Source organism: Strix aluco, chromosome 3, assembly GCF_031877795.1.
Source record: "Strix aluco isolate bStrAlu1 chromosome 3, bStrAlu1.hap1, whole genome shotgun sequence".
Lineage (NCBI taxonomy): Eukaryota > Metazoa > Chordata > Aves > Strigiformes > Strigidae > Strix > Strix aluco.
Genome location: NC_133933.1, coordinates 129,699,707 through 129,836,624, shown reverse-complemented (window position 1 = coordinate 129,836,624; position 136,918 = coordinate 129,699,707). Strand labels below are relative to the sequence as shown.

At 44.2% G+C, this 136,918-nt stretch overlaps 2 protein-coding genes across 2 annotated transcripts; both read right to left on the bottom strand.

Moving 5' to 3' along the window:
• Window positions 1-31,894: 31,894 nt before the first annotated feature.
• Window positions 31,895-36,509, bottom strand: SOX7 (SRY-box transcription factor 7). The gene is made up of 2 exons (XM_074820280.1): window positions 36,262-36,509; window positions 31,895-34,320 (listed from the first exon to the last, which is right to left on the bottom strand). The coding sequence occupies exons 1-2, from the start codon at window positions 36,485-36,487 to the stop codon at window positions 33,422-33,424; spliced, it is 1,125 nt and encodes a 374-aa protein (XP_074676381.1). The 5' UTR covers window positions 36,488-36,509; the 3' UTR covers window positions 31,895-33,421.
• A 6,103-nt stretch (window positions 36,510-42,612) lies between these two features.
• PINX1 (PIN2 (TERF1) interacting telomerase inhibitor 1) lies at window positions 42,613-104,508 on the bottom strand. Its single transcript, XM_074820279.1, has 7 exons — window positions 104,449-104,508; window positions 98,924-99,033; window positions 96,547-96,639; window positions 95,747-95,825; window positions 92,018-92,110; window positions 89,210-89,286; window positions 42,613-45,399 (listed from the first exon to the last, which is right to left on the bottom strand). The coding sequence occupies exons 1-7, from the start codon at window positions 104,465-104,467 to the stop codon at window positions 44,794-44,796; spliced, it is 1,077 nt and encodes a 358-aa protein (XP_074676380.1). The 5' UTR covers window positions 104,468-104,508; the 3' UTR covers window positions 42,613-44,793.
• Window positions 104,509-136,918: the final 32,410 nt, after the last annotated feature.

The window sequence follows — 136,918 nt, the reverse complement described above, 5'->3', positions numbered from 1 at the left end:
AGCTTGAACACAGGGGAAAAGCTGGCTCCTGGTGGCAAATGCTTTCTTGCCTTTTCTGATCACAAAACCCATGTTTTAAGTCTCCAGCCTGTGATACGCAGTAAATAAATCATAATAAATGATTGCAAATGTTCCTCCCACCCTGAAAAAAACCTCATGAATGGAAAAAAGAAAAACTCAGAATCCAGGACAAAGTTTCATATCAGGACATCTTCAAGGGCACATATACATGATATGGAATGACAAAAACCACAACCCAAGAGGAGAGAGGAAACATTATTTCTCATTCACCAGTAGGAAAAGAGGCATCTTCAAATTCTGGTACTTTTTCCACAGTCAGGCCAGGTGCAGACCCCAAATGTCCTAATGCCCACCTTAATACCTTCACCACAGACCATGCTTCCTTGCCAAAAGACTCTCATGTTTTCTTATATAAAAACATTCCTGGCCTGCAAAGCTGGTGTGCTCTGCAGTCCCTCTTAATGATTATTCATCCAAAACTTTTCCAGCTTATGCTGAGGCCCCATTCCCGCTTCCTCATCTGGGCTTCCTTTGGGTTGGACCAAGAGCAGGTGGAGATGATGGTGCATGGCTGAGTGTCACCCAAACCTTGTACTGGAACACAGCATGGATGGAAACTACCTGACTGAATACAGGTGTCTGCACTACAGACCCTGTGAGACAGCAGCCTATGGTCCCTGCTCAGCGTACTCCTCGGGGCACAACTCCTCACATGCTATAGCTGATGTCAAAAACAGGTCAGCTGATTCACCCTCAAGAGTGCCTCATTCTCTCCAGGGAATCAATAAAGTCTGAGAAATTAACTCAGATACTGACCTCTACCTCACAGACATCTAGAGTTAAATGAGATGGGTGCCCACTCTCAGCCCGCTCAGTCACATAGTGCACGTGAGGATAAGCACTTTCCAGAAACTTTCTGTATCCTAGAGTGAAAACAATTAACTAACTGCAGTACTGAATAACTAACCAATAATTGCTGCTATTTTTTTGGTGGTGATTGGGAATCTTAATTACAAATATGGCTTCTGTTATGTTTTACCAAACAAAAAATTTGGTGATGCCTATCTTTTTCTCCTAAGCGTGAAGTACTCTTTAACAAGGTCAGATGCCTTCTCACCCCATCTTAGATGCAGATCAGCTTCAGCCCAACAGCCTGAAGTTTTTCTCAAAGAGGAGCTCAATGCTGTGTTAAAACTGAGCCTAAAGACACTCTATGGATGCCTGTGAAATGAGTTAGATTTGTGCTGAAGTAAGAAATAGCCCCCCTGGGGAGTCAGTGTATTTTTTTTTCTTTTGGGGAGGGAAAAATTAGGGAATAAAACTGCAGATTTTGGAATTTCACCCAAGGGAAGAGTGACACCTCTGGACCCTCTGCTTTAGAATGAACTGAACCATTTTCCAGGTTCTGTTGACCATGTCTCAACTAGGAGGTACAACATCATATGCAAAACACATACAGTATAAGCATAAAGAGTTCAATGTCTAAATTTATACAGTTAATCCCCATACAATGAATCCCACCCTACCACACATGAGCTGTGGCTGTAAATAAGCAGTCCCAGCAATTACTACCTACCTTCAGGTGCTTCTGTTTCTTCTACATGAAGGGAGACAGGGAGAGACGTTACCCAGCTCTGAATTACCCTTGCAAGTGACTATGATGACAGACCAGAGGCTGTTTGCAATGTATTATTCAGTGGTTGTAACTAGAGAAGAATCTAATTTTGCATTACTTGCTCCGAAAGACAAGGTTACAAGAATAGTGGTGTAAAAAGATTTTCCTTCTGTGTGTTTTACTCCTACCTTGTTCCTCACCCTGTCCCATCTGAAACTTAAATCGTATCTGCAGTGATGTTCAAACCGTAGCTGAAAACAGGGCTCACCTCAGACATGTGTGAGGACTCCACATGTTGCAGGCTGTAACTTCAGGCAGGTGTCATGTTAAATCTCTTGAGGGATTGATTGCTGTTTATCATCAGAACGAAGGGAATCTCTCCAGCTTTACCCTGTGCGATGGCTTCGTAAATTAAAGCTGCACATGATCAGCTTGACCTTATGCTGCAGTTGTTGACCGGGTTTTTTTCCAAAAGAAGATTACACATTGAGTTGCTCAGAGTGGGATTTCCAGCACTTTTCTCTCCAAGACTATCTTAATAATTAATTATTATCATTAATTGCATTTTAGCAGCCTCACTGGCCAACTTTACCTGTAAATCTTCATGCGACTTCAAGGCATTAATGAAAATGGACTCACCCACAGACATGGTTAAGGATTTTTTAATTAAGTGTTAAGGGAGAATTCAGGAGGGAAAAGGCATTTTGGAAAATGTGTTAGGTTTGAGAAAACTCCTGATGGTAATGCTTCTCAAGTTCAGGGCTGAACCCTAGTCAAATCTACAGGGGAGAGAAAACACCCAAGGTTGGGAGCTATTAACCCAGATTCAAGCCTTTTTAATAAACGAAAAATTTATGCTGTAGGTCTGAGCTCCATACCACAGTGGCTATCCTGACCCTATCTCCTCTTGAATAAAGAGTCCGATGAAGTCTTGAGCCCAAGAAAAAACTGCGATGTTTATCTGCATGGAGAGTGAAAGGCAGATGAAATAGCACAGTGAACACGACACAGCAGCAGGTCATGCAGCAAACCTGGGGTCCCCTTTTCTAATCCCTCTCCTCCAGTAATAAACACCTCTTGCCCCACAATGAGAAATTTAGCAGAAGACAAGAGAAATTTGCTGACTGAGAGACAGGGAGAACCTAAGCTCTTTGACTCCCATAAAACCCTCCTTATATTTGGGTATTATTAGCACCTGTTTCTAATCCATTATTTAAAGGTTTTACGCTTAACAGCTGAAATTGCTAAGGGTGTTAGCTCTCACTCAGAAAAATTGAGTACAGTACAATTGGGGTTACTTTGGGCAAATCACTTACTCCCTGTTCACAAAGGAATATAAACCAGCACCTCATTTCCAAGAGATGCTTCACTTCCTCCTAGGCTGTCCTCTGCTGAATAGGGCCTTGTTTAATCTATATAGTGTTATTTTACATATAGGGAAAGGATCTTGGTCCCGGCCTCCCAGAGGTTTCATCAAGAGGTAGTTGTCCTGCACAGCCATAAGAGAATGAGCACAGACCTCCCTGTTTGTCTCAGTTGTCAGTTACTGCTCTCTATTAAAATAATTCCCAGAACTAATAATGCTCATTGCAGGCACCGTGTGTATGGTGATATGTCAGTCTTGTATAAATGTAGACAGACTGTACTTAAGGACTGGTTTGCTCAGATGATCCAACTGTGGATGTTCAACTTCTAGAAGGACTGTGAAGCCTAGGTGTTATCGAGACTATAGGAGGACCTCTGGAGAATCTAGAAACTTAGGAAATACAGCTGTAGGCAGACCCCTGTCCTAACTACAGCAGATCTCTCTTTCCCATTGAGACTAAATTAATTTCCTTGCTAAATCTCCCCTCCTTCCTCACCAAACACACATCCTACTTCAACATTGCAGGGTCACTTGAAAAAGCTTTTTGTTCACTTCTGTGTTTTATAAAACCAGAAACCCCTGAAAACCAAACAAACTAGGAAACCCATTTCTGTCCTGAAATGCAGCTTGATAAATGCATTAAAATATCTGGGTCAGCACAAGTGAAAATGAAGTTGCTCAGCTGTCCTCTGCTCACTTTCATAAAGTGGCTCTGGATTTACGCTGCTGGGGGTGATGGAGGAATTTAGCCTTCACCATCTGAAGGGATTGTCACATTATTAATTCAGGACAGGGACGGAGAAAATTAAACTGTTAAAAGGGTACAGGTATAGTCAAGCACATTGGATGAAGTTTGTTACAAAGGTGTTGCTACCCCTAAGGTGGGAAGCAGATTTCTGAACCCAGCTAGCTGAGTCAGGCCACAGGCAAGGTCGTGCTGTCTTCTGCTGCCCAACAGCACCAGAAAGACTAGGCCCATCAAGGTGGATAGCAGGGAGGCCAAAATCAGAGGTCTCAAAATGCTGATCACCTTGAAGGCATTTGACTGGCAGGACGGTGAGAATACCTTGCTTTGGTCCGTTACAGAGATAAGAGATAGCTGTGGGATGCTCGAGCATCTCCCCAGACCTCACCTTCTGCCTGGGCCCCTCTCTAAGACCAACCCCAGGCTCCCGGTGGGGCCATGACCACAGTGAGAGGTCTGAGCAGGACCCTCCATCATCATCAGCTCTTTTGGGTGAACCAAAAGGAGAGCTGGACCTTTGCCAGGCTTTGCTGCACTTATCTTATCTGGGCTGGAGCACAGCCTCTGACATATCTTCACAGATTCATCTCGTAGTGCTGTGACACAACCGGGTAGAGCCTGTTGGCAGATGCACAGGGTGATATCGCTGCCTCGGCCCAACACCCCTGCCCTTACCACACTCTCTGTGTGGTGGACTCTGAGATTAGGATCTTGGGTTGTCGTTAGGAGGCAGCTGAAGTACCACAAGCCTTGTTGGGCTGAGGTGAAGGTCTCTGGCCTTACAGCAGTTACACCTGCAGTGGGTAATGGTAAGAGTTTTCAGGACTGGATTTTTTCACCCTTCAAGGTGCTGTCTCTTGCAACATACCATACAATGCAGAGAACAACGAATGCGATGCAGAACACAAGGGCAAGAGATAATAGACCTTTCCTACTAATCTCCTTGTACCCAAAATCTGTATAAGAGACAACTGCCTTATATGCTAAGGCATTAATGTATTAGCCCTAAGAGCATTAGGGACTTGATTAGTACTGTAACCTCCACACCCTCACCCACAACATGACCGTGCTTTAAAGGGGGTCCATCCTTGCCTGGTCCTTGTGTCTTCCTGCAATCATTCATCATCATCTGCAGCTGCATTAAAATACAGCCATGTGTCAACAACAGGCTTGATGTCTCCTGCACTCCTTAGATGATGCAAGCTCCTAGCAGGGATCAGATGCTTTGCAACCAGTTTTTATTGATTACTATAGCCATACCACAACACTTCCACTTTGACATCTTGCCTTCAGTCCAAGGGTAGCTTCTGCAAAGCAGAGCTTTTCATGGCTAGTTTTTTTCCACAATTGCAGCTACATTGTCCTGAATCCATCCAATCAAGTTGTAGGCATTTACAGAGTAAATGGAGGTCTTCCTTAAGGAAGACCTTTTCTGGGAAGAATTCAGGTCATGCAGAGGAGGTGGAGGTAGGGGGACAGCTTCTGTATTCTGACGAATGATGCATCTTTCTCTAAATATGAACCTGAAGATTTGGCCCCAGTCATATCAGCACACGGGGGAATCTTCCCCACTCATCCCAGGAGCTGCCTGCTACTTTGAACATGTTGAACTCCAAAAAGTGGTGATGGAAATGATACTGCTGAGTAGAACACCAAAATCTCCGCTGCTCTCCTGGTTGTGCTGCAGACTCTGATTGCTTTAGTACATGCTCTGCAACTGGGACACAAACTCTTACTTCAGTTCACCTGATCAGCAGCCCTGGTTAACCAGAGGACATAGGACTTGAACATACAAGGCAACCTTTGGGTAAATGCAGCTTCTCGTGCTGGAGAATGTCCTGTGATCTCTGGGATGTACACACAAATCACCACAGGAGCAACTATTCTGATAACATAGGGACTGGGAAGGAAGAGGCATAGAAGGGTGGAGAATCTCAGAATTCAGACAGAACTGCCACTGATTCATTGGTTTGGAGAGGAGGGGTAATGATAGCCACAATTTGCTCTCTCCAACACGTTCATGCATCAGTTTTGGAGGCGCAATGCTGATACAGAACAGGAAGATGACCTTTCTACTAGGAAACTCAACAGTGCTGGTAGTCATTTTCTGGTCCTAAGGCCAACTGCCAAAGCTGGCAATGTCCACAGCACTAAACTTCCTCCAAAATAAGGTGAATGCTTCTTAAATGTCTGGGACTGGGGATGATCTTTGGTACATGCTGTCCCCCAGTTTGGGCCTGAGATTTACTTGGTCTAGACCAAAGCCAGACCTGAGACTGTACTGTGTAACACTGTATATAGACCAGTTACCCCATTGCCTGTGCCCTACTGCTGATTAGTTTGCTGTTCTCAGCAAAACCACTGCTGGATTCAGAAAGAAGAAAAAGCTGGAGCCTAAGAGGAAAGCAAGGAACATGATGAAGAAGCTGTAGAGGACTGAACCTTGAGCAAGAGGAAAGCTGACTATGGTCAGGCTCTCAAGTGACAGAAGGGGTGTGAATTAGTGCAGATATGTTTCCCCAAGGACATGCTACTGCCTGCAAACGAGACTCCTTCCCTACACACCCCCCAAACTTGGCCCTCTTGGAAAACCTTTTAGGGGATGAGATTTAATCACAACTCTGGGACTTGGGACATTTGGCATGTCCAGGGAAAGTGGCCTGGATTTCTCCTGGCTATGCTGAAAACAGAAATGTCTTAAAACTCCCCAACACAACATTGCAGGATGCATCATGTGTCCTTTTGGGATTCAAAATCCACCCTGTCAGCTACTTCACTGAACCTCTGCTCTTCCCAGGCCCTCTCTCTTTTTTATTCTCCCTCTCATTTTGCTTTCACCTTCAGGGATGAGTTTAGTTCATTTTCTTTTCCCTTGGAAGTAGCCAATAATGGGAGTCAGTATTTTCTAATGGTGCACCACATCTTGTCTCTCATTTCCCAAAGCCTCTTGCAGAGCCCAAAGATCACTCACGACCACAAAAGGAGCCACTGCAGAAGGATGGGGTGCCAGCTCCCTGGGGAGCTCCCAGGGTGGGAGCCCTGCAACCAAGTTTGAGATCTCCAGCACAGTGCCCACCTGGATGTCCTCTACAACAGCAGCGAGGAAGACAGAGGAGCTCCTCAAGGAGCCGAAAGGAAATGGAGAACCGACCATGTGTGGTCCAGGATGAGCTGTTTGCCCACTGTGTTTCCCCAGGTGGGGGGAAGGGGTGAGAGGAAACCAACATCTCAAGACCAGCAGGAGAAGAAATAACCCAAATAGTGAATTTCTGATGCACAGTTTTCATCTGAGCATTCAGTGCTTTGTTATACCTACAGCATGGTGGCTAGTGGGCCAGGTCCAGACCATGGGATGGCCTCAGTTCAAACTCCTTTTGGGTAAGGAAACAGCAGATGCCTTTAGGCCAGCACATGAAACCCAACCTCCCAGCCTATGCACAGTCCAGCACCAACAGTCTCCTCTAGCCCACCATGGGTCCCACACCTGGGCTCCCTGCAACCGCACCATCTGACCTCTGCAGCCTGGTCATCCCCAGGTTCATCCCACATATACTTAAGACCTTCCCAAGGTCTCTAAGTAAGGCATGTCACAACTTTTGGGTCTTCCCTGCCAATGGAAAGGAAAAGATGCCTCCAGAGAGGGTTTGCGTAAAGAGCGTGGGATGGTTAGCTCAAAATCCAGGCCATATCAGGCAGATGTTTTTTCAGAGAGGGAGTATGATTTACATCATGTGTAAATACAGGCAGAAAAGTCCATGGTGGTCTGAGAGCTGCCCCAGGCTGGGAAAAGCCCAGGAGGGAAGGGTTTGTTAGAGCTGTGGTTGCTGGGGGCACCAGCAGCAGTCATGCTCTGCTATGCTCTGGGCAAAATGTCTGGGAGCGCAGCCCGGCAGAACAAGTCTGGTAGGGTTGCTGGCATATTCATACCAGTGTGATTGGTATGAAATCATGCCCTCACCCTACCTCCCAGTGAGCTGCTGAAGAGCTTCCCTGTTTCGTAATAAAGATGACAACATCCATCCATCCCCTGCCAAACCGGGATCTGAGTGCGGCCGGTAAACATCCGTGTGCTCCCCTGAGGTCACAGGCAGGAGGGGGTCCTGCCCACTGCTCCTGCCAGTGCTGGGCAAAACGGTGCTCACCCCTACACGTGCCTGTGGTTCGCTGCAGCAAACAACTTTACTCCACACACACGTACTTGCAATAATGAGGTGTGTGAGAATCTGCTCCTTTGTAAGACTGGCTCAACGGATTACTGTTTAGCTCAGGCAACGTGGCTTTGAGCTCTGGTCTTGGGTTCTGTCCAGACACTTTCTTGTGCTGTCTTTGTCCCAACCTTTTAAAAGTATACCACATCAGAAGTGAAAATTTAAATAAAAACCTGAGACTTCCGTCCTTTGCATGGCAGCAAAAAGTATTGTTGTTAATTTTACTTGTATCTTATATTGCTTTGGACTTTCATAAGTTCTTGGGCATCAGGTCTAGATACAAATTCTCCATTACAATAGTATTAATCTAGAGTAATGAGATTACAGTTGAAGGAGCTACTATGGTTTTACACGACTGAAATTAATCCAGAATTCAACCCCTCACTTGATGCTGAGTATTATAATCATGTTGGGTATGACAGTCTGGCCAGGAGTGAGAAATTGGCTCTGCAGTTTTGCAGAACCCTGGCTCTGCCACTGCTGTAAACCCCAGTGCAGATGGGTTCTTCCTAGTAAACAAGGGTAGCCTTGATACTTTTCTTCTTCCGAAACCACTGTCTCAATTTGTTAATCCTCCACCTCTGCTGCTGTAGGAATGTCACTGCCTTGCCCAGCTCTGACTCTTCACCGAAGTGGCCCCATCAACTCCTTAGTGAGAGGTGTGAAGATACTTAATGGGGCATTTTCTACTCACTTCCAGTAGTGGAGTCCCCTGAGGATCACCAGCAATGCACTGGTAAATATAAGGAGTGAATTACCCCTAAAGTGTGTCTCAGTGTGTGTACAGATGACCAGACCACTTACTTGTATCACTGGCAACTTTGGCTACTAATATAATTAATGTCAAGTCCCTGACATGATTTCAGCATAACCTTGCATCACTCTCACAAACAATTTCCAGGTGTGGATCAGGAGTTAGTACAGGACTACGTGTTTTTGAAGGCTGAATTTAACAGTATGGACATGGCCAAACCACATCAGGGGAACCAAGGCCCAGAGAATGGACAAGGGACTGTTTGATTTACAGATATTGCAGTAAAATTTTTTATGTGGCCTCTGTTGGTTTGAGATTTGTTTGCTATGAATATATTGGTATCTTGAGGGCTTCACTCTGCAAGAGCCTCAGTTTGCATTGTCTTAGTGGTTTCAGAGTGGGCAAAACCACTCAGTATTTTAGTACTTTGAAGTATCTGCATTGTTATGGCCATTTATAAACATCATCAGGCAGTTTGTTTCTTTCTTGCCCCACTTGCTGCCAAGTAATAAATTAGAGTTAATACTTCCCTTGTTTGCTTATGAGATAACAGAGTCGCTTCACACTGCTGGGTGTGCCCAATGTGTACTCAGCACAGCTCTGAGCAGTGATGGGCAGTCACCTTTGACTGTCGAGCTTGGGGTGAACTGCCTTAAAGCTTCTCTTACCTCCAGTGTTGGGAACAACACCTGCAGCTGCGGCCTTGTCCTGAGCTCTTCACAGAATCACGGAGTGATGCAGTTCAGAAGGGACCTTGGGAGGTCTCTAGTCCAACCCCCCATTCAAAGCAGGGGGAGTGAAGTTAGAGCCAACTTCAAAGTTGTAATATATTGGTCACGGTCATACTCAGAAGTGTTCTGAGTTTCTCCAGATGATCCCCCAACATCTCTGGGTACTGCCTCTAATTTTTTATTGTCTTCACAGTGGATTTGTCCCCACCACCCACCCCCTAAAGTCTAACTGGGATTTCTATTCTTGCAGTCTAAGTCCATTGCCTCTTTTCCTTTCACTGTGGACATCCAAGGAAAATCTGACTGTCCCATTAGGTAGTTGAAGACAGCAATAAGTTCCTCCTTAGACATCTCTGCTTATGGCTGACCAAACCCAGTTCCCTCAGCCTCTGCTTGTAAATCCTCCCTTAGTCCCCTAACCATGTTGGTGACCTTCTGCCTGACTCTCTCCACTTTGTCAATCTCCTCCTTGTGGAAAAGTCCAAAACTGGGAAGCCCAAACCAGATACAGTATTCTGGATGTGTCTTACAAGTACCAAATACTTCCATACAGAGGAGGCTAGGTCTTTGATTACACTATTATGCTGTTCTATTACACTCTATTGCACTCCAGAGGATGTAATAAGGATTATTCTCCTCTTGGGTTGTTTTTAGATTCATCTCCTTGGTATTTTGAATTTATTTTTTACCTGAATTGATGCAGGAATCAGATCTGAGCTAAGAGACAAGGGTGATCCCTTTTTCCTTCATGCCTCCACTGAGAATGAGAAAGATGGAGCGAGAAACCAGCAGCCAAGCCACATCAACACAGTTCAGCAGGAGATGTCCACGTAACAGTCGAGTGAAAAACCAGTTATCTGCTTACCTATCTCCTGCACTGGATGGAAAGAGAAGAGGGAATGGTAATATGGCACCATGTTATTTTCATGCTGGTTGGCTTCCCATCTCACTCACCTTTTGGAGGTGGTCCATGTCCACTACATGGCCAAACACAGATAACAGGGTTTTGTACTGATGCTGGAGTAAATCTGTTTGCCCACTAGGATTTTTAGAGTACCTATGAAATAAAATCAAGATGCCACTAATACACAACACAGAGCTGGTGCCTGCATCTGAGTAATACTTGGATCCCCTACCCTGCCAGGCCCTAAGCGTCATATTGAAGGTGCAGATCAGAGCTGAAGAGAATGTATTAATCTGTCCTGGATTAGACCCTGCACAGGGAAGCCTGAGAGATTAGGTATTTTGATGCTTACAGAGCTGTTTAATCATAAGATAATGCACAGCCTGTTCACACAAATTAGGGTGGGTCCTGTTTGCATAATGTTGATTTCAGAGATTAATTAATCTCACAGGCAGCTTGTTTCTGCTGCAGATTTTATCCATTCAGCACATTCGATATGGGATCAGATCTCAGTCTGATGAAATTTTTGCAGGGTGGATTTTGAGAGGAAGGAAGGAGGAAAAGGGAAGTGCAACCAGAAAGGTAGCTGGACTTTACTGTATAATTGCTCCTGGATTGTTAGTTTTAGGTAGAATTTAGCCAAGGCTTTATAACTTGGAGGGGATCATTGCTTCTTGCTGACCTTTCTGATCAGAGGATGTTTAATAATAATTCATTCCTTATTTGTTTTGCAAATAATACAACTTCAGTCATGGATCAAACATCTCCCTGTAACCCTCCTGTGCTTCTTGCCCCAAAGATCATACAATGTGACTACCTTCCTTACAAAATTAAGTCTATTCGTTACTTCTCCAACACCACACAGGATCAGAGCACCAATTATCAAGCATTCCCTTTGAAATAAAAATCTATTCAGGTCATCCACTGCTTCTTAACAAATTAAATAAATTTTGATTTAACATCACTAAGAAATTAAATTTCCTTTTGCATTCAGCTGGGTTGGGAAGGACCATAGGGCATTCTGATGAAGCTGCAGCTTTTCTCAGCTTTCAAAGGGGAGGGATCTATGCTGATTCATTCATAATCAGCCCACTGAATAATGCATGGTTGCTAATGACAGTCCAAAGTCCTGAGAAGGAGCCAGAATGTACTTCCACAACTCCTTTTTTTTTTTGAAAGGAGGAGTGGAGAAGAGAATAAAAAAAAAAATCTAATTTCAGTTTAAGAAGCTGCGATGGAAAACACATCTCTGAGGACTTTGTGAGTTCCTGACAAATATTTGGAGGTGCATTTTTTTTGATATTTCAGAAACTGCCTGAAACTATGAACTATGTTTTCTGCCATCTCTCACTGTAGCAGACATACTAGTACTTGAAAATAAGTCCTGAGACAGCTTGTGCTCTCACACAACCTCCACAAACACAGGGACCAACGAAGGAGGCAATCAGATGTGGGATACTGAGAGAGAAAGAGGAAGCTATGGGATATCAGGAGCAATGAGACGTTGGGAATTGTAGGGTTCTAAAGAGGATTTGCTCTTGTATTACTTCTACAAGCCTAGAAATTGTCCCTGATTAGAAGGTAGGGGTTTTTTAACAGAAAACCTGAGGTTGACGGCTGTAACCACGGTGTCTTGCTTTGGTTAAACTGCAATTTTAAGCCACCTTAAATTATTTCATATTCAGAAAGCAGAAAGGTTCTTTCTGCCTTGCCCCACTGCAGTCTTTCTGCAAAGAAAAGGCAAGACAATATGTCTCTGGGATGAAGCTCATTTTAACTGAGAGTTTGAAGGAAGAGATGGAGACGTGGATTTAGGAGCAGATTGTGCTCTCCCACTCACCCTACCCTAGCCTTGGGAGCAGCAAATGGAGGTGGCAGCAAAATGGTGGGTGGTTGGTGGCACAGAGAGGAGAACAGAGACAAGCGCAGAGGTCTGTGTTGTGTATGGCCAGGACATCAAGTAAGAGGGATGTAGAAGACCCACAAAAGTCCATGAGGGCCTTTTGGCCTGAGAGCAAAACTCTGGTGAGGGAGCAGTGAGCTCAGATGTGCTCTCTTTGGTGGAGAAGTGCAGGAGGGATTGAGGAGAGCCTGGAGTGTGGGAAAGAAAAGGGAGCTTGTGACCACCGGCAAGAGGGGCCTTCTCTTGAAATGTGAGTCCTCTCCTCACCATTAAACAGTAGCTGTAATCTTTGGCAAAGTTTTTTGTCTGAGCCCTTTAACGCACCCAGTCCAAGGTGCAGGTCAGGACTCAACACAGACAAAGGACCATTCCCAAGAGGTAGTTTGGGTGGAGCCACCTGATTTCGGAGGCTGAATAATTAAAGGCATGGCCAGATGATGTCCACTGGCATGAGGGTGAGATAGTGCTGTTGCAGTTTTGTTTGGTAGCACAGGGATGTGTTCCTGTGCAGGACGCAGCCCACAGAGGAGTGTCCATGTCGCTCGCGATGTTACTACAGCCACACAATAGCTCCCTGCAGCCTGTCCTTCCTCTTGACCCATTGCTGGAACAGAAGGATTGACACTGTAACCTCCACCCAGTTCTGCTCTCCCATGGGAACTATATTGCTGTTTTTTAAGATGTGAATAGGAATTGCCCATTCTCATCTATCCTCCAGCATAGTTTCAGATTGGTTCTCCAAGGTTTCCTGCAATTCCCTACTTGCCCCACAACTTCTTCCTGCTGTTGCCCTGCATGGAGCTTGTTTTCCAGCCACCTCCCTACATACTGTGCTACAGCCATTCCCCACACAGCTCAGTTTGTACTGAACTACAAACCATGAGTAGATTTAAACACCAATGGGGTCAGCTCCTCCCATCCTTTTTTCATAACAAAGCAGTTTTGTTGACTTTCATCCCCTCTGGGTTTACACCACTACATCAGGATCAGCTTCTGGCTGGACCAAAGGCCAGACTCCACCTTGGAAGCTCCAGAAGTTGCCATCTCCTCAGCAGGCTTGCAAGAGTTTGTATTAGAAGTGCAGTAAAATGAATTATATACAAGTTCTTTGTGCCTTAAATGTATTAAATACAAGTTATTTGTTTCCTTTGAGAGGAAAAGGTTGTCACAGAGAATTTGGACCTTAGCAGACTCATGGGCTGTGCTCCATCTTCTCAGCTGCTTCTGCATAGGTACATAAAAAGGCTCAGGTCTCTTGCAGACATCTACCAGTAAGTTCTGTAACCGCAGCCCAAAGAGCCTAAATATTAAGTAACTTCAGCAGCTGCAGGGAGTTCAGGACTTTCACCATCAGCTTTAGATCTCTTTCCGCTACAGCTGAGCTTCAGTGTCCCCTCAGCCTGTTTCTTCCCTGCAGGCACCAGGGTGAAAATCATAGCACCTCATTCCGTTTTGTGTGGTGCTGCTGTAAATTTAGGGTAACTGTACTTTGGTGGAGCTACCTCACATTGACCTGAGTGTGATTAGGTGCTAAAGGGGTGCAAGAAAGGGGTGGAGAAAGCTACATCTGGTGGGCCTGAGCTTACAGAGAAGCAAATGAGAAGTAGTTGCACTGAACCTTGGGGGGTTGCACTCAATGAAACCCACATGTGATTGGAGCAGTTGGAGTGAGGCCGACCTATAATATCCTAACATTAATATGTTAACTCGGTATTTCATCTTCCTGGATCCCCTGTTTGTAAAGTGCTTGGGGTGAAGGACTGTTATTGTTTTGCATTTGTAGAGAAGCTGGCATGGGGCATTGTTGGGCCCTGGCTGAAGTCCTCTGGTAGGTTCAGTGATGGTAATACTACTTACGCAGGCAGTTAAACACTGGTGGTGAATCTCAGTCTTGTCTATGTTGCTCCAGGCTCTTCATGTGTTGTTGGGATTCATTTAACTGCAGAAAGCACGCTGGAGCCAGGTAAATCCAACCTCAGTGCTCTTGCTCCCCTTTATACCTTCTGGAGAATACAATGAAGAATGGAGTAAGAATGAAGGGCACTTTTACAAAGGACAAGTTGTCTTATTTTAAAATAGATATATGAAATACCCTGACCATGTTCTTAGCCCTCCTCTTTGACCAGAGGAAATTTAAATAAATTACCTTAGTCTTGGATTTTTAGGCTGTGCCTCTTCCAGAAAACTAGGGAGTCCCAAGGCTGGGACTTGTGCTGGAGCACTATTGTCCATTCTGATAAATAGCACAGGCACTGGCATGTTTTTTGCTTGGCCAACCAGCACTGACCCAGGTGATTCCTGGGTGCATTTTGTGTTTGCACTGATCAGGGTGATTCCCAATAGGCAATGTAGGTGTACCACCTTAATAAGAAGTTTAATATTATGATAATTTGGGCAGGGAATGTGCATAGTAATATTTAGATAACTAATGGAGATACAACTCTGAGTGCCTAAATTTAGGTGGGATAAATAGCACCTTACACTTTTTTCTGTGATCCTAAGATGGATGCTGAGGCTTATCCTGCCATTTTCACTACAAGGCCATTCACCAATATGTTGTGAAAGAGGCTGTGCATACATTAGAAGCAGGGGGTGGATCTCTGGCCTTCAGTTCCCCAGAAATAATATTATCAGTAATTATGATAATAAGCAGTGGTGATGAATTCTTTCCCCTCTTGCCTCCCCAAATGTTGTGCCTGTTTCAGTGCGAAGCACTGCAGACCTGGTGTTGTACAGGGCTGTATTGCACTGTGCACCTTGAACAAAGACTATTCCCAAGAGTGGCTGACACTTGTGTGTCACTGTGATGTTGGTGACACACACATTTTATCTCCTCCTTGTCCTACTGAGAAATGTGTGTAAATCTGCAGGATTTGGGGACTTACATATTACATGTTTTTTCCTGTAAAATTGCACAAAGGATGTAGACTCCATTTTTACATATGGACCTATATTTGCAAAAGGTTGATGTGGTAGTCAGGCACTTTGCACAATAATAACCTGTTCCTGTTCATCCCACAGGATCCCTGAAAGGTTTTCATGCCTAGGCAGGATGAGGTGTACCCAGTCAATTCCTGGTCTCACCCCCTAACACCATTCCCATGACATGACTCGGTTTTGGACATCCAGCCTGAAGGAAGTCCAGGAGATGTGGCTCCAAGTGAAATCAGTGGGCATCAGGCTCCTACATTCTCATGTAATTAAACTCTTTTAGATCTTTCCTATCAAAAAGCATCAAGGGAACACTGTACTCAATCACCACATCAGTTTATTCAACACTGCTTTCGCCTCAGTTCCCCAGTGGGTTTGGCTGTGCTTTTGCTATGTGTTGCTGTGGATCTTCCTTCCTAGCCAAATATTTTCATGCTAACAATTTTATCTCCCAAGGCTCAGCCTATTACTACAGACATTTCTCTCAAAAGACACCAATCTTTCTCCAACTCATTAATGTAACCTTGGAGGAAACTAATAACAGCATGTATTCACCAGCTCTTTAGGATTTTGCAGAGAATAACGGATGTTTCCGGGTCCCTTAAGAGAGGACTTATCATTCCGGTACTGCAGACAGGTTAGCCAGAGCTGTCTGAGGTTAAGGGACTTGGCAAAGGGCATGTAGTGATTTGGTGGCAGAAGCAATACTAATTAGAGTGCCAACTCACTCCATTCATAATTACTGTCTGCCATTACCATAACACAGACTGCAGGGTTAAGAAGTGGATCCCTGTTTCCCTTCAGCCTTCAAGCATATGTAACCTCCACACTCGATTTTTTAGAAATACACCCTAATTCTATAGATGTCATTTTGCAGCTTGGCTGAGAGGTACAGGCAAAATCAGCAATAAACAATTGGACAATCTGAATTGTTCTATCAGTTTAGCTTTTCATCATTCTTTCTTCAGCAAAACTCTGCCTTTTTGGAAAATATGTTTTCTTGCAAAAATCTTCTTAAAGGTCTAGTTCCAACCCCCTGCCATGAGCAGGGACACCTTCCACTAGCCCAGGTTGCCCAAAGCCCCGTCCAACCTGGCCTTGAACCCTTCCAGGGAGGGGGCAGCCACAGCTTCTCTGGGTAACCTGTGCCAGGGTCTCACCACTCTCACATTAAAAATTTCTTCCTTATGTCCAGCCTAAACCTATGTTCTTTCAGTTTAAAATTGTTGCCTCTTGTCCTGTTACTACTGACCTTGGTAAAAAGTCTCCCTCCATCTTTCTTATAAACCCCTTTATATATTGAAAGGCTGCAATAAGGTCTCCCTGGAGCCCTCTGGTCATTTTTGCCTCTGGTTACCTTTTCACAGACTGGAAAGGGATTGTGTGACAGAAACCCCATCTCTTCCCAGCTCTGTTGCTGTGATCCCACATCTCTAAACACTGTTAGGTTTCAAGGTTAGGAGTATTTTGTATTTAATTTCTTTTCACTCCCCCTCGAATATTTCTCATTCAGACAGGATGTAGTAGGAGCGGTCTTCAATATTAGAAGACAGTCCCATCAGAAATGTAGGGTGGGGTATGGTTGTTTGATCTCAAACAGTTTATGAGACAGATGTCCCAGTAATACCCTTTTCTCTATTGTCCATAAATAGTCTGGTTCTCAAGTCAATGTCTGCTTTATGGACATTAGAGATGAGATTCAGTTCACCTACATTTAGCTGTCTCCAGTGAGATCAGATGACACTTCCAAACTTGGGGAGATAAATAACCTACCCCTTCAGGTTCTTTCCTTCCTTCCTTCCAAATAACTCCACTCCTTTAACCATGTAACACCTTTCAGTGCAGAAAGCATCCTCAGTTTACAGGCTGAGAAACAAGGGTAAGAGGGATGCTATGATTTGCCCAGATCCTGCAGCAGGCTGTGGCATGACTAGGAAGCAGCACTGGAGAGCCTGGCCCATCCTGAGTAATTCTGCGTCACGCAGATGTCATCTCGAGGAGCTCACCCCAAAATTCGCTTGCAGACTAGGCACTACTAATAGATCCTGCCCACGTAAATGCTCTTGTTTTCCAGCAGTATAGCTGTGTGTGCACTGTGGATATATCCTCAGAGAGAAGTGTTATGGTGTCTGACTTCAATGACTATCATCAAAATTATCCAACCTTCACATCTTTGGGACTTCTTCCATGTCTTCAGATAGGATTGAAACTGGCCGAAAGACTTACAGATAATGGGGAAGGGGGCAGTAGATGCGGATATTGTGATTGCAAAAGTCACATTTTCATAGCACTTTAGGCTTTCTCTGTTTTTTTAAAAAGCTGAGAGTCTTTGCTAAATCAGAAAGGTTCGGATTTGGGCATTTTATATTTTCATTATGTTTTCTTTACTAAAACTAAATAGATCTTCATAGTGGTAGAATCTGATGATGAGAATGAAGCTAACGTGACCAAGAAACTGTTGATTACAGCTAATGGAAAAATATAAGTACAGCACATGAAAAAAAACCCCAGATTTTCTATTTTCTATGGATGTTCTGGGGAAGCTTGGGTGTTGTTGTGAAAAACACCTTTTAAAAGAATATACATCATGTTTTTTCAAAAATCAAACAATCTCACTGACTGAAAAATAAAATCACTTTTATTTTTCCTTTATGCATGTGGGCTATTAAAAAGGAGAGAAAAGTGAAAAAGCTATGTGAAATACATTTTCTTTTTAAGTGTGTTTAAGGGAAACTAAGCTAAACCTGGACTTTTCTTTAAGTTTCTTTTTTTTTTTTTTTTTTTGCCTTAGAAGGATTTTTTTTGCAAGGAAATCATCAATGCAAAATGTTTGACCAGCTGTCCTCTTATCTTTATATCTGGAAACACATGCAATACATGGAAATCCCCACCTCACTTGAAGTTTCAAGGGGGTGAGTGGGTTTTGTGCTCATACCTCTTTCAATATGAGCAAGTGTTTCAGTATTTGCTTTAGTTTACTATCCATCCACTCCAGTTCAAGAAAAAATACAGGAAAATTTCCCCTTTTGCCATTGCAGTGCATGGTCACTCTGCAGGGATCTGTGAAGCTCACACCTGTTCATTTTTTTGCAGTTCTCTGAACAAGGCCTCGGTCTTGGCTCCTTCTTTCGTCTTCAGGGAATTTTAATCTGGAGGTTAACTTCCAGTTTGCAGGAAATAACAGAGACGACCTGGATATATCTCCATATGGACTGGCCATCAGAGCTTAGTCATTTGCACTGTTGTTAGCATAGTCCTTGACTTGGTTTTGGCCTGAGTCAAATGTGAACCCAAGTGTGAACCCAAATAATCTCTACCCATGGGTCAGGTGTTAGCATAGACCAAGCACCATTCCTGGTAGGTTGTTTAGATTCAGCCACCTTGCTCTAGAGAAAGTTTAACTGCATGGGTTTTACCAGGTCAGGCCAGTTGGTCATCAAGGAAAAGCATGGGCACTGGTCCTGGTTAAGTCTGCCTGTAAGCAACTATTTGTGTTCATCATGGAGTGGGGTTTTTTTCTGAGGTTAATGACTTAGGTGCATCTTTGTACCATGGACCAAAATAGCAGAAGGGTCTTGTCCTTTGGTGAATGTTGTATTACCAAAATCTTTGTCCAGCTGTTTTACTTGTCAAAATCCTCTAGGCAGAAGGTTTTGATATCCAGGTTACCTGGAGGATCCTTAAACAAGAACCGGTTTAACAGTTCTTTGGAAACAGAAGCCTCTCATCCTCTCTCCACCTCAGGTAGAAATTATAGGAAATAAAATAATAATAATAAAGGGGAAGAGGAGGATAAGTTACTTTTTCCATTTGAGTGAACATCAGTTGATGCTAATAGTTGATTTATTTTTTTTCAAAGATACACACTATTTCAAAAATTAGTGTGTGTTGACAACTGCAGGATTCTTGCAGGCTCATTTATTCTTGCATTCACTCATCTTTGGGCACACAGCTAAGGTCCCTAAAGGATTTTAACTGACTAGTCTCCATCTGGAGTCCATGGAAAGATCTAGCCACTTCTGGAGAGCTAGGAAGAATTCAGAGCAGAAGGATCACCATTAGAAGACCCTGTCTCTCTTCACTGGGCTGAATCCAAGCCTTGGGAGCCACTGTAATCTCTTTCCAGGTATAACCAAACCCCCCAAGTCTTCCAGGATGAAGTCTCAGCCTGTAAGCCAAAACTGAGGCTCCTCAAGATGAGCATCTTCTGTGATCACTTTCTCAATGTGTACTTCAAACACTTCCCCCTCTAACAGGTCTCATTGTGCTGCAAGAGAGCCATGCTATCAGAGCTACACCATCCTGGAGGTCTGTGTGCCTCCGTATGCCCTCTCACAGGAGGACAGAATAGAAGTAGAGGGTGAAAAACACCATTACCACATTGCTGCCCTGTTGGACACCAAGACCCAAACCCACACCTATGTGGTCCTTTTGCAAAAGGCAGTGACTGGGGAGAAGGGTACCATCCTGGAGAAAGTATACAAAACACTGGAAGACCCAGGAAAGAAGCTGGGTATAGCAGCAAACCCCTGCTGTACTGAGGGATGCCATTGGTGCAGCACTCGGAACAGAGTAAAGGGGTTGGAGATGGCTCGAGCCCTCTGCCACCAATTCACACTCTGACCTTTCTAACTCTTCATTTTTCACCTATGAGACTAAGGGTGAGGAGGAGATATGGGACTTCTCTTTGATGTAAAGAGATCTGGTTTTGTTTGCCATCCAAAGCTGTTGAGTTTGGAATTCCTTTGTCCTTCTGGTTTTTTTTTGCCAAGCTTCGATAGTGGGAACTGATCTATCTGAGGGTGACTTCTAATTTCTGATCACTGCATCTCCTGCCTGTGCTCTACAAGGGGACTGTAGTGCAAAATCCTGCAGCTGGTCCAGGAGAACAGCACTGTCAGCAGGAGTGGCAGGCGCAGAAAGTCTGTAAGCTTTGGCTGTTCTTCATACAGTCTGGACCAGATTGCCACCTCTGGTTTTATTTCATACCCCAGTCATGAAGTGTTGACAACACTTAGGAAAAAAAAAAATCACACGTGCAAATAATAAAAAAAAAAAGCAACCCAAAAACCCCAGACGTACACACACACATACACATGCAGACCTGCTTCAGCTTGCATTACAGGTTCTCAGCCCGGGAGCAAATCACTTGGGAAATTTAATTAAACTTTAATGAGGTACTTTGATTGTTGGGCTGTACGCCTAGTGGAATTAATGTACAGTGAAGGGGTGTCTCGTCATGCTGCTGGCAATAGCTGGCAAGTTCATGTAGAGCAGAGCATGCCATCCCAAGTCACCTTTTGAACTCAGGAAAGCAGCAGGGAAGAACAACCAGGAAGCTCTAATGGGTCATTTAATTACAGCAGGTCCTTTTTGTGTGAGTCCCATACATTGAAGAAACTCCCTCTGAGTTGCTTTTGGGACCTTTCAGGAGGTTGGGGAATGGAAGGCAGGCAGGATGGTGGTGGTGGTCTGCATTGTGGGCTTCCTTCTCTCCCTCAAGTAGGCAGGAGTCTCTGGCATGGGAGATCCTGGGAGAGTTGGGTGTTGAGCAGGGACCTCCATGGATCCTCCACAGGACCTTGGTGCACAGCTACCCACTAACCAGAGAAAGGCACTATTTTGTTGCAAGTGGAAATGTGGCTTCTGTTTCAAGTAAAAGGCCTATTCAAGTCCTCCTCAGCCACCAGAGAAAGGCTGTTCTGTAATGTAATGCTGGTTTGGAGAGGAGCATTCAATCTCAGGAGAGTCCCATCTCCTTCTGCCTCAAACCTTGGCCTCCATCTCAGAAAAGATCTGTCACAGATCTCATATAGGAACTCCAGACATCCCTTACAGCCTCAACATTCCTGTGAGAAGCTGCTGCACCAGGCTGGATCTGACTATCACCCATCCTTGGCTTACAGGGTCCCAAAGGGACTTGGACACTGTGCATTCACCAAGGTATGTTACCCCACAAGATGTCCTTATGGAAAGGATCCCTTTTTGAAAGGGACACCCCTCTCTAGGCATCCAGGAAGGTGAGTCCTACATGCTGGGAGAGAAGAGAGTTGTAAGATTTACAAAGGAGAACTGTAGGATAATTCAGGTTAGGAGGGACCTCTGGGGATTTCCAGTCCAACCGCTCCCCCTCTCAAAGCAGGGCCAATTAGAGCAGGTTACTCAGGACCTTGATAATTTGAGCCTTCACTATCTCCAGGGACAGAGATTCCATGGCCACTGTGGGACCTTGTCCCCAGGCTTAACTACTTTCAGAATTTCACTTGCTGCAACTTATGTTCATTGCATTTTATCCTTTTCTGCACACCTTTCACAAGAGACTCTCTGTCTTCTCTACAGCCCCCCATTAGGTAGCTGAAAGCAGCAATAAGATCTTCCCTGAGCCTTGTCTTCTCCAACCTCAGCAAACCCAGATCTCAGGCCCTCCTCATACATATGTTTCAAGAGGATTACCACAAAAGATAATCCTCTGCTTGGACCTGTGTCAATTTGTCGGCAACAAGAAACTCTAAAAAGAGAAGCCCCAACCTTCCTGCATTTCTTGTGCTCCTTCAGAGACTGGAGGGCTCATAAAAGAGGTGATCAGTGGCAAGGTAGAATCCATGCATGAGATTTTCCAGGCTGAGATCCAGGCCACCTTTGAGATCCTGGAGCTGAGACTCCAGAAGAAGACACTAGCCATGAAGCCATCTGTTTCAAGGGAACCCTAGACATCCCAGTTTAGAAATACAGTCCTGCTCTGCACTCAGTCATGTCAGCGTTATAATCAACAGATGGAGGAGGGGAATCAGGCAGCGTCTTCCTCAGAGGGGTGGAGACAACAGACATTTTCAGCACTGGGCCTCACTTGTATCGTTCACCACCAAGACAGGCTCCTGGGAGGACAACTGTGTTTATTTGGAGGCTTGAGTGTTAAGGGTTCACAACAGACTTCTTAATCCTTGCTCCACCAGAAAGCTCTGCACCTACTCTAGTCAGGGCTCTGGTGTTGCTCCGGAAAGTCAGAAGTGGGTGAGTCTGTCTCCTCCTGACTCTCAGCTACTGGAGACCTGGAGATTTTGGCATGTCTCAAAATGGCCAAACTGTAATGAAATGTCCTGCTGCTCTGCAGCCCCACCAGGTCCTTCTGTGCACATTATTGTAGATCGACTCTTTATTGTAGACCAACCCGTTATCGCAGACCAGCCCTCAAGGCAAGGTCCCTTACCTCCTCTGGTCTTTTTACTCCATGTAAACGAGCTGGAGTAGTGCTAGGAACATGTCCTAGGAATGCAAATGCTTAACACAAAGCAACGCATGAGCTCTTGAAATCTGAGATGCGGACAAAACAGAAAGTTATGCCTGCACATGCCAAATGATCATGTACTGCGTTCTTGGAAATTGGAGGCCACCGAGCCAGTAGCAGTATTTCTTGGCATTTCTATCACCCCATCCACCCAGTCTTACAAAACCAAGCTGTCAATGCACTGACATGGTGTGGCTGGGAGCGACAAACGGTTTTGTGTTCTCTGCTGTTTTTTCAGCAAGACTCATTCATTCCTGCTTCTCCTTTCAGCAGAAAATACAACTTCTGCACTCTCTGGGCAGTTAAGGATATGTAAGACTCTGTCGTAGAATCATAGAATAATTTAGGTTGGAAAAGACCTTTAAGATCATCAAGTCCAACCTTAAACCTCACACTGACAAGTCCACCACTAAACCATGTCCCCAACTGCCACATCTACACGTCTTTTAAATATCTCCAGGGATGGTGACTCCACCACTTCCCTGGGCAGTCTGTTCCAACACTTGACAACACTTTTGGTGAAGAAATTTTTCCTAATATCCAATCTAAACCTGCCCTAGCACAACTTGAGGCCATTTACTCTTGTCCTATTGCTTGTTACTTGGGAGAAGAGACCAACACCCACCTTGCTACAACCTCTGTTCAGGTAGATGTTGAAGGCCATAAGGTCTCCCCTGACTCTCCTTTTCTCCAGGCTACCATACACCAGGGTCTTGAGATTTGAGTTGCTGAATAGAGACTGACCAGTGGGCCTCCAACATCCCAAGCTGATGACAACTCATCCATCTCTCCAACACCTTGGTTCACTGGGGTTCAAGGAAATGGCTGAGTTTGTGCAGCACCAGCATATTGGCAGGACAAACATCAGGATAGCCAAATACTCTGCTTTTGCAGCAGGGCATATAGAGCAAGAAGGAAATAAGGCCTAGAGGTGGGTATCACATGAAAGAAGAATGAATCCAGCAGCTTCTCATTACTGAGGGGCTGTGGTCTAGGTTCAGCCATTTAACTGATGCCTCTGCTGTGGTGTTCAAGTTGGGAGCCCTGCTACCCTAGGACCTCAGTGGAGATAGCTGGGCATGTCTGGGAAGTAAATCCCACCTTAAATCACTGATCAGACTTGCCCAGATCTGTGCAATCACTGGGGAGGGACCTGGCAGGCTCAGTTAAACGTTGCACGTTGAGTGGATGCATCCAAATCTGTCTGTGAGCTGAAACAGTGGTCAAAGCAGGGCAGGGGGAAAGTTCATGTGTGTTCCTGCAATGTGATCGTGCAACGAGTGCCTTTCACTGCCTGAACGCATCACAGGATCTCCTGCAGCTCTGGGTCTCCTGCAACGCCTGGCACCTGGAAGAAGCAGAGAAGTTGCACAAACATGCTCCAGCCTGGCATTTCCTAACTCTGGAATACTTGACACTGCAACTGCAACACTTCTTCCATCCTCCTGTGCATGGGGGAGGGAAGCGGGAATGTTTTCTATGGTTGTAAGAGCCCAACAGACAAATCCACCCAAATCCCACACTCCAGCACTACTCAAGGGCCCCAGCCTGCATTTATACTCATAAATGAATAGGACCAGGATCAGGGGTGCACACGCTTCTGCAATGACCTTCCAGTTATTTGTAGCAGAAAGCCAGAGGGCATTCACCGTAGGCAGTTTGGGTGCTGTCATCCTCTTATTGGATGTTGAGATGGTTCAGTAGGAAGGATGGACCAGTTGGGCTCAGAGCTGACCTGTTTATTTTCCTGCATAGATGCATCCATAGAGCCATCAGAGCCTCTGGAACTACCGTGCCACTGGGGCACAGCAGGAGAATGTCACCTGTCCCAGGTCAGCTCTGAAGAGGACACATGGGATGTGTACTCTGCTGAGGCTTTCACCGGTCTGTGCTGACAGCTGTGGAAAAGGAGACCAGGGCTCGCTGCTTTCTTCAGGCCATGGCTAGTCTGACCTCTGTACTCTGGCTTGGCCATGCATGGGCAGCCCAATCATTTCTTCTCCACCTTGGGCCATTGGTCTCTCTCTTGTTTGTTTTCTATTAACAGCCTTCATCCCTACTGTAAGTTCTGTCATCTCCACCTGGTCCAGCAGATCCTGATGACACACCTCTCTCTTTACCAGTCCAGTCTCCCTCCAGAAGGTTCCTTACACTACTCTGGTCCTTTTCTCCTCCATCTTCTGGTTCCTCATCCAACATTTGTTCCTTCCAGTCATGCTCTGTTCCTTCCCAGCCCTACCCTTCTTTGCCAGACCATGGTTGTTCACACCCACCTCCTCCCTCCTTGGCTGCTTTCTCGAGCTCTTTCACCATCTAATCCTGTCCCCAGCACCCCAACTCCTCGTCTCCTGTCTCGCTCAGACCAGGTCCCACCCCCAGCCTCCCACTTGTGGCTCGCAGTGCCTGCCACCACTCCCACACCCACCCAGCATCCCTCGGTGTCTCCTCCACCCAGTCTCCCCGCACATAATGATAGTTTAAAGCTTTTGAAATGCTACAACACAAAAGTCTCCCTCTGCAGCACCTGTCCTCTGTGCTTGACAAATATTCCTGAAGTGAATCATGAGCAAATCAAGTCTCAGCACTCCCAAGGTAGACTGATACACAGAGAGGAAGACTGGAGGTCTCCAGACTGGGAAAGAGATGGCTAAAGGGGTGGGATATGATATATGGTTACAAAATTATGTGTGGCCCAGACAGGGTAAATAAGGAATAACATAACTGGAGAAATACAGCATCAAACAAACTTGGCAGGTGGCAGGTTCAAAGCAACAGGAGGAGGTGGTTCTTCACACGGAGTGGGGTTGTGAAGGGTACTAAACTTTTAAACCCACAACTGTGCAAATCCCACTGAGGGCAAGTCAAAACAGAGCTCACAAAGTCCTGAGTTGCAGGTGGTCTGAGGAGGGAGAGGAGCTGGGGTGGATTGTTCCGCTTGCCTCGTTCTTATACTCATCTTCAGACACGCTTTCCTTCCCCTGTCAGAAAAAACATCACAGGCTGCAGCAGCCTTAGGTCGCACCAGATTTGGCGCATGTGTGTGTATATATATATGTGTGTGTGGTGATATCTCCTCTGTGTGTATGTGCACATGTATATATATGTATATCTCATATCTCCTGTAAATGAGAGGGGTAGAGTTGGGAATACTGTCCCCTCTAGACCAGAGCTCATGGTGCTCCTGGGTTCAGAGACAAATTGGACCTCAGGCCTTTGCTACTCCAGAGGGGTCTGAGTGGTGACAATCTTTGTGGTATCGTGTGATGCTGAAGACGAGAAGCCTGTCCCTGACAGCAGAAAATCACATAGCTGGTCCCAGGTCAGAGGTGCTGAGGAGGCTGTTTTAAACTAAGGTTTTCAGCATCCTCCCTGGATTTTGGCCGAGGACCAAAAGGGCAGCATGAAGACTCTTCCCTTGCTGGGGAAGCAAACCCAGTTTTACCCACTCAGGCTGAAGGAAAAAACACCAAAGCAGTGTTTTGTTTCTCAAAACAAGAAAATAGGGTGGTGGTAGTGGTGGAGAAGGATTTTTGGTGCCCTAGCTGGTCACAGGGGCAGTGGGACTTGGTACCCGATGCTGCCCGTTCCCTGGGATGCCGGGAGGGAGCAGTGGGATCGTGACTCAGCCCCCACGTGAGCGGGTTTCCTTCCTGCGCCGCCAGCCCTGGCTTCTGATGTTTTGTTTGCTGTGAAGCTCTGGGGGCCAAGTAGGAGCTCCTGGAAATCAAAAGGAAAGAACAACATCTTGGGCTTGCCGAGGCAGGGTGCGTCCCAGATGGCTGGGTGGGTGGAGGGGGACATTTGGGGTGCTGAGGGAAGACGGGTGGGAGACCTGGAAGGAGGGCACGGGTCAGGTCTCCAGCATGAGCCTTCTTGACTCCAAACTCTTCCTGCACGCAGTAATGCTCCTCAGATGCCCTTCAGCTGCCGGCGGAGACGCTCATGGGCTCCCCAAGCTCTGAGGAGGAGGAAGAGAAGGGGTTTCCCCTCTCTCCTTTCTCTCGGGGTGTCCTCCACAGCCCTCTCTCTGCCCCACTGTGAGGGAAATGGGACCCCCAGCGTTTCCTCTTTCATTGACATAGGAGTAAACAGGGGTGGGGAGCCAGCTCAGTTCTCGTAAACCACCCTGGCCAGGAGACTGCCAGATTTTGTCTTTTGTCAGACTTCTCTCTGTTGATGCCAAAGACAAAACTCTCAGTCAGAAGTTGCTCAATGCTAGCAAAAAAATGTCTGTACACTCTCTGGTAGTGCCCAGACTCAGCTGTTTGGCCTTGAGGTCCCTGGGTTGGTCTGGCCACATTCAAACCAGGTGGCCACATCCACTTCTTCCCTGGAGACATCCTTGGCTACCTCCACCCCAGAGTTGGGGGAAGACTTGTTGGCCTGAGCACCACTCTGCTGGGGGCTATGATAATTTCACGGTGTGGAGGATTGCTGTTAAGGGCTGAGGATCTTCCCTGTCCTGGTTTCTTGACCAGTGTGGGCCTAGTGCAGGTCTCTCTGTGTCCCTTCCCATGTCCAGAGGTGACTCTGAAGTTGTACTGGCCTTCAGGCAGTGTGGAGGTTTTGTCTTGAGCTCTGTGGATTGTCCCAGAAGGGCTGTAGGAGCGCCCAAGCTGCATCTAAAAGAAGATGGTCCATCCAACACTGGATTTTACTGATTTATTGCAAAAAGATGGATGTCTGTCCCTGGGAGAATATCCCTATTTATCTCATTCCTTCCATACCCACTGCACAACCTATCCCCAGCTAGATAGGTGCTGCTGGGCTGTTTGACCCAACTCTTCCACTTTCTTCCTTCTTTCAACATCTCTGAGTCTCTGGGTGAGAACGTGGGCAGGAGCCAACCCTGGACCTTCAGTCACAGAGGCTGGTGTGGGTGGTCTTAGCTCCTACCTTGAAGGGGCTCTTCTGAGCAAGTCCTGACTGGGGGCTGGATCTCCCCCAGGTGGGTACCAGAGGTGACATGCTGCATTCAGCCAACTGGGTTGTCACCAAGGTGACTCTGGATTGATGCTGAGCCTGAGCCCACAGGGTTGAATCTTCATATCCAGCCCTGGGCTACCCCCTGACTTTGCCTTGACACCCTCCCACCCAGCAGGGAGGAAGGGACCCCCCTGCCCAGCCTACTCACAGCCCTCCTGCCCTGGGGCCAACCCCTTCTCCCCCATCACCCACCTCCATCCCCTCATTCCCGTTTTCCCATTCCCAGCATTTACCCTCCCACATGTAGCCCTGGGGGAGCCGGAGGATTGTACACAGAGGGAGAAGTTATTTTTCCTTGACATAAACATCCAAGCCTTTCCTCGGCCCCTTTGCTTGAAACGTGGAGGTAGGACCTGGACTCATAACATCCGGGCAGGAGGGGCTGGCCTTATCTGCCAGGAAACACTCAGCTCCGGATACATCCTCCCCTGCTCCCGGCACCCCAAGCATCTCCCATTGGCAGTGCCGGGCAGGAAACCACTCAGCAGCTTGTCTCATTCCCTCCTCTGGAGGGACGGGAGGGAGGGCCTGAACCTGTCCTCCCTGCGTGGCTCCCTGCAGGGTTCAGAGTCAGGGTGGGATGGGGGCAAAAAGAGATGGAGGGGGAGGGTGTTTACCCATGAGCAGAAAGGGGTTGATGGGGGCAAAAGAGGATTTTGGGGAGTTGGTGGTATTGAGGGTCTTCCCTAGGGTCTGCCACTGATTTGCAGGCTGACCTTGGTCAAGTCTCCCCTTCTCTGCCTCTACTTCCCTCCCTTGCTTCTGCTTTGAGAGCGATGGAAAAAAATCATATCCCAGCTAATTTATTAGCAGCATCCAGAGCCCTCACATGGGGTAGAGACCCCTTGTATTAAGGGCAGCACAAACATTAGGTCCTGTTCAAACTCTTGGTAAGAGACAGTTCATGTCCCACCGCTGGTCAGAAAAAGGATGGGAGGGAAGGAAGTATTCTCTCTGTTTTACAAACAGGGAAACTGAGGCATGGAGTAGTCACATGACTGTCATCAGGGTCTACCCCTGCCCAGTGGCACTGGGACAAGCAGATGTGGCTGATGGAGTGAGGACGGAGAGAAGCCACCACCTGCTCAAGGGTTGCAAAGGAAATCGCCCATCCCGGGAGGGCCAGGGCATGACACACACCGCAGCTCCCAGCCAGCCCGAATCCCAGCGCTATCCGGGAAGGTGACCTCATCCCCGCTCCCAGTGCCCAGCACCATGATCTGCACAGCCACGGGGGCCAAGGGCTGGCCTGGCCCACTGGACACTGGGGGCAGAGGACTCACACCCTGGCCACCTCCTGGCAGGGAGACACCCTTGCCCTGGCCCAACTTGACAACCCTGAGCAGGAGTCCAAATGTGATGTGAGGTTACCTTATCCCTTCCTGCAGCCCTGATTTGATTTTCCTGCTGGTTCCCAGCCCATACCAGCCTGGAGAAAGCAGCCCACAAACCACAAAGCTCCTCGACATGCACAGAGACAGCCTTGGGCTCGTGGGTTTGGGATGGGGAGGGAGGAGAAACATGCCTAGGAGTGATGCAGAATGAATCTCTCTTGGGGTGGAGACCCCCCCCCAACATCCGTAAACCACCATGGCCATCAGTCTTCTGCAGGGATGTCCATTTTCCAAGCAAAAAAGGCTCCTTCTCACCTCTCTCAGCCACTTCTTTTCTGACTGATCCCTGCAACAACGCCCTGCATCCCTAAAACATGCTGCAGGGTGGGGGGCAACCCATAGTGTTGCATTTTCCATCCTGCTGGAGAAGGGGAGAATGGCTCCACTCCCAAACTTCATCTCAGCTGCTGGTGTCCTGGGAGGTGGAAGCCGGCTGCTCCCGGCACTGGGCGTGTGCCCAGATCCGTCCGGCGAGCCCTGGCTCCCAGGGAGCCGCACCTCGCCTTGGCTGCAGCTCCCAACGCCCTGGGGGGGCCCCAGATCCCGGTTGGGGCCTGTAGCTGTTCCTGACGTGCAGAGAGCATGGGGACACGCTCCCACCTCTCCTCACGTGGCTCTGGGTTGAGCAAGTGGGGACAGGCTTGACTCGGGGGAGTCTCCATGCATCCCAGCCTGGCGAGCTGCTCGGGGCTGGGATGCACAGAGAAAACCCTTTTCCCGAGGAAACCAGACTCCAGCCACCGGCGCAGATGCTGCCGGGAGCTCTTGGGATGGGCTTTGCCTCCACCAACCCCAAATGTGACTCTGTTGGTGAGGAGGGAAGGTGGAGAAGAGGCTCACGGGGTGTTTTAGTTGATCCCATCACTGCTCGGGGCATCGAAACAAGGAGCAGGACAGGCGGGAGCAGCCAAAGTCCCAGAGAGAGGGTCCCATCAGGGGGGATAACTGCAACAGCCCAAATCAGGCATACTGGTGGCAACAGCAGGAGCTGGCCTTGTTGGGGGGATGTGGGGTGTGCTCTGTGCCCCCTCACCACAGCAGTTACAAAACTCATTCCACCATTCTCAGCTGCCCCTGCAGCAGACCTGGCAGAAAGGGACATTTGCAGAGTGACCTGGGGTGGGTGCCCCTCTGATGAGAGCCTGCTGGGGAGGGACCATCCCCTTGGATTTGCTGGTTCAAAGGTAGATCCAAGTTTGAACATGCACATCCCTCCCTATGAACAATTTTTAATGTGCTGCTGGGGGGCTGCCAGTGTCCCTCGGGCCTGGGGCACCACAGGGATTGTGGGCAGAGCAGGAGACGGGAGGAGCAGGACTTCTCCAGCCCTACTGCTGCTCCTGGCATGGTCCCATGTGAGTCAACGCTGCTGGGCAGAGAGGCCAAACAGGCTCATGGCACCTCCCTCCCTCCAGCCCGGCAGGCTGATTCACAAATCCTTGTGGAAGAGCGACGCTGCCCCAGCCAGGCTGCAGCACCAGCCATCTTGGCACTGCACCGAGTGTCATGCCCTGTGCAAGAGCCACCACAGTCCATGGTGCCAGCAGGACACCCACAGATATCCATTTCATTCCCTCTAAAAGGGAAACTAGCTGTACGGGGCCAAGGGTGGGTTGGGATGCCTGAGCAATGGGTGATGGGCAAAGGAAGAGGCTGCACCTCGATGACTGGGTTCAGTTTTGGTCCCCTCACTCCAAAAAGGCCATTGAATGACTCGAGCGTGTCCAGAGAAGGGCAACGGAGCTGGTGCAGGGTCTGGAGCACAGGTGTGATGGGGAGCGGCTGAGGGAACTGGGGGGGTTTAGTCTGGAGAAGAGGAGGCTGAGGGGAGACCTCATGGCCCTCTCCAACTCCCTGAAAGGAGGGTGCAGAGAGGGGGGATGAGTCTCTTGAGCCAAGGAACAAGCGATAGGACAAGAGGGAATGGCCTCAAGCTGCGCCAGGGCAGGGTTAGACTGGATATTAGGAAGGATTTCTTTGCAGAAGGGGTTGTTGGGCGTTGGAATGGGCTGCCCAGGGCGGGGGTGGAATCCCCATCCCTGGAGGTGTTGAAGAGTCGGGTTGACCCAGTGCTGAGGGATCTGGTGGAGTTGAGAACGGTCAGTGTGAAGTTAATGGTTGGACTGGAGGATCTTCAAGGTCTTTTCCAACCGAGATGATTCTGTGATGGCAGGGCTGTGTCCAGGGGGGCCACAAGTGACAGATGAAGGAGGACCATAAACACAGGACAGCGGCATGTTGGTGCCTCCCCAAATATTCATGTAGCCTTCCATGGTCTCCTTGAGTCCAAGATAAGACATTTATGGGAGGCCAGCCAGCCCAGTTGGGTTGGGTTGGTTTGGGTTGAGTGGCCTCTGGAGACCTCTTCCAGCCCACACCCATAGGTGGGCATCACAAAGTGCATTAGGAAACTTGCTCCTCCACTTTTTGAGGCCAGGCAGGAGGACACAGCCTGGGAGGACACTGCTTTGGGAGGTGTGCATGCTTAACCTGAAGGATCACAGGGACACAGCCTAATTTAATGTCTGGCAAGAGCAGGCTGTGATGTTGGTCCATGGACCGCAAAGACTAAGCTTTTCTCTTTGCTAGCAATGCCTGAAGGACACTACTCAACATCCAGCTACAAGAGTGCCCTTGATGCAGCTCCCCAAATTTGACCCACCCTCCGTTTCTCAGGCCTCATTGCCTTGATCTGCATTCGCACAGAGGACCCCTTACGTGGCCCTCATGCTGTGGAGCATCTTAAACTGTGCATCAGCACAAACTGTGTAAGGCAGCCTTAAATGTGAATAAAAACTACACTCCAGGCATTGGCACTTGCTCCATAAATAGGCAGCATTCTTTGTGCTCACTAACATGCCAAAGGCAAAGCTCTGCCTTAACTTCACTGTAAGATCTACACAGGACCTGGCACTAAAAGGCCATATGAATGAGATGGCAAAAGCAGGATCAAGGCCATCAAAGTGACTTGCTGCTCCTGAGACACACCACGAAAAGTGAAGGTAGGCACACGTCATGCCTCGAGTCGGTTTGTGAGAAAGCAATCCACAATTTGTAAAGATAACCACAGATCTTTTTTATTTAAAAAAATGGAAGTAGAAAAGTTTGGCTGAAAATACCAACAAAAAAAAAAAATTAAAAAAATAGCACTCGCACAGGAAATGTTTCTGTTTTGAAAACTTTGTCAATAGCTACAGCAATTTAAATCATAAAACAATCATCGTATAAAAACATATTTATTTAAATTAAATATTTTATGCAAACTCATATCTACACTCATTCAAAATGCATAGAGTCACACAAAAAAGATGGAATGTATTAGCTTAAAAACCTGTGAAGTTGTGGGTCTTTTTAAGTATTATTTGCAATTATTATTAATACATGTTCGGGATTGAAACCAGAAAATCATAGCCACGCTACTAACTAATCATTACCAAGTGCCATACAGTAAACACTAAGATTAATCATGTCATATAACTGATTTAAAATAAAGCTTCATCTTTATGAAAAGGAAGAGAACTCGAGCAATACAAAATCCAAGGGGAGGAATAATGGAAGGAATAAATCAATGTACAGCTTTATTACAAGCAATAATACGCCGGAGTTAGAAGAGGCATTGGGCACTGCGGCTCGAAACGTGAAGCGTTTGCCTTCAAAGGACGTTTGATTAAAAAAACGTGTCTGCTACATCATCACCTCTTTGCCAAAATGCTCATCCCAGGACCCGTTCCCAGCCCTTTGGGAGCGTTTTTGCTGGGAGGCCAAGGGGAAGCCATGGGAGGGGTGGGTGCTGGCTGGATCCTGCTTTTCCAAGCCCTGATCCTACCCTCCTCCAGAACACACAGGCAGAGCGTCCTCGGGGCTGGCTGCCCCCCTGCACCCCCCGCCCTCCCCGTGCATCCCTGGGGCCAGCCCGGCAGCATCCCTGGTTTGTGTCCCACCAATCAACCCTGCTGTCCCACCATCCCTGGTGTCCCACCATCCCTGGTGTCTCATCTGTCCCCTCTGGATGTCCCGAGGGATGAAGCTCCCAACTCCTGGTCTGGGGGCAGAGGGATGGGGGGGTTTAACCCCTGCCAGGGCAGGTCAGGGTGGCCTCAGCAACGCCGATGCTGGGAGCTGAGAGCAAAGCACGCTTGCAGAGCATGCGCCCCTTTACCAAAATCTTCCCTTTTCTCCCCATCCCTGCCTTTCCCCTTCCAGGAGGTTTTGCCCCTGCTGTTTACGGGATGCTGCCACCCTCCTGACTCCAAAGCAGAGTTGGGGGTGCCCCGAAATAGGGGGGAAGCCTTCCCGTGCTCCCAGGAACATCTCTGCTTTGGAAGAGGGACTTGGCCAAAGGGCTTTGGCATTGAGAAATCCCCCCTGGCCATGTTCGGAGCAGAGCACCCGAGGCTTTGCACCGGTGGTGAGCCAACGATTGAAATCCTTTACCTACACCACCAAGGAGACTCCATGGTCCTCACGGTTCGGACTTGGTCACCCTGAGGGGCGGTGAGCGATGTCCCCGGGGAGCAACGCCTCGTAATACTGTGTCGGGTCCTTCCTCGGCCGGTCCAGGCGGCCCCGGCCGGGGTTCTAGGAGACGCTGTAGTTATTGTAGTAGGTGGCCGTGGCATCGGCCAGGACAGAGATGAGGCTGGTCTCGGAGGTGTGGGAGGTGCCAGACGCTGGGACGTGTCCGTTGACCAAGACCCCGCCATGGTGGTCGCTGTGGCCGGGGTTGTTGAGATACTGGTCGAACTCGTTGCGGTCCATCTCCCCCAGAAGCTCGGCTTGGCTCAGCTGGTCCAAGGTGTCAAAGCTGTGGTGGTCGGGTGGCGGGGAGAGCTGGCCCAGGTGGGCATGGAGGCTAGGAGGGTGCAGGGGGGGGAAGGCAGGTGTGTAGTAGCTGGGAGGAGGAGGAGGAGGAAGGGGAGGGCAGCTGGAGGCCGGGGGGATCATGCAGGTGGCTGGCTGCGGCATGGGGCTGAGAGGGTGGTGGTTGCACGGGAGGGAGCTGCCCGCGTACTCCGGGGAGTAGGTGGCTCCGGTGAGGTGGGAGCGGTGATGCTCGTCGGGGCAGGGCGAGGAGAAGAAGCTCTGCTCGGGGTCTATGGCGTCCAGCGGAGACATCTCCGGGGGGGTGGGCAGCCCGTAGGGGTAGGTGTCCACGCTGGTGCTGCTGCCGCTGCCCGGGGCCTCCCGGTATCCCCGGACGGGCGGCAGCCCTGGGCGAGGGGGGTACTCACCCGGCCCCTCTTTGTCCCCCCCAGCCCGGCCGCAGGTCCGCTTCTCCGGCACCGCGTTTTGGTCCCGCGTCAGGCTGCCCAGCAAAAACCCGGGGTCCACCCGCTTGCAGATCCGCTTGACCTGCTTCTTCCGCCGGGGCCGGTATTTGTAGTTGGGGTAATCTTGCATGTGCTTCACCCGCAGCCGCTCGGCCTCCTCCACGTAGGGACGCTTCTGCGAGAGGCTCAGAGCCTTCCAGGACTTGCCTGAAACGGAGAACGAAACTCCCCTGAGCGCCCGCGGCGGCCGTATCGGGGGGGAAAGGGGGCTGCCTCCCAAAGCTCACAAGAACCCAACCCAAGGGCAAGGTTGGCGCTCCCAATATCCGAACAGGAAGGACGCAGCCTGCCAACCCCGCAGGAGGATGAGACGGCAGCGGGAGGGTCAAGAAGGGGGGTACTGAAACCACCCTACTGAAACTCCCCCCATCCCAAGGCTCTGTGAATAAATCAGGGCAAATAAACTCCCCCAGCTCCGTGGCCTGATCTTGCAATGCCTCTCTGGCTTGGAAAGCCCGACTGCTGAGCGGGGACAGTCGAGGCCATGCCTGGCTGAGCAGCGGGTCAGGACGTGGCATCCCTGGATGTGTCCCAGCCCGTGCCCTGCCAGGACTTGTACCGGTGTGTACGGAGACCCGGGTGCCAAGAACTTGCTGCTCCCTGTTTGAGATACACAAAATGTCCCCAAGACACAGGACAGAGAAGCAGCGCCGGGGCTGGGGGGGTTGTATCCCACGGTGAGGCTACCCTAGGCTGTTCCTCAGGGTCAGGGGAGAAATGAGGATACAGATCAAAGCGTTTGATGCCTTCCCATTGCCAAAGAGACAGCAGAAATAACACTAATAAGCCAAGATGCTGCATGGCAAAGCAGCAACGAGAAAACCCAAACCACCAAACAAAACACCGCAAAACTGTCCAGGGAAACACAAACTTTGGGTAAGAGGCTGGACAGCAAAGCTGTGTTGCAATTTGGGCAGCTCTTTCTCAGGCTGTCTGGGCTGGTTATTTCTGTTTGCCCTCTTGGTTTCACATAAAAAATGGGGATTGGGAGAAGGGGGAAATAGTGGATGGGGAGTGGGAAACAAAAGTGTATTCAAAATGGATTGTGATCCCCAAAAAGAAACAGCAGAAATACACACACGCTGCCTAGCCATGCAATACTGGGGTGGGCTAGTTAGTTTGGGGGCAGGCCAGGAAAATTTGGGGGTCCCCCCTAGCACAGTATCCAGGGATCCCTGGCACCAGCAGCACGAGGAGTTTGCACCCCAGCAGCGTTTGCACCCGAGGGGTGGCCGGGTGTGCACGTGGGTGCAGGACACCATCAGGCTTTGCACCCTGAGAGGTGGCCGGGTGGCTGCACGCACCCAGAGCGGGGGGCACAGCTGGGGTCTGCACCCCACGGGGTGGGAGGGTGGGTGCATGGGTGCCTGCTCCCTGGCGTGCGGAACCCCATCAAGCTTTGCACCCCACAAGGCAGCCCAGTGGATGTTGTCTCAGGGTGCTGGACTCGGGGCAGGCTTTGCACCCCACAGCGTGGCCATGGGCGTGCACGGATGCCCACCCGCTGGGTGCCGGACCCACTTGTATCCCACGGGGCTGCCAGGAGGATGAGCCCACCCCAGGGTGCCAGTGCCAGACCCGGGCAGGGCTTGCACCCCACGGAGTGGCAGGGAGAGTGCGTGGGTCCCCATCTGGGCAGGGTTTAGTACCCCCAGGGATGGCTGATGGGTGCCCACCCTGGGGTACTGGATCCAGACAGGGTTTGCACCCCTGGGGATGGCCGGGTGGGTGCATGGGTGCCCATCCTGGGGTACTGGATCCAGACAGGGTTTGCACCCCGGAGATGGCCAGGTGAGTACATGGGTGCCCACCCTGGGGTACAGGATTCAGACAGGGTTTGCACCCCGGAGATGGCCAGGTGAGTGCATGGGTGCCCACCCTGGGGTACCGGATCCAGACAGGGTGCCCACCCCCGGGATACTAGATCCAGACGGGGTTTGCACCCCATGGGATGCCCAGGTGGGCGCCCACACCGCAGGGTGCCAGACTCGGAGCAAGGTTTGCACCCCCGGGGATGACCGGGTGGATGCACGGACCCCCCCCCTCCCCGAGTCGCACCCCTAAACCCCTCACCCCTCCGCTCCTCACCGAGCATCTTGCTGAGCTCCGCGTTGTGCAGGTCGGGGTTTTGCACGGCCAGACGTTTCCTCTCGTCCTTCGCCCACACCATAAAAGCGTTCATGGGCCGCCGGATTCGGCTCTCGGAGCTTTTCTCCCCCGGCGGACAACGTGGGGGCGGCCCCGGGGGGAGCCCCTCGGCCGTGTCCCCCTCCAGCCGCTCCGGCCAGGGGTAGGTGCTCAGCAGCGCAGCCATGGCCCGGCCCCGCCGCCCCCCCCCGGCCCCAGCCCCGCTCCCCGCCCGCTGCGCTGCCCTCGGGGTCCCCGCGCAGTCCCAGCCTCCCGCCCGGCCTTCCCCCGTATTTATGAGCTCCTTGGAAAAAGCCTCCTCCAATGACACCGAAGGTACTCGCTGCTCCTCCTTGTTTGCAAACTCCTGAGCCCCGGCCAGGATGGCGCGGGGAGAAAAACTTCTCCCCACCCTCTGCCCAGCACCCCCCGGGAGGGGGGGGGCAGCAAACCTGACGCCCCCCTTCTGTTTCCCGCACCACCCCCCCCTCCTTTTATTATTTTTTTTTTTTTTTCTTATTTTGCCCGCTGAAAGGCTGAAGGGGAGTGAGGAGGGAGTTGGAAATGGCCCTGCCACCCCCAAACTGCCCCAGCCGCTCCCCGCCCCCGCACCTCAGAGCCCCAAAACTGGGGGAAATGCAGAGAGAGGACATGAGGGCACCGAAATCTTTTTGGGGTGGTCTAGTAAGAAAAGGAAAATGGTCCCAAAAGAAAGGTTCCCATAGGGGTGCAAAAGGCCCCCCCCCCCAGGCTTTGGCAAGCCGCAGTGAGTCTGTTTGCAAGCGGAAATCAAGGCGTGGGTGCTGCAGGCTGGTACCCCCTTTTTCCCCCCACCTCCTGCTTTAACCCCTAGTCCAGGCTGTGCTTTGCCAACCCATGGAGGTTTTCACCCAGTTCCCCCAACTTCCCCTCATATGGGAAGGAAAATGGGACACAGTGAACCTGCTGGTGGGGGCTTGTCCAGCCTGGTTGGGCTCCTGAGTGAGCTCTGCAGTAGCCACACAGGCAGGGATGGGGCTGGGCACAGCCCAGAGGGGCTGCAACATCCCCAGTTGGTCCCCACTGCCCATCGCTGGGACACTGGGAGATGAAGGGCTGGTCCGACACTTTGCAGTCTTTTTCTTGCTACTGCTTTTTACGGAGCACTGCCCCATCCTGCAAAGCCACCCCAGCCCGGCTGGGATGGAAGCACCACTGTCACGCAACGATATTTCCCACTAACCCCAGTTTGGTGGTCACGAGGGCAGGAAAGTGACCCCCCGAGAAGCGTTCTGCCTGCTAGGACGAAGGATCTCCAGGAAGGCGACGGGATCGAAACGCCCTTGCCCAGCTCATCCTTGCAACCTACCCCGAGGAATATATTTAGTCGCTCGATTCCTTTATGATTCTGACCCCCTGACATGGGCTGCAGGGCTGCAGCGGCTCTGCTTTGACTGATTGTGGATTTCCTCTCCGCGCTGCCAGAAAAGCCGGTGGGCCGGGGTGCGAGATGCGAAGGCATTTCCTTGGGCTGGCCACCGCTGCCCCATCTAACCCCCAAACTGGGGGGAAAAACCCAGCGCGGATCCCAAGCCGGGGTGTTTGTGCAGGTAGGCAGCGATTTACCACGTGCCTGGGTGTTCCTATTGACTCTTGTCAAGATTACAGGTGATGGAGAGAGCGGTATGTAAATGTGAGCGCTGCGGGTTCAGGATCCGCCTGGGTTTCCTGGTCTCTCCCGCGGCTCTGCACAGAAGTGGGATCCCTGCGGGTCTGGTTTCTCGTGGGTTACAGCGATTTGGGGGTCTGGAGAGGTGGAAGCTGCCAACTTTGGCAACTGTCATCTCAGAGCTTTTCCCTGGGACCGAATTAAAACCCTATGGCAGCAACAAAATTTTCCAAAGGAACTGATTAAATCTATTAAGCTATTTACAAGTGGGCTTGATCAGAGCTGTGTTATCTGGGAATACAACAGGAAGGCAACTTCTCTTAAATCTAAAAGGCGCAGGAGATTTCCTGGTCTCAGGACAGATTTATAAACCCTTTACACACACACACACGCAGGCCAGCACATAGCAACTGCCTTTCATCTGTGTTTTGGAGCTGTACATGCTCCCGGAGACAGCCCGTGCTGTCCCAGGCTTTGCACAGCGGGCTCCGGTTCTCTCCAAAAGTCCCGTCTCATGCCTTGAAGTGCCAGGACGGGGCAGGGAGGGAGGATGCCAAACCCTCCATCCTGCTCTGAACAGGTCTCCTGGGTGTATTTTGCAGATGGGAGTTGCTGCAGAGGTTGGCAGCAAGAGGTTGAGAAAAAAACCCCATAACGTTGTTTTTTTTGTGTTTTTTTTTTTTTTTAATTTCCCTTTAGTAGGGGTTGAAGTGCATTGAAAAAGAGACTGCCTGAAGTTACAAGGTTTTATTTTGAATAGGGTGTTACACCGCTCAGTGGTATTTTTTAACCCTCAGGATGCACAGGGCCTGGATATCGTCGTTATTATAAAAATATCACCTTCATACTCGAGGCCCCAGAGGCCTGAAAATTTTAGTAGCAGTATATCCCCTCAAGGGAAAAGAAGAGGAACTGCTGAATTCCACTGAAGCCCTTTTACACGACATGCGGCAGTGCCTCCGTCCTGCGCTGCCTTTCCGAGGTGTGGTTTGCAGGACGGAGGAAAGGTCTGGGCGAGGATAAAGACGGGACCCACGTCCACCTCCTGCCTCTGCTGCAGATGCCTGGGGGCTCTCGGAGCAACTCACCGGGTTTTCCTGGTCCTCTATTCCCTCCGCATCGTGGGGGTAACAGCGTTTGATCTCCCTCGGGTATCGCAGGGGAAAACTCACGTGGCTTTTCAGAACTCCCCCTGAGACATATGCTGGGACTCCTGTGTGGTTGCAAGACAAAGAAATACTGCAAAATATTTCTCATTTGGATTTTCTCCCGTGCTGGACAACAGCACCTTCCTAGAGGCCCCCATACCGCATTCTGAGGTCAAACAAGAATAATAATAAACACTTTTTTTTTCTCCCCCTCTCCTTTAGCACCTGGCATTCTGATTGCATTAGTAATATGGGTTTCATTCTGCACCCTACCTAAAATGCTGGTTAAACCTGTCCTGTAGGAAGCTCTACGTTACATAAAGACAGCTGGGGCCATGTGAAAATGCCACCTTTTAATTGCGACCGTATCAGGGTAATTAGCAGCAGTCTGGAAAACCTCATCTTTACTTTTTATGCTTACCTTCCCGATTCTGGTGCAACGCTTACCTGTATCTGGGGCACAGGAAGCAGCAGAGCTCTCACAGGGCTTTGAGAGCAGGGAAATTACGGCTAAAAGCTACAAGCTAAAATAGACCGAGCAGACAAAGGGTGGAAGAAAGCTTTGTTCTCCCCATTTTCACGGATGGGGAACAGTGGCAGCAACTCCCATGGGTCACGCAGAAAATCCGTGACCGAACCCAGCTTTCGCGCCGTACAGGCGAGACCAGCCCCACTCTTTAAAAATATCCCTTTTTGGCGTGGATCCGACATCTGGCATTTTACTCGGCTTGCAAACGGCAGGGTCTATTTTCACCAAGTAACCTCCCCACCCCCCCACCCCTCTTCAGAGACATTTAAATGTGTGAGAAAGTGCAAATCCTAAATTAGCTCAATATTCACATGTTCCTTAATTATTGATGAAACTCTCATGTCCCAAGGGCAGTTTTTGCAGAGACAGCTGGGGGTTCCCAGCAGAAGAGCCGTCTCTCAGCGGTGCAGCTCCCAGCTGCTTTGCACCGACACAGAACCAACCCTGCCCACTGCCCGTCCTCCCCGGGGCCACCTTTCCCCAGGGGCCGCTACTGGGACCATTTATTTGCTAGGAGGAGAAACCAGAGCTTTCCCATTCTACAGCCCGCAGCGAAATATGTAGACCAAAAAAACAACAGGAAAAAAAAAAAAAAGCGCTAAAATTTTCAGCACACACACTCATGGTGCTGAATAATTCTGCTCTTACTATTTTTAAAACGCAGCTTTAACGGCTACAAAATATTTTTGTCCCCTTAGGTTAAAAAGGGACAAGCAGAATTTTGCTCTTATACTTTAAAAATTACAAAAATTACAAAGAAAAAAAAAGAAGTCTTTTGAGTGACTCAGAAGCAGAATTTAAGTTCTGACTTGCTGAGAAATCGAGCTTCAATTTGGCATTGGAGCAATCTTCCCACTTCTGCCACCGCAAAAGTTTTTATTTTTACCATATTCCCCATTCCCACATCACTGAAAGTTTGCTTATCCAAGCAAAAGTTTGCTGATCCCTGCATGGGACAGGTACGGAGCCTTGGTTATTGTCCAAGTCTCTGTGAGCTCAGATCCTCGGCCGCTAACACCGTGTGGATGAGATTTATAACCCTTTGCGTGGCAAAGCTCATACTGCCCAGAAAGGAGGAATTAAGCAAAGGACTGCTTCAGATGCTAGCAATCCTCACGCTGTTTGAGGACACACTATTGTAAGATCTTTTTTTAAGATAGGCTTGATGCTATGCAGTGTTTCCAATAGACTTTGTGTGGTTTTCCTCTCTTCTTGGAGCTTCCTTCCTCCTCTTAGTGCTGGCAGGTTTGGAGGTTTCATGACGTAAACTGTGCCTTTTGAAGGTGGATGCTTCAAGAACTTCAGTCTTGTGTGTTTAAACAGGAGAAAATTGGTTAATTACATTGGTGCATTCAGCTAATTTACTTTGCCGAGAGCTGATGATTTGAAAGAAGTCAGCACCACAACTGCCTTTTGCTTCAAGGAAAATTGCATTAATTGAACACGACGCTGAACTGTCCCCAAACGCGTTTCTTAAATTTCACAAAGCAGCTGCCTCTTAGACACCATCTAAGGGACTGAAATTCATACAGATGTAAGGACAGGCAGTTCGGAAATCTTAATGGGTTGTCTTGAAACTTGTACTTACGAGCATCACGCATCTATGCTTTAAATTAACCCTGGTTGTTGCTACACACTGGTTGTGTGTAAAGCGCTAGAGCTAAGTACCTCTTGGAAAGAAATTCAAGGAATGGTGCCTGTTCCACACACCTGGGTTGTCACGGTCTCCCATCCCGGGCTCTAAGGAAAGCTCTGCAGAGTCAGACACAGCACGATCAGAACAGTTGAAGCCCACAAAACTCCTGCAGACTTTGGGCCAATGCTGATAACAGGCTCCTTTTCCGTGGCTTCTACTTTCCAGGATACAGTTTTGTGCTTGCGGGTATTTACAAGCACAAAAGTCAGCATATATATTGCTGTTCATAAGATTGCAATTGCAAATCACGGAGCCTGGTATGTAGCAGCCTTTGCACCAAGAGTTAATTTCAGGGCTCAAAGCAAAGAACGCCACCGTACCTGCAAAAAATGGAAGCAACTCACAAGAAACCATCATCTCTGTAAGGCTCCTGATGCAAAAAGGAAAATTTTCTTTTATGTCACCGGTGACCTGGGATTACTAAAACTGAAAACATTTTAATATCTATGCTGTGTGCGCATCATCCTCGATTTGGAAGTGAAAGCAGAGTGGTGACTCTCATTTTGCTCATTTTGTAGGGAATTTCACTTGGAGGTACATCATTTTGTGCTGCAGTGTGTGAGTACAATGGACAAATATATAACAATGGACATGATATATAACAAATATATATGACTGTTTAAAAGTCATATTTTCACAGAAATGAAACCACATAATTTCTTTGTGCTCACATTCTGATAATTTCACCATTTGGGTAATGATGTAATTCTTATGCTTTCTAAAAAAGACCTTCTTGCCAAACCAGAGTTTGGTTAAAACTGGACTCACAACCCACTATAAACAAAAACCAAAAAAAATTATTACTTTGAAACATGTTCCTGTTGTTTCAATCATCCATTTCACTAGATAGTATCTGGTAAGAAGAGCTTTTTGTCGAGTAATGCAAAGTTGGCTGACCACTAACACACAGAGAGCACAGCTAAATGAATTGCTTGTTTCAAATACTAGTCTGTTATGATTTTTTTTTCCTCCTCCAACCCATATTCTGCACATGCTATTTTTCTTTGAGCTTGAGGCACATTAAAATCCCACATTTCCTGTGATAAAGTGAAATTCCCACTTCTTCTTGTACAAACAGAGAATCTTCTATTTGTAGCTGATATTTCAATCTGAGCCAGATTTAAATCTTAGGTATACTGTACTTAACTGTAGTAACACCACAAATTTAAAAATGTGTTCCTGGTTTTATTCTTTCTATAACTAACACAGGAATCTGGCCAAACGCTCGAAGAATTAGCACACACAAACTCATGGAAGATTAGCACAGAGAATAAACAAACAAGCCCAGCAGTATTTGGAGAAGGAAACTTTATTCCTTGACTAGCACCTTTTTAAATTGAGATCTCAGAGAGACTGTAAAGCTTAGCTGCTTAAGAGTTAAAAAACCCCACTGGAAACAGTCAGGCTTTTGGCTTCTACTAACAAACAAAAATCCAAACTTGTGGTGAGCAAGAAATTAGAAAGGCTGCTTTGCAGGGGATCCACAAAACTTAGGATGCTTCAATGTAACATGAAAGATCTATTTTGCAGTCTTCTCCCATTGAGAAGATTATTTTTTTCACCTCAAGCATGGAGCTTACTCACAACTCTACACCAACCTCATGGTATTAAGTGGTATTTCTTTTAAGGAAGCCAGGGAAGAAGCCCAGCCATAGCAGCTTCATAATGGCTAATATTTGTATAGTACTGAAAAGCAAATGCTACAAGGGTTAAAAACTACTGGCATGCCAGCAGTGAAACACACAGAAAGGCACCTTGTTCTCCCTTACAATAAGTAAAACTACAATAATTTTGCTGCAATGAATGAGCATGTCCTGAGGGCAAGAAAGGTGCATTGCAAACCAAGATCTCTTGAAAACGAAGAGTTCAGCTGCAACTAAAACATCTGAAGCTGTGGGCTGTGTGCTGCAGACTTAAGTTTCTTCCACTGGACAATAAAGGCAGCTTAAGGAAATTTTTTCATATTAACATCTGTATCTTGACAATGTTTTCAAAATCACGTTAGGCAACTCAACCGAGTTAAGACAATAAAAACATCTACCCACTTTATTCAGCAGAGCAGGCCAATGGGATGTTTTAGATTTACACCGATGAAACACAGCCAGGCCCAAAGTCAAAGGAACAGCTCACGGATTTGAATTCTGGTCAGCTACTCTGGGTTACGCCATGATAGCTGGCTGCTCTCAGCCTTGTGCTGTCAGTTTGCTGTGGCCAAAGCAATATCAGAACCAGACTCCAGGATGGTGAATGCTTCTTCCCATTCCACCACTTTACTTCCAAGCTCACCCATCTCTTCTGACAGCTCTTAGCTGAATGAGATTAACATGTCAAAATTCATGCTGACTGTTTAAGATCTCATACAGAACTGCTTATGGTAGTGCTGAGTTCCAGCATTACTTACTTCACGTTTACAACTAGAAACAAGCTCTAATTTGCTTATAAATCTAAATTGCAAGTTTTCAGTGTCTAAGTGGCAGTACTAATGCATCTGACCAGCTATGCTTTTAAAATCTATGTGGCTTCCTAATTTCAGAAAAAAACCTTGCTCTATCCAAGACAACTTTCTGAATGCCAGGTGCATCACTGACAGTACCCTGAATGTTGCTGGAAACCAAAGATTTAGATATGGTTAATAAAGGCACAGCTCCTTCAGCTTTGCTGCAAAGTTACAATTGTTTGACAATGGTTAACAACTGGCTAGGAAACAGAGGCATTTTTATTTCATTCTTTAGTACTGACACTCAGGCGTAAACCTTTAGAATAAGTATTTTAGGAAGAAATAACATTCATTTTATATCTAAAAGGAGATCAGTGAAAAAATTAGACACAACTTTGCAAAAATCAGTGAAAAAATACATACAGCTTTGCAAAACCCTTCCTGTTTCCTGAAGCAGAGCTGGGCTATCAGAAGTGAAAACAACAGTAGCTTTAATAATAAAGGCAGTAGTAGGGTGACTTTTTTTTTTTTTCCCCCTGGATTGAGAAAAACACAGTCAGTCTGAAGCAGCAGTCACTACCTTTCACAGTCTTAACCACAGTGGTTAAAACCAGGCCTGATTTTGCATGCTATTATCTGACTTGAATGGAGCTGCACCTGAGTGGGTCTGGGCTGAAGGCAGCAAAGAGTCTGCTGGGTTCAAACAGCTCTTGCAAAGCCACTAAGGTGAACCGTCTGCCATCCTGGAAGAGGCAAATCCCAACTAGTTTTTACCAAATCTTGCTTTGCAGACGTGCAAGACTTCGCCCTACACACGGATGCCTTTTTAACATGGCACTGAAGCTCCTGCTGGCCTGTCACCATGTTTTTACTTGACAGAACTATAATGAAACACAGTCTGTGGTTTCAGCTGGAGGTAGAGCAGCGTGCTCAGGACTGGATTACAACGTGATGTCTGGCTGGTGGGTTTGCACAGACTTCTCTAACATGCTAAAGTTTAAATCACCTCGGAGTCCCAGCTCGACTCTTAAATGGTTAAATGTGCTTTCGGTGCTTCTTTTTCTTTCTCTGCACTCCTTCCATACACTCATCTGTCTCCTCTTTTTGCTTTTTGTGTTTCTTCTTATGGCGTTTCTTTTGCTTTGCCTCAGAGTCCTTTACACTGACATCTTCTCCATCAGATACTCCTGTATAAATTTCTCCATTGCCCATGTTTTCATCACAACTAATGCTTTCCTCTTCATGCTGCTCTTTATGTTTCCTTTTCTTCTTCCCTGAGTGACATTCATTTAACGGAACATCCAGTTCCTTTCCATTCAAGCTACCTATCTTAGGTTGTTTCACTTTTGGTTTCTCACAGTGCTCTGTACTCTCTGCCTCACCTCTCTTCTTCTTCTTCTTTTCCTTTTTGACTTTAGTTTTCAGTTCTTCTGAAGGCTCCAAAGTTTCGTCAGCTGTTGGGCAGGAATTGTCTACCTTTGTTTCTGCTACATTCTGGGATCCCTTTAGTTTTGCCATGCGCTTGGCGAAATATTCCTGTACAGTGAGAACGCTCTTTACTGTATTGTAACCGTCTGCAGGCTCAGATAGCCAGTGGTTTTTCTGCTGCTCTTCCTGAGACTCAGGATCGGTAATATCCTCCTGCAGGTGAACAAAGAGGAGCAGGAGTAAGAGTCAGAAATAATGGGTTTAAACGTAACGCTGTTTTTTTTGCAGACTAATCAGAAAAATATTAAAAACCAAGATGGTGCTTTGAGAATGAATTGTAAAAGTACAGACTTGGGCAGAAGTGAGAAGCAGCCCTTAATGCCAAAAATAGAGTAGGTTTAGGGAGAAGAGGTGGCAGTACAGAAGGCAGCAAGAGAATACAAAACAAGACAATTCCCTGTTGTTTTGAATTTCTTACTGTTTACCTACTCCTGTGCAACTCATGCAGATTATGTATAATACTATCACACTCAGTATATTACACTCACTTTGCAAAGGCACAGGTCTCTACAAGATATAAAGCAACATGAAAAATAATACAGCACAACCTATTAGCCTGTGGCATAAAGGAAATCCCATGCCTGGAATACCTCTACAGCAAAGTGCAAGAACTTATGATATACAGAGCAATCCAGCATTGATGCATCTCTTCCATCTTATCTGATCTTTAGAAATGTTTGTTTCGTAGCTGGTTTACTGTCATTGTGTCCTAGATGTTGTTATTTAAACATGCTCCATTTGATCATACGTTATCAGATGGCAAAAACAACATCACAGGTTAGATCTTACAAGGCTTCTGCATACACAAAATAAATAGCTGCTGAACTCTAGCTGCAGGTGAGTATCTATAAAAAGAGTCTAGTATCTAGAAAGTAAATATAAAACAAAAAGCAAAGTATAGGTCTGGAGCTGGATGTTATGTATGGCATGAAGAGAACTGACTCTGAAAAAGCAAAAAAATGCAACAAGATGAAAATACATAACTTGTTAAGCGATCTGTGACTTAAAAAATAAACAACCCAAAAAGGCAGGTGAAATTCAGACTTGTTTACATGGATACTTTGTGCCATATCCTTTTGCTTGGCAAAAGTCACAAATGACTTTTGGAAATGTCCCAACTTTTCCCTTGTTTTTTTTTTTAAGCCTCACACGAACTGCAGATAACCAAGCCCACCCCCCTCAATGGGAAAAGCTGAGCAGGTAAGGACTGCGTGGAATCCTTACCAACATATGGCCTACAACACGCTTCTTGAACGGGAGGTAGTACGGTCAAGTGTGGCAAGTATGACAGAGATACTTCACTGTTATTCCATTCATAAATACACGGATAGATAAGAGCATCCACTCTACCCGTGCATCTTATATGTTAACTGAATGACTATAAAATACAACCAAATCAGAGCAGTAACATTTCACGCGCACTTTCACTGGCATAAAACAACACACAGGGTGAAGGCCAGTAGCAAACTGGGAGATATAAAACCACTTATCTCAACACTTCATAGTTACTGCATGATGGTGTAGATAAATGATCTGGCTCTCTTCAGGGCATCATTAAACTTGCTAGCTGAAGTGGGGTTTATTAGGGTTTGTGAGTAAGGTTTTGCAGGTCTGACTCCTTATGCATCCATAACCTTTACTCACATGAGCAGGAATGCAAAAATTTGTGTCATTAGTGATGCATTACGAGTAGCGATTTCCTCATACATCTGCTTTCAAGAGAGCTATTCCAGTGGAACGAAAGTAACGCTACACTTGAGATTCCAGTAATGTTTGTGTGGGCACTTATAAAAATTAGGTACTTTTCTTGCAGGAATACCTTGTAGTGTGCCTTCAGGTAAAGTTTATGAAGTAACTTAAAACTATTCGACTTCTGGCAAAGAAGTCTGCAAAGAGATGTTGAACATGGAGGGGGGGGGGAAAAAAGCATGTGTCTACACACTTCTATACATATAGGTTACGTTTGAGAGGGGAGCCACAGTAGAAGTTTGACAAGACAGAATCCACAGATTAAATGGATTGAGCTACGTTTGTAGTCATTCTCTTTTTAATAAGATATACCTCCCAACCTAAGCAAGCAGCGTTAGTGCGGATCAAAAATAGATGCCCTGCTAAAGCAGAGTTAACCAGGTCACTTTCTTTTCCTTTTCCTTCTACCCACAGCAGGATTTTGACACCTTGTATTGCAAAGTGACAAACAGTCTCCCAGGTTTTCTGCTGCAGATGCCAGCCAGAACAGTTTCCCTCCCCACCCCCATATGTAAAACGTACTTGTGACCAGACCCTGGCCAACCAGGAAAGGATTTTCTCATTCCCTTGGTGACTTCAAGTCCTGACAACTTAATTACTGTAATTGAAGGCAAATATTACGTGAACTCCACACATTTCTTTTATAAAATACATTAGGCATAAAAAAAATGTTCTTTTGGTTAAGCTGAGTTCAGAAGGTATGCATGATCCCAGAAAATAAGAACCTTGCTCAGAAACTCCTTTATTGATAAGAATTTTAATAACCATGGGCCACTGAACACAGAACTAACAGGGCATGGAGACAAGCAAAGAGGTGCCAACCCTAGAAAACCTCTCAGTTTAGGAAAAGCTTATGTGAAACCATAAATCACCTGGAAAGGCTGTTAAATGCCAGAAATGTTCCCCCTCCCGTGATGTACCTGTCCTAGTAGCCATGGGAACACTGTTGAACTCTAAACATGGGTTTGCTCTAACCTCTCGCCAGGAGACTCACAGTTTATGCAATTCCCCCCCTGCTTGCCCTAACACACACATACAAAAGCTTCAAAGAAAAATAAGATATACATACGTAAATGTGTACTGTGTTGCTGCAACTTCTGAAAAGCAATTTATTACACAAGATAAAAGAAAGAAACACTCCTGCTCTGAAGAACTGATGATCACGTAAAAGGAGAAGAGCAATCGTGCTGTAACTGGTGGGAGGCCTGAAGATCGGGCTTTGGAGGAAGTATGTCTGTCCACACCATGAGCTCTAAAATTGTGAAAATCGGTCTGAGAAGATGAAGTTAAAAGGAGCTGGGAATACTGGCCTCTTGGGCATTGGTAGGATGGTCCCAAGCAGGAGAAAAGGACTGCCTGAAACCTGGTGTTAAGTGTAGAATGATTAAGAGGAAACAGGAAAATTCAAGGAGAGACTGGGAAGTGCACAGGAAAAGATGAAGGTCAATTATAGCCTGCAGTCCCCTGTAAATATCATCTGTTTATGTAATTAGTTAAATGTATGGAAAATAATTTGAAACACATAAAGCACTCTAAGTACCACTGGTGTGGTTTTTTTTTTTTCTGCCTGCTTTCTTCACTTAAGACACACAATGCTGATTTAATCTTTAAGTCAGTACACTAAACATACAGAGTGAAATCCTGGTTCCCTTGATTCCTGCAGGATCTGGAATGCATCTCTAAGGCATAATACTCTCAGAGCACCTTTCAGCCACAGTTATTTAGTGACGAAAAAAATAGGGGATTATGGTCCATTATACAAACAATTCACATCACATTGTGAAAACAGTTTGGCAACAGTAGAAGCCCGAAGTGGAAAGTATTTAGACACCTCATGAAATCAAATGAGTCTGAAACCCAAATATCTTTGGAGATTTAAATCCAAAAAGAAAAACTGCATCCACATGTTACTCTGGGAGGAAAAGAGAGATATAACCAATCAGCAAAGACAAAGGGTGGCAGTACATAAGCTACAGAAGCATCTTGGATTAATTCAGTGAAGTTTCCCTCCTCTTCAGACTGCAAGTCTTTCTTTCTTAGCACTTCAAGCTTAGAATGGGGGAGCCAAAAAAATCTACTATACTGCCTCAGATCTGCCACATACGAACTACAATTACTTAAGTAATTTCACATGCCTTTGCTTCCTCATTTGCAAATGAGGGGGTACTATTTCACAAGCAATTTTGTTAGGTCAAATTCACAAAAATAACACAAAAGTACAGAAGGGGTGAGCATAAAGGCAGAATAAAGCTAAACTCTAATTTCAGTAGATTCTCACTTAAATTACAGAAAATGCGCTAGATGAAGTAAGCAGAGGCTAAACCTCTAGCCTGAGTTACAAGGCAATCACACACGATCATTCACAGCTTTAAAATGCAACAACCCCTTTCTGCAGCCTGGCTGAACCACAGTGATTAGCTACTTTCTTGTTGAGAAACCGTAACAATAAGATTAATATAATCCAGCTCTGTTTCTGCTGCTTCAGATCCTCGCTGCAGAGGTGCTTTGGTATGACCCCCATGCAGTGCATAAAACTTGACAGGCAAGAACTGAGGGCATCTCTGTATCTTTCTAACCCAGGTCTAGCTGCAATGGAGAGAAGCACAGCAGATTATTTATGAAGAGTCACTCTGGAGCTTTGCAGACATTAAGGATGACAGAGTCTTGCTTTAAGGAGTTGACAACTTAAAGTTAAGTATGAGCATAAACATTTGGATTGGGATCAAACAGGCAAGAGAGTGAACAAAGACTTGTAGCCTGATGAGTTTAAGCAGGATTAAAATAAATACATGCATAAATAAGGCCACGTACCATCAGTTCTGAAGTCAATTCTGGCATAAGAACAGGTACCCAGGAGGCTCTAATGCTTTCAATTTACCTGATTAAGATTGGTACGCTGCAGACAGCATCTTAAGAAGAACTGATGATAACAGACTTCCACTACAGAAAGGGATGATGCAAAGAGAAAAGGGGACGATTTTTGCTGTGTTTATGAGGAAGAGGACAAGCAGCAGCAGATATAAATTACCAACATGAAACTCTGCTAGTAGGAGAAATCTATCAGTATGTATGTGAAGCCTCAACAACCACTGGGAGTCTCAAACATTGAAAGCAACTCAGACAACTACCAGGAAAGTGTTAGGTAGAGTTAATCCTTCCTTGGAATGGAAGAATGAAGATCTGGACTCTGGAAGCATCTTCCAGCCCTGTAATGCTTTAAAAATTAAACAGGGATACAATTTGACCTCCTGGTAATAAAAGAGGGTTTAATGAAAGAGATGAAAAGCAGGAACACTAAACCTGGAAAGAAATGGTAAAAATTCAGGTCACCTGCAATTTCCTTCCTTTGTTGACCCTGGTATTCTAATCACCAGGATACCTCACATAACCATAGCAAGGTTTAATTTTACTGCTATTTATACTGAGTGCCAATATAGCAAGGAATCCACTTATGGGAAATGGAATGAAAAGCCTGAATGTCTAATACCTGGCCGTGCTGTATGACATGATAGCACTTTTTAAAAGGACAAGTTCCAATTACTATAGAGAAGCACTTTCCTGTTTGACTCCATAAAAATAAATTCTGTGCTAGAACACATTGAAAAATCAGCTGCTATCTTGCAGCTGGATATTAACTACTATGCTCCACATGAACTATCAGCTCTGTCTCTCACCCAGCAAAGACAAGGAGAAAGATTAGGAAGTATCTAATGGAAAGGGGACAAGGAAAAATCTTTTAAAAAAACCCCAAACGTTTTCTGCAGGGAATTACGAAGATCCATTTTTGCCACATCTGCCTCATCTGCAACTACAAAGGAAAGAGCAGTCCGACTGCTCCTCTTGCAATTAAAAATGCCAGGGATTTTTATTGTAGTAAATCTCTGCTTAGAATAATTTTGGGGTTATTCACAGAATCATTGTTTGGAAGTCATCTCTGGAGGTCTTTAGTCCAGCCTCCAGCCTTGAGCAGGACTACCGCCAATGTTAGACCAGGTCAGCTTTTTGTAGCGGAGTCATGGAAACCTCCAAGGACAGAGGTTCCACAATTTTTCTGGATACCTGTGTTCTGATGTGGCACCGTATCCTAGTGAGGCGGTTTTATTACCACATAACAGTACCTGTTTCATTCGACTGTATAAATCTAGAGGTGCTTGGTTTTCAAGTACATTTATATTGTATCTGCTGACTCAATTTTTTATTTTAGTTTTAAATTTTGTGGTGATGTGTTTCTATTAAAACTGCATTCAAATTCTCCCAGGCTGTCTTGTAATTCTATTTTATATTTTTGCCAAAAGCTCATCCCTCAGCGAGTGGCCAATGTCAGCATTTTCATTTATTCTTATAATTCACACATTACTACTGCTAAAATAGAAAGCCACCATCTCTCTTGCTGAATGTAATCTCTAGGTAACCAAAATGCCATTTGCTTGTCATATAAACAATACACTTTTACTGTTGTATGACGTACTGGATCCCAGCCTGTTTCCATCAATGAAACAGGAGCCATACAATAACCTGTAATACTCAGCTGGGTTTTGCCTTCAGCCTGAAAACAACAGCGTAACAGGAAGCAACAGGGTTGCAAAAGTGCAATGGATTAAATTTTGGCCAGAGACTTGATTACAATGATAGTCATGGGGATTCATTCCAGCTGTCATTATCAGATCCTGGTCAGTCCTACAGTACTAACAGTTACAATACTAGCAGTTACAACACCTGTATTTCTAATGTCGGCTTGGGAACCCCGATACCGTGTTGCACAGAGCACACAAACTTCTTCCTGCTGTTCTTACGCTTTTCAGGAAAAAAAAGCATTCATTTAAGTTGTAGCAAACAAAGGCAGTGAGTAAAATCCATGAGCAGAAAGCAGCCTGTGAAAGGCTAAGGGGTGAGATAACACGCAAGTGCTGAAGACTGAAGGCACGTAAGGGAAAGAGTTAAAAAACCAGCACACCACAGAGAAGAAAAATCCTTTTCATATCTTGAAAGAGAGACACTTAGATATCCTTGCGACATCTCATTTCACTCCAGCTACACTGCTGAGGCCAGCAAAACCTCTTTTCCTTTGCATTTCCTTGCAAATTACATCTGTGCATTAGACTGAATATAAACAAAACTAAAGGAAGAGATTTCCCCTAGGATCTCTCTATTGGCACGATACAGAGATCCAAACATAGTGACTTCATCTTCCCAGGAGCACCTAAATCAATTCTAACCGTTCTGTTCTCACCTTGAATAACAGAGGAAGTATGGTCCGGCAAAGTGAGCACAGGACTGGGAAGGTCACGTTTCCCAAGTTCTCTTCCCAGCTGGTGGGAAACCCTGGAGAAAAAAATTATTCCCTCCAGCTCTGGCACAGGTTATCAAAGCACAAAACATGCCTTATCAACTATATGAAACTTGCAGCAGAGCTAAGAGTTTCATTAAGTGTTTGCAAAGTGCTTTGAGATCCTTCAAAGAGGTATCACAGATGTGCAAGGCACTAGGCAAGTAGTGAAATAACCCCACTGTTTCGCTCACCTGACAGCCCTACATGGGTATGACACTTACCAGCGAACAGACACATCACAATTCTTGTCTGTTCTGCAGTATACTGTCTATAATCAAATCATCAAGAGACTCTCAAATATTATATTTTAAAGGAGCGGGCAGGACTATAATCAAACCAGTGCAGACTGGTCTTTTTGTCCTGTACCTATCCTCTAAATGTCAATGCCTTGACATGTCCAGGACAGTCATCCCAGTAGTGTCATCCCAGTCCATGTGGTAAGTAGTACTGCAAGGCACACTCAGAAGCAATCCAAGTCTTCCTCACGCAGTAGTTTACTACTGTCATGTCATTCCCTGGGCACTTTTCATTATCCCTTTGTAATGTGTGAGGAACAGGCAGGTGCTGTTAATCCCTTCTAATCAGCATTCAGAGGACCAAACCCTTCTTGATTCTTGAGTTCAGGATTTCTTCCTATACCCCACAGATACAGAAGAAACTGAACGGACTACATGAGAAGTAACAAGTGGGCTTGGTCAGTCAAACTCTGAATCCAAGCAAATGTATTAATTAAGGGCTCTGAAGATTTAAGATGCCAAGATAAACCACTGAGAGAAAGGATGCAATAAAAATCAATGCAAGCATGCAGAGAGAAAGGAGTTCTGGTAGCAATTCTGGGAGCAAGCAGAGTCAGCATCACAGCTTGGCTTCTGGGAGAAGAAACTACATGTACTTTGAAATCTGAAAACACCACCCACCTATGTAAAAACTTCACTTCTCTCTTTTCTAACAGTAAATGTAGAAAAGCGTATCTGTGTATAAATAAAGTGCTTCTAGGAGCATTTGAAGCAGATCACTTAACTGGCCAAACCTTCCCTCCTTTCCCATTCCCCTTAGAAAAGGCTTCTCAAAAGGAAAATACACACTTGAAACTCTTCCGCTTCTTTGCTCTGAGAGGGCAATATGCTCGAGAGCTGATCCACGTATCAAAATCAAGTCAGACCTCTGCGCAAGGGTACAGACATTTCCTGTTTTTCAGCACAAGCAGTGGCCGAGGAGCTGCTGAGAAATATCTTGTGTCACTTTTTAGTCACTTATTTGTTAAGTGTGCCTTCATCATGACTTGGTTCCTCTGCTCTAAGCAGGTGTGAAGTAGTATTCTCAGCACAGGAAAATGAATCAGAACATGACAATTTAGAGCAGCATAGACCATAAATACCAGCAGAGCCCTCCTGCCTGAAAGCGTGCAGACTAAAAGACAGATGCACAAAAACAAACAGCAAGAATGAGAACTGAAATCTGAAATACAACTGCACGGATGTGTATGCCCATTTTTTTCTTCTCTCCCATCTATAAGGGTCTGAAGAAAAGAGTTTCTCTGAGGAAAGGGTTTTATTTTTCAAGGAATATCACTCATGCAGTCTACCTACAGTTCATATAGATCTTGTTCTCAAGAATTCACACAGTACAGCCCTGCAACTATAACCAAGCCAGGTACAATCTCCTTACAGCCTCCTTTCATAAATTTATGCATTTTGTTCTCCATTGCTGCCTTCAGTTTTGGTGCTTCCTTGCACAACTATTCTGACAAGTCAACTCCTCAGATCAATTCAAATTAGCACTCATCCTCTCCCCTCACAAACCAACCCAACTCTTCTATGCTATGCTTCATAACGCTACTCCGCTTTCAAACACAGACGTGTTTAACTAACCATATTGCCCGTGTCCTACCTTACCCTTTTACTATCTGATATGTGTAACATCCTGCCCTTGTTCTGTCCATCATTTTATTGTAAGCTCTCTGGGGAAGCAATTAGCCCACTTGTGAGCACTATATAACATAATTAACAAATAATAACCACCGAGAAATGTAGGCCAAAAAAGCAAAGTTATCAGAGCAACATTTCTGCAGAGACTTGTATTGTTCTGTACTCTCTTGCAGCGTTAGCTTCCAAGTTCCTGGAGGCACATATTATACTCCAAGCAGCATAAAAGCAAAGGTGAACACTGTGCTTTAAAGAAGACATAAGATGTTCCGACTGTATTTGGATTTACAGGCTTCACTATTTTTCCACATTCATTAACATTAGCAGCAGTAAGTATTTACACAGAACACTGCAGTTAATAAATTTCAGAATTCAAGGTGAAAGGCTTATAATTTGGTTCTAAATTAACTTTGGCATCAAGAGTATCAAAGGAAGGAAAGACAGGATGACTGTAACCATGAGCAAGATGCAACACAAACTTTGTAAGTGACATCATTTAGTACGGAAAAAACTGCTTGAGGAGGCAAGGACAGAACCTGGGTATTCATCCCCAAGCTCCACAACAGCTAGTAGGGAATGGCAACAATCACTGCTGTCCTAACAGGGAAAGCCTAAAAGCTTGTTTTATTTCAGGAGGAAACAAAATATTTCCTGTTCCTGAGGCTTCCTACTGTAGGACAGCTATCTCAGCCTCTTGTACACTTGCTAGAAAGTATAGAGAGTGAGGATCTTCACTGCTGTCTCCATCCCCTTGATACTGAAAAATAAGCCAGGCTGTTCAGGTGCCAAAGCAATTAGACAAAGGTTTCTAAAAAGCCAGAAGCAGACGTCCCACTCCTGGGGAGCTAAGGAAGCATAAAGAAGGATGAAAGAAGGGAAGAAAAAGAGAAAAGAGAAGTTTGGAGTGGTTATTGTGATGAAGAAAGATGGCACTTGCAATGCACAGAGGATGAATAATGTGCAGGAAAGAAGAGGGAGAATGTATGTGATTACATCTCCACACTCCTCATCCTTAAGTATGTTAGCAACAGTGGCCATACTCCGAAATGCTGATTTTTACATCCAGCAATAGGTGATCTTGTCTTGAAACACCAAATTAAGGTGGTCGCTACTAAAAACATGACAGTGACCGGACTACTTCAGCCACAAGGCAGGTGGAAAACTTGTCAGCAAGCAGTTGGCACTACTTTATGGGTGATCCCTGAAGACTACAAGTGCCAGCATGACCCATGCAGCCTTGTAGCCTGAGCAAGACAGAGCACGTACGCTGTGACCTGTAACAAAGATGCTGGCTTTTCATGGTCAGTTTGTGAAATCTGGAATCTTTGGCAGAACTCTGGTGCTATCAACCTGCAAAACAACTTATGTGTTTTAACCTAAGCAAGCAAGCCATTTGAGGAGAGAATAGCTTAGCTCAGCATGTACAGTACCTACATTACCAAGGCCTGCTTCGATGCCAAAGAAAATCTTAACTAGCCAAGTGAAGACCACAGGTCTTGGGCTTCAAAACCAACAGCTAGCCATATGACATTGAAACAGTTTGTACCCTCACAGTCAGGGTCTTATCTCAGCTTTTCTGCTCATAAGCAACCCAGCTCTCATCTCCCAAGCACTAAAGGTGAAAACATTTCATTTATTTGTGTTTCACATCCATACCTGTCCAGACTGCTCTTGGGTTTACATTACTTTCCTCCCCTGGGAGTAAAGAGCCTCACTTTCCACCTTCAAATCCCACCTCAGACTTCATTTCCTTTGGCTTGCTTTCCATGGCTGACCTTTGTGTTTCTGCTCTGCTTTTCTTGCCTCCCTTTGGGTTCTGCACCTTGCAAAGCACAGCCTTCATTTCACACCCTTCTTTGCTGCTTCCCTTCCAACTTACCTTTTCTTTTTTTTTTTTTTTTTCTTTTTGGGTGATGTTTGCTTCTATCATTTTGACCTGGGTGAGTTTTAAAGACACACATGTCTTTCATTATGCTAAGTATTAGCTTTATGGTACTGCATAAAGATTTAGCGGTAACGTAAAAAACGACAATGAGAAAATCCCCGTGCCTGTAATTCCAAATACATTTCCTAGGATTTTATTATTAACACTTTATGCAATGCCCTAAGGGGAGTGAAGTGCTCTATGGTTGCCGAGTGAACCACACAAAACACATAACCTGTGCCTCAAGGGACTCGCAGGTTAAAGCTATGAGTGGGTACAAAACAATACAAATAATTGCCAGGTAGGCAATCCCGCAGGCAGCGTGTGTGTTCCAAGCCCGAAGGTCTCCTGGCACAGAAGCTTTGCAAAAGGAGTGGGAATGGGATGCTTATCACAGCTTAACAGCAAACTGCTCCAGGAATAAGCAGCAAAGTGAAGAGAAGACTCAGGAGGAAATGTCAGATTAAAGGAAAGACCAATTTGTTCCCAGTGTCTCATTTGCTTCTAATACTTTGCTGTCTACAGGTAAGCAAAGGCAAACAGTGTGAGCCACAGCTGCTGTCTCCAGTTCCTCAGCCACATCGTGGGAAGCTGTTCTGTTGACAGGGAAGTGGTGGTGTCTGGGGTCTCACATCCTTAGTGGAAGGCTTGGAGTAGTTCACGTAGACGTCTTAAGTGTACTGAAGCAGAGAGAAAGCAGATGCCAGATAGCACAAAAATTCTTGCTTTACATTGAGCACTAAAAGGGTGTAGAGGAAAAACAAGACCCTTGCCCAATAGACCTGAGCGGCCTAGCATTTAGCAAGAGTGCTGAAGCTTTAGAAGATTTTGTTTACCCCCAATTAGACTCTAACAATCTACCCTTAAAAGCTGCTTTCTACTTTTGCTTTACCTCCTTTCAGTCAATCTTCCTACCATCCTACTCTCCTTTCATTAGGTGAGCCCTGTCCTAATCCCTTCTGCTACCTGCAAAAGCAGGGTGGTCCCTCCACCTTGAGCAGAGCTCCACCAACAAGCCAGCCAGTCTCAAATCTCAGCAGTGACTCAGCAATGCCAGCTCAGTTTTATTTCTTCCTTTCATTACCCCACACTTAATGCCATAAGAAAAGCAGAGGGGTGGAGCCACGAAGTTTTTAAAGAAGTCATTCCAAGCACAGAAGGAGGTCATGGCTCCTCCAAGATCTGAGCTAAGTTTTTCATTTAAAAAAGGATAGTTGTAGTAATTCTAAGCAAAGCAACTTGACTTCCTGTGGCTTTGCATCTTGTGGCTGGATGACCCCATATCTAATGAAGTGCAAGCTCTGATAGAAGCTGTTCCTGTGGTTACGGCATTTATAACGGCTTTCCCCTGTGTGGATTCTCTGAAGTCTAATAATACAGTTGAGCTCAGCTGGGAAAATAATTTTTCTTTCCTTTTTATATGACCATTTATTTTCACAAAGAGTAGGAACTTGGTATTTGTAAGGCTGCTGTCTGTCTATGTAACGTGGTAGAAATCAGTGAGAAAGGTTGGAATAGAAAAATGAAATAATCATATATGCTTAATTGACTTGGAAACCAGGCTAAAAACGAGGGAGCGCTTTAAGTACTTGAAAGGATTGTAAAAAAAAATAAGTGTTGATAAATATAAAGTAATGCGCTTGGGTGAAAGATAACCTAACCTTAAATAGTATAAAAATTAGGAAGTCAGGGCATATTTCAGCAGTCCATCCAGCCTGCTACTGATAGCTCTGTGTGTCTAAAATGTGGTACACATTCATAGTTGGACAACTTTAAAAGCAGCATGCCACAGATACAGATTAAAAAGCAAATCCATGTAATGCTGATTAAATAAGTCCAAAGTCCCCAACAGTAAAGTTAAGCATGCCAGCACTGCTTACCATTAATGCAAATTCATACTACCTTTAAACCGGTTTCTCAGACACGTCTCCTTCATGAGAACATGATTTGTGCTAAAAGGTAGGTGTTGATTTAAGATGGAAGTGAGGCTCAATGAGAAATAGGAAAACAATAATGACAGCATAAACCACCAGTAAAGACGATTTAGAGTAACTGGCTGATTTTGTGCTGAAGCAGATGAGCAGCAGTCACAGAGTCTGTTCCACTACCTCTGCTGCAGAGGAAATCACCTCTGGAAAAGCAGCAATAATATACAAATGGAAGTGGTGAGGGTAAGGTGCAGATGGCAACCATTAACACTACTATTTTTGCAGCAATCAACACCTCCTGAAGAAAAAAAAAAAAAGAATCCATGCTAAGTCATAGGTGGTAAGAAGCCAACATATCACTAAAGAGGAGAAATTGTTCAATTATTATTTTGGATATGAGCACTGCAAATGCAGGCACTAACATCCATGTTACAACCTGTTATCAACCACAGTATGTTGAAGGGATTAAAAGCTAACGTCGCACCACCATTCCTCTTAAAATCCTGTGCCAGGCCAGGGTCTTCCAATTTCTCAGCTTAAATATCCATACAGTTGCAACATCAGACCAACTTTGTTTGTTCCTAATGAAAGAGGTGATTCACTTCCTTTCAAGGAGCTACACCGTAAAATGTTGATTAAAGCACAAACTGCCCCCAAAATTTAAAGCAGAGGGAAAAAGAATACAAAGTGAGGTGTAAAAGAAGATGGGAGTCAAGGGAAAAATCAAAGCAGAGGTTTCACCAGGAGGTAGAGATTTTATCAAAGCGATTGGTTCATTAGGCAGAAAATTTGACTGTGCGTTAACACTGTTACAGTAGTGTTTTTCGTTAGTGAGTTCTTCAGGGCAGACACCTTTGTCTTTATACTTGTAAAACACCAATTAGTATCTTGGGCAGACTACAAACAAATCAACATTAAAACAAAGCAGTGAAATAGAACCATTTGTATATCCTGTTATGCCTGGAGTCACTAGGACAGATTTAACTCTCTGGAGAGAGACGTTATTCTCTTTTCTGTAATAGTCTTGCCCATGTGTGCAGCGTGTCTGTAGTAGTTAAAAAGCACGAACTTTGATTTATCTCTGTGCTTTGGTTCAGAAGGAGTTCACCATAGGATGCCACTCTGGGAATTCTTGTTACACTTTTTGTGTACGTGTATTTAAGCTAGCTTTAAATTACTAACAGTGTAACTGCAGGAGCAGAGTCCTCCCTCTGCAAGCTGCAAAGCCCACCCAGGAATCTGCTAAGCACCACACAAGCCAGCTCTGTGGCATCACTGATTTCCCAACATGAAACTGAGGGTACTTATTACGCATCTTCTGAAGGGAGATGGGCACCATTTGGGAGTTTAAAGACCACTGGAATGGTACTGGAGGACTATATAGGATGGAAGGAGCCAATCTGGCACAGGCTCATCCATACGGTGCAACTGGGAAGGGTCCCAGGCACAAACTATCTCCAGAAGTGCAAAGGGAATTTGCCTTGGTGAGACTTTGAAGCAGAGTTTGGGAGGGAACTTATTTACATGGATGCCTAGTCACCAGGAGCCAGAAGGGAAAAGGAGTACCAAAATGTATTAGCAAAGGCATACGCAGTAACTCAAGAGAACTTAATCTAAAGTCACTGCAAGCTTCCCTTTCAACCTGCCCTACCCAATACAGCATCTTCCCCCACTTCCCACACACAGGCTCTAAACTGGAAAAGCCATTTAATATTGTTTAACTCCCTGAAATATGTTCAGAGGAAAGGCCAGACACAGCAAAAATCTGCTGGCTTAGGGTCATAGTAATGGTTAAGATGCCATACTACAGATTCAGAGTCTGAGTCTTCCCCTGATTCACACTAAGGGCTGGCCAGGTTGTAGTTGTTGTACGTAGAAAGATGGTAATTTAGACTTGTGATTGAAAAAAACTGAAAATATGCCAGCCACATCTTTGTCTGGCATGCCAGGAGCTATTAAAACTCTAACCAAGGCTACTAGCAGGAATGCATGATTTCGGGTTTACAATTCCTAGAGCAAGCTTAATGTCAAAGGCTGGAAGAGAACAGCAGTCTTATCTCCATGTCCTACTTCTCATGGCAAAGAAATAATTATCTTAAACAGTAGCAACAGAGATGCAATTTTAAGAGTTGGAAAAGCCTTCCCATGTTTAGTCAAACACACAACAGGCTGCAGAGTTTGTGGAGTTCTTGTAAGACAGGCACTCATTTAGTGTTTTTTTTAAATGTATCTGTCAAGAATGATGCAAGCAGAGCTGATCCCTCTTAGAGAAAAGGTGATGGATTTGATGAGCCCTTAAGGTCCTTTCCAAACTCACCTCCTATGAAAAGAAACCCAATGCACTGAAACACAGAGGAATGAACAACGGTATCCTACAAGTGAAAAATGGCCCCGGATCACCTTGCATCTTGTCCTGAGAAGCTCTGGTGGACAGCAGCTTGGTAAGAGAAAAGGGTGAGATTTTGAGGTGTCATGAAAGAGTTAACTATTCAAACAGGTAATATCTGAATTTTGAAAGAATTTGGCCACCAGAGCTACTTCCCTGCAACAGTTACAAGAAGCTGCTGCCAATGTTAACATCAGAAGGCAGATACTGACAGGTTTTTTTTGCCCAGTCAGATGCTGGTATTGACACTCATTTCGACAAGCCAGTACAAACATGCATGAAAGGACATTTACTATAGCAACGGCTTCTCAAGTAACTAAGGAATTTACCGACAGTCATGAAATCTCTGGCAGGCGGGTGGAAGGCGGTGGGGTTAGCTTCCCAAATGTCCTGGGGCACGGAAAAGCTGATGCGACTCACGTAACAACGGTTCCTACCACGCTGGTGAAGCCTGGGTAGTTTGAGAGATGAGTGACAGCCTCTCCAAGCCGTGCAATATGCAACAGGAACTATTGAAACTTGGTAACGTGTCCTTTCGGACAGTGGCCAAGTGATGTGGAGGATGGGTGATAAATTATAGTTGCAGGTCAGGCTCCTTGTGAGAGGACAGGTATTTTTGCTGAATCAACAGCTTCTCGAATTTTTCTTTAGACTGGAAAGCAAACAGCAAGTTTTCTTACACAAGACTTACTGACCAGTTGTTAAAACTCAAAGCAATAAATAGTATCCCTTCAATTGGAAAGCTTCAAAATGCTTTACCGGCGTTAGACCTAAACAGGACCAAACTATTGAGAATAAGGGAAACCTGCAAAGAAATACAAGTAACACAGGCATGAATAACGAAGGGTGGGTACAACTGCCACCCAGATTTCTGGCTCTGCATTTTACACCCCAGTGCACAGCACACCATCTAACCAGTCAGTGTAACTCTGTGCTAGTGGAAAAGGTAAAACTGATTCAGAGAGAGAAAGCTGATTTAATTTTGCAAAGTCTAGGGGAAGGGTGAGCTGTGCACAAGGTGCGGTATGTTCCCTCGCAGACTGGGATCTTCACACCCAGTGCTCAGACCAGTTTCCAGTTTCCCTGTCTTGAAGAAAAGAGGATGTGGGTGTAAACTTGGAGCTGAACTCCCAGCTCGAGCTGCTCTGCTTCTCAGAAGACCAGCCTCAGCATCCCTATATTTGGATTTTGAATCCAAAACTGTGAAAATTTATGCCTTTATCCATCACTAATCTGAAGGCAGAAGAAAAACCTTAGTCTCAACAAATTTAATCTGGTCTCAGATTCACAGCACTTCAGGAAAAGATTTTGCAACTGTCACCAGCAGTTGTGCTTTTGTCTTTAAAGCAGAGCTGAAACTAATATGAATCCTGGAGAGCTGATAGCCATGTAAGAAAGACAACCTGAAAGGTTCCAAGATGTTTTTTTAAATACCAGAAGAGAAGGTCTAGATAGGTAGCTGACAGTATGCTATAGATGACAGATTAGCCAACTCTACAGGGTACAATTTGCATCTGATTCATGGGGACTGGAAGAGAACTAGAAAATTGAGATTATAATGAGATTAATCATACGACTCTAGGGACCCCATTCATCCCGCTGCTGAAAGGTCCTAGAGCCACTTTGTACTATCTGAGCTGCATTTAGGAAGCTATTTGGGGTTTGCTGGGACAGAAACATATCTGATTGGAAGGAGGGAAGAGATAAAAGTTTGCTGGTTTTCCAATCAAAGCCAGCCTGTATCAAAGTTATGTGACCACGAGCTGAGATTAAGGACTGTAGTAAACCTCAAATTCCAGACTAGAGCTGAAAAGCTTTGAGATTTAATGCTAATAATTCATACAGCTCTCACATTTACCAGGAGTGACTGTTAAAAAAAAAAAAAAAAAAAAAAAAATCAATCAATCTGGATTGAAAGTTCTGCATCCTGAAACAAAGGGAAAGGATGAGATCATACCTACTTCTTCAGCCTTCGTGACGTCTCAAAGTTAACATATGAAACAGATGAGGAGACTCACATTAGCAAGGCATGCCAATGTCATAGCAATAAATAAATGGTCAAATAATAAGGCTGCACCTTCAGCTGATATGGTAGCATACTACAACTGCTGTCAAACCTGGCCAAACTGCATTAGTCCCAGGATCCTTGGGTAATTGAAGATCTGGCGCCAGAGTTACCTGAAGGCAGACTTCAGAGCACAGCCACTACATGGAGTGCTAGGTTGCCAGGCAGGCAATTAATTAGAAAAGAAATACTGTGCACTTCCAAAGTCTCTTTCCCACTGTGATCTTCTGTGTTGAACTTGGCATTATCATGGAGTTCTTGGGCTGTTCTACCAACAGGGACAGCAAGGCTCAGAAAGCACTGAAGCAGTTTGCCCCAAACTGTATAGCATCAATATTTCATGTGGGACTCCTGGTTTTGTTCCCGGATTTCTCTCCCTGGGCTTTGGCCACTGCAATACATGTGGCCAGAACAAGAGCTGCAAGCTGGGGCTTCTTGTACCTATCTTAATGGTGAAAATCAGGACTGAAATCTAGCTGCTAAGTGTAAGAGAAATAAGCCGGTCTAACCAATTCATAACTGTGTTTATATTTTTCCAATAATTGGTTACTAATGTAGGGTCACAGCACAGACTCTGGCTGAGATCCTGAGGTCCAGTCACACCAAGGCTCAGGCAGTTCTGGTGGAAGGTTCTCTTTGCTCCAATTCACATTCCCTTTGACTTAGACCCTTCATTTCTAGGTCACATAAAGACAATACATAAAAGAAAACCTCTGATGTTCATGTATAAAGACACTCACTGTCCAAATAACCCCCTCTCTGAGGACAATTTTTGTTTGACCTTTGTTCTAAATCTGATAGCACAACTCTTGATTTTTATAAAACTCTTAGAAAAAACAGTTAATTGTTGTTTTTTTTTAAACTTAATTCACCTTCTGGTAGAAGTCTAAACAAACAATTAGGAGTCATGCTAAATTTATGCCCTTTGGGAAAAAAAAACCCCCACAAAACACTACAATGTCTACAGAGATGTCTATTGACCCAGCAGTTATCAGAAATGTGGTGGGGTTTTTTTGCTGGCACAAAAACAGCTTTCTAAACAGCCAGTGACCCACTTTCACCTAGCTGGCCTCTGAAGTTGAGAGAAGATTCATACCCTCTAGACGTTAGAGGCTCTGTTTGAAGTCACTGCTGTCAGGAGATGGTCAGTTTACGTCTCCTGTCCTAGGACAGGAAAAGGATGCACTCTCAGCTCCATGTGTTGCAGTGAGATAAGCACAAAGATTTCTGTCCTATGCCCTTATCAGCTTTTCCTGCTACTCTCCAGAACAGACACCACCAAGACTGGCAGTAAAAATTAAACTTGCTTAAGCAAAAGGGGAAGAAAAAAAAAAAAAAAAAGAAAAAAAAAAGACTCAAGTATTTCCCATAACTGTAATCCAAAAGGTAGATGTTCTGGGAAAAATCTCATGTTAGGACTTTGGGAGCACTGAAAACTACCTAAATCTTCTGTATCCTCAGTATAAACTGACCTCCTCCTCCAACACACCCAGGATGACTTACATTTTAAAACAAATCTCACTAGTTAAATAGCAGTCTTTACTACATAAAATACAGAAATATTCCCCTTGCAAATAAAACCAATTAACTGGCAAAAGGACATTCCTTGCATATGGAAATTATGTTGATATATTAAAACTCTTCTTCCACGGTTTTCTTTCCTTTGCATTCTCCCTCTGCTGCTCCCTCCTTCTCTTTATGTTACTTCTGTCCTTCCACCTCAGCTTCTTAGTGTGCAGAGGACAGACTAGACAAAGCCTCCAAGGACCTTGGCTCATCTCCCATCTTTCCACCGCCTGCCCACATATGATTTAACGTATGAGTGCTTCAGTCTCCACCCTGTATAGAACTGGTGCTCCTCCTTGTTAAAACATTGTCATCCACATGTGAGATGGACTCTATATCACAGTGGCACATTGGTCCAATAAAGGCATTTTAAAGGTTTCTTTCTAGCATTATGGAAGATGTGGTTGGGCTTCCCAAATTCTCCTCAAAAGCTACTCTGGTGGGTGAGCAGCACCGTCAGGATCATACATCCATGCCTACATATGTATGTTGTGTTTTTGACGTCTACTGACACAATCAGTCTCACCTTCCAGGGATGGTGCAAACCGCCTGCGCAGTGCAGGTCCAGGAATCAAGACCCCACCATCCCTGGCTTTACACCAATCGCCCAAGTGAGAGCAAGTGGCATTGACATTCATCACCCCAACAAGACAGATATACATCCCAAGTGCCCCTTTAACGCATCAACACCACTTTGGGAAGCATCCTCAACTAAGATTGAACATACAGGTGATAAATAAATCTTCCAGATAGAAACCAAGTTCTCAGTCTCTCTACAAAGCCCCACTTTGACCTACCAAAGTATATAAAACCAGACAGCATTTAGCATAAACCCAGACATCATGGCCAAATGGCATGTTTGAGAAACATCAGCAATTTCTCTTATGCTCCTCCCCAGCCCTCAATATACATTATTATTAAAATTATGACTGCTGACCATCTATTATTGCCTTTCTGAAGTACCAAAACCCAATCCATTCTTGCCCACAGAAAGGAAATAAAGCAGCATGGTCATTTCATACATTTAAACAATTTTAGAAAATACACCACATTTAATTGCAGCAGCTATTAAATACACATCATAGATGTCATGGGTTGCCATAAAAACAGGGGAAGAATTTAATGATGTGCAAGGTATCACTGAAAAGTACACCACAGGAAAGCCTGTGTTCAAGCCTGGTTCAAGACTAATTTCTTCTAGGACAAGGTATTTTGGTAAAGTTTAAAAGAACAGCCCAATTTCATTTTTAAAAGCACACAAGATCCTCAAACATACTAACTTTCCAGGTGACCTAAAGACCTACCTACGTATCTACACAGAAGAACATCTGGAGATCCAAAATGAACACAAGCCACTGAAGCTATAATCCAGGTATTGGTCCAGTCTAAGCATGACTTTCCTGTTAGGTAAATAAAGAAGCTTCTAAAATTTTGTTTTTAATATTAATGTGCTCCTGATATATTTTACCCTTAAACCTGACTCACTATCCTCACTAAAATGAAAAAACTACTTCCCTCATCCATGGAATACCAAAACTTAGTTTGTTATTCCTATTGCTATTGAGTAGTTTTCAAAAGGAAGATGTTGGTATGTTAGCATTTAAGTCATTCTACCATTTCTCTTTCAGTTCTACTACAATAAAGAAAAATTTACTCACTCAAATCCCCTGCAATAATACAAAAAGATGGAAAAGACTGATGATGAAATGATCCTTGGGCAAGACAAAAACTATGGTGATGGCATCAAAAATGTCAACTATTCCTTCTAAACCCAACTGGAATGAAACAAGTATTTTAAGACATGAAATCAACAACAGCATTATGCACAGTATTCTGGATAGAACAGCATGTGTGTGTATGTGCATGTGTCCGGGTGTGTTTATCCCTAGATATCAGACAGAACAGGAAAGGAAGAGCTGAAACACTTGTCCAGAAAATGCTCAAAAAGAAAACACAGCCAGGACAAATTTAGAAGCTTTACTTAGCTGTAATATCAAAGGCAGAATTGACTGTAAAAGCAACCACCTCTCAAGAATGGCAAAATAAACTTACACAAGTCTCAGGAGGAAAACACTGATCAGAGACTGGATATTGTTAACTGCTGCTGTTTTGGTTAAGTGAGGTCCTTTTTGACACTACTAAGATAGTCTTGTCAAAGAACAACAAAAATGAAAAGAAGAAAAAAAAAAAGACAGACAACAGTCATTTCAGGGGGAATCTGTTTGGCAAAGCCTGGCTTTGAGCTGGTGTCTGAAGAAACAAAACTCGGAATGAACTTCCTAAACCATTTTTTTGTTGTTGTCTCCTTTGGAAAAGCAGTATAGGGGCTTTGCAAATTTCAATAGTCTGATTGGCAACTTTTTTCTTGATCAAAGCAAAAGTCTGAAACACATCTGAAAAAGATTTTCTGAAAAACAAGGAAAAAAAAAAAACATTTCGTGCTCAATTCAGAAGAAAGTTTCCCTAGCAGAAACTAGGCTATTTGATTTTTTTTTTTTTTTGAAAAATGAGGTTTCCATTAAATAAAATGAGCCAAAAGCAGCACATTTTAATTACTTCTGTCAAAGACATGCAGTTTACATAGACCTATACCCATTACTGAAATCATGGTTTGAAACTATATGACTTTCTATACAGTGTAAATTAATTTTCTTACATTACGCAGAAGAGTATTTACCTCAGACTCTGAAAAACATTCGGATCTCTTCTTTTACAGAAACCATAATCACAAACTTATGCTCAGAAATAGTGTGCATTTAGACAGGAGGGTGGCATCTTCCTATTTATGCCAAAAAAAAAAAGAAGAAAAAAAAAGACAAAAAGAAAAATCCTGAACTGGGTTAGTAGCATGCTTTGAAATTGCTGCTACTTCACCTGGGGAAGTCTACCTTGAGGATTTAGTAGAAGCAATAAAGCATGTGTGTCAACATGATCTATACCATCCAATGGATGAAATTGGCTTCAGAATTCACCCTCGAAGTGCCAAACTCCCACCGTCTAGATATTCAGAAATTTAAGTGATGTCAAGCAATTTCCCTTGGCTCAAAGTAATGCCAGTAGACAGACACTCTGACGCCAAGAGGATGATGGCGAGATAGTACCACCTCTCATTTTCACAAGAACTCGAGGGAACTGCTCCCATATCTTTTGTAGAATTAATCAAGATAAGTTAATGTGTGATAACATGTATCTGAAGCGCTCCGAAGGGAAGAAAACCTGAGCAGCTTCTGGCTCTCCAGGATTAACTTTAACAGCCCTCCAAGAAACACAAAGCTTTACTTTTCTGCCCTGATCCACCCCCAAAACAGAGTTCATACTGTAGAGTCAGAAATATTGAGGATGAAAGTATAAAAGCATGTCACAGGAATGTGACATGATGGAGAAGCATCTCGTGATAACGGAGGCACTGACACACTATTGATGCTTTCACACCCTGGCACAAGAAGTTTTTGCCTGACCTGTAAGTACTCTTCCTATTGTTACTTGCAAAATACTCCACAGTAATAATACAAAAATGGTTTCTGCATACACAAGCACAGACACTTTGAGGTATTTCAGAGAGGTCTAAACTGTATTGCTATATTACAAATGCGAAACGTTTAACATTAAATGCAAAAGTCAGAAACTATTGGAACGTTTGACTTGTGGGGAAGGCAGAAAACTGCAAAAAGGTTTTGGTTGCAACCATGTAAATTGGAGTATAAAGATACCACCATCTCTGCACACACACACATGCATTTTTCTCTCTGTAACCCAAGTGCACCAAGCAAGCTGTTGCCTTCCCAACCAGTCTTGCCTTTCATAATATGCCTTTTTATTCTTCTAAAAGCTCTTCTCATGAAAACAGAATGAAAAGATGAGCTTGACTTCTTACTTGCTCTGTAACCAAGATGTTAGCATGCTGGTTAGCGAGACTGGAAGGTGGGCCATGGGATGATTGCGAAACCCCCCCACGCAATCTGTTCACACTCAGCTGACAGGGACGAGTCACTGCATGCAGGCAGACAGGCAAAAACCCATTCCCCACAGCAGTCAGTACCTAATTAAAAAGCTAACTGAAACAGTCAAATGAGGGTTTTGTAAAATAATCTGTTTTTGCTTACTTCAATATAAACTACTTTGGTACCTCTCTCGCCCCCAGCTGCCAAACACTTGGAGGTAAGACAGTCTGGGGATGTTTCTCTCAAAGGGGCTATGGTCCTTTGATTAAGAGTTTGAGAAGCACTGCCCTCCCCAGTGTAACACAGCAATTAACACAGTTCTCAGCCAGCTATCAGTGTCTAAAGACTCTAGTAGCTGTGTAGTTTTATTCATCACAAATGAGGTACTTTGCAGATTCAAGAAGTCTTCTAGCCACATGACAGTAACTAACACACCAGGAATCACATGCTAGCAAGCAAATATCTGCATGGAGTGCTTTGAAGTGTTCACAGGGAATTCCCAATGAGTGCAATGAATTAGATCTAATTAATAAACCATGCTAGCAAGACATGGTCTGGGTATATTTGTGCTCACAATCACTTCCAGGAACATACAGGCAGAAATGTGGTGGTAGGCAAACACCAGGCATGTGTACATTATACACAAGGACATCACATATAAAGAGTTAGATAGCCAAAGGCATCTAAAAATACCACCCAGTATTTTCACAGAAAACACTATTTGAGTGGAAAGCTCTCATGCTCCATTTTCTCACCTGCACTGTTCACAAGGTGACATATATAAGAAGCATCCCTGATGGCATGGATTAATAGAGCAACTTCAGAGGATGAGTTTCTAGCCAGGTATTTATATCACCTCCCATTGTGAGTGAGCTGACTGTACTTATATAAGAAACCGTAACCCAAAAAAGGCAGACGTGTCAATGCATCAAAAAATGAAATCAAATGGGAAAAAAATTCCTAATTTGTCTGTTTTGTATGTAGACATGTTGGATACAGAATAGCCTTCTAAATGAAAGGTGATTTGACCAGCATATTTCCCTGAGGCATAATTTGCCTCTCTAATAAAACAATAACTTCCCACTGTGTAGTCATGAATAATATCACCTGAAATAATGCATATTTCTTTAATCCAGGAATATATGGAAGGATGAAAAAAAACCTTCCTATGTATAACAAACGAACAACAAAGCAGCAGGGCTGACATCAAAAACTCCCTCTTCTTTAGTACTTCAGTTATTCTTGCCAGAGACTAATAGTGAAAAACTAAAATCTTTCAGCTCCAGGTATGAACCCGAGTTTTGAAACCTGTATTGCATAGAGAGACAATTTTCAGAGCTAAATGTTAAACAGTCACAGAAGTCCTCGGGCGCTGAAGGGATTACGATAACTCAGATCCACAAGAACATTTAGGTGCCCAACTCTTGCAGTACCTTCTGCTTTTGCATACTGATACCATTTTAACTGTGTAGCTATGTGTTATGTTTTGCATGAGACCTCCCTTCACGCAATGAGCAGGACGGACTTCTTCAGAGATGAATCAGAGGTTTGCAGTGAAGGAGACAGCGCTCCACAGGACCACATCTCATCTGGAGCAAAATGCAGAGAGCCAAACGAGCAAGACTTGTAGTTAAATTAGCTGAACGCTGACCCGAGAAATCAATTCTACTTTGGGTTTGGCCACAAAGCACACTGATAAAAAGACATGCCCTTAATGTCTGTTTCTCTTTTTATAAGTACCTGTCAAAAACCTCAATCTGAAAATTATTCAGAGCTTTTCTTAAGTCAAGAGTAGCAGTACTGTGAATACATGCAACTCTGATTTGAAGCAATATGAAAACAAAAAAAGCTGAAGGTTCGGGTATCTTCAACGTGCAAGCCTAAAATCAGTAGACATCTATACTGCATTGTACAAAACGGGGCACCTGCACCCAAATTACTTCCTAAGAAGAGATCCCAATATGTGCTAATTTCCTAAAACAGGCCAGGGCACCGGCTGCAACTACCATTTGGCCAGGGACTGTGCTTCCAGTTTAATAGCATGGAGAATCGGAGGGCAGTAAAGAGGCTGGCAACCCTGCCTTTTAAGTTTACTAGTAAAAAATACAGGTTTTGAGCTTCGTTGCCCATCAAAAGGTTGGGATTGTATCCTCTCCATCTCATAGCAACATTGTCAAGATTGGGACAGGTGAGGAAGGAATGCTCCTTGCTCAGCAAACTCCTCCAGATTTTGACTCATCCTACTTCAGGATATGACAAACTGTCTTCTACAAGTACCTGATCTCTTCCCCAGACCACAGAGGAAACGCTGAAAAGAAAGGATGTAGATACTAATGTAGCAACCAGCGTAGAAAGGCAGCATAATTCTGTCTTCTGAGCAGCATTTCAATTGTCTGTAGCAAATAAAGACGAAGGCCACACCCTAAATGAAAACAAATACTGAACTGTTGTTCATTATGTGAGTGCTATTTCCAGAGAAATTAACAGTACATAATTATGTAATTAACAACTATGATTATCTAAATAATCTCATTGTAGAATTAGAGTAAGTCAAGCATTTCTAGTTTTTGCAGTACTTACACAAATTAGTATTTGAATTAGGTTCAGTATAATACATTCTGTATTCAGAAATGATATTATATAGTGCAGAAAAAGGATGAAATAAACACTAAACTCCTAACTGTACATTACATAAAGGTGTCTAGAAGACGCAGTCTGATCCACTTCAACCCACACAGGCTACAGCACGGCCAACTCACATCCACACTCAGCAGCCAGCCCAAACTCCCTCTGCGAGAACACGCAATCCCAACCTTATGGAAGTACAAGCGTGAAATTTGGTTGACAGCTTAAACATTCATTGTGTGACATTCACATGTGTCCTATCTAGGGAAAAAAAACCAAAAAAATTTTGATGTATTTTTTTTTTCTTAATTCAAGTACTGTAAAGACAACCTAATGAAGTACATCTAAACTTTTTGCAGAGAAACTTCTTTCAAAACCTTGCCATAAAAAACCAAGAGCAACATCCTCTCCCCCAAACAAATAAATTTCAACTACAGTGCTTATGACGCCAGACAGCAATTGTGAAACATTCTAGAATTTTGAGTACAACCAAAACTCAACATACACTTTACTAAAAACTAATTGGAAAAAAGTTTACATTGGAATATTCAACTCTTTCCACTGTGAAGCTCACTTATTTCAAATATACAGAAGCGAAGAGTGCTCTGTTAAATATCAACACAGTATTTCAGCCTGCATTGAAATTTAGGAAGCCGCCCTGTATATGTTATGTTAAAGCAGTAATGGTTTTTACAAGTAAGTATTTCATTGTTTTCCTTATGAATGGATTCTTTTTGTCGAATGCCCCTTCAAGAATCTTCTGAAGGCAGTGAAATTTTTAGTCTTGTGGTTTCCACTTCAGAACGGACAAACCCCAACTTTTCTTTCAAATAAAGCCAGCTATTCCTCCAGGCGATGACATTACCTCTGAACCATCCAGACAGGTGCTGAAATCAGTGTTGCAGGGCTTGCAAAACAGAAAGTCACTTCCCACTCAGATGGTTAAAACCTGTCTGTAGCCTGTTGGACTCCTTGGAGCAACTGGATGCTCCGATAGTTTTGGCAATACATGTTCCCATTTTCACTGGGGTTAGCCAGAACAAGATTAGACCACATTCTTGTTAGCCGACTCTGGCCATGGCAATCTAAGCTTGTGTAACCTCAGGTACAAAGGCGGAAGTTTATCTCCACGTCTGAACGCAGCTAGCTCGCTTTACAAAACCACCTGCAGCGAAAAGAGCAGCTCAACGAACAGATCTCCAAAGAACTTAGTATATCAGACAAACATTCTAGAGGTGATTTCCACTATCGAGCATTCGTGGTAGTTAGACTCTGCTGCAGCAGGGAAACTCCTGGCTGCTAGATGGAAGCTTCTGTGACACAAGGACTTTATTGCAATAAGATCCATCCGACGGAATCCATCCGTCCAGGAAAACGCAACTGGCTGCAGTTGCAAGAAAACCACTTGCACCTTCAAACAGCTCAGTGGTTTGTTCACACATCATCAGGTAAAACAGGTAAAGCAGAAGAATAAGTTATTCCTTCTCATTTAATGAGAAAGAATTAAAACTGTATTAAAATGCTTTAAAAGTGTTCAGGAATGGTTTTAACAAGTATAAGGGGAAGCCCTCTGACTTTTGGAAGTTGATCTGCCCTCCAACCAGAGAACAGGTGCCTGGGAGATATCAACCCTAGTAGTCTCTTAAATAGAAAGCTAACCAATAGTATTAGAGTAAGATCTAGCAAACCCTATTAATGCTTTTAAATGTGCCTTTGTATTTGAAAGACGATTGAACAGCTTGGGTCCTTCCCAGCTGGTTAGGGGGTGGGGGTACACTATACAGCTCTACTCATCACAAACCTTTCCCTCCAGCAAGTTTAAAAAATAATATGGAAAAGATACTTTGGTTCCAGTTAACGTTAGAACTACCATCCTCCAAAACAATTACTTTAGAGAGGCTTTTCTTCATTTAGAAGCCACAGTATCGTGTTATGAACTCTGAATCAGTCACAACTATATTCTCTCAAACACTTGTCAAACACAGCCTTAGGAAGCTTAGGCAATTAAACCAGCATGCCTCAGTTTCCCTGAGTGGAAAGAACTAGCAAATATATTACAGGGATATTAAAGAGTTAATTAGGTAGTGCTTCATGCATCACAGCTTCACTGTTTCAGCAAGTCTCCAGTAACACCTAATTAACAAATCTCTGAGCTGTTTCTTAGAGAGCTCAGCATTGGTGCTCCCTGAAAATCTCCTTCAACATGCCAGCCATGCAGCTATGATGTCCCTGCTGCCCCTCAGTGAGGGTATATCGTGATTCTTCTGGCTGGCTTTAAGCTGTTATTCATCACTCCTCCCCCCCCCCCCCCCCAAAAAAAAGTTTATTTACTAAACTTTGGAGCGTTTGGTACAAAGCAAAAAATAGCAAGCTACATCAAAGCCTCCCTATTATCACTCCCTAGTGAACTGTGAAAATATAAATTCAAAGCTGACAAGCTAGTTAGATTTTTAACTAAAATCTGAGTGCAATTAACTTTAACCATGCCACTCTGCTACTGTACTTCTGGCATCAACTTTGAGAAGTGGCCCAAATTCTTCTGAGGAACAGAAAGACCATTTATCTACTATATTTATTCAGGGCAAACCTCCTCCTTCGTGTCAAGCAGGGAATGTAGCATTGCTGACTGTGACTGGCAGTGATAAAGGAGCTGGTACGATTTTCAAATGAGTAGCATGTCCCCCTTTCCCAAATGTTAGAGAAAAGTGAATAATATGCCCTCCCAGATAAGAACCAGGTACCAATTCGAGATGCACAGTGGGGAAAAAGTGCCTATAAATTACTGGACATATAAAGCTACTGCCTTAAGAAGGCTTTCTGCTTGGGTCACCTACATAAAGGTATTTTTATTTGCAGAAGTTTATTAAGGAAAGTGATTCAGAAAGAGGGAGAGGAGGATCAATTGTCTATGGTAAGGTAGAAAATGGCATTATTTGCAGAATAATTTGTATACACATGGTCCCTTTCAAGGTTCCTTGAGGTCCTATGCACATTTTGTGTACTGAATCATTTTAGTAATACTAAATCTGTAGGATAGAAACTGTCACAAATATAATGCCTTACCTAAGCATCCATATGGAAAAGAAAATAATACAAAGCTTTTATATATTTGCAACATACGTATATAAAACAAGAGCTTTGTACCCAAAGCCCAAACCACTCCAAATATTTATATTTAGTGAAAGCTTTAAATCTGGAGGCCAAAATCATCATATTCAATGGAGAGAGGTGACCCTCAAATGCACAGGTCATACCTTAAGTGGGTTAAATGGCCCTTCACTGGTGCTTTTCTCTTCCCCTGCTTCTTAGATGTTACATCACTATATTTAACCTCTCAGCTAGGATTAATCTCCCTCTACTTTAGGCATCTAGCTTAACTCTGAAACAATTGGAGAATATTGTCTTGAATCCATCATTATCAGCAAATCTCCACAGCAACAAGATATCCTGAAGGACAAAACATGAAAGCTAAGTGGGTACCTCTTGCATGACACCCTGAAGATGATTGTGTGTCTGGGCTCTCAAGTGGTATTAAACCCCATGACTCTCCCTTGAGAGCAATCTCATGTTTTCTTTCAAGGACTTCAGACCCAGGAAGACAGAGAATTCTCCTACCAGTCTGATAATACAGGATCCAGAAAAATTGGTTACTAATTAGGACAAAAGAGTTTTACAGCCATCGGTTCAAAAATTCTAACCAGAGAAGAAAAGACTATTGGAAAAATAAGTACTACAAAAAGTACTTTACAGATGTTGTGGCAAAATTCTAGTATTTTGTTGCCTGACATCAACTTGAGATAATTTTTCCTAGTTACCAAGCTTGCAAGCTTCCTCTGAGAGTGCTACCAGTTCCCATCCCCTTCAGCCATCCTTGCCATGTCCCCATGCTCGCTCTTTCAGGTATTTTTTGACTTTGCCCCACAATGGTCTGGGCTCAGTGCTAGTCCGAGGGCTTTGACTGGCAAATCTTGCAGCTGAAGGTGTCAGCAAAGCCAGCTCTGCACATCTCTCTGCTGAAGGTTACTATCATCCCTATATAACAAAATCAGCACTGAAGAACATCTGCCTCTGAATCAGTCACCTCACTGCAAAGCCACCTTGCTGATGTGTTAAGTCAAGAAGCCACACTATATACTGGAGTGGCTAAGGCATACATATGCTATTTTTCTTCAGCTGACTGCAGCAGGGCAGGTTCCTGGGCAGAGAAATAAATATTTTACATCCTCATAAATTTACCCAAACTCTTCTGTGCTCAGGTGAAGAGCATTTTGTTCCACTAATACTTACAGGAAGGAAAGAAGCTTCAAGACTAAATGAACTTTAATTCTGTGATTTGAACAGTATCTGCAATAGCCCTGCAAGGCTTCAGATATTATCAAGCCTGTGGAGGTGCTAGACCTTGAGGTACAGAAGGCACCTGGGACCAGACAGGCTCTACAAACCACACTGTGAGTTCTGCCATCCAGGAACAGCTCTGTGGGCTAAAGCAGAGGGGCAGCATCACCACCACACTGGAAGACTCCCAGAAAGCAAGCGCAAGCCAGGACTGGGCATGAAGCCCTTTATTGTTATCAGTGTTTTTGTAAAGACAGTTGCCAGGAGTGACAAACCTCTGTTTTTTAGTAGCAAGTGTTAAAATCAGAACACCCAGACTTTTGTTGCTGAAGAGCAAGGGCTGTACTGATGGGCGTCTCTTGGAGACACCCATTTCCCTACGACAATGGAGGAAAAAGGAACAGGCCATATTTTGTGCCTTTGGATGCGATCCATTGCAGTTGCTACACACAGCATTCCTTTGCCATTTGGTAACTGAGAAACACTAGGCTTATTAAAAAGAAAAAAAAAAACAACCAACCCTGCAGTGCTCTGGTTGGTAAGCACTGGTCAGAGGAGGTCTGCTGTAATGAATGGATGTCAGAGAATCAGCAGCCCAAATGATACATTAAGTACTAGCTGTCAAAACAAGGGCTGCTACTTCACTTGACCAGAAGCAACCGTTTATACAAACACTCCTGCAGGTAGATACTTCTTCACTTCTTGCTTGACCTCAACTTTCCAAGATTCACAAGTCAGCAGGGTTACACACCCTCGCCCTCAGTGGTGCAAGCAACGTGGTGCTCTGCAACACACTCCCCCCTCCCATTCAGATTTTATGTCAACAGCCTCGCTTTTACCAGGGTTTCAGAAAAGCTGGAGACAGTCACGCTTCAGGAATCTCTGAAAGTTTAATTAAGTTACAATGTCCTAAAACCACAATATAGCTTTTATAGGCATTATAGCTGTAAAGTTCAAAAGGTAAACAGGTAAGCGCATACAGTACATTCAAACAGGTCTTCTACTTCTCCAGGAATAACCATCAGGAGGAACTGAACATGTATGGATATACTTTGCACTTACACATTCTCACTTTTCATTTAAATATTTCAATGCACTTCATGAAGAACTACACACGTAACACAAATTAGGTTAATACTACCTACATGGGGTATGTGACTCATCCTCAGATTTAGTGATTGTGAAATTGGGATGCAGAGAAGTAACTTGACCCAAGGCTGCATAGCCTGTCAGTAGGACATCGGTGAAAGCAAATCAAAGAGCCCTGACTACAGGCTGGCTGTGCCTCACCTGAGCCACATTCCTGGGATCCACTGCGGGGTGATGTCCCCTACAGACAAATCACATGCTCAAATCCAAAAGGGCTGGGAGAGAGGAGTTTAAAAGCAACAATTAACAGAAGGCTTAACAAGGCATAAGTTAAAATAGGGACATTTTGCCTTCTAACTTCTTAGTGTGCAAGTTACAACAAAAAACTTCCTCTTCCAGTCGCTTGCTGACGTGTAAGATTACACAATTTTCTCTCATCACCTCGAAGTTTGGCCCAGCATTCTCCCTGCTTTTAAGATGAAATGTAAATGAATGCCTAAGCTTTCAGCATTAGCACAGTCACAGATATTAAGAGGCTGAAATTAGGTCACTTCGGCCAACACTGAATTGCTCCCCACAGAACATTCATTCTTCAATTCAGGAGGAGAAACGTTTTTAGGTAGAAGCAAACTTGAGAACTGGATAACCCGACAGTCATGTGTTTCATTATATCACTGCCCCAGATTCAAGCTGAGTAGCACCAAAAGGTTTATATAAGCAGACTATTACGGTGGTCTTCATGGAACAATTTGAGTTTTGAACTGATGCCATTACTGGACAGATTGAGAACATAGAAAAGGAAGGTATTTAGAAAACTTAATAACTCACTGGGCTAAATGTGTTGTTTACTGATTAAGGACCTGATACTGGGACAAGCTGAGCCAGGCAAGTAAATAAAGACTTGAAGCTCTAAGATAATTTGAGAATTGTTGGAGGAAACTGCTTTTGCTTGAATGTGACAGCAGTGGTGTATAGAGTTAGTAGTCCTTGATATGCTGTGCATCAAAACAGGATTCAGGAAGCTGTCTTTGCTGCTTGCTGTAACACTTCTCATACCAAACATCTCAGTGTCTTCATACATTAGTAGTTGCAGAGAAATTCCACATCTGCTGTTACCCAGAGGACTTTACAGCTATTTTACTGAATAACAGCTAAACCTAGGAGGCATTCTAGGTACCTTGGAGTGTTTGGTACAGACTAAGATGCTTTTTGAACACAGTTAAGAGTTAAAGGTCGGTGAGAGGTAGGGAGGATCAACAAAAACCTCCTGCTTAATTACTTACACTGTTCCCCTTTTTCTCTTAGAAATATATGAACCATATTCATATATTAATATAAGACATCAAACAAATATATATATATACACAAAGGGTTACCTGAACTAATAAATAATTAAATTGGATGATTTTTTCCTTCATCTAAGATTTTTACTCCATTATGAGATATAGTGGTCTAATGAATAGAAGGCACATTCAAGCTTGCACTTGACCACGAGCTGTTTGTAGTAATTCCTACTTCTTTAACTGCAAATATTAATTGCAAAACACACTGTTTTGAACAAAAATAATTTTTTTTAGAAATTTTCCCAAGAAATTTGATCATATTTTCCATGAACTAGAAAGCATTTCCTAATTAGCATTAGCCTTTGACTAACTCGCTGTACTACAGCAACTTTCTTCTACTCCCAAGCTTACAGAAATTTCTTTGTAAAAAGGTATTGAGAATAAGTAATTTTCTTTCAAGTATTGAAGTACTGAGTGACATTTAAATTCTTCAATATTCTGGAAAATAGGATTTTAGGGCAGACAATATTTTTGATCTTCTCTTCATTTGTTAAAAAACAACCTGTAACACAGGATCTAGTTAGCCTGAGCTGGGTTCGATTCTGCTGCTGTCAACATGTCCCAGCACTCAGAAGAAATCAGTTCATGGTGAGAACAGAGTAGATTTAAAATAAACCCCAGCAAAACAGAAATAGTAAGAAAGAACTAAATTATCAGAACTCTTCAACCCCGTGGACAGCCACACTTCTTACCCTCTGTCCCCTCTACTATCCATGGTCAAACCATCCCTGGTCTTGCCCTTTTCATGGGTGCTTAAAGTTTGGTGTAAGGGCCATCCAACGAAGTATTAGTCCTTAACTTCAGCTGAGGTAAGTGCGAGCTGGTCACCAAAACAGACCCGGTGATTCCGGATCCTGAGGCACACAAGCATTTTCTACCAGCAGGTTAAAACTCATCTATGCAGAACCTTCTGGAGGTCCATCACGGACTACAACAAACTTCCACAGAATTTAATTATCACAGACAGCATCATCTTCTGCTCCAAAGCCAGAGCACACTTCAACTTGTCTTCACTAATACCCACTGGGTTTGTATTACTGAGAGTCTGCCAAATCAAAACACTTGAACGCACAACCAATTTCCCCCAAGGAGACAAAGAACAAACTATGCACAACAGACAGACGTCACATCCCTTAATCCAGTGCAGGGAAGAGCTCAGACACTGTTACGTGCACGGAAATTTCAGGTTTGCTTGAGCTCCCCCCCATTCCCTTTTCTGTTGCTTGCTTCAGCTGTTAGATGCTCGACGCTCGCTTCCTTGCTCTCTCTCTCCTCTCAAAAATAGATAATCCGGTTTAGCAATCAAAACTGGACAATAATCATCCTTAACACCACATCTGAGGTCCTTCTCCCAAAGTAATCTGTGATACAGAACAGTAAGGCATCATCATCAAGATACTGGCAACTTACATATCATTTTAAAGATGATGCTAAAGCAAACAGAGAGTGGAAGGTACCTACTATCCCACTGCATGATCATCTTCTCCATCATACTCTTCCTCTTTCCTTAACTGAGGGACACACGCAGTTATTAGCAGATGGTAAAATTAGTGACATTCATCAGCAGTTCACATTTGCCAGTATATATATATATGGCAACACCACAGTTATTCAAAGGAAATGCACTGGGACTGATGACAGTTTGCGAAGTGAGGCTGTAGATATATGGAAAAACATAGACAATGGATTTCTTGACCTTGAGAAAACTCAAATGAGCCCAAATTAACTTCAAATTGCCAAACTTTTCAAACATGTCAGGCAGCTGAAGTGAGGTCAGAGAGAGGAGGGAGTACCTCATATATTCACAAGGTTACCCTGATGGGGAAGTTTATCATTAAGTCACACTTCAGCACTATTTCTCCTGACTAGAGAGGAAAAAAGCAAATGCTCACAGCTGAAGAAAGAACAATTCAGCAGAGAAGTCGAAATACTGGATTGAAAGTAGAAAAGCTTGTTTCTTTGATTTTAAGCACTTTCTCAGGCTGAATCATTTATTTTGCTCCAACTTCTGGTTTGTTTAACCCATCTGAACCAACTAGCAGTTTCATAATCAGTTTGATGAGCCAAAATCAGAAGACACACTTGGAGAAAGGTTAGACACCCTTTAATAACTAAAGGCAGAAAAAATAAGACTGTTATGAACATCCAGTCCTTCTGCAGGCTATTTGAGTGGATCCAGCAGCCTTCTCAGTGGGTAACAAAATGTATTCTATTCCCTGATGTCTGAGAGAGAACACATGCTGCTATTTTCCTCTCATTCCCACAGCAGTATTATTCCCATAGATACCAATCCCAAATGCCATCTCACACTACCCCTACCTCTCGCACACAGAGGAATATGCTTTTTTGTGCAAAGGACCATCATCTTGGCTCTGTGCTACACCAGCAGAAGGAAAGAGCAGGCAGCATACTGTTGCACCAGGACACCAGGGAAAGCAGGGCAGGTAGCAGCCTCTGAGATCAACTCGTTGTCAAGAACTTGCCCACCTGGCTTTAAAATCAACAGGAAGCCACCTGCTTAGTTCACACTTCCATATACAAATCCTGTTATGATAGGATCAAAAAACGTACTTTTCCTTGTTTTGAACTACTGCGCTGGAATTTTATTTTTTTTTTTTTTTTAAAGAAAGCTCTTTGATCAGACAAATATTTTTAAAAGGAAAAACAAAACAAAGCTGTCCTATAAAGTGCAGGCCCATGACAAGGGCTGTTTGGGAGGAAGGGATTACACATGACAAAAATAAGGTTAACTTTATTCCCTACTAGCCAGGTCCATATTCTTAGGTATTGGTATGTTACTTTCTCACAGTATTCACACAGTTAACAAAAAAAAAAAAGAAAAAAAGAAAAAAAGAAAAAAGCACAGTTAGGATATGTTTTGCGCACCCAGTGCACCCAGTTAAGCAGCTATGCCAAACATCATTGTTTTATGGTTCCTTACATGATTACACTGCTTTAACCCTATTTAACACATCCCATGTATAAGAGTAGTTCTGGATCATTTTTATGCAATTTAGTTTAGAGCTGGATTTCCTCCCCCACTCCCTTTTTTTTTTAACTCTCAGTGAAGAATCCCACAGGGGAACTATCTTTTCAGGATAAGGTGTTATAAAGTATACAGATGACAAGGTTCAGTATATAGATGCCAAAAGCCAGTACTAACTGAATTGGGTAAGATGAAGTCTTTTACCAACACAGATCTGAATCTTACTTTATATATTTTCCTCAATTATTTCATTAGACCCATTTACGGATGTTGGCTTTGTTCATGCAGTGCCTGAGGACTGGATACGACCCACTGAACAGTCTCAGTATATTTAAATGACAAAAAGCTATGAGCCCTTCTGATTAGAGACCCACTCAATCTCAGTACAAAGCCACGACAATGATTTCCTCCCCCTCCCATCGGGGGTGGGGGGGAGAAAAAACCCTTGAGGGTTCTTTTCCAATTCAGAAAACAGAAGAACTACAGTCGTAACAAAGTTCTGTTTGGGCTTTTCCTCTTGATAACTTTCACAACCTAAAAATTCCCACAATGCAAAAAGCAAAGGCAGCAAAAATACACCTCCAAAAATGCAGTGCAGCTTTCACACAAAGTGTAGTTAAAAAATGACTAAGTTTTCTTGATATATGAATTTGTGGGTAAACCATTTATCAATGACCTGTTTACCTGTGCAGCAGAGTCCCTCAAGCCGAGGGCCATGTCATTCCCCTTTGACTGATTAATTAGCCAATCAAGGGATATTTTTCACTGTGAGGCATGATGGTTTATTCCAGCTAATGCATGGTCTCTAATGGTAACACATTAAAGCCAACTCGGCTCTTTAAGCCTATCGAAGTGACCAAAAGGGAAGGAGAGAAGATAAATCAAAAGAGCTCCCCCCAGTTTTGTTTCTGTTCCTAACAACCCCCCGAAGGAACTAACACTAGAGGCAAGACTCTTCTCCAATGAAGAGAGAAGAAAAAGCACCATTTCTTCTAGATCGGGAGATGTCTCCTCCTCTCCCTCTCTGCTGATATCTGAACAGCAATAATTTATCCTCAGTTGATTAACAAGGTGCTTATAGAATAGGCAACAAAACATCAATACTCTGCTCTTCCTCCTTTTATCAAAAGCCCTACTAGGACACCATGCTGGGTAAAGTAATTTTTACCGGTGCTCCTGGAACAACTCATCTGCGTGAAGAAGTATTAAAAATATGGCCCAAATTAACACCTTGAGCTAATTCATTGTTTTTCTGACTTGTTATATGTGGTGTTACAAGTTACCAGCTCGAAGCAACAGGGTTTTAGATCCACTTTAAGCCAGTCTGTGCTGCCAGATTTGCTCTATACCACTTGTGTACACTAAAGATGCATTTAGCCCTTCAGCTGTATGTTCATGCTGTCCTCCTTGTGAGTTTGTGGCACCAACCTATCCTGGTTGCCCATCAAGCATGGGCAAAGGCCTTGTACTGCTAACTGCTGGCAGAATCGTGTTTTGGGGCTTTTTTCCCCTCTTTTTTGGAAATGATCCTTCTGGGTGTTAAGAATCCATGGTATGCTGCAGAGCAAAACAGGAGAGGCTGAAGAAGCAACTGCGGTACTACAGATGTTGTAAAAAGCCCTTGCTACTGGTGATTTTAATGCATTTCACTCAAATGATCAGAAAAAAACCCAAAATAGATGAACACACAAACATTATATCTAATGATACTCTAACAGTGATGCTGCAGAACACAGCGAGCTCCCATCGAAGCCAAGGAGAACTAAGCCACTTAAGCTGAGTGTTACCATTTCTTAGATCACAAGCCTAAAAATCTGTAGTGAGTAGGACATGTTGGTCAAAGAAGCAGTAAACTAGAGGCTGACAGAAACCTTTCCAATCAGAAGCAGGTTCCTGGGGATACTCAGTGTGTAAAAGCACCATTATATTGTCTTGCAGACTCTGCCACTAGGTCACCCGCCCCTTCCCACTAACCAACATTAAAATAAAAATTTAAAAGATGGAGGCTTCACAAGAACTGAATAGGTCAAGAGGTCTGAGCAGTTACACAGGTTTTGCACTGAAACAGAATATATCCAGAATATAATTTCTTGGATAGGATGCACCTCACTGTTAGATGTCCTCTACAATCAGTGAAGAGGCACGTATCTCTAGGAAGGGTTCAGCTTCATACATCTTTACCATCTTTGAAGACAGTGAACGCATCTGTTTGGGTGCCTGTGCCTCACCACTAGTGACGGAGTCTGGAGAAGATGCTTAGATCTTCTACCAAGAAAGCTAAGTGGGATTAAATCCCACCTTTTGCTTTCATTTGCCTTGATTCTTGGTAAAATGTTATATTCACTTTTCCCAATGACACACAACACATTACACACTTCTGTGCTAAAATGGTCAAGTCATATATAGGAATAAGCACTGTGCAGTTCTAAATTTTAACCCCAAATCTGACAAACTGTAGCCTGGGGATAATTATAATAACCAGGCACAAGATACTCAGTTCCTCTAAAAATGCAATTATTCTCTCTGACAATAAATGTATAATAAAAAAAAGAAGGAAATATGTTAAAGACACTATCTCAATGTTTTCCTACTGTCTTCCTCCGGAACACACTGACAGCAATTACATTTTTACTCTGATTTCTTAAGGAAGCAAAGTTTCCATAATCATTCTGCCCAGACATTTGTGTACATCACACACTCCTTTCTCTCCAGCAACTTTCTAATTCAACCTAGCAGAAGCTTAGAGATTTCAAAGACATTAAGACTAAAATATTTCATGAAAACAGGCAGCTGGACAGAGAAGGCCAACAGATCAGTGTGCACATGGACAGGGATTTCAGCATGAGCTCATCTCCTTTAGTCACACAGAATCCAAGCACAACACAACCACAGGAAACAAGCTTCAGTACTAGAGCTGCTCACAGAATGACTTGTTGGGAGTTGTTCTATTTAAACCAATTCAGCTTTGCCCATTCCAATGGGTCTAAAAGTGTTAAATTTATTTTTTTTCTTGGCGTCACTTACTAAGGAGCTGGGATTTCCCTTAGGAGACTCTTCCACTGCCCCGCTGACATCACTGCAAAGAAGCCTGCCGAAGAGTAAGCTTGTGTCTTCCTTTTTCTAATTGAAGTTCTCACTCCCAGCACCATTCTTGGCTTTTGCCTACCCTGATTACTATCCCTTCCCTTCCTCTGTTCCTCCCTCCCACCGACCCCCAGATATTTATAGGCAGAGAGGTCATCTTTTTCTGCCTCTCTTCTGAGATGAACGTATCCAGTTCCTCCACTCTCTCCTTCTAGGACATGCCCTCTAACCCTGTCGCCCCTTTTACTAAATCCTTTTGGACTCTCTCCAGGTTTTTGATGTCCTTTATCTGTTCTGCTTCTCAGTCCCAAATACTTCAGGCTAGCTGTGGTCTCCAGTGAAAAACCCAAGTTAATTTTTAACTGATTTTTCTCTTCTGCAGTTTTCTGTTCCCTGACATTGCTGAAAAAAAAAAGAACAGCAAATTAATTTATATGCTACCTCTGCAACAGAGACTGTCACAGGTAAAAAAAATCCAACAGACTAAACTTGCAACTTGCCTAAAAGTCACAACGGTGAAACCCCACAAACATCAGTATCATGATTGGTATTTTGCAGAGAGAAAGTTGAGGTGTAGGTAATTATATCAGTTTACCCATAGCTTCAGTGAGCCCATGGCAGAGCCAGACTTTAATGGATTTTCAGTTATGTCCCTTAAGATTAGCCAACATGCTTTTCTGATAAGTGCTGGGAAATGTAAGTCAGTTGAGGAAGTTCTGCAAAATGTGTCAGAAGACAATTTCCTGATTTAAAAGAAAAAAAAAAAAGTGAAAAAGCAACAGGGTGGATAGTTACATTTCTAATGACTAACACGGAAGAAATCACCACAAACTTGAGACTTTCAGGCTACTTGGATTAGTTGGTTTAAGGGAACTTACGCAGGTTTACATCCAAGTTACAGAAATTTGGAGGAAGCTGATTACTCATCAAATGGCCTGAGACACGGAAGTGAGATGGATGCAAAACATTCAGTTTTCTACGTATCTCAGAGTTATTACAAATGTGCCAGCAAATCACAACTACTCCCCCAGCCCCCAAAGCAAAATCAGTGCCAGAATCATGTTGTTCAGCAACCAAGTTGGGACTGTCTGTAACTCATTCCCAAATCCTCAGTCTCACTCAGGAGCATTTTCTCCAGTGATAAGGCTTCATCAGGAAACACAGCTGGATGGAGGAAGGAAATTCTGAGAAGCAAAAAAAATAGTGGGGGTTCCAGGAAGTTCAACCAGATAGGAACTAATGGAATTTGTTTTTCTGTCTCCCCAGCTCCCAGTGTTCCTAAGCAAGTGAGAAAATCAGAGGGAATGTGGGGGCAAAAAAAGTCTGGCAAATCTTACCCTGCAAAACAGGTCCTCACTGCAGGTCTCCAGAGAGCATCATAATTACAATTCAATATTTTCGATCACTTACTCTCCCTGGGAAAAACTGCAGACGTTTTCAATTTAGGTCCACTCTGAAGCCCAGCCATTGTTTTCTTCCCCCCGTTTTTCTGACTTATATTTTTCTTTCTAAACAAAGGTCCCTGTGTAGTTTATTACGGAGGTTTTAGCTGGACACATGATTTATCAAAAATAATTAAAAAAAAAAGTACCGTAATGTTTAACATTCAGGAGAATTAAAGGTTGCAAGTGCCTATGATTAGTAACATATCCCAGACTCATCAAAACAACAGCTTAAACTAGTATCTCAGTCTTACTACTTCTAGAGAAACTCCTTTCGACCCTTAGAGGCAAAAAGTATTTCCTTCCATATCCTTCGCAATTCCACTCTTTTGCAATCTTTACAATCCTGTAGCCAACTCCCTCTTCCTTTGATAAGGTAGATAATCCAAATTTCAACATCCCCACTTACTGCAGTAGTGTCAGTCTGAAACAAGAGAAAAGATCCATTAGCCAGATCAGTCCTAGGCTACTGACACAGTTAAAAAGTGAGTCTGAGATCAGCTCTACAGTCAAGACAGCCCAGATTGAGCCAGCACAAAGCATCTTCTGCCAAAGACTACTCCACAGGTCAAGATCATAAAATGATTGCTAATGGCCATACTACAAAAGACTGAACACGACTAACTGAAACAGTGTCTCTGTGATTTGCTGAGCCAGGACTTATCACAGTGGCAGTTCAGAGGCGACATATTTTTTACAAGCACTTCAGAAGAGCCAAGATTATCTTGCTGGTCCAGAGATCATGTCACTTAGCCTTGAGCCCTTCCACTAGCTTCCATTTGACCATAAACACAGATAGAGTTTCCTGGGTTTTGCTTTCCTCTCTCCCCTTTTCCTAATCTTTAAGAACACAGTTTGGTATAAGACCACCCAACCAGCCAGATCTAGTACGACAGTGCTGATGAGCGTCAGTGTAATATCACTACCAGGATCTACTGTTAGGCCCCTTGTAGAAACAGAACAGCTCAAAGGCCATGAGTACAACAGCTCTTAGCAACAAGAGAAGCTCTACAATTCACTCAGATGAAAAACCTGGCCATAATGCCATCAGTGGCATACATCCTTTAAATGTTTCCTTAACTTCCACCGTGTCTCTGATGCCTACAGAACTGCAAATGATCACCCAACTGAGTCCATTTACAGTGTAAGCATTTTGTTATTCCAAAATGTTCCCACCTTCTGCTCCTGAAGTGATCTTTTTCATCCATCCACTGAGTTTTGTCACAGGCTTAAATTGGAGGCTTTAAGGCAGGGAGATAGTCAAAACTCAGTTGGACAAGGTTCTGAGCAACTTGCTGTAGCTGATCCTGCTTTGAGCAGGGTGACTGATGCAGAGACCTCCAGGTCTCCTCCAATCTTGGTAATTCTGTGTTTCTATGAAAAGCAGCTCCTGCACCTCCTCTCCATGAAGTTGTATCTAAGATGGTTCTGATCCTGGACTGAAACAACTGGAAATATGGGAAAAAGAATTATGCCGAATATCTTTGTCAAAAGATTAAGAGTGGAATGACAACTCTATCTGAGCTGAGGATAGGTCATTCAGTCCAAATCAAATCTGTACTGAATGCTTCTTGAACTGCACCTCCAAAAAAAGAGGAGGAATCTAGTACCTCAGAAAGAACCTTAAAGATAGGGCTTCAAGCTACACGATCAGTACATAACAGGTGCTTCCATGTATCATCCTCAGGTGCAACTACAGCTGGGAACCTGCAATCAGATGAACTGGGAGTAGCAGTTCTGGCACCTATGTAAGTACGGAAGCTGTCCTCATCTACTCTGAACAGGGACAGCAGCCGACCAGAGCTTGAAGGCACACCCCAGGGCTCTGATGGACACCAGGACTCTTTCTACATTATCTCTACACAGGAACAGATATGAACAACTCGCCTCCAGGAGAACGACAGCGCTTTCCTGCTCCTGTGGTGCACTCTCTGCCACATCAGGGAAATGCCCAGAGCCTAGGAATTTCAAAACGGAATGCAAACACGCACAGAGAAGAGCACTGCAAATCCTCACAGGGCAGTTCCATTTGTGCCACCTTAAGGACCAGGCTGTGGAACATGATGGAAAGGGATCATGAGAGTTCATGGGTGCAATGAAATGAAATTGCTTAGAGCTGGAGGGCCTGTGCAAACTCCACAGATCTCTGATCCATGAAGAAAAGGAGAGGGGGGGTAGGAAAAAAAAAAAGCAATTGTGCTGCCTCTGGCTTTCTCTCCCTGTGGCTGCTTAGCAGCAGACGGTAGCCAGAAGACAACAATGCAACTCCAAATTACATTACCTCCTGCCTGTATTTGCATGTGGAAATCTGGGTGCTTAACAGGGAACAGTCTGTGACTTTTTGCCAGAACCTTGACCCATTAGCTTAGTGTTCAGTGAGGGGAAAAAGGAAATCTGCACAGTAGTCATCAGCCAACCACTGCGTCGGTCAAGGAATTAGCAAAAGCATGCAAAAACATATACCCTTCACAAGCAGCCATAAATGCATGTGATCTGCAGTGTGTATCAACAGCAGAACAAGTGCTTTGCATGAATAAATCCCAGAAGAAGCAACAGCACTTTCCAAACTTATCTTTAGTTTCAAAAGATGCAGGACACACCGATAAAACAAGACCAACTATTTGGGACGACTCACGGGTGGCCAAATTCTACTCCCTTTACCATAGCACTGTTGGTTTGCATTAAATCCCAGTTTGTCTTGCTTCATATTGATCTGGCAGCAAGGGAGCTAAGCAGCAGATCCATGGCATATTTAGGTGATCAGAAGTGTTAATCAAGGGGACTCCGATGGTGCAGGCTTACCTACAGCATTTGAGACCTCTAACAGCTTTCACAGACTTAAGTCCCCAAATGCCTATTTCAAGACAGTAATAAGTTAAGATGGGTTCTGTTGTGGCTGATGGCCTCCTCCCAAGCTCTTACCTTTCAAGCCAAACCATGTGACTTGTAACAAAGGTTCATACTGTTTTTCACAGTGGCAGACAAGACAGGACAGTTCTTAATTTGTTTACATTTCTTCTAACCTTGCCGTTTAATTAACTGTAACTGTATTTTTTGCAGTTTAGAGAACAGTACTCAGAAAACAGATGACATTTTTCTCTGTCTTACCAATAACTTTAAAAGCTACAGCACATTCACTGAAATTGTAACACTATATGGGATAACGGCAAGACCAAATCCTTCAAACTGTTCAAGACACCCTACTGAAGTGTCCTTTATTTTATAGTAAGAGTTTTTTCCAGCGAAGAATCCCCAGTGGATCACTATTTGTCTTCACAAGCTCCCTTGCCATTCTGCCTAGCATTTACACAGCTACAAGCTTACTTTCACTACTACCCAGTGTCTCTTAGCACATTCTTCTCCCTGTCCCTCTCCTCCCAAAGTTCACAGTGGCCTACAGTGAAGTTACAGAACAATTTTCAAAAGTACTGCACAATGAGGAAGGTGTCACACACATGGTATTTCAGAAATTTCCATTGAAGTTCAGGCCCCATCCTTCCCTCTAGACAAGAGACTTCAGAGATCTCCGAACCAACAGGGCAATTCTTGCAACATATTCATTTGTGCTTTTCTAGACATTATTTTTCCAAATAATTTTTCTGGATACATTAGTCATGTCGCAGTGTAAGTCTGTTATTTTATATACTGATATAGCAGGCCTATTCTCTGCAGTGCAAAATGCTAATGAATACATAAATAAAATAAGTGCTAGTACGAACCTTGATCTCATTACACAAAGTTGGGGCAAAGTCTCATTAAATATTTATCAGTGTTCAAGCCATCTTTGAATCCTTTGTTCAAAGATGAGCAAGACTTTGCAGCTGCTCAGCCTTTCCCAATTCTTGTGAAAATAAGGGCAGTTTGCTGAAATCGGCCAGTTGCTACTGAATGTCAAATTTTATTTTGGATATTTATGCAATTTTCACATCAAGCAAAACTGATCTACTCTGCAATGTATATTGCTTAACAAGTGTAAAATTAAAATAATGAAGATTCCTAACTCCAAAGAAGTTACGTCACAATGATTCATAAAAATATGTATGAAATTCACTCTTATTTCCTGATGGTTCAGAGCACATCCATCCACCTGCAGCCTTCACATAGAAACAACAGTAATTTCACAGGCAGAAGACCCTTTGCTTTTGATGGGCATGTGGTAATCTCATTAGCAAAAAGACATTTAAATGTTTTTGTTGTAAGGGAAAATACGCAAGGAAACGAGAAAAAGCTGAAGCCTCCTGTTTACCTGTGTCTTCATACTCTTCTGTCGCTTCCCAAATATGCAGGACAGGTCATCTTCACTGCGCGAAGACAGATCCTTACCTGAAAGGGGCAAGGGGAGGAAAAAAATCCCACAACTTTCATAGCTGGTGATGACAGGTACATTTTGATAACACAAACTGATGTTTTTCTCTGACCCACAGAGGTAGAGAAATTGGTTTTGGAGGTGAACAAAAATCAGGAGGACGTTAAAGACGCTAAATTAAGGCTGACCACGACTCCCACGTACAATAGGAAATGTGTGTCTGCGTAGGGGGAAAGGCTGGTGAGGAGACAACCACAGCCGGCTGGTGTATGCCCACAGGGAAACATAACAGCAGCTTGTTTCCCCCGACTTGATGCTGCAATTGGTATAGCAACATGAGGGAAGCAGCCTGCACTACGCTAAAGGGAAAGAAAAGTTGTATCCTCCTACACACAAGAAAAGTTCAAGGAGAAACTGCACATCTCTGGATTCTCATGAGAATTTCCTGTCTCTGACAGAGTTAGGGACTTATAGCTCCTCCATACAGTGAAGAAAAAAAAAAAAAAATCCATCTTTACTCAGTGGGGACTTTTCTTTGATTCATGAAATTGCTTCTGAAAAGCAAAACCTCCATCTCTGCAACACACTGGATTATTCCAACTTAAAACAATTTCAAGGGTGAAGCAAAGATTTCTCTGAGTTCCAGTAGGACCATTATTCCCATCTGACTGTTGTGTGGCTGCCTGAGCATCAGAGACACAGAGCAAGGAGGGGGAAGCAAAAGCGTGTGATGGATATTCTGAGATACCGGCAAGAGTTTAGCTGATTCCACAGTGTAGAAGCCTTTACATTGAGTTGTCCAGCTTGTCTCTGAAATTTTTTTTTAAAGAAGTCAGCAAAAGTTAAAGAAATAAAATTAGCCCAGATAGGTCAACTTATAGGAGTCTCCTGGGGTCTCACTCCACTTGATTTCCTGATTCCAAAATCACTGACCTCAAAATGAATCTAAGCACTTGTAACAGACAGAAAAAAGAAAAAAAATCAGACTATTCCACCTGTTTCTTCTTCTCAGGATCCTTAACTGCCCACAGAGGGTAAGCAGACACATCAACCTAGAGCAGAAAAATGTTACCCAATTTTCTGGTGTCTCACTGACTGTGCAGCCTCTAGATGCCCTTACCCAAGCAAGCTGGATGAGACCGGTGGCTGTTTTCAACTTTATCTTGGCCAAAGCTTGGAACATGACACTTAGAATGCTGCTGCTCCTTCTCCCACCCTATCCTTTCTTTCCAGGCCTTTCCCCTCCAAATACATCCCCTCTCCTTTTGCATTCTCTAATAGAAAACCAACTTAGCTGACAGTCCAAATCTTTTGCAGCTTCACAGTGGAACAGCTACTAGAAAAGCAACTGAAGTCACTGATTCAATCTCCTAATGGTGCGTGTTTCCCAGACCCAAATGTGGCTGCTAAGCCTGTGTGGTGCCTACATTCCTCCAGCAGCGAGGCTACAAAACAGCACCAGAAACGGAAGCTGCATTTTCTATCGTTGCTGCTCCCTTCTCCCGCTTTTGTGTGAGCTCGTCTTGTTTAGTCTAAAAGGAAGCAGGATTGGACTTGAACAAGGGCCACAACAACATTAGCCTTTCTCAAATAACTTTTCCTCTTTCCCTGAAAAAGGACAATTTCCCTGTTTTAGACCACAGAAGGTACAATCAAACAGGGGCCTACCTTATAGAAACACTGCAACCAAACAAATAAGCGATACTGTTAACATGAAAGCCTTGCTTCATATTTAACATGCTTAAAAGACACTTCTTTTTTCTCTATATTTAGTAAAAGGTTAACTCCAAATCAAAATAAATCCTCTTTGCTACTACCTCAAACAGGCCACAGCCTCTGTATTTGCAAGCCCTGACCCAATTTCATTGTTTAACGTCGTAAAGCGGCAGGTCATGTTAACATGTTTGACTTCAAGGCTGAATTATTTAATCAAAAATCCCAAACACCAATATCAGAATTTGGCCTCCGTTCAGACGTCAATTACCTCTGTTTTACCAGAGGCATTTGCTATCAGAAAACACTACACAGAGCTTTAAGTTTAATAAATTAGCCATTAGTGGAAACTGATCCTCTTCATACACTGAAACGTATGTATGCACACACCATGTGTGCATGGGTGTGTGAAAGAGGAACACAGCTGACAGAGGAACAGAGCAAGGGACTGAACAACTGTCAGAGCCAAACCCAGGGATGGTTGAAATAATGTCATGACTAAGAAATAAAGAAATGACTAAACTCCATGAGTTCTTGATATAGTTTTTCTGGCCACCAACCACTGTCCTAATTTATCCAACAAAGTAACTGATAGATGTAAGAGGGTTTTCCTCTTCCTGCACTCATGTCTAATCTGATCACTGATCTTACCCACATCATCTCTTCACAGGAGTTACTGGAGACTGCAGAGGACAGTGCTGTGCAGATGCCCAAGTAACACTGTTCTCACCTTTGCCTCTCCCTCCCATCCTCTGCCCATGCACAGACCACTCAGAATATTCATTGTTCCTTTATCCAGCTGATGGTTCCTTCAGATAGAAATGGTTTTATTTAACAATATCAGCCTAAAGCCATCCAATATTGTCCAAAATAAAGAGGAACAGCACATTATAGCTTTAAAAGTTGCTGCAGGGTGTATTTCTAAACCAAGATTTACTTGCCAAATTTAGACCCCAGAAGGCAAAAGATCACCTTGACACATGTGTTTTCTTCTAATCTTGGCTAGAGCTTATGAAACAACAAAACTCTTCTTACCTTTTGCAAACTTCATATAATGGACACGTTTCTTGGAAGATTTGGATTTTTCTTCAAGACTGAATGTCTTCTTCTGATTATTCACTGAGGACTCTAGAAAAAACAAACCAAACAGGTTGCAACCCTATTAGAGGCGCTCTAACCACCAAATTCAAACATCAGTGTATTTAACTTTCTCTCTCAAAACCGAGTCTCAACAACATATCATAATATATTACAGAAGGAAGCACCATAAGTTTTGTCCGAGACATGTTACTGCTTGGGGTTTTTTTTGCCACATCCCCTTCCCTTCCCATTTCCAGTCTAACGTAATTTGAGAAGGCACATACAGGTACTTCAGGTCAAAGGCAAAGTCTAATTTAACACCATTTCTACAGTAAGAAAAGAAAATTAGGTCAAGGTTTATTGCACTGTTTGTTACAAATTATCTCCAGCGCCAGAGCCTGAGAAAGATGTAAGAAATAGTACAAAATTAAATACTGAACCTGACTGGGTAGAAAGAAAAAGGGGGAAAAAAAAAAAAACCAAACAGAAAGGCCTTCCACTTCTAACACTACATGAAGTGTTTCTACCTGGACATAGTCTGATACATCTGTGTAAAGAAATTAGACGGTGGCAAAGCTTTTCTGTCCCTGAGGCCAGCTAGAACAAATTGCCACATCCATATTATTTAATTTTCCAGAAGATGGGATGCATCTAAACTGTCCACTGGGAATGGTCTCTGGGGTTGGCTAAGTCCCAAATTCACTCAGGAGTTGTTTGGGAGGATGTTAGCTTGTGCAGGTCAAAACCATGTGAAGGATTAGTCTAACTATTGAACAGTAGAGCTATCAAGATCCTGCACTGTGGCAGGTTATTTTACTGGTACAGATGTACTCTTTGCATCCACAGAGCCTGCTAATTTAAAAGAAATTCTCAGAAGGAGGTAACCTGCTGTCTGGTTAATAACTACTTTATTAGTCCTATCCTGAAAATAAATAGGCACCATAGGATTCTCTAACACTAGAAAAGGCTGCTCCGGTGAGATGGTTTTTTGTCTTCCAGCAGTGACTGGGATGGGTAGGGATATCAACCCATACCCCGAGGGCCAAGCTGAGTCACCTTTTTCATATGATCCCACCCCTGAAAGCTCTGCAGACCAAGCTTTTCTGACATTGGAATTACAGCACTTCACTGCTTGATAGGTGGTGACACCTGATGATAGAGTCATTGACATAAAAATGAGATCTGCAGCCTGCAGTGGGAGAGCTGACTACCAGAAAGCAGTCTGAGATCTACTCTTTCATTTATACACTAAGCCCTAATGTGAAGAGGAAGGACTAGCAAACCCAGTTTTAGACAGAGTTTGCAGTCAACTTGAAAATCCTCAATAAAAAGGGTCTATGGGGAAAGTAAGCATCACAACTCAAATATCCTGACCAGAGAGAGGCACTTTGAGTCTGCTCTCCCATCCACTTGTACCGAGGGCAAAGTTACACAGCAAAGGACTTCCACAGAGCTTCCTCCGCCACTTTATTCTTGCGGCGAAAGGGGCAGCAGCACCGCCTTGTGCCTTCAAGGAGGAATTTCACTACTGAAACGTGCTGGCACTTGCAGTGCACAGGTAGGTACATCCCTTCCTCTCCTAGTGACTGGTAAATCCTCTGACAAACTGAGCAAGCACTGCAGGAATATTAATGTGCTTTCTAAAGCAATGCAGTCATAGCAGTAAAGCCACGTGTCATTACTACAGCAAATCTGATACAGATGAACATTTCAAAGCACGTTACAGACATGGCCAAAATGTTGTTGCCCCATTTTATGAATGGGAAAGGGACAGAGTCATCATCACTTAGTATCCCAGCAAAAAAGCCAGAAATCAAAGCTCGTCACTAGGTGCTCAGCAAGGAAAAAAGAAAAGAAAGCTAAAACTATGTACATCGAGGGTATTTGAATGTTGGCATACTAACCACCACGGGGCCCTTCCTTCCCGATTTCTAATTGCAATCCAAGTCTGGCAACTACACCAGTTATTTAAGAACAATGAAGTTTTTCAGCTGACTTTTAATGCAATTTGAACTGGATGATGGCCAATAATGTAACATCTGATCCTGTAGCACAGCTGCAGGCAGAGTTATCTGGATGAGTTTTGCCAGCTTAAACAATTGCCAAAAAAACAAGTTTCAGAGCAATGTTTGCAGTCTGCAAATCACCAAACGTGATTCTGACCGGGAATTTTCAACGTGCACCCAAATCTGTCCTCAGTGACTGAAAACTCTCGTCCCAGCTCCTAAAAAGACCAACGGAAAATAACCGAGTAAAACAGGGAGAAATATGGTTTTCAGGGACCACTTTGCATCAGTGCAGATGACCCAGGGAATACTGCACAGATTTGGGAACAAGACAGCCTTGCTCAACAAACCTGCCTCTGTGCTGACTCACTGTGTCCTTGGGCAAGTCACTTCAGCTCTCTGCTCATCAGTTTGCAGGTTTCCCACCAGTTACACCTAACTGATCTTCCCATGGCTCAAGTTGGAACTTGGGTAGGATTTAGTTATAAAGGTAGAAAGGAACTTTTGGAATTTCCCTACACTATGCTATTCTACCTCTTGAGGATTTCAACTACAGCACCTAGCACTGTGTGGCCTCAGACCATGATTAGGGCTCCAATGCACAGGGATATCTTACACAGCAATTTTAAAAAAGTCGTTTTAAAGCATCAGGTTCAGAATTTTAATCCTAGTTCTCTAGGATTAGAAACCAAGTTTGATCTTTCTTGCTAACTGATTTTTCTCCTTTTCCTTCTACCTTTCCTCTCCTAGAAAACCTTCTGTGCTCAAACAGAGCACATTCATTAAGAATGAATGAATGTGGACAGTTGCTAAATTCACTAAGCTGGCAATTCTGCCACTAGCAGCACGTGGACAGGCTGCTGTGTCCAAACAGAAGCCCTTGGTTTAACAACACTCCACAGAGAGTTGTTTAGATATATGATCAGAGTTTAAACTTGAGTCTAACTGAAGAAGGGATGTTAAACCATTTGGTGCATACAATTCTTTCTGTAAGCTCACACCCACCAGTTTTGCATAACTTCATTTTTACAAACCAAGGTCAAACTTAAGGGACTTTATAAATAGTTCTTTTGGGAAAGTTGTGTAGTTTCCCCACTTGTGTGCTCTACATCAGGGCTACAAAAATCACATTATACCACACTCAAAACAGAGATGCATAACTCTGAGTCAAAAGCTAAGAAGCAGCTCTCCGAGGACAGGAAAAGTAGGTATTTAAGCCACCACTGGAGCATGGAAGCCAGGTGTGACTGTTAGTAAAAGGAAGGTAAACGTATTGCAATGGTGAGTGACTGTGTTATGAGCCTTCATACTGGCTCTGGTTGCTTTATAAAGAAACAAGTGTTGCTGTAGTACATCCCAGCAAAAGATCACTCATGTTGTGGTCCTGGATAAAATAAACAAGTTCAAAATTTTATGTTTGCTTTCCCCAGCAAAAAGCCTTTACTGAGAGCAAAACTGATCCACTGAGATCTACATATCCAGGCAGACCAACTTGAGCATGGTCACAGAGGGCAACATGTCCTTCTGCTCCCAGATATTTGGGGGTAGAAGAGGGAGTTGTCAACCTCAGCAAGGAGACTTAACAGCCCAAAGGACTGGGCCTCAGCTAGCCTTTTAAGACAGAAAATGGAAACTCTGCTAAGCTTCCAGCATCTGATTGAGCAAAGCATGAACCTACCTGTTTCACCCTGTCCATGGCAATTATTCAGTTCAGCCAGAAGCTGGTTGAAGTCATCCTGATGAGCAATCCAGTTGTCCTGTAAATATCACCCACATGAATACAAGGCGAAAGTCTTCAGAACTAACAGAAGTTTTGTTAAAACAGATATTAAGATTCTGCACTCTAAGTAGTAACTTAACTGTATGTACTCAATCCTTGTTGGTGGGAGGGGCCCTCAGAAGCTCCACAGGTGCCAACACTAACAACAGTTCACCACAGTCACACCAAAGTGCAGAAATAAGGGTTAAACAATACTGAGTTGCTGTTGGCTCTGCGTGTCCTCCATCTGCGCAAGACGTTTTCAGAAGCAGACAGGAAATGCTAGTGTGATTTTTTTCAGCAGAGTTACTTAAGATGTTGATTATAAGACAAGGACCTTTAGGACCATGTTCTGCTCTGCCTGTGTACCTGAACTCCAGTCAGAAAGGTGACTGTATCAGGAAGAGGGACAGAAGGCATGAAGCCAAGCAAGGCAGAAGACACAGGGAGAAAGCAAGTATTTCAGTGATTTGCTTGGAAGCAAAAAAAATCTGTGAACAGCCTGCTCCCAGAATGCACTGCAACCTTTCCAAGCAGGTATTTATTCCTAAAACACCCAACAAAGCAGAACTAAACTCCGGGTCAAGAGTTTCTGCGGAGATGGTAGCACAGATACACGCTGTCACCAGATGTGACAATGGATTTCGCTAACATCCCATTACAAAGATTGTGCTTTAGCTGAAATGGGAGCCATTTCCTTACCTGAGTCTAGTGCTCACCTCATAATTGATGGTTGCTCCTAATCCCAGTGTGTTGTTTTTCACCTGAACCTTGATATGCTCTGTATTTCCTTGTTCCTGAGCCCCAAGACCCTAAGGAGGATTTAAGGGTAAAAAAGTAAGAATTTTACAGTGACTAAGCAATCAGACCTTCTGTACTGTCAGATAGTTTGCAATGAAATACAGCAAGAAATCATAACCTACTATTTACTTGCTTGCCTGTAACTGAATTCATTCACAGGCATTAGCACACACGAGATATTAAGTTTTTTTAATTTACTACTTAAGCCTCCAGCAAAGTATTATAAACACTAAAATAGCAACAACCTTAAGTAGTTGGGTGATTAATCAGGAAGCCACCTGACATTCCTAGGCAAGTCTAAAGTGTTTACAATTTTAAAACAAGACGCTACAGAAAAAAAACATGCCTCTCACCAAAAATACCTCCGTCATTGGGAAGGCAGCTGTGTAATGACTGTAAGACAGATGCCGTGTAGAATGTGCAATACAGAACCAAGTTATATGGGGAGGAAGCGTGAGGGGAAGGTTCAGACGTGCTAGTAGGACATTTAAGAACTTCTTCCACCTCATTCACACTAATAAGCTGATGAAATATTGGAGCAAACAAATGCCTGGTTTGTCTATCCTAACAAACAATCGTTGAATCTGGGAAGCGATCTTTAGGCCCAGTATTATCTTTCTTAATTGTACAATCAGAGGGTAAAAAAAAAAAAAAAAGACAAAGCATTTGGTTTAAAAATGTATTCCTGGTATTTAGCTGCTTTTCCCCTCATCTGTCACCAGTAACAAATCATCAGCAAAGTGTACAGCTATAATAAACATGTATGTGGTGGAGCAGTGGAGAGAAGCCCTGTGGATAGATCTTGGGCCTATCTAATTTGAAGCAATGAGGCATATTTGAAAAAGGCTGTTGCTGTTACGAATCCAGTAGAGTTTATTTGGTCTGCAGGTTGGAAAATTTATCTTGAAACTTCTGCTAACCAAAAAGTATGGAACCAAGCAGGACACTTGGCTACACATCCTGCCGTGACCCAATTCCAATACAACTAATGACAGGACTAGTGTAAGCAGCTTAATTTCACTGCACAGATGGGCTTTTGCCCATTAATTTGATCAAGCTAAGGTTCCATTTGTCTGAGTTTGTAGTGGAATGGAGAGATAAATCCTTCTCGTACAGCTATAACTGTTGTAAAGGAAGATCCAGTAGCTCACATAGGAAACTTATTGTTGTGGAGAAGATGAGGGGGGCTGTGACAGACAGAAAACAACACAAGGCCTTCCCTTCACACCCTGACACAGTGTTCATAACAGCAAAGGTGTTATCTATGGTCAGAGAAGCTGGCTGCCTAAAAAATCCACTGATTTACATATCTATTTTAATCTTATACACATAAAACTCTTATGCATACAATTTACATAAAAAGACAGTACTCAAGCACCATACTCTTAACAGTCTGGTCTAAACTCTAGTGAAACCAGTTCCTTGAGTTCAGCAGCCTTTGAATCAGGTACCGCTGCTTGTTCTGGAAATAAGAGGCAGTTAGAAGCCAGATTTATGTGCTAACTGTAAGACAACCAAGGCAACAGCAGGCTACACTGAGAAATCCAAGAGTAGGGCTATTTTTCCAAGTTTTAATGCATTCACAGAATGAGAATGATCCTAATTTTATTCCTTTTTTAAAAAAGTCTGGGAGAGGAAATGTAGGAGAAGAATTAAATAAATATCATGGGGGTTTTGTGGGCATTTGTTTCATTAAACACTCTGACGTGCAGGCCCAAATCTCAGCTTTGCTGAGGCACCTTTGTGGAAGTTAAACTGCTTTTAAGGGGCAGCTGAGAAATCTGCAGCTGTCTGCACTGACCTAGAGATTATTCTTAGCGTCAGAAACCAGTCACCTCACTCCACGGGCTGGAGCTGGGAAGGAATACAGCTCACATAACTCTGTGTTTTGGCCATTCAGGAAACAGATCAGAAGCAAACTCTAAAAACAGGTGAAAGATTAAATAAAGCAGGTCCTGGAGTTGCTTTAAACAGCACCAAAAACCCAGGGAGAGAACTGAGGTTATAAAAGCAACTTGAAGCTTTTAACCATCACCTGAATTAAGGTGCCAATTCCTGCTCTTACTTGGGGATGTTATCTTGTCAAAGAGAGGGCAGAAAAAACTGGAAAGCAGGACAGGCACAAGCAAGAAAATACTTTTGTAACAAACTGCAGAAATCTAACACTGCTCAAATTCTCCGTGCACTTAAGAGAATAAATCAAATAGAAAGAACATGGCTGTTTTGAACACTGAGATCAAGAGTTCCCTGGCAGTCTTCTACCTTTCAGCTAGACAACGTTCCTTTAGATCATACCTTTCCTTTGGACCAGCCCATCTTTTCCAGCATCTTCTGGCCAAATTTAGATTCATCTTTACTCCAAGCGCTATTTCGTGGATCCACAGACCACTTCTGCCTTCTACGGGCTAGAGTTGGAAGGAAAAATTCAAACAGGCTCTATTTACATTTCCACAGCTTTCTCAGTATTTTATCATAGAATCATACAATAGAATCACAGAACAGTTTGGGTGGGAAGGGACTTTAAAGATCATCTAGTCCCACTGCCCTGCCATGGGCAGGGACACCTTCCACTAGCCCAGGTTGCCCAAAGCCCTGTCCAACCCTGCCTTGAACCCTTCCAGGGAGGGGGCAGCCACAGCTTCTCTGGGCAACCTGTTGTGGTGCCTCACCACCCTCACAGTGAAGAATTTCCTCCTTACATCTAATCTAAATCTGCCTTCTTTCAGTTTAAAAGAATTTGTCAATTCAAGAAAAGCTCTTCATTGCAAAAAAAATAGAACCTGCACCAGACCAAACACGTTCTGGGAGTTTAATTTTACTAAACTTTATATTGCAAAAAAAAGACCAATGAAAATTTTAATTATTAATGTGAAGAATGCTGAAGTAAAATTGCTATGGAAGTTGTCATCCCTAAGGATGGGCTGCAATTCACGGAAGGCTTTAAGGATTACCACTTAGGTGTACAGGCCTAAATTCCATATTTGTTCCAACTTTGTTTTACATCTGGCTTCAGAATGAGATCTATAGGGGATGAGACTTCTGTGCTGGCTTTCCCAGTTCTGGACAATACCCACTGGGCAGTCTTCCTTTTAACTAGAACATAGAAGTTTTAATATTTGCCTTCATAACAAAAGCCAAGTCAAAAATCAAACATAAGTGACCAGAGAAATTGAATTACAGAACACAAACCAGTGGGATTTCAGCTTTTGGATTTCCCACAAAATGGTTTTTTTGGAAACTGAAAAGTCACCGGAAATTACTGCAGGTGTTAAGAAATCCAAATGAGAATGAAGGCTCCTTTGTCCTATTCAGAGTACTAAAGAAACTACAGTCCCCCAGGCCCACATGCGTGCGCTTGCCTCTATCATCAGGAATAACTTTATTGAAATCAAGGAAGAAAAGCTAGCACAGCTAACCAGTCACTTCAAGTGTGCACCTAAACATATGCAGGAAGACAACCTAAATAAACAAGACAAACCAAGAATGGGAGACAGGAAGATTACAAACTTCATTAAACACGATGGGAAATGGTGGATCAAAACTGACCGATTAACTCAAGGCCATACAAAGCCAGTGAGAAGCCAAGTCCACTGAGGTGCTTTCAACATAATCAGGAAGTCCTCTTTCCCTAAAATGCAATACTTAGGATTTGGGCCAGAGGGACAAAATACTACAGGGATGTTTGATTCATTTTTTGCCCAGTTTTGTTTCGTTCTTAAAGAAGAACTAACACTGTCAGAATGCATGATGGTGGCTTTTTTTAGCATACTTCCAAAGCTTTGAAGCTCAAAATAGGTGCTGCATGGCAGCCCCACAGAAAATCATAGTCTGATGAAGAATTTCATAAAACCCCAAACAGTCCATAAAAAAGATTTTGCAGTACATTAAATGACCGAGCGCTGTGAAAGGAACTGACACAGCCTTCTCCTTGTTCACCTCTCTACAGGAAAACAACTTATTTCCAACAGGCAGCCTTCAGAGAAGTATCTACTACAAGCCCTGCCTGTGCTGCCAACACAAGGTGGTAAAGTACCAACATGGACTGTGACTTTAAATGTCCAAGCGAATTAAAGTTCCCTGCTGCCCCACTGAGAACAAAATCTCTGGCTCCCTTAGTGACGTAGTTCACTTCAACTCATTTATTGCAGTGTTTGAAACATTGAGCTAGGAATCTGGGACAATTAACATGCTTTGTCATCTTCCTTCACCCAAGATGCAAATCATCTCTAAGGACCCAGGTTTCCAGTGGTTTGTGGGGGGAATGAATTAAAAAACTATCAAGCTGGCAGCAAAAGTTAAGTCCTATAAAAATAGGGAACACTTTGGCTGACTGAAAGAAACAACATAAGAAGAAAGACAATAAAAAGAAGCAATCTAATAGAGGTTATGCTGCTCTGCTGAGCAGCAGCCCTCCTTTTCCAATCATATTTCTTAATTTGCCCCTTAGTTTAAAATATCTCGATTAATATCAACTTTCCCTCACTCAGTCACCAAAAACTAACCGTTCAATGCCTTTTTAAAGATCTAACTATAACAACATTTTAAGCATGCCCATATTCTGTTATGCTCTCTGTAACTAGTACCCCAGGTGGTGAATTTGCAAATCCCAAGAAATTCAATTCAATGCAATTCTTACAGTTGTAAAGCCACTGTATGTATCTAAGGATTTGTCTACACAGTAGAGGTAATCCATGTCTACTGAATGTGTGAATTTAAATTAACTTCCAAAGCGAGTTGTTTGATGTAGTTCAACTAATCCACTTTAAACGCTAATTTCTATTAATTTTCCCGAATATCTCTCTGTAGAAAAGCCCTAAGATGTTTTACTCCCAGGAGGACGCTGGTAACAAAACACGAGGACACCTAATACAGAGATTTCTCAAGCTTGAAATTTTAAGAGAGTGCCCTTTCCCAGCACTTGCAATCCAAGTATTTCAAACCTCTTAACTACCACTATGGGATTAATCCTCACATTTCTGTCAGGTTAACACACTCTTATTTTCAGACATGGTAAGCTAGACACAGGAAAACAAAGAAACTGGCTTACAACTTTAAAGAAGTATTTAAGAAAGCCATGCCACATACAGCAACTATAAAATCATCTCCCCTCTCCAAACAAACAACAAAAAAGACTGTTTAGTCAACAATTTATCAGAAATGTTTGTTCACTGATGTCTTAAGAGCGAGAAAGGAAACAACATACTATCTTCCAGCTAAAAAATTCAGCTCAGAAGTTAACGCCAATCTTCTGGGCTGCTCATAAAATGATGCAATGCAACTCTGGGCAAGCAGCACCATCCAGTGGAGAAAAGCGTCATTTCTGTGAATATTTCACTCAGGTACCCTATAATTTGAAAAAGATCAAACCCTTTTACCACGATTAATTCTGTGCCTGGAGCATGTGTTTTAACTATAATTTCTAAAAGTTCCTGATCAGTTCCCATCCAAACCCCTGCTGTGTGCCCACATATGGCGATAACACTGAAAACACTAAACAGGTTAAATTTCTCCAACGAACAGAAGAAAAACATACTGCCCACAGAAGAGATTTTATTTTTAATTGAAGTTAGGAAGCCCATCATTAACATACACTTTTTCTTCCTGATAAGCACCAACAAGATAGAGAGTCAATGAAAGTTTATTAAAAGTTATAAAGAGTTAAAAATAAGTTTAAAATAAAAGCTAACTCTTCAGCCATTTCTGCAACTGATACATTTTTAAAATTCAAACTACATAATCATAGAATGATGGAGTTTGTCCCTTCTCAGTTTAGTTCACAGCATCACAAAAGTTGGAAGGACCTCCTGAGATCATCTACTTTAATCCCCTGCTTAAGCCAGTTGTCCAGGACCGCATCCAGTCTGGTTCTGAACATCCTCACAGACTCATACTCCACAGCCTCCCTGAGAAATTTGTTCCAGTGTTTGGTCACCCTCACAGTAAAAAAAAAAAAAAAAAAAAAAAAGATTGAATTTCTTGTGTTTCTGCTCACACTCACTGCTTCTTGTCCTGTCACTAGGTACCACTGAGAAGTTACTTTAAGTCCCTGAAATGCATGTGCTTTCACAGCTGTAGTAAAACCAATTAACCTCTGCCCCCAACAATTTTTAGGATGAATATTAATAAGAGCATCAGAACTTGATCCAGAACTGCAAACAAAAATGCATGTAACGACTTCACAATTATAACTGCAGCTGAACGTGATGAATAAGGGTATAAAACTCTGCAAACGTGGCTCTCAGCATCTAGATTCAGTTTCTAAGGCATTTGATTTTAGAATCCACTACATACAGATGCTATAGGAACACACTGACACAGGTTGCCCAGAAAGGTGGCAGCTGCCCCCCACCCCTGGAAACATTAAAGGCCAGAATGGACAGGGCTCTGAGCACCCTGATCTAGGTGAAGATGTCCCTGCTCATGGCAGGGGGGTTGGACTAGATGGCCTTTAAAGGTCCCTTCCAACCTAAACCATTCTATGATTATTGAGATGTGCACTGTCCAATTAAAATAATGAATAAATTCTGAAAAAAATGGTACCAAAGTTTACATCTAAAAATAATTAGAAAATTACACAAGTAAATTCAATTTTGTTTTCCTCAATTCACACCTCTATTTTCTTCTGGAAACCACATTTTCTAATCAGTCGTTCTACTTAAGTCCATCTTTCCTGCAGTCAAGCAAACAAATTCATTAGACCCCATCCTCTCATGTTAAGGGTGTCCTGACACCTGTAAGCTTACCAAAACCACCTAAGGATATTTACAGTAGACAGACAGAAGTATGTCAGTCATGTTACATAAAAATCTACAGTTGAGAAGTTTAACTTTCCATTCATATACAGTTTTAAATTTAGTAGAAAAAAATACTTTACAGGAATGCATCTTTAACTTGGAAGAGAAGGCAGCAAAAATGTTTAGTTCCCACTTTGGCCAACCCTGAGAGAGTTCCGTTTCCTGAACCAAAGAGCTTTACCCAAGAAAGAGTTATCAGTCTGGATATTCATCCAGTGTCTTAATCAATTCTTTCAGACATGGGGAGCCCAATCACCGCAGAAGTAAGAGTGAAGCTCTGTTTTATTCCAGACGGAAAAGGTTAAACAAAATTATCAGGCTGCATGTAATAAAACCTTCAAAAATTATTCACTCAGCAACACCCTTACATAGAAGGCATAAGGCAATCACATGGCCTTACCCTGAGTTCTCCCTGTGAGTTCAGTGGATTTAGTTGCCATTTCTCAACGACCTGCCTAAAATCCCCAACACCCGACTCTCACTTTTCTCAACCCAGAATTTAGGCGATTTCCGAAGTTCCCTGTACACACAAGAGGGCGAGCTAACCTCAAAAGCTAACCCTGAGCCCGATCGAATGCCCAATGCCTACAGACACACGGCTCCGCTGAGTCCTGCCCAGCTGCCCCACAGAGCCGGCACTCCAGCACAGCCCCGGCCCCGAGGCTTCAGGGTATCCGCCCTCTAACCCATGGCCACAGAGATGGCACCGAGGCGCTGAAAGGAAACGCCTGCCCTAAGACATCTAAGAGACATCCCCACCGCTGCTGCACGCGTCCCCCCGGCAAGCTGGGAAGAGAGAGAGCCCCGCAAACCCGTACCCAGCCCCCACGGGTCCTGCGGAGACCCGCCAGCGTTCAGTCCACCACCCCCGAGAGGGAGAGCGCGACCCCCACCCCCTCAGCGAGGGCGGTGGGGAGGGCCTGGAGTAGCGCCCAGGCCGTCCCCCAGGATTACGGCTCTTTCCCCGACCCCGCCGCTCTCAGGAACCCCCCGGCGCGGTTCCTCCCCGCGGGAGACAGCACTCACGCTCCGCCAGCATCGCCATCTTGGGGGCCTTCCTCCTTCCGCGGCGCGCGGCGAGGCAACGCCGCCGCGCGCCCACCCCGGAGGGGACTTTCTGTGACTACGGGCTCAGAAAAAGGCGGCTAGAGAAATGCCTGATTAGAAAGTCTTGAAACAAGTGAGCATAGCAGCCACTCTAGCGGAAATAGAGGGTTAAAACCTGCTAAAATTCTACTGAAAATATCAAAAGACGTGTTGGTTTGTATATGCGCTGTTTTTGCGCTTTTCCCGGTAGATATTATTCAGGCACAGCCGAAGAGCACGCGTAGCGAGAGGGGAACAGTGGCTTCTGCCTCCATAGAGAGGGCGCGCGGTTGTCGGCTTTGGGTTTTTGGGTTTTTTTGGTGGGTGTTTTTTTGGTGTCGTTTTTTTTTTTTTTTTTTTTCGGGAGGTTTTGGGCTGCCGCGGAGTTGTTAAAGCCGCTAAAGCCTCTACTAAAGCCGCTGCGAGCGGGTGGCGGGGCGCCTTAGGGTGTTTCTACATCCCTGCAGGCGGAGTTCCGGGCGTTTCGCGGTCTCCACAGGCCGTGCCCGCTGTGAGGGAACTCTTGAGGGGAGGAATGGGGTGAGCAGTGCTCGTTGTGGCCTTGAGGTGTGTGGTTAAAAATAAAGGGGCAAGGGCAGTCTGAATCCTCGTGGGGATGAGTGTCTCTGAATTTACCCAGGAGCGGTGAGCGGTGGGGGACCTCCCATGCCTTGTGCACCATCCTCTGCCTGCCCTCTTCTAATAAAGTTGAACTTGTCATGATCGTGTCATCACGATGAACAGGAGCCAGCAGTGTGCCCAGGTGGCCAAGAAGGCCCATGGCATCCTGACTTGTGTCAGCAATAGCGTGGCCAGCAGGGACAGGGAAGGGATCTTGCCCTTGTACTCGGCACTGGTGAGGCCGCCCCTCGATGACTGGGTTCAGTTTTGGGCCCCTCACTCCAAAAAGGCCATTGAATGACTCAAGTGTGTCCAGAGAAGGGCAACGGAGCTGGTGCAGGGTCTGGAGCACAGGTCTGATGGGGAGCGGCTGAGGGAACTGGGGGGGTTTAGTCTGGAGAAGAGGAGGCTGAGGGGAGACCTCACGGCCCTCTACAGCTCCCTGAAAGGAGGGTGCAGAGAGGGGGGATGAGTCTCTTGAGCCAAGAAACAAGCGATAGGACAAGAGGGAATGGCCTCAAGCTGCGCCAGGGAAGGTTCAGACTAGATATTAGGAAGCATTTCTTTCCGGGAAGGGTTGTTGGGCGTTGGAATGGGCTGCCCGTGGCAGGGGTGGAGTCCCCATCCCTGGAGGGGTTTAAGAGTAGGGTTGACTTAGCACTGAGGGATCTGGTGGAGTTGGGAACTGTTAATGTTGGGTTGATGGTTGGACTGGATGATCTTCAAGATCCTTTCCAACCTAGACAATTCTGTGATTGTGTGTCCCAGAGCAGCGCTTCATCATCATCATAGAATGATGATGAAGATCATAGAATGGTTTGGGTTGGAAGGGACCTTAAAGATCATCTAATTCCAGCACACACCCCCCCCCCTCAGTATGTAACTGGTTGAAGATGTCTAACAGCAGCAATTTGAAGCCTGCTCAGGCAAATTGCTTTATTCTCCTTGTCAAGGTTTTTAAAGATTCTGTGATGAACCCAGATCTTCCTATAGTATCAGCTCAGTGCTTCTTGTCTTACCCATCTTAGATATGGAAAAAAGACGCAACCCCTCCTTGATGTTTACTTGCTGAATCAAACTAACACTATTTAGTAGTCTTTTCTTACAGATCATGTTTTTAAGCCCTTGGACATTCATGTTTTCTGTTTTTTTAGCCACTCTTCAGTTGTTTCTATTTTTATTTGAAGTATAGCACCCAAAACATGACACACATGATGGTGCTGGGTTCTTCAAGAGGACTTAACTGGAGTTGTAGGCTGCTTCCTCTCTCCTCTGTGGCTACGTTTTGCATCAGAGCATAATATTTTGTTCTTTAACCTCCATATCCCTTTCAGGGAAGTGCTATGTAGGAGTTCTGTATTCTGTGTTTGTGGAGTGTGTTAATCCTGTCTTTTGACCTTACTGAATCAATACTTCTGCCTTTCCATATTGTTGTATTGTTCTGAACTGCAGACCTTCGGGGTCTCTGCTGTCTCTTTCCCAGCTTGGAGTCATAGGATGAATCATAGAATGGTCTGAGTTGGAAGGGACCTTTAAAGATCATATAGTTCCACCCACCCTGCCACAGGCAGGGACACCTTCCACTAGCCCAGGTTGCCCAAAGCCCCGTCCAACCTGTCCTTGAACCCTTCCAGGGAGGGGGCAGCCACAGCTTCTCTGGGCAACCTGTGCCAGGGCCTCACCGCCCTCACAGGGAAGAATTTCTTCCTTAGATCTAATCTAAATCTGCCCTGTTTCAGTTTAAAGCTGTTGCCCCTTGTCCTATCCCTACCCCCCTGATCAAGAGTCCCTCCCCACCTTTCCTGTAGCCCCTTTCAGTCCTGGGAGGCCACTCTAAGGTCTCCCTGGAGCCTTCTCTTCTCCAGCTGAACACCCCCAACTCTCTCAGCCTGTCCTCACAGGGGAGGTGCTCCAGCCCCCCGAGCATCTTTGTGGCCTCCTCTGGCCCCGCTCGAGCAGGTCCGTGTCCTTCTGATGTTGGTGTCTCCAGAGCTGGACCCAGCACTGCAGGGGGGTCTCACGAGCACAGAGTAGATGGGGAGGATCACCTCCCTTGACCTGCTGGCCACGCTTCTTCTGATGCTGCTTGATTTTTTTTAATAGTTTATATTCAGTTCCTATTAAACTGGCTACTCTGACTGCCCCACTTCCTCCTTTAAAGAAGGGTATCAAGCTGGTCCTTTCGTAGTTTTCTAAGCCCACATCCCGCTGTCAGAAATTCTCACAGTCTGTGTTCTCACCAGACTTTTTTTGCCAGTTCTCTGTGTACTTTCAGGTCACATTCATCAGGCTTGACTGACATGAAAACAAATAAATACTTTCCAGTCCTTCACTACCTGGGAGGGAGAGCTTTTACCTTTGCCTCTCTCATTAATTGTGTTAGCCATTTGATTGCATCTAGTCCTTTCAGTGAAGACTGAATGGATGAATCACTCCCTGCTCCCTCTGCTGTGTACGGGATCAGCCTTTGGTCTTTTTGCCTGCTGCTCTATATAAAGCTTTGCAACTGCAGGTTGTATCTCATTCAGTGCCTTGACTTTGTTCATTCTGTCATTTATGCTCGTGCTATATGTCTGTATGTGCTCTGCATAAGGTGGCCTTACATCTTCTTGTGTCCTGGTTTGCAGCTTGGTGTTATGCACTGATGTGCTTATTAGTGTTAGGTTAAGGAGTGACTGCCTTTAATTCATAAACCAGACTTCTAAGAGACTGCCTGGTAATTCTCTGAGCTTACTGAGCACTACCTGAAATCTGACTTTTTTTTTTTTTGGCTCCTCTACTCTCCTGCCTTAGGAAGAGGAACCATCATTTGCACCTGGAAATAACCAGGTATGTGGCAGCTTTCAAACCTTCACTGAATGTTTTCCTCCAGGAGGAAATCCCCGGAGATCAGAATCAACCCTAGAAGAGCCTTCTTTCTGTTTTCTTTTTTCCTGTCCTAACAAAATTCATACACAGCAGAGACCTGCTTGCACAGTCTAGGACAGGGTCCACCTCATCACCTCCCTTAACTGCGTATAAAGCAGGCCTGGAACCTGAACTCCTGGTGTCCATCCTTCTGCTAATGCAGAAGGACTTTGGATACTCAGATGATTCCCTGGATACCTCTAGCTGAATCCCGTCAGCCCTGTTCTCTTCCTAAGGGAGGACAGGCCAGATGAACTCTCATGTCACCACCAGTTCTGTGATTCTGGTAGTTCTCAATCATGACACCTTGCCTACTTTCTAGTGCTCACAGGTCACCTACCAGGATCTTCCTCCCCAGGGATTCTGAGCAGTGGCCACTCTTTGCTGTCATCTGGATCTGAAATATAAGGTGATGTGTCCTCCCCTCCACCATCCTTCTACCTGTGTTTCCTGAACAGAGTACTCCTTCTGGCAGTAATAGCCATTTCTGTTAATTATCCCTCTGAGGTCTCTATTACATCAACTAAATTGTAGTGTCAACCCTGCATTAAGTGTTTGAATGGTCACTTGCGTGAGCCATTTCACACCAGCCAAATTCTGCTTCCATTTTTGATTCTGGGGAGGTATAAGTCTTCTAGCTGAGAACTGAGTGTAACATTTGATCGCTCCAATAGGTAGCAGCATTACACACGTTTGAAGCAGCTTCCCTGTGCTATAAAGACATCACTGAAGGTGGAAGATTGGAAGTAATTTCTGTTAAAGAATGCCTTGAGGTTGAGATTTGTTTCTTGTTTGTTTTTGAAACCTAATATTCAACTGCATCAGAGTGCTTTTACCTCCAAAGCTGTCTTACTCCCCTGCTTGCAAAGAATCACAGCTCAAAACACAAATGAGATCATACCTGCTTTAATTATTACAGATTTATTTGCTTAACAGTAGGCCTGAGGTCAAGGTCCAAATTATTTTACACAGACATAGACACAGTTCTTGCAAATTAGTAGTTTAAAGTGCTAATCCTAACAACATTTAATTATGTGAGTATGCACAGGGGCAGTGAAATTAGGTAATACGCACAAAAGGGGAAGGTTCCATCTGGGCCAATTATTATATTTCACAGTTACATACCTGAGTAAAAGCTGGTGTCACAGGAAAGAAAAATATATGTATACATATATATATATGTTTGTATATATATTTTCTTCCAAGAGAAAGAACAGTTGATATGAGTGATTATTGCCCTCTAAGAATATAGCCTGAAATCCTATTTCTAAGTGTGCTTGGAGTGGTTGAAATGTAGCTCTTCTCTGAAAAATAAAGCGATAAAGATGCCTGGTGGGCATTACATTCAGAGTTCTCCAGAGATTCCTCCCAAGGGTCTTACTTGAAAAGAGGTGTTTCCTGACAGCCAGCACTGCAAAGATCATTTAGGGCTCAGAGATTTGAGCAGGGTATTTTCCTCCTGGCACATCGTTATCGATCGCATGGTGGCTGCAGCCTGTGCTGTGCTGTCAGCGTCAGCTCCAGAGTTCCCACAGGCTTTGGGGAATTCCTTTGAAGCCACTCGCAGGTTGAAGTGTCTGGGTCTTAGGGAGTGTCTGGGCCTGGGTCATCCAGCTGGGATGAACAGAGCCAACAATACAGAGAAATTGAAACAGCAGGTAAATGGAGGAGGGTTGCAAGCGTGTCTGAGCCTGACACCCACCTTTCCAGCCCCATTCCACCCAGGAGACCTGTGGAAGGGAGGAGGGAGTTACATTTGCTGGCTAACAAGCAGCTCCTATGCTCTGCAGAAGGGCAGCCATGAGTACCAGTGATGGGCTAATGCCACCGAGAGCTCTACACCAGTCTCTTGCTACTTGAGGACACGGGTGGGATCCGTGAAGATGTTATAAACCTTGGAGTTGATGGGAAGACAGGCATGAGCAGTTGGGGTTCAGCTCCCCTAACACTAGATGCCTGCAAGAGATGTCTAGATCTGAATGCATCACCCTGAGTTTAAATGGAGAAGAAACAGCATCAGTCAAAACACCCATTTTTCTCTTTTTATTCCCCATTCAAATGCCCCATCAACAAGGGAGATGTGACGAGGGAGAGGAGAGGAGGCCAGGAAAAGAAAAGAGATGTTCAGAAAAAAACGAGAAAAAAAAGTAAAGAAATAGGATGCGAGTCCTGACTGTGCAACAGGTCATTTGTGAGGCAAATCAGCCTCTGTTGTGTGATAAATGGCCTGAGGCGACTAGAAATGCTTATTGAGCGAGTCCTGGGAGAGGTGTGATGGAAGCACTAGGGACAAGGACTGCCTGGAGACCTTAAAACGAAAAGACAGGTTTGATTTAGGACAATGATTTGAGAGAACATGCGGATTAGAGGTGAGCTGTGGTATAAAGCTGTATTAGTCAAGCAGAGAAGCCGCCCATCAAGTGCCAGGCAGGCAGCAAGAGATTAACAACATCTGACCCATGGAGCAAAAGATGTCAGAACGAGTGCCCGCAGCCAGGAGATGAGGGGTTCAAAGAACAGCTACTGGGGCAGGCGAGGAACAGAAACAGGCTCAAGGCAAGGGGTTGATGTTCCTAGAAATGCTGCCAGCAAAGAGCTCAGCAGCAGTGTGCAGTGCCTGGCAGGGAACGCTGGAGGGAGCGTGGGCAAAAGAGGCAACAGACAGAAATCCAGATAATTTTCCTTCTGTTCCATGAGCAGAGTGCATTTTTATTATTATTGCTATTGTTGCTGTTATTTCATCAGCCTGGGCTTTATGGGATGTGGGACTGAAGTCCTGTTGTAAACAGTTTGTTATCCAAACAGAGAAAGGAGGTAGGGAGCAGATGAAAGAGCAGCAATGGTTTGTTAAGAGGAGAACTGAGGCACAGACATGATGTGAAAGTCAGGGCGCCAACAGCTTGCATTTTTGTGGAGATATTTTAAAATATAAAGGAGTGTGAAAGAGTTGGATGCTACTGAGAGAATAGACTCACGTCAATGAGCACAGAGTGGGTAGTTTTTTTGTTACGACTGGTATGTTGGTGATCAGATTTCCTGGCTGGCTGTGCTGAACACGGATTGGAAGCATTGCTCTGAGCTGCAGTTATGGCAGGGTGAGGCCAGACACCAGAGCATCCCAAATGGACCAGTCCAAAGAAGGTCAGGAAGCCAAAGAGTTGGAGCCAGCAGGCTTCAAGGGCAAGCCAGGGTGTAATCCATGGGTGGGGTGAAGATGAGGATCCCAAGAACATGGATGCAGCTCAGGGCTTGGGAACAGCCTTGGGCAGGCTGATTTAAAAGAGGTAGGGGGTGGGCAGCATCAGAAACCATTAAGGACCAGGCTGACCTGAGAGGAGATGAGACTGAGGAGGGGGCTGGAAACCGAGACATGGAGCAGAACTACAAGATTATAAACTGACCAAGAATCTTTGCACAGATACACTCTCAGAAACCATCATCTACAGATAAAATCAGAGGGCAAAGAGTGCAACTGTCAGCAGACAGAGGCTCTATAAATACACTGCAGGAGAGGTAAGAGGAAAATGGGCCAGTCTGGGCCAGTTCTTAATGTAGATGAGATGGTAACAAGCCCATAAGAAGCGTTGTCAGGAGACTGAAGCATTTGCATGTTTCTTGTTTTATTCTTCCCCCAAATCCTGAGCAAATATTCAGTGCAATTTAACAGTGCAGGTTGGAGGGTAGGAAGAGAGGGCTGACGTGTCTACCTGGAGGTTTGTAACTTGGGTAAAGCTCAGCCTGGAAATTTGGAGAAATGTCATGAAACAGTCTTTGAATCACTAATCATTATCGTAGGAGAAAGAGGACAGTGGTGGAGTCAGGGAATCATAGATGAGTTACCTTGACTCCAGGCCCTGGGAAAACACTGCGGAAGTTCTTAGATAATTGGTTCAATATTTGGCCACTGGAGGACAACAGAGTGATGAAAAGCCAGCTACATGACTCACCGGGAACAATTCTCAACAAACCAACCTAATTTTTGTCTCTGACCAGGAAGCTGGCTTTGGTGACTAAGGCAAGAAGGTTTTTCATCTAGCCACGAGCCACAGACTCATGCTCCACACCTCAGCGCTGAGGGTGTGGGGAACATCTGGAAGCCTGGGAGATGGCAGAGGACTGGAGCTCCTCATGAATCCATGCCCCGTGGTGGAACGGGTTCAGGATGAAGCCACAGACATGTGTTGATGTCCCAGGGTGACGTGGAGGTTCCAGATCCTAGCAGCTGACATCTTCCAACACCCAAGGACTCGGACAACCCAGCAGCCTCCACAGCAGCCCCAGCTTGCTGCCGATCATGCAACAAAGCTCCCATATGGGATTTGCTCCTGGCCTTTCCACAGACTATCTGCAACTCAAAGAGCCCCAGGTTGAGCATCCCTAGGGCAAAAAATAGTCTTTGAAAAGACTTTCATCACCATCCCACATGCAGACTTACATTCCAGACAGCTTCCCCATAGCATGGGTGCACACTGTGTCTAGTTGGTACTCTCTGAACAACCTGGTGCGGGACAGACCATCTGTTGATGTACCATGCACAGAAGGGCTGCAAGCAGTGTGGAAGGCAGGATCAAAACTCAACCCATCACTTTGGAGTGAGGGAATAGCCTGAAAAAGATGAGATAGCAAGCAGTAGGATAAGACTTAAACCTGGGAAATACCACATGTAGGCAAACTGGGAATGACCAGAAGGCACCAATACTGGGGGGAAATAAAAAAGGAGGAAGGAGTAGAGCTAAAAAATAACTAATGAACTGAGAACCTGTAGTAAAATACTGGTTCAAAAGGACCAGTTTCTTTCTGGACCACATTATCTGTGATGAAAGAGGATAATTGCTCCCTATCCCAGAGATGGAAAAGCCATAGCTGTGACACCATGCCCATATCATCTGGCCACTGTGCTTAAGGAATTAGGGATGAACCAGATATGGAGCAGAGAGGAGAGGAAGGGACACACCCAGGTGAGTAGACAGTCTGAGGAGGAGCTTGGAGGAACCAGACTCGTTTGGGTCAGAAATAAAAAGCATACAGGAACTCCAGTGCAGGCTGCTAGAGATGAGGGCAGGCAATTGGCTTCCTTATCCACTGCCACCTGGAAAAGCAGAAATCAACATAATTTAGCATGTTGGAGAATATGCAGGGTACCAGAACACCTGGGACTGGCTAAGGGGTGGTGGGATATCTTTTTTGATGGTCAAACTTATCGCAGATGGACTGTTTGACTTGACCACAGGATGGGGAAAGGAGCTAGGTGGCTTCCCAAAGGCTTCTCCAGTTCATCCAATCTCCCTATCTATCACTTTATGAATCAATTTAGGAAGCTTCTCAGAATGCATATTTCCTCAGGTCCAATGCAATGTCTTAACCACAAAACCAATCCTGTGCTATTTACTCTTCTGTAAAGTGCAGTTTACTCTTCTGCAAATTAAAGTGTCCCATTTAATCCTGTGAAACACTCACTTGCTTTGTTCAAACTGAGATAGGAAAGTAAAAAAAAAGATTTCCTGAAGATGCTCATTCAGATTTCAAAATTAATTCCCTTCCACCATCATTGTATTCATTTTCTGAGAAGCAGCTAGGCAGCAAATTTCATTTACACAAGACATTTGTTGCCAGCCAGGTTCAAGTGTTATTTACCACACACAGGAGATAAGAAGCAAATTATACTTTTGTAGATACGGGAATTGCTCTTCTGGTCAGGAAGCAAGAAAAGGAGTAGGTGAGCAGCACGTAAGCAATGCCAATGGCTCAGTTCAACAGGACCCACAAAAAATATTCATGATGAAACTGCTGAAATAAAAAAGCATTCCTGCCCCAGATATCAAATACTTTTGGATCTGCAAATGGTTGCAAGGAAAGTTCATTGCTTTCCAGGAGGAGGAGAAAATGCCAGTCCCAGTAGAGCATGTTTGATATATCATTCATAAGAAATTATATGCTGAGGACTAGTTAAAATCCAGCAGCAGCAAACAGAGATCAGCAGTGAAAAAAAGCAAATAGATCTGCAACAGTTTTTAAACTGTTTTAATGCATACAATTTATAGCCCGTTTTATTCATTAGCCCTGGTTGTCTGGGAACTTCTCATGGCAGGATTGAGGTTACTTCTGATGATTTCAGAACCAACATTGCTCACAGTCTCAGCAGGGTTCAGCTTTGTAAACACAGCAAATTAGATTTAGGGCTTTTGAACAGAAATAAAGAGGGAAACCCACAAGGACATTGCTCACTTTTCAAAGTGTAGATGCGCTTTCAAGGCTGACCCAGTACTGTCATTTCGGGGCTGTTTGAGCAACCGCTGGAAAATAAAAGAGCACTAAAAATAGCCAACATGGGCTCATTAGCTCTTTAATTACACATTGGTTTTCCTTTCTCTCATCTACACTTGCAACTTTGTCCTGTGATCTCAGCGCTGACATTGATTGGGAAATGCCAGGAGCTGCCTTGGTCTGGTGGACACCGCTGTGATTCACTGCCAGTTCATCTTCCTATCCTTCCCTTTTCCACAGATTGGAAGAATGGGATTCCCCCATGAAGCCCATGATAAGACAAGCATCAAGGAATGGAAAATTCAGGGAAAACAGGGTGGGAAGTGAGAATAACAGCCTCTGAAGTGCTCAGAGCCTGTCTCGGTACATGAAGACATTAAGAGGGAATGGCCTCAAGTTGTGCCAGGGAAGGTTTACACTGGCCATTAGGAAGCTTTTCTTTCCAGAAGGGGTTGTTGGGCGTTGGAATGGGCTGCCCAGGGCAGGGGGGGAGTCCCCATCCCTGGAGGGGTTGAAGAGTCGGGTTGACCCAGCGCTGAGGGATCTTCTGGAGTTGGGAACGGTCAGTGTGAGGTTCATGGTTGGACTGGAGGAGCTTCAAGGTCTTTTCCAACCCAGATGATTCTGTGAAATCCAGGTGCGTCTTCAATAGGAGGCACATGTTAAAGCAACAACCATGAGTCCAGCTGAACAGACATCCATGAAGGTTAGGTTAGAGCAGTGCCCACGTTACCAGGAACAACTCTAGTTTTAAACCGAATTCAACGAGTATGGCTTAATAACATATCCCTAATATATTCCATAATCCTGTACCACAGGATTGTCTACAAGAAGGTGACTCTCTAGACTGGGCAAGGCAGAGGATGTGTGTAGGATATGTCCTGCTACATCATTTAGTCTTACTAACTGCATTAATGCTACTACACTAACCTGGGCTCAGGTTCTGGGATGCTTTTGTCCCCACTGGTCAATTGTCAGCATGGACCTTGGCCTGGTTTTGACCCAGACCAACCAGTGCTGATCTTCCCAAGCACAGTTCAGGAGTCAGCAAAGGCCAGGAATTATTCCCAAGAGCAATGTGGATGCAGTCATCTTGTTTTGGACCAGTGTCCGACATGAGTGGTGACGCACTGAGATCTGATCTTGCTACAGGCCTTGCATCTGCTACTGGTGGGCTATATCACGGGCAAGCTGAGCACCACAGCAGGTGCTCATGAGCTGCCTCTGGAGCACCAAGAGGGACAGGCAACTCCCCACCACCATTTGTCAACATCACAAGGATTGTCCCCAAGGTTTGCAGGCTGGGTTAGGCAGGTCAGAGGGAAGAGGAGAAGTGTGAGTTATGCCCATCAACCAAAAGCAGAGTGGCAGTGCCTTTTTCTGCAGAGGGAGTTCTTCTCCTAAAAGTGTAGGAATGCACCTTCAGGCTCAGCTGCCCAGGGACACTTGGCAAAGTCAGTCTGAATAAACCAAGTGCTTCCCTGCATGGGGAGGTTAGACCCAGCCTCATCCATCCTACATTGGGGTATCACTGGAGTTGCCTGAATCAAGACCTCTGTCAACCTCCTGGCTTTTCTGTTTGCAGTGCTGACACAGGACCCGATAATCTTAAAGGTCTTTTCCAACCTAAATGATGAATGGAGTCTATGAAATGATTCTATGCTCCATTGTGGTACTCATTGCAGCAGGATGCTGTGGAAGGATACAGAGGTTGAAAAGGGGTCGGACATGTTGCTGAAGAGTGCCATTAAACGGCTGCGACTTCCAGCTCAGGAAGTCCTTAATGACATGATTACAGCAGACAGAGATGTGCAAACCAGAAAGATCACTCCAGACTTGCCATACGTCTTACACTTTTTCCTGCACATCAGCTTTTTGGCCAGTGTCTCAGGCCATGTGCTGGGCTAAGTAGACCTTCAATTCGATTTAACATGGTCATTCTTCTTTTCAAATGTTACTGAATGCAGGTTAATGGTGCTTTTTGTGGAGCCCAAAGACAACAAACCAGTTGGTTTTCACAGCATATTTGACTGCTCAGGTCCACAACTCTGCTCACTCCACCCACAGATACTTTGCCCCTGCTGTGTTCCCCAGTGGGGTGACAAGCTGGGATATAACAGCATCTCTGAGCTACAACAGGACAAATAAAACAAATGACTGAGTAATCTCATGTTCTTGTGGCTTCCTGAGCAGCCATGAAACACTCAGTACACCATGTTGTTCAGGACATTTCTGTTTTGAACGTTGCAAACTTTTTAATTTCCACATGTTCCTTGTAAAACAGGAGCTGTGCTGGAGCTTTCATTTGTTCACTCATCATAGAGTCAATGAGCCAGGGAATGTATCATGGCACACTTATCCCACGGACGCATTCAAATCCACATCTAGCGGAAACGGCAGCGCTAATAGTGCATGTAAATATCATTGTTTGCTTAACGTTCTCTGAAGCACTTGGGGAAGTGCTCTGCTTGAAAAGAAAGTCTCTGCTTTAACTCAGCACTCGGGTCCCAGCTTGCTCTACGGAGAAAGAGAGATTTACTAACAGGTAGAATGCACATGCACATGTGATCAGATGTTTTGTTAAGTTGTAGGCAAGGAGTTGGAAAAATTAGTTTAATCTAATGAGGTGTACCTCTAATAAACCCTGGAATAGTGTCTACCTTCCCAGTGGTACTTAGAAAGTGGGCACTGCTGGAGGTCAGGACAGCATCAGTGCTACCTAAGCCAGTCCAACTGAAGCATCTCTAACCCCTTCTTCATCTGCACTTGTGAATGCTCAGCTCCCATCCAGATAACCTCTCTGGTGTCAACTTACCCTGCCAGGAGAAAGTTTCTCTTGGTGTCTCACCTCATGCTCCTTTTCAACCTGAAGTCCATTTGTTCACTTTTTCCTTACAGGTTTGTTTTCTAGACTGTTTATCTTACCACAGGAGGATTTCTAAGCCACTCTTGTTCCAGCTATTGTATAAACACAGTGATCTTCAATTAAACAATGATTTCATGGCCTGGTACCCTTCTCTGTGAAGATGAAGATGCTGGTGTCTGGTCCCTGTAACTCTACTCTTATTTGCATGGTTTCAACCCAGCCCATCTAGCCTTGCTTTCTAGACATGGTTTCAACCCAGAGCAACCACCACTGAGCCAAACCATCCCCAGGTGCTACTGAGGAGTTAGCACAGGTCATGGGTCAGTGCCAACATGCAATTTGGCCATGTTGACCCTCTCCATGGGGGCATGGGTGTATGTGCCTTAGCTCCTGTGAAAGAAGCTACTTCCAAACCTTCTTACAGAACCAAAGACTGGGCAAGTCTCCAGAAACTTCACATTGAAAACTTGGTCTAGGTGGAGGCAACTGCTACCTACCTTGTGCTGTAACATGACAGGAGTCCGCTCTGCAGGCAGATGAAGAACAGCACAAAAAGCAGTCAGGTTGTAGACTGAGCTGAAGTTGTCCTCTCCAGAAGTTGTTTGTTAGCAGCAAGCCAGGGAAAAGTATTAAGGAAAGTGTTTAAAAGGAACTTGGCAGATTGCTGAAAGGGAAAAGGGAGCCTATTTTGTCAGAAGGATGTCCTGGGATGAGTATTAGGAGGAAAGATGTAATTGCTGTGTAAAGCAATTTCTTCATATGTTTTTTCCCCACCCCACTAGGTGGAGGATGGTCTTTCCAGGATTGCTGCTCTGCTCTGGCCCTGATGTGGATTAAAACCCCTTGGCATTCTTCCCTTGGCATTTATTTCTGTCTCCCTTCCCACCCTCAAAGGTGTCGTGGCAGTTTTTTCCTTCCCCTAGGTCCCTTCACAGCTTCTCCCACTGTCCCAGGATCTCTGCAGCCTCATCCCTATATCTGACTCCTCTTCTTTCCCTTTTCCACATCCCAGCCTCAAAGCCCACATTGCTAAAGTGTTTGCCTGATGCTTGTGAGCCAGACTTGTCATTGTATGTGGAGAATTGTTGGGATCTCATTGCTCCTGATGCATCTGGGGAGCTGAGAGCGTGGAGGGGTAAGAAGAGATCCTCTTTGCATCTTGGGCTGATTACCCAAGCCTAAGAGAGCAGTTTGGTAGCTCCTGACACACACCACAGCCTCATGCTGCAGCACACAGGCTGCACACGTCCTTCTAGTCCTGGGGTAAGAAGTCCCTTCTGCTAGAAGTGTCTTTCTGCCCCTGAAAGAACAGGCGAGACCACAGTGAATGAGGTACAGGGTACAGTGGTCAGAAAGGCAAAAGTCTTCACACAAACGTAGGGCAATGGTGTGAAAGTTTGTCATGGATGCCATCCCCAACACAAGTTCTCTGGTGCTGAAAATCCCATCTCCCTCCTGCTGGGAAGCAGAGGAAGATGCCCCACAACAGCCAGTGTATGCTGCACTGAGTTACATCCACCCCAGCAGAAATGGTCTCCCTGTATGCCTCTCCTCAGAAGAAAACAGCTTCTTCTGGAACATGGCTTTTCTGGCCATGACCTATTTCCTCTGACTCCAAAGGACTCCAGCCCACCTAGCAAAGCCCTTCTGGGAGAGCAATCTATAAGACTCATTCTTCTGTCTTAGAGTCACGATGAGGGTGGTCTCCAACTGAGCCATCTGATCTAGTTGAAGATGTCCCTGCTCACTGCAGGGGGTTGGATTAGATGACCTTTAAATGTCCCTTCCAACCCACACTATTCTATAATTCTATGACTGCAGGGCTTCCCTCAATGCATGCCATCTTTCCAGATGGCAGTTGCCCCATTCTTTGGGGAGGAGTGGATGCGATGTAGAAAGTGCCTGTCCTTGACTGGTTCACAGAGATGTATGGATTGCTTAGCTCAAAGAGGATAAGTTGAGTCAAAATAAAGGAATCTATCTGCAGTGAGTGCCCACGCTCACCTGGTTTTCTTCCAGATGCCTCTCAATAACCCATGTGCTCTCTTCTCTGATGTCCCTTCGGTGGAACATTGAGGTTGCACAGCCTCCCATCCCCTTCTCCTTCCTTTTCCATTCAGTATCTCCCAGACCTGCCTTCCAATCAAAGTTTGGCAGTGTCCTAAAATTCAGATCCTGTCCAGAGCTCTGGGAAGCATGAGGATGTTTGGTTTGAGCTACTGTTGTGTATGAGACACCTCTTTTCCTTCTATGTATTCTTTGATACGCAATGAAATGCTGGACCTTCACAGCTGTGTAGGGCTAGGGCTAGCTCTGGAGTCCTCTCTGCTGCAAACTATGGCAGATGCAGCAGAATGTGTTATTGTCTGTGTATTACAGGGAGTTTCTTAAGATGAAGCTGATACCTTCTGGAGAAAATCACCAAGATTTTGGGGCATCACTGTACGAGAAGTCTACTTTCCCCATCACCTCTCAGGGGTCAGGTGTTTGACAGCAGAACTGGTACCACAAAGCATTTTTGTTTTTAATGGCCTGAGCAAGTTTGATGAGGAACCTTCCTGGAGTCTGTCTGTACTGAGCATTCATTCTGCTTTGAAATATGGGGTGGAGAAATTGCAAGTTCACATTCCCACTGCTACAAAAACCCTCTCCAGTGTGAAGAGAACAGTTGTTTCTTTCAGTCAAGGAGAATATTATCTGCTTTTCCTGATAATACCCAGAAGCTATCACTGGAGATCAGCACCCCACTGGGCCTCTGCAATGAGTGTCCACCCTCCCTCATTGTTAGTCTGCTGTTCAGGCCAGCAAATTGGCATGATGATCCTCACTGGTTGTATCTATAGCAGTAAATGAAACAACTCCTAGACAGGTTTATGAGCACTCTCCTGAGTACAGTTTTGGACCAGGTCAGCTGGAAATGTCCCAAATAATCCTTGGACTTGGCTCAGAAGTTAGAATACACCATTCCCAATCGGTGGTTTGGATGTGATCACCCTACTCTGGAGGCTGAAGGTGTTTGGTAGCATGGACCCGGCCAGACGGTGCCTTAGAGCCAAGGTTGGAGTCAGGATTTACCTCATGGCCACAAGCAGATTTGCTCTCCACACAATACCAACCTTCAGCACCAACACAGAGGCCTCAAGAGCAAGTTTCTCTCCTCACAACTGGCATATCCTCGGTGCCCATAGGCAAGAGTGACCATTGCATTCTTGACCTGTGTCTGAAGGAGGACAGCTTGCACAGCCTGCTTCATACTTGGGCTTTCTCTATGAAGTGATGGATCAAAGGGTCAGTTATCATTAACTGGGCTAAACACATGTTTGGGTTCGGCAGGGGGTTGGGACAAACTGAAGCCATAAAACTGGAGCAGAGAAGCCAAAGCACAGCTCATTGGCAGCAATAGAGACATGTCTCTCCATGTCTGTGGTGGGTTTATGCACCATCCTGGGCAGGGGTGGGGAGGAGCAGGAGGTGACAAAGGAGGTAAATGAAGAAAATCAGGAATAGGAGTTGAATTTGGGGGTTTGGTGGAGGAGACACTCAATCCTTACTCATGGATTGAGCGAGTGGGGATGAGGAGGGACAGGATGGGTATCAGGCACTTGGTCCCTCTGTGAGTAGGCTCACCTGGGAGTCTCAGTGCAGGGACCACACCACTGCCAGAGGATGCAAACTGCTTCCCTCACAGCAGGGCACACAGGAGACATGGTGTGGTTGTGCCATCCCCTATCTGGGGACTCAACAGGGAAGTCGTGTCACCTAGAACCAGCAGCAGACAATTAGATTTCCAGCTGCATGGTAGTTTACTATAACCCTGGACTATCCTTACCCCCAGGTCTCCTGCTCTTTCAGGCTACCTCATCCTGTGGTTTGACCCAGTGCCCATGTGGTTTTCCTGGAGCATCCTGCTAAAGGCACAGTCTTGCTCTCATTTAAAAGACACTCAGGACTGCCAGGATCAGAAATGTTGCAGATCTGCTTTTGATTTTGTAGGCTCTGTGTCCAGTGTGGAGTAGAAAGGAAAGAATAAAAAGACACAGCACACTGCAAACATGTTATTAAAATGAACTGTTTATATTATCTCAGTTGAGTCAATACATTATAATGTATTAAAATGGAAAGGTACAAAATTGAAATAAATACTTTCTGATTCATGTATAAATCTTTTGTCAAGATGACATTTTGTTTGTTTTTTCATCAGTACATGTTTCAATAAAACATTTAAAATGACAAAGTATCATTTAAAATATGGTTCATGGAAGAAAAGGTTGAAATCAAACAACTTTTGGCTTGTTTTGGCATGAGATCTTGACACAATCTGGGTTCCCCAAAACCACGTAAATGGTGGTAAAATATAAATGCTCGAACTTATTTAAAAAAATAAACAGGCTTTACAAAACCCTCTGATCCTTGACTTAGCCACTTTTCTGTATAGTCTGCACTTACGATATATACATTCATTATTGTCCAAGGGAAGACAGCCACTGACGTTCATTTAAAGAGCTTGGTGGAGAGGCCTAACAAACATTATGCAGCTGACTACAATTAACACGGTTTAAAAAATTCCTGACAGTGCAAAAAACAGCTCAGAAATCAAAGCGTACAAATGGGACAGGGAAGAGGCAAGTGCACAAGCCCAGATCTGATGCAAAGCTCTAGGCATTTCGGCCAGGTCTAACTAAACAGCTTTGGCCAGGATAAGCCAGCTGGTCAGCTTCTCCTGCAAAGGTCTGCCAGCACGCATCTAACGTAGGCTTGAAGATCAGCCCGTTTGCTGACACAGGTTGTTTCAGGCTCTCCTGCAGCTCCCAGGCGTATTTGTGCTCCTGGGAAAATCACCGCTTGGCACAGGGGGACCTTCTGTAGAGACTCTTTTCTCATTCACGGTGAAGGCAAGAGCCGCGCTAAGCAGAATATACTGGTGTAAGCCTGGCCTGGGAGAGGGAGGTGATGTCTAGACAAGAAATTGCAGAGCAGGAAGGGAGGAGAGGGGAGTGAGAATGTGGGTTTGGGACCTTTGAGAAGAGGCAGTGGGGAATTCATTCCTAGGCAGTGTTTTTTATCAGGATCATGGAGCAGGCTTGTTTGTGTGCTTTAGTCTCAACAGTGTGCTTATTTCTTTGTCACCGTAGCCATGGGCTGTTGTGGTCCCTCTAACCTCTACCATGTGCTTATCGTTCTGGGGCAATGGACAGGGTACTGCTTGGGGCAGGATGTGAGAGCATGGACTTCCCTGTTGGATAATGGTGACTTTTTCCAAATTTCAGTATTCCAGGAACTTTTCAAGTTTCACCCAAAAGGGGAACAGAAACATGGTTACACTAAAAATAGTGAAGAGAATCTTCCTGCCAACCTCTAGATAAAACTTCTCCACACCTGGTACAGGTCCTGTGGGTTGTACTGCTGCCAGCAAGCTAAACTCCATAAACCGAAGAGGGGATGTTCTTTGTTTGGTTGTTTTTAAGGCAGTAGAAGATTTTATCACCTCAAAAAGGAAATACAGCCCCATCCTGGCTCAGTTGAAGGGCAGGCAGGACTTGAGGCGGTGCTGCCTGTGCTGTTCTTGGTGCTCTGCAGGCTGATGGGGACCAACTCCTCTTGGATACCTGGTTGTTCCCATCCTGCGAGGGAGGATCTCGCGGCACAAGCTGTTTGCAGTGCTCTGGACCTTGCTGCAGGCGCAGGGCTCCCATATCAAAGGTAATCCCGTTCCAAAGAGAGCCCTGTAAGGTTGTGCCCTGTGGGCTAGAGGGTCAAGGGATGTGAGGGATATTGTTTGGAGAAATTGTTTTCTCTCCTCCCCCAGTGCGTCACAGCGAAAACTTCTTGGAAAATGCCAGCTTCAAGCTGTTTCCTGTTGAGAAATACCACAGCCATGGGGAAATGAAGGATGTGATTTGTGGCTCTTGGATGTCTTCTTTGACATTTTCATTCTTTTTCTTCATTTCAGAACAGCTTTCCATTTCAAAATGCAGGGTAATTTATATATATAAAAAAAAGGAGAATACAAACAGGAAAAGATCAAAACAACCTCCCTCCAAGATACCAAAACTGTTTTTGTTGGCATATGCATTGTTTTGCATATTTTTGTTTCATGTTTGCTGTTAGCCTTGAGGTTTCCATGTCGGTTGGAAAAACAAATTCACAAAAATTCTTAAGGGATGGAACAGTTCTTTCCTATCCAACTCCCCTGTGCAAAAAACTTGATTCACCTTAGCTAAAGCTCTCCCCTTCTGTATTTTTGAGTTTGTGACTCAGTTTTAAAGGCAAATGAAGCAGAAGTTCTCTGAGTGCTGCTTTCTAGTGTGAAAGAAGCCGTTGAAGCTGCTCCAAGAATTTCCATATACCACTGTGGGTGAGAAGAGATAATTCATCCTGCTGTTAACGAAATTCATGTGGTGCACAAGAAGGGTCTTTTGTGGGTTCCTTTTCCACCTCCGGGAGGTTAATTTGCACTTCTTTTTAATTTTATTTTTTTTTATTTTACCATTTGGTGTCCTAATCCAATTTTCTATCAGCTTGCAAAAGCCCATCTCAGTGGAGGTCCTTAGATTACTGGCTTTCTTGAAGGAAGTAGCAGAAATTCCTGCACTTGGACAGAATGGGTTTCATTCTGTTAACCATTCATTCTGGTTAAGATGAAGCTTGGGGCAAAATAGCATCCTTTACTGGCTATGGGGTAGGCTAGGAATGTGACAATGTTTTCCTTTCCTCCAGTGCCAGTTGCTGGGATTCATGTCATAAATCCTGTCTGCTAGAGCCCAAATCCATTGACTGAAGTGTGTATGGTCAAGGAGAGTCTGTCTCTGTGCATCAACATGCTAAACTCCTAGCAAAGCAGAGAAATGATTTAAAAAATACTTTTCACTGCACATCCTTTCAAATAGCAACCAGCAGACATTTCCCTGGATGTTCCTGTGGTGCTGTAGGACAGCCTGGACTGTGTCACAGAAAGCACTGGCATCTCATACACAGTCAAAATATGCACTTGCATGATTCTCCAGTAAGATTTTGCAATCCAAAGACTGAGTGGTCATGGTGGCAAGGAGATTGATTAGGTGGTTGTTGGAGGCTTAGGACAGTAGGACAAAAAATCCACGGTTGTGTCGGTAATTTCAGCTATCTCAGGAATAAGAGCAGAACTTCCCATATCTGATCTCCTCCACATGTCACATCCAGCCTTGCCTGTGGGGAGTCTATGTAAATGCCCCAAATTTTGGCATCGGATGAAAGCAATGAATAAAGCTCATAATAACGTTGACTTTCGCCAACACTGATGTCTCAAGAAAGAGTTTGTACAGGGAATGCTGATGAGCTAGTCTATGAACGGTGGGCATTTCTAACCCACCTTCCAGACAAGGATCTCAGTAACAGAGCCTCACAACACCCCTGTGAGGTAGATATTATTATACCTGGATGGGTAAACTGAGGCACACATAGAAGAAGTAGAGAACAAGTGAGAAGAAAAGCCACAAAGAGGATCCAGGGATCCTTGATGCCAGCCTGTTGTTCTGAGTAGCATTTCCTCTCTGAAGAAGAACACACGTGGCTGTCTGCTGGAAGGTGGGAGAGACAGACCAATGAGATCCTGGGACAACGTATCAACATTCATTTTCCTGATGGAAGTCCAGGGTTCAGCTTTTTAAAGGTCAAAAAGGGACACTGGACATAACACCAATGAAAGAGATAATCCAGAAGAGGTAAGAAATTAAGTCAGGAGGAGGACACGAACAAAAGCGCAACCAAAAGGTAGCTCCAAAGGGACATCTGTGGGCTCTTCACAAGAACACCCTCAACTGGACTTTGAAACTGTGATGGAAAGACCAAAGGGATTTGCTTTTGCAGATCCAGTGGCTTCCAGTGAACATTCTACCTCCTCATCTCACAAGAAACAAAGAGGGAAGGAAGAAAAGAAGGAAAGGGAGAAAGGGAGAAAGACAAAGGAAGAGAGAGAGAGGCTGTGAGAGGGAGAAAGAGATAAAATGAAAAAGGAAAAGAAAGAAAACAGGAAAGAAAAGAGAAAGAGAAAGAAAAGAGAGAGAGAAAAGAGGGAAGGAAGGTAGGAAAGAAGATAGAAAAAGAAAACGAAGAAAAAGGGAAGAAAAATGGAAGAGAGAAAGACAAAAGAAATAAAAAACACATGTAAAGCCACAGAGTTTTCCCCGTTTGCAATCTGCCCCTGCTGGGACAGAGGCAAAGGGGGTATTTTCCCTTCTAACATTCTGCAAAGTGCTGCTAGGTGGAGAAAATACAGGGCAGACTGTCCCATGCAGAAGGTTTTGGGAGATAGCACCTAGCACAAGGTTTGCTACAATAAGTTGGTTATTCTTTATTGCGTTGGAAATACAACAGTCATGTAAAGTCCTGCATAAATCCACAGCTCTGGCCTGCAAAATCTCAGCCTCACCTTGACTTTGCTGAATATTTTAAGGGTTTAGGGCTTGAGGATTTTTTTATTTTATTTGGTTTCAAGGATGGAAATTAAAGCTGGTCATGAGATTTGTTCTTCTTAGGGGCAGGAAGGGGCAAGTCTGTCTATATAGAGAGATTCTTCTAACGCGTTGCTAGTGAGGGTGAGGTTAGAGGGTAAGCGAAGCAGTGTGTCCAGCTTGTAAACCACTGTAATATTTTTTAAGAGGATTTTTATCTAACCCCAGAGCATGCTCCCATTGAGCAAATGAAAGCTTGGTAGGCAACTAGAAGATGAACATCTTTCTGGCAGCTGGTAGAGAGCTGTGCCATGCCCTTGGCTGGTGCATGTTAAAATAGCTCCAGTTATTTCTGTGGGACTCTGATAATTTACATCAGATGTATGGTTAATTGCTCAAATGAAAACATTTTCATGCTGGCCTTGAGACAGGGGAGGAGGACTGACCATCGGAGGCTGACTCTCTGCAGGATGCTGCTCTAAAAGTCAGCTTCCTCTTGATGTGTGTGGGGCCACGAAGAGGCAGATAGACAAAGGGCAACGTGCATACTTCCAGATCGCATCTGCCAAGGATTAAGATCTTTTCTAATAGGGCACAGTTCCTTCTCCCAGACATGCTGGAGATACAGAAAGCCAGCTTTGCAGAAAGAAATCTTGACTATTAGGAAAGGTTCTTGCAAGGGATTGAATACTGATGTCCTCCATCTGAGGATGCTCCACATACAACCTTGAGGGGTCTGAAGTAACTGATCTCACAGCCTTTGAAAGCAAAACTTGATTTCAGCAGGAGCTTTTCTATATAAAGACTGAGGACTCAGGATTGACTGAATCCCTCTTAAAGAGAAAGATCCACTGAGCATCATGCCATGAAACATCAACCAGGTGATCTCCTCTCGCCAGAGAGCCAGTGTTTGGGCATTTCCACTGTTTTACTGGAGAAACTCTGGATCTGGAACAAAGTAAGAATAAAGCTTACCAAGCTGGGGAGACGACCGCCACGAGCAGCTTTTCAGAGATGCAGCCAATCCTGCAACAAATCACAGGATTTGTAGTCAGCATCAAGGCCACAAGCCGGCATCCATCAAGCTGTATGATTTGGCCACAGGACAGTGCATATATCTGCATGCCAAGCAAGGATTCCTGCCAGTGTCTAATGTCAGGCTGTTTATTTCTGTCCGGATTAAAACCAGTTAGAACATCAAGCAGCAAAATCAGAGTGTAACCATGGTTTGAAAGAAGTAGTGGAGATGAGAGAAGACTGAAAGTTAATTGGCCAGTAGCTTTATATAAAGAAGGGAGGCAAGAGAGAGGGCTGGAGTTGTTTTATTTCTGGAGCAAGGGAGGAGCAGACTTGTTCCCTATTCTCCTGTGTGCGAAGAATATTTTAAAACCTTTTAGGAAAGAAAAAGGTAAGGAAAGCAAACTGGAAAAGTTTAGGTTACTTGGACAGCTCAATGCCCAACTTTGTCTGAGAACAGAAAAAAGGAGGGGAATCGCCTAGAAAAGGAAAATTAAATGACTCAACCTGTCCTCTCCAGTCAGTGTGGACTTAGCTGGGATTTGTGCATGTTATACTTTTGCTAAGCTCCCCTAAAGGCGCGATCCATACCTCTTGCACTAGACTGTTGCATAGAGTTGCCGTGAGCTGGCCAACGCCGGGCAGGTTCACCCCAGAGGTGGCTGCAGGTTAGTAACAGTGCTCTGCCACTTTACAGGCTGCACGAGTAAGATCGTGTTATGCTGGAAAAGCCCTTTGAGACCTTCTGGGATGAAGAACATGAAGAAATTGGACAGCTCTATGTATCTAAGTCTAGCTCTGTCTTATTTTTGGGAAAGGCCACTGGAGATTTTTCAGGCATTAAGAGACAAGAACGTGTCTGCATTGACCAGCACAGGGAGGTCAATCCCAGGAGCCATTAATGGTCACTAGAGGCAGTGACTTTTGATGGTGTTGGTGCGGTTCCTGCTGGAGGTTTGGAAATGTCCCCATTCTGGTGGTTCAGCAGAAGCAAAGCTTGGAGAAAACTGGTAAGAGGTGTGGTAGGGGCAGGAGATGTGAAAATGAACCATGACCATTGCCCATGCAGTCCCTAAGTGGACGTTTGATCCTAGCTCTCATCACATCCATCGGCCAGACTCAGCTCTGCAGGGCACAGAGCCAGCTCCTCTTGGACACAGCGGGTTTGTGCTTCTGGAAGGGAGCATGGAGCTTATTGCGAATGCTGAAGGTTCATTGTGTTTCTCGTGGTGGCAAGGGCTGGTTGTCCACACTCCTCCGCTGCCCCATTATTTCAGCAGTGTTGGATGGCTGCCACTACAAGCCAAATTCATCCATTAGAGAGCTGCGAGAAACCCCAGGGGATGCCTGCTATGATCCTGATAAAGCACATGCTGCCAAGAGGAAAAACCCAGCCTTCGTTCATTAAGGAGGGACCAAATCCTGCCCTCATAGACCTCTGTTGTCAGAGACTGCCAGGCCTGATGATGATGTCCTGGTGTCCGACTGGAGCAAGCCACTCGGGGCCTCCTTGTCCCAGTGGCACTCGTAACCTGGCCTCTAGCATCTCCCCACTGGCAAGTAAGATCCCAAAAGAAAGTCCAACCTGGACTTCACAGCAAATTAAATGGAACGCAACTGAATCACAACTGTGATGCAAAACATCATTTTGCCGGACGAAACGCAGTTTCCACAACCTGGTTTTAAGGAACAGTATTACATATAGATAGATACACTATGCTAGATCTTGAGAAAAAAAATAAATAAATATGCTAAATAAACTAAGACATACAGTATAGGGGATATTCTGATCAACAAACCAATCACCATTAGAATCAAAAAGTAAACCAGCCTTTCACTTAGGACCCTAACAACATTTCTCAATGCACTAAGTACATTTTAAACCATGCAAGTTTACACAAACATCTTAACTAGGTTTTTTTTTTTTTTACTTTTTAAAACACCAACATTATGCATTTCTTTGTTAATTATATTGGTTAAAGTTGCAGCCGTTCACTGCCAAATATCAGATACATCATATACATATTTTTATACAGAATCTGGACAACACAACATTACACAGCCTAAAGAGAGAAAAAAAGATTATTTGTTCCTTTGTTTGTTTGTTTTTTTTTTTCAGTTTTGTAAAAAAGATGAAATGATGATAGGAAGGAGGGAGAAGGTGTGGGAAATCTTCTACCAAATTAAAGGATTATATCAAAATAATTCCCAAATCACAGTACAACAAGGAAAAAAAAATTGTTCAAACTCAGCTCCACATTTAAGATTCTCTTAGCTAAGAAACAAGACTTCACACACAGAATGTATCAGTATTTAAAAATAGAAAGAATTGCAACACCATGCTGTCTGATTCCAAATACATCTTCTTTAAAAAAATATTTAAAAAGGGGAAGAAAAAAAAAACCCAATAAACTTAGTGATTGCAAAGTTGTCTCGTTGGTTTGGATTTCCTACCTACTCGCAATGCATTGCTGTGTGATGGAGCTGGACAGCCAACGTGGCCAGAACAACGCCAGAATAAAGAAATGACTTGGGAGTCGCTCGCTGGTTCTGTTGGTCGTACGATCAGGGCAGCTGGAACTCTGAACGGGATCTGAAACCATCCAAATGGTTTGGGGTCTTTGCTTTTCCTTCTACTCGGCTTGTTCGGGCGCACCTCTCTGAACAAGAGCGGGGTGACCTACGCGGTTCCCATGGCCATACCCTGCCCACCAACATGTAGCAATGCATATGTTTGATTAGACAGAAAGGAAACAGAACGCGGAAATTAACCATGGAGGATGCTATCACTGACATGGTAAGTATACAAAAATGCTAAAATTTCAGATATAATCAAAGATACAAAATCAGTTCTGACAAGAGGTTTTTTTTTTCTGTTTTTTTTTTTGTTTGTTTTTTAATAGTAACCATTACAGTGCAAGGTTTTTAAAGTTATTATTACAGTAAAAGGTGTGTATCTGGTTTTACAGTAACTGTATCACTGATTTTTGTTATGTATAGTAGGTCCCTGATGTAAAGTGTATGCACCAGTTTGAGAGAAAACCCCGCACAATAACGGCTCTTTAGCTTTAAATACTTTTTTTTTTTTTTAAACAGATACAAAATAACACATCAATTTCACAATTTCACAAGCAGGTACTTTTGCCTTAATAAAAAGCATGAAAACTTTGTCGAAACCCCGACATTTAAAGAAATGTAAAAACCGTTCAATGAGGGACACAACTGTGTGTTTGAGTCATGGCATTCTGCCACCCCACTGAGCTCCTGGAGTCCACAGATGATTTTGTGTTGTCAAACTGCTGCTTCTCACTCACTTACCAGTCTCTGGCCACACAAACCAGTGTCCAGCTTCCCACAGTTGGGATTTGAGTTTGTGCATTTAACGTGATAAATGATCTACGTTTTGTGGATGAGTTCCCTAAAGAAGGATCATCCATACCGGCCCTGTGACTCCAAGCCACAGATGTATTTGGAAGGGGCTCTTTCCTTTCTGAAATCATCAAGATGAGATGCAAATGACTGCAGCCCTGGCAATAACCCACCGTGTGGAACTAACTTAAGGAAGATGCTCAGCTCCTACCCCAAAGAGCCAACTTCACAGCTAAGCAAGCAGGCAGGTAGAATATACCACAAAGGAGGCAATTCAGGAAATTCTGCGTGAAACTGAGTACAACCCCTTGATTCAATGGAGTTAATCCAGAATTACCTCAGTACAACTGACTGCCCTGTCTCTGTGGGTTGGATGAGAGCAGCTGAGTTCCCACAACTTTATACTTGTGTCTACTCTGAAAGTACAGCAAAATATCCCAGCACTTGTACGGGAACCATCACTGTGCTGCCTGTCTGTCACTCATGGTACACTGCTGTTAGACATCTTCTCTGTCTTTGTACATCTCTCCATCTAGCCCATCACACGTGACACACACACATGACTTAATGGCTTACTGCAACCAGCTTTGACTTTTCTGAGTTAAACAAGCTCTAAAATAGTAGAAGCATGATGGTAACTTGCTCATTTAGTCAAACACATTGATTTTACTTTATAACCAACTAGACTTTTATCTAAGCAAGAAAACACAGTAATCAAAAAATAGTCAGGAAGATCTGAGGCTGCAGGTTAAATCGCAGCTCCAAGAAGAGGTATCCAGCTGACTTCCTAACCACCTAAAATACAGGCTTACAGCAGAAATGTTCCTATCCCTTGAAGAGTATTTCAGGAATTTATTTAGTGTTTGATTCTGCAATTTCTACCTCCTCAAATTGACTTTACTCAGGTAAATAGGATGAGTTTCATCTGAGTTCAAGTTACTGAAAGGTAGACCCAAAAACGTGGTGTGAGATGAATTCCTCTCCAAAGGTGCCTGTATCCTTCTGCTGATGACAGAGGAAGCAGATACAAAGAGGTTAGACTAGACACTTTAACTTTTAAAGAGTGAAAGTTTAATGGGATTAATCCCTCTTTCAACTCCTCTCCCCACTCCAAATGGCTAGGTAAGTAAATATACAGCACTCAGGTGGGAAAGGCTGCAGAATTACTTAGAAGGAATATTTTATACTAAAAGAAAAAAACTCATCTTTTGAAAATTGCATCTGCAATCCTCAGCTAAATGAAGTCTTGGCCAGAGACTAGAGGAGGTTGGATGAACATTATGAGCTCAAGGGAGATAGAGACAAATGTTTTTTCAAAGGTCTTCCATCTCTGCCTCCCCTTAGATTTTATTCTAAGCACTTGCGAGACTGTAAGAAACAGCACGAGTCCAGCACAAGAGTGGGATGCTCTTGGTTGTGTCAGCTGCCATACATTAGTTCTGTCAGACACTACATCCTCCCATCAGGCTTGACTCCTGCAGTCAGGTCCACCATTGCTCCTCAGCTCCCCATTGCAAAGCCTCTCAATGTAGGAATCCACACCTCTCTCACAACACACCTCAATCCAGGCCTGAGGAGTTACTCCACATGGCTAACCTGCCACTGCACCTTGGTTACCTTATTTTTAAGAACTAACTGCTTTTTTGAGAAGAGCCTGCCTTTGCTGGGGTAGTCTACTGAACACTGTGGGAGCTCTTATCAATCTGGCTCATACAAAAGTAAAAAACTTGACAAAATTCCTGGTCAGGAAGAATGCTTGTCCCTTTAAAGAGGAAAGGTTCAAGGATTAGACACATTCTCATCACTTCTCCTCTACCCTGGGCTTTCATTAAATGAGGCATTCCTCTCAAAGCTTGATGAGCCAGTGGAAAAGCAGTCAAAGTATGGAGGCATGTGCTAGGTGTGCTGCCTCACTGCAAGAGGCATTCATTTAGCTATGATCATTATTCTAAAGCAAAAATCAATTTAAAAGACAAAGATAAATTCAGCGACAACAAAAATCCTTGTAAAAGGAAAAGCACCGCTCCTCCCAAACTCTAAGCAACAACAAGACAGTGAACCACAAGCCTAACCCAAAAAGGCTGAAAAGTCAGGATGTCCCCAAAGACTTCTTTACTGCTTACCCAGAAAATACTCTGATACTTAAAGCATATGCTCCCAAGCTAGAAAAGAAGTGGTCAAAATCTGGTAAGTCAAGTTGCTTAAAATTAGACTGTGTAAAGCTTTGGGATGTGAGACTGTGAGGCTAGTTGAGAGGGGTAGGCTTTGTTATTCTAGGAAACAGTAAAGACCTCTACCTCTACAGTGATTTTGCCCCATGGATGCTTATGTCTGAACTTCTCTAATGAATTGTGGATGAAAGAAGAACAGCACGAACGTTGCCTCATTCCTATACAAAAGAATTTGCTGCATGACTAGTGAAAATGGCCTGTGATCTCCACATTGTGTTAGAAAATCACCCTTGGCTCCTTTTGTAGTCAGTGGAAAGAAACAGGCATTTCCAGAGACTGATTTATCTCTCATACTTTAGATAACTCTGCTAGGAGAGGTGAGTATTACTTTCCAAGAATCAAAGAGAAAGTTGAGCAGCACTAGCCTGAGTTTAGAGAGTTAACTTTTAGTTATCTAAGTCAGATAAAGTGAATCTTACCAGCAATATTCATTCTGTCCAAGCTCTTAAAAATTTGTGGAGCTTCGGATTTTCTAAAGTCCTGACACATTTCAACACTGGCTTCTTCCATCTTGTACTTGTTAGTCCATCTTGGAGTAACAGCTATCTTAATTTTGTGTTCCTTCATTTCATGCCACGGCATCACAGCTTCTTTTCCACAGCAGTTGTCAGAACTGTTCTAAATGCACCCGTAGTTTGTTTTCCCAGTTGGGTCACCTGTGTGCAGCCTTTCCCTGTAACCTTAGCTGGCGGCTTTGGGAACTGAACGCATCTTGTTCATTGGGTCATGCAAGGACACTGCTGGAGCAGCTCACAGCATCCAGATGCCAGCAAGATGTTCAGAAGGAGATCTGCAAGATCTGTGCTTTACGGAACACAGGGCATGTCTCAGCACTGGATCCTTGACATTAGTCCACTAAAACCTCGTTGGAAGATGAGAACAAACTATGCCATTTGTTCTGACAGAAAAAAAATGTCAGTTTTGTGCAAGAGAGATGGGTATCCTGAAAGATTTCCTCTCCAATTGTAAGGTAGCAGACACTGCAGTTCAAGCCTTTGAATTGTTTTTATACATTGCAGTGGAAGTCTGGAAGAGGTGCTGAAGGTTGTTACATGGAGGGGCTTGGCAAGCTGATCTTAGTTGTTTAAGGCTGTGCCACTTTGTGCTGCAAGCTTATCTGAATTCACAAGCTAAGTAAAATTGACTATGACCAAGTCAGGATATAAGACTAAGACTGAAAGCAAATCAGGAGTTTCAGCTGAAATCCTGAGCTGAGGAAGATGAAAACTAGATTGGTTGGAAGTGCTACTGTACAAATAAGGTATAAACTGGCCATTCAGGTTCCAATGAGATGTTTTGTAGAAATAGAAGTTGTAATGTCACCAACTTGACTCCTAATGTTGAACATGAGAAGTTCTTTTCCTTCCACACCCAAAAAGAGTGTAAGAAACAGAAGATCACCTTGACAGGTAAGCAGTCTGCAAAGTACACTTCAAAAATTGATTTTGATCTTGAGACACTGTGAGCCTCATTATCTGAACAGAGATTGATGCTTGTATTTGAGTTAGTATCTTGGACTTCTTCTAAAGTCAAGACAGACACAGACATTTTTAGGACATGATTCATCTGACAAAGTGCAGGCAGCTGCTTTACAATGACGGGAATTGCAACCCAGAAGCGCATATTCCTTTCTACAGGCTGTAAAAGCGGCCTCCATTCATTAATCTGCTCAGGTGGTGCATCCATACTGTGGATGTCTGAAGTCAGGTGAGGTGAATCTCACCTTAGATTGCAAAGTTATTAATTTTTGCATCTTTTCGCCTCCCAAAGCAGCCATGATGTTATGGAGCAAACAGAAAGCTCAAGAACCAAGAATCACTTACATGAAAGAGAACCTATTTCTAGTGGAGATTCAGTCAAAATCTTAAAACTTCAGAGATTCCTACTGGAGCTCTGTGGGAGACCTTTTCAGTTCTTGCTAAAGAGCAAGGGGAAGAAATAAAATTACCCTGGGAGAATGACAGAGTACCAATACCTTGCCTCACATGTACCCATGTAAGGTATAGGGGGATCACTAATTGTCATGGTGATGTAGGTGAAAGGTTCCTTAATAAAGAACAGTAAATAAGCCATGTACTAAAAGCTTACATTATTGGTGCTAAGACAAATTTTCAAAGAACTAAAATGGCAGGGTATACTCATAGTGTTCTTGGTGCCTACAAAAGCAACCAACCTAAGATCCTACCATGATAACGCAGCCTGGACACGCCTAGGGAAAGAACATCTGACTGCACATGGGGCTGCTAAAGCTTGCAAGTTGAAAGGACGTATCTTCTGGAACTCCTCAAGTAGCTAAATAAACTATAGGTGTAGCCATGGGACGTGGAAATAACTAGACTTTAATAATTGCTTAAACAGTTTTTCAGACTAGAACAAATGAGAAGTGAGCAGAGAATAGTTTCTTCAATTACCTGGTACATCAAAAGTATCTCAAATCAAGTAGGCTGGAAATGGCAGTGCTAATGGATGGAACACCAGAGCTAAAGAATTTTTGTCCAATGTCCCAGTATCCCATCATGAAGTCTGAAGCAGCAGTGGGCTCCAAGGAACATCTCCATTGGCAATTACGGCCGAGTAGTTTGATGCAGGGGAAGTCATGACTGAAAGGGTTGTGTCAGAGTAGAGATGTTGTGCATCAGCAACGCGGAGATAACTGCACTGATGTTATCTACATTCAGCTATATTCCTCACTGATGCTAACCTCTCTTTCCTGCACTGGCTTGAAATTCACTGTTTTTAAAAATGATGCCATTTGGTATAATTTTTAACACCACATTAATTTCAGCTGTCTTGTTGCTTCGTGTAAACCAGGCACTTCTTTTCCTGAGAAAGGAACTGTACTGCTGCATAAAGTGTTATGGGTGATCTCTGCTGTTTGAATTACCTATATTTGGCTGATATGGATCAAGGTTGCTTGTATCATGATATAAGAAAAGGCAAATGCATTTTTTTAATCCAAAAAAAAGGCTTCATATTTCTAGAAAAAAGTAATAATGCAAAAGCATCTGATGCACTCAATACAGGACCTGACGGAGCGAGCAAATACAACTGACCCAGAAAGTTGTGCAGCCATCTGCTTAACCAAATCTGTGAACTCTGAACCCAATCTCAGGTTGCCATGTCGAACACCTCCCCAGGGCTCACCTGATGCAAATTCTTTCAGTGGTCTTGGCTATGAGTTTTGAGAAAGCCCAAGGCTGAGTTCCTAGTGAGCACTGGAGCTGAGGAATTATTTTGGGAAGAAGGCAAAGAATTATATTTTATATCAGTCTTGGACTGCAGGGAAGTGATCATTCCCCAAGCCTCAAAATTAAGGAATTATTGCAGGAAAATGCAGCCAGCTCTGAAGCTGCTGAATTCTGCAGAAATATCTTGCTTGTCAGAGGGAAATACACATAAACACTGCACATTTTACACCATTAAAACTCATGCAGCACTATGGAGTCTTTTTTTTTTTCTTTTTAAAAAAGCAAGTGTAACAAGGCCATATGCTGTCCTTGAGGCTCTGTTGGCAGCATAACAAAGGGAAGGCATGGAGCAAAAAAATTCTGGGCTCTTCCTGGAACATACTGATCCCCTCAGCTCCCACGGAAAGCAGGGATGGTATTTTTGGACTTAATAAGAAACCTTTGGCACCTTGCAAAGTTGAAGTCTCTTGCTTTGGTGTGTACCCTGGGAAAAGAACAGGGTGCAGGCCATAAAGATTAAAAGGGCTACAAAAGTTCGTTAATGCTAGAATGACAGTGCTGAGACAAAATCCATTGTAAGACATTTCTAAACACTTCCTAGTCATGTTTTGGTAGCTGCATAGTCTAAGGTAATAAAAGAGGCATGGTTTAAAGGGGGAGGTATTTTAATAATAAAATATATATTTCTAGTAAAAGATATGATCTCTCCCTCAAACTTTGTCTCTCTTATTAAGCAGGGACTTGGTTGCAGGTGTAGTGTAATATTACCTCCTCTTGACTATCACACCATAGCTTGTCATGCTATTTAACTAGCAGCTGGCAAGGTTCATGCTGACTGTAACAAACAAAATGCTGCCAGGGCCCGTTCTCACTGTGACAATCTCCCTTAGACTCCAAAACAGGGTGCCCACAACTGAAGTGCCTGTTGTCTCTAGATCCCCTGCTAAATCCTCAAGTAGGGGACTCTTTGGGCCAACGCTAGCTGTCCCCAGCCAAAACCGTGCCAAGGATCTTGCTTACAATTGCAAAACATTGACAACCGAATGCCAGTGCCTGCAGACAGGTCCTGTTCTGTTTATTAGTGTGGATGTAGACAAGGAACTCAACAGGAATGGGATAATAATCTGTGCCTTTTATCAAGTCTAGAGCATTTACATCCTCAGAGCACATCCAAATGTTATTCAACCCCTCACCCTGCATCTCAGTGGTATATAAAGAACGTGCTAGATCATGAGATGAGACCCCAAGCAGATCCACCAGCAAGGTAGTTTGGTTGTTGATCTTGAAGACTGAAATCGGCTGGGCAGTAAAATGCTTATCCGGTGTCCAGGCAGATCTGTAAGAAATTCACTGCCAAGTGATGTCATCGGTGTTGAGATAATGATCCAAAGAAGGACTGGCACCAAGAAGAGCTGAGCGTCCTCACAGCTAATGCCGTTATCACTTCAGCAAATTAATTCAGGGTGCATGTTTGAGACCAGCCAGCCTCAGAAATGGGACAGGCCCACTGAATAAGGG

Bases quoted from the DNA above. Each gene is read 5' to 3' on its own strand.
- SOX7 (XM_074820280.1), bottom strand. From the start codon at position 36,487: ATGGCTGCGCTGCTGAGCACCTACCCCTGGCCGGAGCGGCTGGAGGGG. The intron at 34,321-36,261 runs GTGAGGAGCGGA...TCTCCGTTTCAG, and splicing joins GGAGCTCAGCAAGATGCTCG to GCAAGTCCTGGAAGGCTCTG.
- PINX1 (XM_074820279.1), bottom strand. The intron at 96,640-98,923 runs GTATGATCTAAA...AATCCTCCTTAG, and splicing joins TGGGCTGGTCCAAAGGAAAG to GGTCTTGGGGCTCAGGAACA. The intron at 45,400-89,209 runs GTAAACAGGAGG...GTTCACCTGCAG, and splicing joins AGAAGAGTATGAAGACACAG to GAGGATATTACCGATCCTGA.